The 144,179-nt window shown below is 45.9% G+C and overlaps 2 protein-coding genes and 1 long non-coding RNA gene across 9 annotated transcripts; all 3 read right to left on the bottom strand.

Annotated features, from left to right (window-relative positions):
- Positions 1 to 71,970: 71,970 nt before the first annotated feature.
- LOC143126224 (uncharacterized) lies at positions 71,971 to 75,202 on the bottom strand. 3 transcript variants are annotated; one of them, XR_012987417.1, is made up of 10 exons: positions 74,598 to 75,202; positions 74,133 to 74,260; positions 73,915 to 73,995; positions 73,528 to 73,635; positions 73,335 to 73,427; positions 73,206 to 73,247; positions 72,963 to 73,107; positions 72,777 to 72,869; positions 72,597 to 72,665; positions 71,971 to 72,495 (listed from the first exon to the last, which is right to left on the bottom strand). It is a non-coding gene; the product is annotated as an uncharacterized LOC143126224 (long non-coding RNA). The 3 variants fall into 3 exon arrangements; XR_012987419.1 differs by having other exon boundaries at positions 73,410 to 73,427; XR_012987418.1 differs by lacking the exon at positions 74,598 to 75,202 and adding an exon at positions 74,446 to 74,574.
- A 6,550-nt stretch (positions 75,203 to 81,752) lies between these two features.
- Positions 81,753 to 88,127, bottom strand: paqr5b (progestin and adipoQ receptor family member Vb). Of its 3 annotated transcripts, none has more exons than XM_076287251.1 (8): positions 87,933 to 88,118; positions 87,627 to 87,754; positions 86,054 to 86,259; positions 85,669 to 85,795; positions 85,119 to 85,163; positions 84,313 to 84,409; positions 83,970 to 84,114; positions 81,753 to 83,290 (listed from the first exon to the last, which is right to left on the bottom strand). In XM_076287251.1, exons 1-8 carry the CDS (start codon positions 87,984 to 87,986, stop codon positions 83,022 to 83,024), a joined length of 1,071 nt encoding a protein of 356 aa, XP_076143366.1. In that variant the 5' UTR covers positions 87,987 to 88,118; the 3' UTR covers positions 81,753 to 83,021. The 3 variants fall into 3 exon arrangements, with proteins under 3 accessions (XP_076143366.1, XP_076143364.1, XP_076143365.1); XM_076287250.1 differs by lacking the exon at positions 81,753 to 83,290 and adding an exon at positions 83,302 to 83,524 and having other exon boundaries at positions 87,933 to 88,127; XM_076287249.1 differs by lacking the exon at positions 85,119 to 85,163 and having other exon boundaries at positions 87,933 to 88,125.
- Positions 88,128 to 100,851: 12,724 nt separating this feature from the next.
- glceb (glucuronic acid epimerase b) lies at positions 100,852 to 139,436 on the bottom strand. 3 transcript variants are annotated; one of them, XM_076287246.1, is made up of 5 exons: positions 139,292 to 139,436; positions 121,239 to 121,367; positions 114,578 to 115,086; positions 107,083 to 107,322; positions 100,852 to 105,433 (listed from the first exon to the last, which is right to left on the bottom strand). In XM_076287246.1, exons 3-5 carry the CDS (start codon positions 115,071 to 115,073, stop codon positions 104,409 to 104,411), a joined length of 1,761 nt encoding a protein of 586 aa, XP_076143361.1. In that variant the 5' UTR covers positions 115,074 to 115,086; positions 121,239 to 121,367; positions 139,292 to 139,436; the 3' UTR covers positions 100,852 to 104,408. The 3 variants fall into 3 exon arrangements, with proteins under 3 accessions (XP_076143361.1, XP_076143362.1, XP_076143363.1); XM_076287247.1 differs by lacking the exon at positions 139,292 to 139,436 and adding an exon at positions 124,927 to 125,039; XM_076287248.1 differs by lacking the exons at positions 121,239 to 121,367; positions 139,292 to 139,436 and adding an exon at positions 118,802 to 118,872.
- Between the last annotated feature and the right edge of the window lie 4,743 nt (positions 139,437 to 144,179).

The following is a 144,179-nucleotide window of genomic DNA, read 5'->3' as shown; positions in this document are numbered from 1 at the left end:
GGGGCAGTGGCGGCCCGGCGGTCCACTGAGACTGGGAAATAAAGCCGGGAGGAGAGAGCGCCCAGTAGGACTCCGCTGGCAGAATGGAGGCCCTGAGAAGCTTGGCGTCGGAGCTTGTGGCCAAGGTGGAGCTGCAGAGTGCGGGTGGAGGCTGGAGTGGCAGTTTGGTGTGGGCTCCGGGGAGCGGTGCACAAAGGCCCAGCGGGAGCTCTGTCATTAACAGGGCAGGCAGGAGGCGGCAGGGGAGAGGAGGGGAGGGGAGGGGAGGGGTGGCAGCCTCTGGTGGGGGAGGAGGGGCTGCTCCCTCGCTAGCTTGCTTGCTCAGGACGCGGCAGAACACAGGAGCTGCTGGGAAAAGCCGGAGCAGACTGCAGCACCACGGGGCCGTGGAGCCCTCAGCCATGGGGTCTCTAGCCCTCTCTCTACTGCCCCTCACTGCCCACTGAGGAGATTTCACGCAGGACACCACACTTCAGCATAACACAAATCAAAACATTCTGGGAGAAAATTATTTCGAACAGCTAATGTATCTACCAGGATGTGACTGCAGTATTTATGAAAAGATAAAATTGCAAGGTAGCAAAATGCTGAAAATGAGTAATCAGTAACTTTTGTCGTCCAACACAAGTTAGCTATACTATTGTATAATAACAGACTTTCTAATATATAACATGTGTCTGAGCGGCATTATTTAACTTCAGTAGCAATAATCCAGATATTCTCTGTGGACTAAGAGGATGAGAGTATTATATACTGCTGTTTGGAGCAGAGCACAGACTTTCTCTCACTTTCTCCCTTTCACCAGGAGCAGCAGAGACAAGAGGAGGCGCATGGAGGAGGGAGGGAGGGAGGGGGGTGAGGGGCAGGCGAGACAGCGGCGGGTTTGCATTGGCAGAATGGATGCAAAACACACATTATGCAACGGACTTCTGGGCAAAATGATCCATGAGGCTGCCACCATGCATCTGTATACAAACTTCAATTATGCAAATGATAATCCATAGCGCTGTGTGTGTGTGTGTGTGTGTGTGTGTGTGTGTGTGCGTGCGGGGGCAGGGGCGACTAACTGCTGCTTTGATGTGAGCCAGCCTTGGCTCCGCTCCTGCGGGACTGAATACCTCCACTGGGGCCGGCACCATTGTGGTTTATGGGAAAACACTCGCCAGCCTTGTCTGCTCACTGGCTGATTACAAGGGCTTAAGTGACTTCCCTTTATCCTGGTTTCTATGGCTGCCTCGTCCACCCACTCTCCCCTGCTTTTGTTTCTCTCTCTCTCTCTCTTTCTCTTCCCTCCCTCTATCCCTCCGTCATCATCTATGTCCATCCTCTCACTGGTCCGCCCCTCCCTCCATAACTGGGGCACAGAGCCTCTGCATGAATGGGCTCAATTGTGGTGTGTCTCGGCCCTGTTTCTCTAGTGTGTGTGTTGCTGCAGACTGCACTTAACCTTATCCGCTTCACTGGAGGACAATACGGCAGCTCACTGCGCACAATTGCTGCAGCTCAGGGTGGTTTTGCCCAAACAGTTAGTGCACTGGTAATGACAACAGGGGCTGCATAGCTGAAAGAGAGCATAGGGGCTCTATCTTTTGCTGTCTCCTCGCCGACAGGAATGGCAGCTAGCATACAGAAAGCTAGTGGTGTTTGCATGTGAGTAAGATTCGGCAGAACAATGCTAGCTTGTTTTTGCTCTAGTTTTCTGTTTTCCCTCGGCCCCTTTTCAAACTGTTTTAATACCCAGCCACAAGAGGAGGATTAAAGATTATTTCTGTAAATGAGTCAACACTCAGAACTACAGACAGTTTGCCTTACAAAAGAGATTATGAATATTTAAGACGGATTTCAGAAATAATTGGGGTTTGTTCTGACGCACAGTGTAGCCACTAAAGTGCAGCCACAGATTTGCTGGGTTATAATCACACTTAACCTCAAGGCCTTAGCAACTACTGTCCTCATTTGCCAATTTCCTGATAAATTATTCATTAAATCAGAGGAACAATACACTTGATCATGAATGGTACAGGGGGTACATTAGATTCATTTCATTACACTTTCAGGTAGGCTGGTAAACAAGGAACTTCTATCAAGTGCCAGAAAGTGTGTCATGCCAACCCTAATGCAAGTTTAAGAGTGGAACAGCCAGCTGTCTCTCACTCAGCAACGGCTCACTTTGCCTGCTCCTCCTTTAATGACTTATGTATAGGGAGTGTCTGCGGTTCACCTTGACAACAACCTGCTCTTGACAACAGAACCCCCACACACATCCTGTCTCATAGTGACACAACCTCAGCCCATACGCCCCCCCTCCCCCCACTGTCAGCCCTCATCACACAGCTGTGCCTGGCCTACCTGCTGAGTAATGCCGTTTTAATAGCATGAAGCTATTATCAGAGGACCCCCCCATACATCATGTACATTTACCAGCAAATTACTGGCTGAGGTCGATAATCAGTAAGCACATGAGCAAATCAATAGCTGTGCTCCAGGGGAATAATGCCGGGGTATAATGACAAGCCATTGATTTTTAAATAACTGCTCAGGTTTCAGAAACACTAATTACTCACCTCCATCCCCTGCACAGGCGTAGCGGCTGGACCATCCCTACCCGCCCGGCTGCCTGCCTCCTCCAAAGCCTTTAAATTAAAATGAAAAGCCATTAGACGTTTGTATTTACAGCCGCTCTCTCAAGCAAGCGCTCCTGGACACCAGGTGAGGTTTTTTTTACCTAGCCGGTGGGCTGCCAACCGATTAGCCCCCAAGAGAGGCCCCGTGGGGGTGGAGAGAGAGAGAGAGAGATGGAGGTTGGAGATGGATGGAGAGGGGGCGTGTGGGAAAGGGAGGGAGAGGAGTGGCGAGGCTATGGGTGATTGGAGGACGTAGGAGGAATTGAAGACTGCGGCTGAGGAGGGACGGTGTTGCTGTGCCTCATTACTCAGGCAGGTCAGGATCTGTCGTCTAGGCCGTGACACAACCAGGAGCTGCCATGGGAAATACGATCATGCTCCTTCAGACAGGCAATCAGCGCAGATTAGTTTAGCCACCCATTCAGACAAAGCTAGTATACACCTCAATAACAAAGTGCCCAAACAGCTTCGGCTCTTGTCCTTGTCCTAGAAATGCACCTATACTCACCTTTAGTCATGAAAAATAAGAAAGTAAACATATTGTTTTAGCATTTAAAAGGTTGCACAAGGTCCTTTCATATAACCTCACAGGCATGAGTCATTAATCATGTCATTATTATTTTGTACAGCAAGTACAGTAATTTCTTTAAATAATAATAAAAAATGAGAGAAATCCTGACTCAAAGGCTAAATATATTTTTCATCTTCTCTATGGTAAATCTGGAGTGCAGAGTGGACAATGTCAGGCCAGCCAGGGCCTATTTTTATTCCACAGGCCACAGGAGAGTCTGGCGGGTATGTGCAGTAGCTATCTGCTGTTTAGAGATGTCGGCATCATGCGATATTGACATCCGCCGCCATCAGATAACTTAGGTCATCCCTAAAGAGTACTATGACCCAGGCAACGTGCCTCAATCATGACCTTCCACTGGCTGATACGAGCCACTGCACCGCTGCCAAGATTGAGAGTAATATCCGCGCTCTGACTGACTGCATACGATGAATAAGTAATGGCTGGTTTGATGTGATGTCGGAGGACAGCAGCAGTCTGGCTGCGGCAGCGATTGGAAGCGACAGGCAAACCGTACATCTCTATTTACTCAGAGGAGCCACTGACTGATGCTCTGACAAACAATTATCTTAGTTGACAGCCAAGACACCGTAATTAATGAAATGTGCACTCAACAGAGTGGGAGGCAGGTGAACTGACATCGCAATCACGCTTTTTTTCTTTGTTGGTTTGTTATTCTGTTTTTCTTTAACATGGTTTGTGCACCGAGGCTTGTGCTACACCACCATTCCTGCCTTGCAGCATTCTAAAATACAAGTTTCGCCTACGTGTGTTTCGTTTGACATGAATTTCAGAGCAGCAGGCTCATAAATATAAATATACCCAATTTCCAGCCAGCAAAAAGACGACGTGCAGTGTGTTGAATTACTATGGACGCTCAGCTGACTACTCCCCCTCAGCAAAACCTGTCTGTCAACGCTGGTGATACCACAGGTGCAATGTTACACGTTCTCCTGATGCCATCCAGTTTCTCTCACAAATATATTCAGCGACAAACCTCTTGTTCCTGACAGCCGCTCTCTCCGTGGCGACGAAGGGCGGAAGTCACGATGGTAAGTGCCTTATTATGGCAGGATGACTGTTGCCGCAGTCAAGAGCGCGGGCTGTCACACAACAGCCGTCATTAGAATAAGCGTGAGAAGCTCTTGTCGTCGATGGTATCACATTTTAATCCCTACTACATTATTACTGCGCCCGGGAAGGTCAGCTCTCGGCACACATGAGGAGAAATAAACCCAGCGAAAGCTTATGGTAATTTCGCTCTCCTCTCCCCTCCCTCCCATCCTCGATTTGAAATTTCGGCTGCGTTTTATTTTTAAAGCTATTTTATACATTACCAGTGCATTAATGAAAGCCCTTGTGTAATCTGGCAGAACAGGCCTATGCAGTAGCTATGAATAATTCAACGGAGCCCTGTGACTTTGATTTCTTGTCTGGAAAGGTTTTTTTTTTTAGCTTTCATTGTCCACTCTGATGGCCTATTATCCAACCAGTAGATTGTAATCTTTCTGACCGGAATAGAGCGAAAAAGGATGACTATCCAACTTCCTTTTTGTGTTCTTTTTTAGTGTTCCCAAAAAACAAGACCTGTCTCCCCTTTCCCTTGAGCTGTCCTCTCATCTAACCATCATTCAATTTCAAAGGCAATTAATGTGAGTGACTGAAATAGAATTTTCATATCAAAAGTCTAGGTATCTGCTTGCTCCCTGCATGGCTCAGACAAGCTGAGGAGGAGATATTCATGAGGCAGTCTACCTACAGGTGAAATTCCTCAGAGCTGTTGAGTAGATGCTCATCACAGGTAGGGTTCCTGGGTTCAGTACCCCCCCACCCACCCACACATACACACACACACACACACACACACACACACATACACACGCTTGCTCATGGCTGCTGCAGTTCACAACTGTGTGAACAAGGTGAATTGTACCCTCAGCCCATGGCCAGAGAGGGAACTAAGCTTTCACATGGCGTTCCTCCAGGAAGTCAGTAAACAAGACAAGAAGTTCCTTTTTTGAGTAACTGTAGATAGTCCACTGAAAAATAACAAGGCATGCTATTTTTTAATGTTATTTCATAGCATTTAACATGCCCTTTATAAGCTTCCCTTGATGTTTCTGCCTATTTATTTTAATTGTTTATTGATACATTTTGACAATTACATCAAATGTGCCAAGCACATGATGGCAATATTTCAGATGTAGTCTGCAGACAAGTAAGCATAAATATCCTGAATTAATAGTCCACACTGGTTACAGGTGGGACCTTGCTCTGACAACAGCAACAAAGACATTTTGACAAACCGCTTCCTGTTCATTACAGAAAGCCCACTTGGCCCATAAATGTGCTCCCTGCACTCTTCACGCCTGTCTCTATGATTGCGATTTAGTTGTGCATGCCTCAACACTGCGACTCGTTGCGGTGGCACAATACATTTCATTTTGTGATTAGCAATCGACAGAGCAGAAATGACTTTTCCTGCACCTGGGACCCGGGCTCGTTCAAATCAATGCCTGTGGCGGGTCTTTAATCAATGGCCGTGTTGTAACTTGGGGGCTCATCTGTGAAGCAGGCCCCAGAGACTGAGCACGGAGAGAGAAAGCAAAGCCTCATCCACTCTCTCTGACCTCTATAATTACCAAGTCCTACCGGCCAACTCAGATGCGCTTGCACTGAAATAATTGCCTGTGGAAGAGGAGGAGAGACACTAGTGGTGGTTGTGTGGTAATGATGATAGTGGTGGTGGTGGTGGGGGGCCTTCAGTAATGGCTGCTGTGTACTACTGTGGATTCTCTCACACCTAGCCCCCCCCCCTCCCCCCCCACACACACACCTCTGGGTGTTATTTACTGAACCTGCTGTATTTTCAGGCTGGCAGGCTGGCTGGTGGGCCTGCATAGAGTGCAGCCCGGTGGCATTAATGCAGCGATCAGACAGTGTTAACAGGAGGGGCGTGGGGCCCGGGCCTGACCCTGCCACTCTGAGTGGCTGCAAGGAGGGGGTGGTGGGTGCAGATAACATCAGCCAGCCAGGAGAAGGTGGTGAGGGTGAGGGGTTGTTGGCATGAGGGGGGGGGGGTTGGGGGTGAAGGGGGGGGGTGGACACGGGTGCGGGAGAGGGGGTGGACTGGGCATGCATGAGTAGTGTACTCTGGAGGGCAGATGTATTTATCTGGGTAATGATAGTCATCTCTGGCTGCCCGGGCGCCCCTGGTCGCCACGGTGACAGTGATGTAGAGCGAGGCCGCCGCCGCTGCCGCTGCGGTAGCACAGGCCTTCGCCGATAGCATGGCAGCCGAGTCCCCGCGGTGCTCATTAAACTTCCATAGATTGCATTCCCCCGTCTCCCCGCCGGGCCTCCAAAGTGCCTTTTATTAATTCATAAAAACACATTGCACAAGTGATTGAGTCTGATGAGCACTGGAGCAGCAAAACACGAGAGATGTGGGGAAGCGCTGCACGCCTGAGCTCCAGCCCCGCACATTACCCCCCCCCACCAACACACACACACACACACACACACACACACACACACACACACACACACACACACCACCTCTCATCCCCCACCCCTCTCATCTCTCTGGCAAAACTGGCCTTGGAAAAAAAGAAAGTGCAGAAAAGAGAGAGAGAAAAAGAGAGCGAGACACAGATGTGTTGTGAAACATTAATAGCCACTGCTGCAGTTTCCCTCCGGCAGGGAGAGTAAGGGCAGCCAACACAGCCGCTGTGTTTCTCTCTTTTTTTCTCTATCCCCCTCTCTCTCTCTCTCTCTCCATCTCTCTCTCTCTCTCTCTTTCACGCTGACATTTCATTGCTGTGCAGATTACGCAGCGTAAACACGTCTAACTATTCTGGCCGCGTACTCGTCGGCCTGCCTTGTGAGTGCGATGCATGGCTGCCCTTATCAAGGCTCCACAGACACACTCCCCAAGGTGGAGCGGTGTGTGTGTTTGTGTGTGTGTGTGTGTGTGTTGGGGGGGGGGGGGGTACAGGAATGGGAAAGGGGGGTTGGTTGGTCGCCTGCCTCTCTGTGCTACCTCTCCAGAGAGCCAGAGAGGAACAGGGCCCAGATATGGATTGCTACGATTGAATTAAAAACATTAGCTCCAGGGCGAACGAATGAATCCTGATGATGGCACCAGGGGAAAATAGAGAAAATGTGTTTGGCTGCGAGGGCCTTGAAAACCAAGGCTAATGGATTGGAGAAGGAGAGAGAGAGAGCAGTGGGGTGGGGGTCGAGGGAGAGGGGCAGTCGTAGAGAAACATTGCACAAACGGCTAGTGAGAGACTGTGTTTCTGTGTGTGTGTGTATGTGTGTGTGTGTGTGCGCATGTGTGTCTCTCTGTGTGTGTGTGTGTGTGTGTGTGTGTGTGTGTGTGTGTGAGAGAGAGAGAGAGTGGAAAATGAATGGATAGGAGCCAGAAAGCTTCAAATTAACCATCATTATAGCCAGCTCTATAAATATTATCCCTCCAGCTTGGAAGCAGGGGTGGATGAGGCTTATTTCCAGAGGCTAAAGAGACACATAGTTAATAACAGATGCAGTGGGGGCAAACCTGGCTGGGGGGGTTATTACAGCCCCCACCCCACCCCATCCTCAACCCCACCCCCATTAGACCTGCAGTGGCACCAACAACAGCAGCAGCTGTACACCTGCCCCTTCTGGGTACCAAGGGCCACTGCACCCCACCCCCAACCCCCCACCCGCCCCCACCATAACACTCTTTCACTCTCTCCATTTGTCACCCAAACACACTGAACCTGGCTGCTGGAGCTCGGAGAGGGTGTTTAAGGACAGAGTCCTGTTCTCTGCACACACACACACACACACACACACACACACACACACAGCACCCTCTGGCCGCTTGGGGTAGACTCCCATTATCTGAGGATGAGCACGTCTCTTTTGAGTCAGAGTTTCTTTTTTGTAGTTTTCTTGTGTTCCTGTCTCTGCACTGCCACTTTAAATAGTGGGCATGCACGCTGGCAGGTGGCACTGAAAGGCAGCCGGCAGGGTGGGTGGGTGGGGTAGCGGAGGTGGTGGTGTGGGGGGCTGCTGCTGTTAGCTGTGCTGGCCACGGTTCGCCTGGCATGACTGCCCAAGCATTGAGTGGGGGGAAAGAAAACAGCAGCTAGCGCTAATTGGACACAAAGGCATGGCACATTAATGCCGCTTCCTAATGTTTGTCGATGATTTTAATGACTTTTTATAATTGGTCTATTTATCTGTATAATGCATTATTGAATGGACTCAGAGCAATTGAAGCTATTTTGGTGATTATAAGTAGGGTGAGCAGTATGTGATTAATATGACATGGGGATGTCGGACTTGTTTGACTTTTTCCCTCTCTCTCTCTCACTCTCTCTCTCTCTCCTGATTTGTAGTCCCACATCTACAGATTTTCATGGGTTGTATAGTTGCTTCGTGTTTGAACACATCTTACATTCACCCGCCATAGCTGAAATATGAACCAGTCAGTGTTCCTGTTCATTTAAAGGTTGATTAACAAATGAAAAGTAAACCAAATCTGCAATCATAGTATGTCTGGGAGGCAATAACAAGCTCCAGATGAAATGATCACACAAACATTTCAGATGCCGTGCTGCAGTTGCACGCACCAACACAAAGCCAAATACCACATACTTTATGTTCCCACATTACGCAAACCAGCTTACTGCTTAGCCTTTGTGCATGTGTGTATGTGTGTGTGTGTTCATGTACTTCATGTGAAGCCTGTCGCTAAGACACATGACCACACATTCCGTGGAGTGTTGACTAATGAGCAATGCGAGGGGAGAGTGCAGACTGGGTGTGTATGTGTGTATGTGCAGGCCGCGTGTATATGTGTGTGTATGTTTGTGTGTGTAGGCTGAGGTTATGTGTGTGTATATGTGTGTGTGTATGTGTGCCTGTGCAGGCCAGGTGTATATGTGTGTGTAGGCTGGGTGTATGTGTGTGTATATGTGTGTGCAAGCCAGGTGTATGTGTGTGTGTATGTATGTATGTGAGCAGGCTGGGTGTATGTGTGTGTGTGTAGGCTGGGTGTATGTGTGTGTATATGTGTGTGTGTGTATGTGTGTGCAGGCCAGGTGTATGTGTGTGTGTATGTATGTATGTGAGCAGGCTGGGTGTATGTGTGTGTGTATGTGTCTGTGTGCAGACCGTGTGTATGAGTCCGTGTGCAGACCGTGTGTATGAGTGTGAGTATGAGTATGTGTATGCAAGTTAGCGCAGGCTGGCTATGTGTGTGTGCGTGTGTGTGTGTGTGTGTGTGTGTGTGTGTGTTTGTCTATGAGCCAGTCCGGTCTGCCATCCAGAGCTGGAGGTTGGAGATGCCCAAGTCTCTGCCCTGTCATCCACTACGCTCCAGCTGTTGAGGGTGGAGTGAGGTGTGTGTGTGTGTGTGTGTGTGTGTGTGTGAGGGGGTGGGTGTGGGGGGGTTAGATGAAGAAGTGCTCCCACGCACCGCGTGTGACACGGAGGTTGGCCGTGGTGAGTGGCAGGAGACCAATTACTGTTCTATCTCGAGCTTGGTATTCTCTAAAGGGCCACAGTTCAGTCAGACAAGAAGGATGTCAGGTAGACACCTGCAGTAATCATTTTATTTTTCCAAGGAGAGAAAGGAGGGGAGATTGAGAGAGACAGAGACAGGGTGTGTGGCTGGTGATGTGTGTGTGTGCTCCCTTGTGTGGTTCTTTGTGTGCCTCTGTATGTGACTGTATGTGAATGTGGGAGAATATTAACATTTCTGTGTGTGTGTGTGTGTGTGCGTGTGTTTATGTGCTCTCTGTGTGCTTCTGTTTGTATGTGAATGTGGGAGTATATTAATGTTTTTTTTTTGTGTGTGTGTGTGTGTGTGTGTGTGTGTGTGTGTCTGTGTGTCTGTGTGTTTGCGTGTGTGTATATGCATGAGTGATGAGAAAGAAAGAGCAATGTGTGGGCAGCAAACGGAGTGTGGCAACTGTAAACAGCACTGTGTCAGCTCTTTCTGTTCCTCTCCCTCTTTCCTTCCTTCCTTCCCTCTCTCTCTCTCTCTTTCTCTCTCTCTCTCTCTCTCCCTCAGTCTGACTCTCATTACCAGCTCTTGAACACTGACTGCAAGATCGCAATCAAAGCAACAGAACAAGAGCTTGCAGATGAAAGCAGTGCCTCTCTCCCCCTCTCTTTCTCTCTCTCTCTCTCTCTCTCTCTCTCTCTCTGTTTTTGCAGAGGCCTCCATCAGGCAGCGGTTAGCCGTGTAGGGAACCTGTAGTAGCAGCACAGGAAAAATTGGGAGGACTTTCCTCCTAAAGTCCTTCCTTTTGCCTCCGCACCCACCCAGTATGCGAGACAAAGCTGTGCTTGTGTGATGACAGCCATAGGACTAAAATAATATGCAGTAATTTAATAAAATAATAAATAAATATAAATTGCAGTTTATATATGCATTTTGCGAAATTTCTGCAGCCCTGAGGTAAATACTGAAACTGTAAATACTCGACATATCCAGGACCATGCATTTCTTCATTCTTTCTAAAGCAAAATCTAATTATGATTAATTTGGTTATTGGGCACCTGAAGGCTGGCAGTTCTCTACTGTAAACATAAAGTGGTGGTAGTGCAAGTATAAGCTGTTTGCCAACTGTCAGCCACACTGCAACAGAAGAAGAAGAAGCATGTGTCTGTCAAGCTAAAATATGATAAACCAAAGAGTTTTTTGTACCTTAAAATAATGTTTCCAAAATCGTTTCAGTGGTTCATCAACTTGTAACAGGGTGAACGGCACTTCTGCATTCGCTTCACAGCCCTCTATCGGCTATAACCGCACTGTGTAAGTTTGCCTGCTCTTGCTCTATTAAAACTAGTTGCTCCTTTTTTGTAAGACTTTGTCTAATCTTTTTTTCAGAGTGCGAACCACTTACAGCTTCATCTACACATCTCTCTTTTATCATGTAGTTAAACAACTCAAAACAAATACACAATTTATTTATTTTTTATTTGCATAAAATACTGCCATGCGGTTTATTTACCGTGTGCATCCTATATTTGGGAATTACAGTACACATATAATAATAACATACAGTAATGGGTGAGTTAATTTTTTCTATATTAGATTACATCTGAATATGTGAATATTGTTTGAAAATGTGTTATTTAGTGATGCAACAGGCAAGTAGAACTATAACCAGTGGTCTCTCTCTAGGGCTCTGGTTGAGGGGTGAAGGGGACAATGTGTAGGCAGCTTTATCAAGGAGGAATGCACGTCTTGACCTTCCAAGCATGTCAAGCTTCACATGGGTCCTCCACACAAGCAGAGCATTTGGTTTTCCAAAATACCGCTGATTACAATCCAATTTTGAAAATAAAATAAAAAATGAAACACACTGTTAACTCAGAGTGCTCAGTGCTCAAATCTGCTTAGACATGTGATCCGTTAGTGGCGCTAGAGGGGTTGAGTGTCCAAAAGTGTGTCCAATTTTGAGGCAGGTAAAAAGTACAGCCAGTATTGCAGTAATGTCAGTAATATGATTAGAGCACATTTTGTGTACTCCAAAAGTAGTGATACAGATGTAACAATCAATATATATTTGAAGTACTAAAAGTAAATATAAAATGCTATGCTTTCTAGCTCTTTCTAACCTCTGATACACTATGGCTGTTGCCTTCGGTTTGAGCGTGTCAAGCATAGCCCATGTTAACCCAGGCGGGGGTGGGTAGGGTTGATAACAGCAGGTCCAGAGAGAATTTGGGTGGAGGAGGAGGTGGCGGTGCCATGTGGCGAGTGTTAGCCGTGACCTCTGCCGTGACCTCGGCCTGGCACCTCTCAGTCACCTGAGGTGGACAGCCTCGTGCCAGGCCAGCGTCCTCTGGAGGGTGCTTGGTCAGGGACCAAGCAGCGAGGCAGACAGGACAGGGCCAGGCCGGGCCAAGCGACTCGGCCAGTCTCTGCGGGCCAAAGATGTATGGCCACTGCACACTTCAGAGGGAAGCGTGTTTGAAAACAGGAGGAGAGTGAGGTGTGAAAACAGAGAGATGAGAGGGATGGGTGGCTGGAGGAAGGAGGAGGGGGGCGGGGGGGGGCAGCCAAGGATGGCCTGTGGCAGGGGAGTGGAGGGGGAAGAGGGTGGGTCATAAGGACAGCGATGGGGGTGGGGGGGTGTTTGGAGGGAGGCGGCGTAGGTTGGGATGGGGTTGTGCTGCACTAGTGCACATCAATCTGTTTAATTTTAGCTACAGATTGCCGCTGTCTCTTTATGCATGGGCAGCGTGCGTGGGGCAGCGTGAGGCAGCGTGAGGCGTGCACATCCGTCACGGGCAGCGCTAGCGCTTGCGTTAGATAGAGAGAGGGAGAGAGAGAGAGAGGCGCCGGAGCAGCGGGACCGCCGGCTCGGAACAGATGGCTGCGGGGCGGAGGTGTGGCAGGAGCCTGCGAGGTGTTCCGAGCCGGTGCCCAGGGCCTGGAGCCTGACCCCCGTCATTAGACACCAGCATCCTTCAGAGGTGGCAGCGCGCTCCAGATTGGGAGGAGGAGAGATGGAGAGAGAGAGAGAGAGGGGAAGAGAGAAGATAGCCCCAGCTCTCCACACCGAGACCTTCCACGCAAGGAGAGACAGCCTCTCATAAGTCACTCAGGCTTCTGTTAATGTCCTCCATCTTGCCTGGCCAGTGGTGCAGACAGGACTTTTTAAAATGGCACCCTAGTGGCTCAGCCTCTCTCGGCGTCTCTGTTTCTCTCTCTCTATTTCTCTCTCTCTCTCTCTCTCTCTCTATGTCTGTTTCTCTCTCTCTCGCTCTCTCTCTCTCTCTCCCTCGCTCTCTTTCCAACCAGGGCTGGTCATCTCAGTGGCGGTGGCGGCGTAATAACCATCCTCCTCTCTGACAGGGAGTATTCACACATGATGAATTCAAACACTTAAAATTCTGTATGCTTGACCATGCACACCCCCCCCCCCCCCCCCCCCCCACACACACACACACACACACACAGCCCCTCACAACCCCCTCCCCCGTTCCTGCCGCCTGGCTGGGCAGCCTGGCGGGGCTGCTGACAGGCTTGCTGTTCTGTTTGGGAGACAGGAAGGGAAGGGGAGAGAGAGAGACGGGGAAAGCGACAGATGATGCAAGCTGGACTAGCTGGGCTGGCTGGCCTGAAGAGGGATGTGTGGTCCGTGTGTGTGAGAGAGCTTTGTGCGCGCTGGCTCCAGAGCAGCTCTTGACATCCCCAAGCACAGAGGAACAAGTGCACAGTGTGTGGGAGATTCTGGCAAGTCCTGGCGGGATGCGGAGGAGGAGGGGTATGGATTGAAGGAGAGGAGAGGAGAGGAGAGGGGAGGGGAGGAGAGGAGAGGGGGTGCGGGGTGGCTGGATGGCGTGAGGAGAGCGCGGAGACAAAGGAGCCTGAAAAGCTGAGAGCGCCATCTGCTGCCCGGCTGCTTCAGAGTGGAGGCCCCCGGTGTGGCTGTTCCTGTGAGACCGCGCAGCTCTCTGGAGCACTGACCTTACATGGACACTGTTTGGCTGTTCCTGTGCCACCCAGCTCTCTGGAGCACTGACCTTACATGGACACTGTTTGGCTGTTCCTGTGCCACCCAGCTCTCTGTCCCTCTGATGGTGTTGGTACACAGTGTGGCTGTTCTTGTTGCCTTCACACATTTTGTTTGCGGACCCGGGTCCGTTTATGTCATAAATAGCTTCTATTTACCAATATCGCTTGGCAACGTTGCAAAAACGACAGTTGATTTCCTGGTTTTGGAACAGATAGCATTCAAACTGCACCGGAGTTCTAACAAACCGTACCCTAGACCACTGTTTTCTAGCAGACCCTGCAGGTTCGGTAGACTGCGTTCACATTATCAAAAATCCCTGAACTATCGGTCCAAAAGAACTCGGATCTGGACCAAACGGTCTAGTGTGAATGTGCCCTGAGACCGCACAGTTTTCTGTAGCCCTGATGAGACTCACAGAGCTTCCAAACACAGAGACAGGAACTCCTCAGTTTCCGCCTCTTACACACACAGTTTTCAGGCTTCTCTAACAGGCGTAGGAGTAGATCATTTGTTCTCAGGTTATTGACAGACTTTCCGCACTCTAAGTATTTATGGATGGATGCAGATGGCAGAAAGTTTGCGACTGAGTGCAGTTATCTTTGTTTACCTCACAGCGTGAGCATCCGAGAGTGTTTGGCATTAACACAGCCTGACAAGGGCCCTGATCTTATCTGTTTGGGTTTGTTTTTTGTAAGCAAACTGCTGGCAATGACACAAAGTGTGTTTGTGTGTGTGTTTATGTGTGTGTGTGTGTGTGTGTGTGTGTGTGTGTTGTGCAGTGTGTTCCTCTCCGCCTCAAGACAATAACTACAGTGTCATGTGTGCATTTCGGGGGCAGGCGAAGGGCAAGCGGGGGAATGGGGGTGGGAGGTGGGGGGGTTTATGGAGCTGAGTGGCCGGCGTGATGGGCGGGCAGACGGATGGTCAGGCGGGTGGGTGGGCACATGTGTGTGTGTGTCTGTGTGTGTGTGTGTGTGTGTGTGTGTGTGCGTGGGGGGGGGGGCTCCTTAGATGTCCGGCCTTGTCCAGTCAGGGCAGCCCCTGGAGCCTGAGTGAATGGGATGTGGGCAGCACTGTCAGTTGAAGTCAGAGCTCACAGGCACAGCTTGATGCTTGTCACCCTCCCCAGAGAGACGCCGCCACAGCCGGCTGCCTCCCAAATCTGCCCCTGGAGACAGCGGGGACGGCTGGTGGTGGTGATGGTGGTGGGGGGTTGGGGGTGGGTGGCATCGCCTCCTCCTTCGCCGACTCTTCCTTCTGTGTGATTTGACTAGCTGTGCCTGTGGCTTTCATAGGCAAGACAAGGCATGCACAGATCTGTGCTTCAACTGCTCCATTATCCAGCAGCAGCAGCAGCCCAAATGAAGTGTGCTCGGCTCACTCAGAGAGCGGGATGAGCCCTGAGTGATGGGCCCACGGTGCAGGCCTGTCATTAGGAGAGAGAGAGTGAGAGGAAGCGCGTCGCGTGGAGTGTTTTGGGTGGGGGAGGTGTGTGTGTGTGTGTGCGTGGGTGGTGGTGGTGGGGGGGGCGGGGGTTAGAAGAAGAGGGAAAAATAAAGGACTGCTGCTGCTGTCTCCTCACAGTGACCTCGTAGACATCACACATCCTCTTGACATGGCTTCCCATTATGCCGTGAGCAGCCATGAAAGACAATGTGGCTTCACTCTCTCTGAAACGTCCCTGGAGAGCGAGGGGGTGGGGTGTGTGTGGGGGGGCCTCTTCTCCACCTTCAAAATAAAAATAGCACCTGGCATTTACTGTATCATCAACTTGAATTACAAGCCTCGTCTTTCTCTCTTTCTCTATCTCTCTCTCTCTCTCTTTCTGTCTGTATATCCCTCTCTTTCTTCCTCTTTTCTCTCTTCCGCTCTTTCATTCCACCTGCCCTTTCTCCCAGTCTGTCGTCCATCTCCCAGGACACTAGTAATTTACCTGTCACACCTGCCTAATGAGCATGCTCGTGCAGCAGGCATGGTGATGTGTGATAATATGTGGGTGTTGTATCATGCATGGTCTGAGCTGAATTTAGAGCAGGCAGAGGTAATATGGCCTCGTTCAGCCTCCCTCCCCCTCTCCACCTCCCCACCTCTGCCTGTGGGTCTGCAAAGGGACAAAGATGAAGGGAGAGAGAGAGAGGGGAGGGGTGGAGGTGAGAGAAAAGGAGAGAGAGAGAGGTGGAAGGATGGAGAAACAGAGGCAGACAGGAGAGAGGGATAGCAAATGAAAGAAGAGAGTGATGAATGTAGAAGGAGAGATAGAGAGGAGAGGGATGGAGAAAGCAAGACAGGAGAGAGAGAGGTTAGAGAGATGATAGGAAGAAACAGATGAAAGAAAGAGGTGAGGAGAGAGGGATGTAGAAAGCAAGAGAGAGAGGAGAGAGAGAGGGCAGATGAGAGGAAAGAGTGGTATGGAGAAAGAGAGAGAGAGAGGTGAGAGAGAGGGATAGAGAGATGGAGAGAGAGAGAGAGAGTGCAGGAGCTGAGGGTGTTTATGTGCTGTAAATGACACAGCGCTAAAGCTGATGCCGACTGACAGGGACGCCGTGAGCCAGGGGTCTCTCCGGAGGCAGGAGCGACATCGGCGGCGGTGATGGGCGCTGGGGAAAGGTCAGCTCCACAGCTCTGTCCGCAGCACGGCGCGGAACAGCGCCGACCCCTCGGAGAGCGCCAGGGGGGCAAAGGGAGACGGAGCGAGAACAAATGGACACTTCACCTTTAGATTAATCACCCCGCGCCCATGTTATTTAAAGCACACTAATTCATCACACAGGTGAGGCAGCGCGATTCATCAAGGTCAACGCAGAAACCAAGAAATGGGGGTGATGAAATGGATTCCCAAGATCCTGGAGGTGCAGAACTGAGGAAATGTACCCCCCCTGCTCAGTCTAGTTATATATAGTCTCACACAAGGACGTGACGGAAATGACGCTGTCACCGTTTGACTGCTGAGTGCTACTGAGAGCCTGACTAATGAGAGCTAGTTTCCTACAACCTTCCTCAGAGGGCTGAGTGAGTGAGTGAGTGAGTGAGTGTGTGTGTGTGTCTGTGTGTATTTCTGTGTGTGTGTGTGTGTGTGCACGTGTGTGTGTGAACCACTTAGATTATCCCCTCGTTCATTTTTTAAGAATTTCATCTAGAAATAAAAAAAAAAGTTCTTATTATGATGTATCAGTTTGCAGGGTATGTAATGCCATTGTGTTCAAGGGTATTCCAATCTTTTGAAGGACCGTCAAATATTAAATGAGTATTATGTTACAATTTTCAGCAACACTTTAATGATATTCTTTATTAAATAAGTGATGGTTCTCTATCGAGCAGATCATTTAAAAATGATTAAACCATTCCAGTCATTGGATTCTGTTTGGCAGAGGTAAAAATGTTGCGTGGGCTGAAGTCTCAATTGCTAGTTCCTTGCCTTGCTAGCTCCTCCGCCATTATGTTCACTTGTTTGGAAAAGACTCTTAGATTTATTGAAAGCGTCCACCTGTGACCTCCAGCGCTCTCGAGGCTCAGACACACTTCTTCAGCACACTCGCACATGTTTGTCTGGGTGGAAAAAAGATGCTGTTATTCGGGGGCCCTCTCTGCAGCGCAGCTGGCCTTCTTGATGTGGCGCTTTAAATGGCGGTCTTTGTCTCGCCCAGTCCTCTCTCTCTCTCTCTCATGATCCATCTCTGCACTTGAGCGAGAGAGGGAGCAAAGGTAGCTGCCAGGTTTGCGGAGGGAGTGATTGGAATTCATTACGGAGAGATGATTGCAAATTCGGCGAGACGAGAGGGTATTTAATTCCAGCTGAATGGCTGAAGTGCTGCTGCTGAGCGAAAGAGTGCGGAGGTTGGCTGTTTGTGTGTGTGTAAGAGTGTGTGTGTGAGGAGAGGTTGCTGCATGTGTGTGTATGTGTGTGTGTGGATAGGGTGCTTGTGTGTGTGTGTGTGTGGAGAGGGTGCTTGTGTGTGTGTGTGTGTGTGTGTGTGGAGAGGGTGCTTGTGTGTGTGTGTGTGTGTGGAGAGGGTGCTTGTGTGTGTGCGTGTGGAGAGGGGGTGTTGAGGGGTTGGTGGCGCCTACTTTTAAAGTATTCTTCAGGACTCCTGGTGTTTTCTAGGAGTCTCTGCTCATGCCGTCCCCACCGTCAGCCATAGACTGTCTCTCTCCTACAGATCTCCACAGTCATGTAACCTCCTCAAATCACTGCTGATTCGTCATCCAGCACATTTGAACTGTTTGTTTTTCCTGCAGGTTGATTCTGAGTGTTTGTGGTTTGTTGCCCCCGGCAGCCCCCCCCCCCCCCCACCCACCCCCCGCATCATACTCCTACAGTCTTACCCACAACCCCCTTGATCCTCCTCTTGCGCCTTTGTGTGCCATCTGCGTGGTGCTGGCACACGCTTCAGTGGAGGAAGGCCTTTTCCCCGGAGGTGGGGGTCCGAGCCGTCTTTCCTGTCTTCCTGGAGTTGCTGGCGGAGCGATCTGCCCGCTGCATTTAGCCGTCGCTGAGGGGAGATGCCTGTGTAATGTCCTCCTTCCTCCTGATGGCCTCCCCAGTGCCCGCATTGCCCGCGCGCCGCTCCTCCCTCCGTCTGGGCGCGTTGGCATCCACAACAAAGCAGTGGAATAGTTGGCACAGCGGAGCAGAGCGAGGGATCTGAAGGAGGGGGGAGGTGGGGGTTGTCCATCCGCTAGGGCATTTGGCTACAGTACACTTGCTCAGGGTTAGCACAGCATGCAAAAACCTGCACTTTGTTGTACAGCATCAGCACCTCCTTAGCCCCCCCCCCCCCCCCCCCCACCCCCACACACACACACCTCCTCTCTGCGCCCTCCACCACCACCTCCTTCCTCTTCAGCCTGCCTCCCTGCAGACCCCAGCGCACATTTAGGTGGATGAAGGAATGGGGCCAGTGGCGTGCGCGCGGTGCCATCAGACGGAGCTCGCTCCTCCGTGAGCCACCTGGCCACGGCCTGCCATCTGGGCGTCCCTGCGGAGGAGATCCCTTTGGCAGGCCGCTGCTGTCGCTGCTCAGGCTCTTGTGAGCAACCTTGTAGCATCTCTCCAGGCCTCTACTTCGGAGCGTACTGCCCCCTCCCCCACAAACGCCTCTTTGTTCTTGGGAGTTGACTGGGTATGCGTGGGCCCAACTTTCTCTCCTTGTGCATTTTAAACATAATTTTTTTTCCTTACGTGTAAAAGTAAACGGTAAACACCATTGGTTTTAATTTCTAAATTCAAAAGTTCTAAATTCTAAAAGTTGCTGCACTAGCATGGCTGTTTGGATACAGTCTTGCCAAGAATAACATAGTAATGTGCTTAGTATAATGTAATGATTGATGAACTGCAAAGAACCTTGTCAAGTGTACACGAAAAGGATTGAGTCTCTCCAGTTGCCTCGTTTTTCATTGAGGAATACTTGGCTTGTTTGTACAGTTATACAACTCAAAGAGCTGGCTTGCTAGCACCCAAGGACCCTTCAGAGAGTCCTAGAGAGAGAGCTGGTGTTAGATTTATGTGCAAGTGCACACTCTCCGTTCCCAAAAGGTGGCAGGTTTCATTATTGAGACTCCATCTGGAGTGACATGAGGATGTCTTGAGATCTTCATTACGCTGAGCCGCGCTTTCAGGCCGCTGAGAACATTCCAGAACTCTTTCAGCACACTGACCGACCTTTATTTCAGCCCACCGCCACACACACACACACACCCAACAGCTCGAAATAGCAGGGTTGCGGACAGGTTATTACTTGTTAAATACCACATGAACAGCAAATAAAACGCCAGTGCATTGACCCGTCTATGATTTGGCAAGGTGGCAGCCTGGTAAGTGTAAATCTAAACGGCGTTAAACTGGGCTGCAAATATTAGGTCCCCTGTTGCTAATGAGGCGGTTTAGCCAGAGAACGCCCGGCATAGCTGGAAAGCCTCTAACTGGTCTGCTGTTAAAAGGCATTTATTGAAGCAGGGATCTTATTTTCACACTCGAGGCTAACATGACCCCCAGTGTGTGTGCATGCCAGCTGCTTTTCATTCTGATCGACGTAAGCAGATTTCTGGGAAGAAAGATCAGTGGCTGGCGTGGGCCCAGCGTGTCGGTGGTGCCCCCGGCGTTGGAGAGGTAGAGGACGCACTGGAGGAGGGCCTTCATTTCACACCTCGCCCCTCTCCCCCACACACACACACACACACACACACACACACCTCCCCCGCGCCCGCCCAAGTGCTGGAAAACACCGCTGCCAAGGCCTGTCTGCATGTGGCAGCGAGAGGTAGCTGCGGCTCTCAGCAGTATATTTATAAAAGGGCCACAATTAACTGCGTACTAATTAATGCTGCAGTGCCCCCCCCCCACCACTCCCCTCTCAAGGAAACATGGCCAGCCTCCAGGCAGGGCAACTCTATCCTGCGTTTTCATGCGAGCTGCAAAGTGAGGTTATTAATGGCAAAGAGCACTACCCAAGGAGACCTTCTGCTGATTCTCCACACTCAGCTCCCACGGGGCAGGGGGAAAGTTAAACAGGGTCAGGTTATGGACTGGCTGCCTGGATTGAGTTTTACTCTCCTCAGCGCGCACAGTTGAAAGGGTGGGCACGACAGAGAGAGAGACAGAGAAAAAATAAAAGCGGAGTTGAAATGTGTGTGCCTGGCTCTCTCTCAGGGGTCTGTGGCGGTTATATATATATATAGACGTGTAAATGCTACATATTTGTCCTTGTTGAGCACATCTGACAATGCAAATCTAATCTAAGCTAACACACCGCAGCTATCTAGCGCCTCGTTTTAGGCTTGTCCCTGAAGCCTGTCGCTCGAGGGTCTCAGACGGGCTTAATGTCCAGGCTGGCCACCGGGGGGGGGGGGGGGGGGTAAGAGGGTATGGGGGGCAGTAGAGAGCGAGCGAGTGAGCGCAGAGAGAGAGAGAGGCGGGGCGGATGTGCGGGTGCTGAAATTTGTATTGCCAAGAGGCCTGCTTGTCGCTCTCAGCAGGTCCCTGTTGTCACCTCCCCGCCCCTCCCCTCTCGACCGCATGACAGCAGAGCCCCTGTGGCAGCTGAGCCTGGTGACACTTGTCAGCAGGGAGATAGTGTGTCCACTGTGTCTGCTAGCTCTCTCTCTACCTCTCTCTCCCTCCTTCTCTCTCTTTCTCTCTACCTCTCCCTCTCTCCCTACCTCTCTCTCTCTCTCTACCTCTCTCTCCCTCCCTCTCTCTCTTTCTCTCTACCTCTCCTTCTCTCCCTCCCTCTCTCTTTTTCGCTCTACCTCTCTCTCCCTCCCTCTCTCTCTCTCCCTCTCTTTGACCCATCCACATGGCTGAAGCCCCCACCCATCCCACTTGGCTCTTGTCTGACAGCCAACATCAGCTGATTATCCCAGGCAGCCCAGCCCAGCCCAGCCCAGCCCTGCTGGTAAGAGGAGAGCACTGCCGCCACCACCGCCATGGCTCTGACAGACACTGCTCGCCATCTCTCAGATTGGGGCGACGAGCTCTGCCAAGCCGACGGTGAACTGTCCAGGGACACGCTGTTCCTGCCCCCTCTGGCTCTCAGTCCACACAACCCAACCCCCCCCCCACCCCCCACCCACCCACCATGGTGGCCCTGCACAGACAAGCTCTGTAACGATAGCAAGCCCATTAAAGATTCACAGTGGTGCTGGTTTTACATTCACTAACGGCACCTTTGAGTCGTACGGATGACTGCACCACCTTACAGGACGCCCCTGCCCCTCTAAACCACCACTGGCCACAGTGGAGGAGAGGTCTGCTGCTACAATGTTTAATTATCTCCTCGTTTTGTTTTAAGACGGTGGATGTAACAGTAAAAACAGTGACCCCAGCCTTAACTGTGGGGGAGTGTTCACCTGTATCAGCGATGAGGGAGGTTTAACAGCAGGTCCCAAAGTGGAAGTGACAGTCTCTGAGCCTGACACGCATAAAAGTGTGTGTGCTCGACCTAGCCCTCCCCTGGCCTCGGCGCGGGCGTGTGTGTATTTTGAGAGTCTTCATTCGGTTGACACCCAATCTGCTTCCCAGCACCGGGGCCCCTGCGCTGGTGTCGAGTATCGGGCTGAATTAAAGCAATGTCAACACATTCACCCTGACAGGGTTGCATTTCAGCAGCTCGAGCACCATTTTATCACCATGGAAGTACATGGCCGAGCAACTGTAGACCATGTGTGTGTGTGTGTGTGTGTGTGTGTGTGTGTGTGTGTGTGTGTGTGTGTGTGTGTGTATAAATGTGTGTGTGTGTGTATATGTGTATTTGTGTGTGTGTGTGTGTGTGTGTGTGTATGTGTGTGTGTGTGTGTGTGTATGTGTGTGTCTGTGTGTGTGTGTGTGTGTGTGTGTATGTGTGTATATATGTGTGTGTGTGTATATATATGTGTGTGTGTGTATATATGTGTGTGTGTGTGTGTGTGTGTGTGTGTGTGTGTGTGTGTATATGTGTGTGTGTGTGTGTGTGTGTGTGTGTATATGTGTGTGTGTGTGTGTGTGTGTGTGTGTGTGTGTGTGTGTGTGATTGCCTCATGTGGAAGTAGACATTGAGAAACCCACTCCCGGCCTAGTGCTCCCTCTACACGCACGCAAAGGACAGGTGGATTGTGTTTCTGTTCGCCGGAGTCTGCTTGTTGAAAGCATAGCACCTCACACAAAAACCCCCCGCATGCGTGCCATTCCCCTTGGCCACTTTTGGGACGGCGTCGGCGGCAGCGGCCACATTCACATAGCTATGTTTGCCCTGTCACGAACTTTTTAAACAGGCCACTCGTTTATAACGGCTGCTTCCTGTGCCGAGAGGCCTGATGGACATTTTCCTCGCGGTCCGACCGAAGGGCTACGAGAACAGCAGTGCTGAAATGCGCCCGGTGCCAGCGGAGTTGTCCGCCAGACCTCTCGCCATGCTCAGACAGGCGAATTTATTCAACTTGTCAGACACAGACCTGAATCGCATTACTTACAGTTGATTCCGACGGACAAATTTACATGCGGCTTCCAAAAATATCACTGTCTGAGTGAATGATTGGAAATGTCAGGAGACAGCGCTGGCTGGTGGTGTAGGGGTATGCGTGTGTATGTGTGTATGTGTGTGTGTGTGTGTGTGTGTGTGTGTGTGTGTGTGTGTGTGTGTGGGTGGGGGGGGGGGGGGGGGGTTGTAGAGAAGCTGAGGGGGATACAGGGAGGCTTGAAGGCTGAAAACGAGGGCCTTGAGGGCAACGCCGACATGCGCCCCAGGGTGGACGTGACATGCTGGCCTGGGCCCCGGTGAGGGTCTGATCTGCTGCTGAACTTCTTCCGGCTGCCCTCCCGTTCACCCCCCTGCTTGGCTCAGCGCTGGCAAGCAGACAGACAGACAGAGCAGATCAGTCACTGGCTGCTTGCTAATGGCCCCGCCGTTAAAGCTATCCTCCCGCCCGCAACACGAGCAGGCCAGGGGGCATCGGGTTTATTTTTTTAATTAGTGCTGAGAGAGACACAAACGCGGCAGGTAGCCAGAGAGAACTGAAGTGGCTGTTGTTGTCTCTCTCTCTCTCTCTCTCTCCCTACCCCTGTCTCTCTCTCTCTCTCTCTCTCTCTCTCTCTCTCTCTCTTTCTCTCACTCACTTATTCTCTCTTTCACTCCACAGAGGCTGTTTGTTTGTCGCTTTTTCCCCCTTTTCTCCCGCCTTCCCGAGTGCACTTTGCAGCTTGTTAGTCAGCGGGATGCTTGGTGCAGTGCCCCCGAGGCGGCAGCGTGAAGGTGACATCTATCACTTAGTGGGCTGGCCGGCGCGCTATAAATACGCCTGTCAGACCCCCTCCTCTCCGCTGTAGCGCCGGCCCTCTGACAGCTCAGAGAGGAAGCAGCTGAGCCGGGGAGCACTGCCGACGCTCATGCCTCCTATCTGCGCTGTCACCTCCACAGAGATCTTAATTATACTGGTCCTGCAGACACCGCCACAACACAAGCCCCTCCCTCAACTGGTCCTGCCACCACCACCATAGATAGATAGATAGATAGATAGATAGATACTTTATTGATCCCCAAGGGGAAATTCAAGTAGCAGAAGCTCCACACTATCTACTGGTCCTGCCGCCACCACCATAGCAGAAGCTCCACACTATCTACTGGTCCTGCCGCCACCACCATAGCAGAAGCTCCACACTATCTACTGGTCCTGCCGCCACCACCATAACAGAAGCTCCACACTATCTACTGGTCCTGCCGCCACCACCATAACAGAAGCCCCTTGCTCCACACCAGCTTCTGGGGGTCAGCCACTCCCCCCACCCAAATCCGTATACGGCTCTGCCCCCACCAAGCACACAGCCTGGCTCTGCCGAGTGGGCGTATGGCAGCTCCTACGCCTTCACAAATTATAGGCTATTATAGACATGTAGTCATAAATATTCATTCATATTCATAAACATTAGACAGCAAAGGTACACAAACATGAAAACTTATGTCCACTTCAACACTCTCCACACCAATCATGAGGGTGGTTTAGCATGCTGGAGATAAATGGCGTTATATGGTTATTACTCCGTAATAAATGTGGCTGTCTGTGACTCCTCAGGTGTTTGGCCAAGCTCGCAAGGCCGTCAGGTTTATTTCGGGCCCCGTGACTCTTAAACGAGAGTGCAGGCCACATGAACGTTGTAAATGGTTATTGGAAAGCCAGAGAGGCTGACCTCTGCGGTGGTGTGAAGGCGCAAGCAGCGCGTATGACTGCGGCCCCTTTTAGCCGTGCCTGGGAAAAAGGGGGACATCATAACATGGTGTGACTGATCCCTGATGGCCTGTTAGTGACGCCGCCAGGCTGCGTTGGCATTAACAGGTGCGTCTTTTGTCACAGTTACTGGCATAGCGGCGACTTAGCGGAGGGTCGTGTTCCAGGGTTAGGGTTTCAGCCGACGGGTGCACCTGTGCTTTTAACGAAGGACGGACAGCAATAAGAGGGGGCGTCCAGCTGGCTGGACGTGACCCTCGACCAAAGAGCTGGTGTGTTTATAAGGGCCATTTACAGTGTCGGTGTTAGTGAGTGACTTTGTGTGTGTGTGTGTGTGTGTGTGTGTGTGTGTGTGTTTGTGAGTGTATGTTTGTGAGGGTGTATGTGTATGGTGTGTGTGTGTGTGTGTGTGTGTGTGTGTGTGTGTGTGTGTGTGTGTGTGTGTGTGTGTGTGTGTGTGTGTGTGTGTGTGTTTGTGAGTGTATGTTTGTGAGGGTGTATGTGTATGGTGTGTGTGTGTGTGTGTGTGTGTGTTTGTGAGTGTATGTGTGTGAGGGTGTATGTGTATGGTGTGTGTGTGTGTGTGTCTGTGTCTGTGTGAGTATTTGTGTGTGTGTACGTGTGTGAGTGTGTTGAATGTGTGTGTGTGTGTGTCTGTGTGTGTTTTATAAGGTCTGATTTTTTATTAACTGCAATTAAATTATGTAAGGCCCTCTTCCCCCCTCTCCACCCTCCCATGTGCATTGCCAAGGCGTGTTTGTGTCTGGCTGCTACCTAAACAAGCGGCTATCTGCATATTTGAAATGTGACTGGCGGCAGGCAGGCAACGATCGGAATGATGTCACACCTGACCTACTTTGGAGAAGAATCACCTTCCCCCCTGGGCAGTCATCGCCTCCTGTCCTTCCTCAGCTGCCTGTCAGTCAGTTATTTACTCTGGGCATCTCTCATCACGCGGGGGGGCACCGCTGCTGACTGCCCCGAGGATGGGGAATGTATGTGTGAGTGGGAGGGGGGTGAGTGAGATGCTGGTTTTAAGCAGGTGTTGTGTGTTAGAACAAACTCAGCTGGAACACTGCCTCCGCCAAGGGGAGGATGTACGGAAGAGGGGGTGTATGTGTGTGTGTGTGTGTGTGTGTGTGTTTGGCTGTGTGTGTTGGCACAGCAGGCAATAAGCCAACCTGCTTGTTTCTTGGAAAAACAAGCCACACCTTGATTTCCATCCGGATGGGGTAAATCTTTCAGACAACAAGCCACAAGGAAAAGGAAAACCCCTTTTTCTTTTTCAGGCAAGGTTTTCAAGTTCTCAGTGGTCTGACTGCAGAACTCTTCCAGCCCAAATCTTTTTAAGGTCAATATTTTTTTGTTTTAAGTTTGCTTTCAGAAAAAAAAAAAAAAAAAAAAAAAGAAAAGAAAGAAACACAACGCCGCACAACGTCTCACCACAACATCCAGCAAACCAGCAGTAAACAACTGGATGCTGGGAGCCAATTGCGAAAGCGGAAGAGATATGTCATTTCCTATTTCAGCAAAAACATGTTGGCATTCCACACAGTGGAAGGTGTGGGTTGGGCTGAGGACAGTTATGCTATAATTAGCCAGCCGCACAGCACAGCACAGCACTCATCACAGCCGTCATCCACACTGGGAAAATCCTCTTATTTAGTGGAAGGTGTGGGTTGGGCTGAGGACAGTTATGCTATAATTAGCCAGCCGCACAGCACAGCACAGCACTCATCACAGCCGTCATCCACACTGGGAAAATCCTCTTATTTATTGCCTCGCATTATCCTGTTTATACTGTAATTATAGGAACCACCAGAATTGCCACTGCTAAACACAACATTATCATTGGGCTCACATGGTGAGAAAATATGTACACCAATGCTGATGATTTAACATGGTAATTACTAGGATTTTTTTTCTCTCTCTCTCTCACTTTGGAGATAACTAGGGAAAGCCATAGTTCTGTGATCTGCAGTGGGAATCGGTCTAGCTCTGTTGTTCAATTCTTTCTGTGCCTCAGTTGCCTGCTGCTGCATGAGATGTGAAATTTTACCCATGGTGTTTACATTCCACTGTGGGCCATGGACTCCTATGTTTGGGATTTGAGGATTGGGGTTTTTCACCGCAGTGAAACAATGCTCTTTTGTGGCCGCTGTTCAGCACTCGGATGCATACCAGAGAATTTGCACAAGTCAAAACGGCTAACGCATGAAATGGAGAAGTCTGTCTGTCTTACTGTACTTGTGAAGCAATGCCATACGTCCTGTTTCATCACCTCGCTTTTAAATCACGTTTTAGTTGCAGGGACACCAATGAGCATGGCCTTGTTGCACCATAAAATCCTTCATGTAGTTTTATAACAGCAGAGAAAAAGCACGCCTGGCCCTGATGTAGTGGTAACCTAAAGCGTCCCACGCAGATTACTACTCTGTGTTCCTCTAGTGGTGTACACATCTGCATTATAATACAGAAATACCCTGCCCTGCCAACATCTATCAAATGCATAGCCACTGTTATTGTTAAGGTTTGGACATTAGCTAATTCTTTGGGGTTGTGCATGTGTGGCTTGGCATCTATATAAAATCAATGGCTAAAAGCAGTTGCTGTTCACTGGATATCTTGTATTGGAGAACTCGCGGATGCTCTTGACCCTGGAATTAGGATGTCGTGTGGCTCCCATTCAGGCTGTTATAATATGCTACATGCTATGACGTTGGCAGTCCTTTATTCTCACCGCAGAGGCTCCGGGCTAAATTCAGCCCACGGCTCACTCTTTTCGCTCGTTGCCATTAGTTGCTATGGTAGCTAATGAGGTCTTGGGGAGGGGGGAAAAACGGTTGTAAACAAATGTTTGAATTATTATTGAACCTCATGGTTGTGTGCCCTCCACCCCTACTTCACACAGGTGCTAATCGAGTGAACGCACACACACACACACACACACACACACACACACACGCACACACACACACACACACACACACACACACACACACACACACAGCCTGAGCTCCAATCAGAGAGCAAGCAAGCAACACTTGTTCAATTACTGTGAAGGGGACTTCATGTGCTGATTAGCAGCTTCTGATTCCCCTTATTCACCCAGTAATGGTGCGGGGCTAATGAATGCGTCGCTCCTGGGTTGTGGCTCTGCACTGAGTGCGTGTGGCAGCAGCCACCGAATTAATTGTGACAGAAGGGACCAATGAATGCGATGTCATCAGCAACACAAAATCATCCGTCTGCTCCCCAGTGGCTGGAAGGAGGATAAACACACACACACACACATACACTCTCTTTCTCTCCCTCCCTCTCTTTTTTCTCTCTCCTTCAGCTCAGGGACTGGCACAGGCTCCAACTGAGCATTCTCAGGCAGGCACACAGAGAGGCAGTAAGGCCCTATGTGTGTGTGTGTGTGTGTGTGTGTGTTTGTCTGTGCGTGCGTGCGTGTGACTGAGTGTGCATGTGTGTATGTTTGTGTGAGTGTGTGTGTGTGTGTGTGTTTGTGCGTGCTTGTGACTGAGTGTGTGTGTGTGTTTGTGTATGTGGGTGTGTGCGCCGAGTGAGAACTCTTAGAATGTGAGAATGTGGTGGAGCGCTGAGGTTTGGGGGTTCCTGCCAAAATCTGACAGGGCGGGGAGGCGGGGAAGAGGAGGAGGAGGAGGAAGGGGGGGGGAGCGGGATGGGGGCTGGAAAGAGAAAAAAAGAAAAGAGAAAAGCCAACTTTTCAAAACAAAAAAGAGGAAAAGTACTGTTTATGTTCTTGCGTCTGTTACCCAGTGTGTATTGTGGTTTGGTCCCAGATAGTGGTGGTCTGGCTCAGTGTCGATAGCACAAGCCTCAGGCCTCTCCCTCTGCTGGGGAACTCCCTGCTGCAGACTCTGTAAAAGCCACTCGGCTGCGTGGCCAGGGCAAACTGTGGCTTTTGGGGCTCGCGGCTGCTTGTTTATTATATTGTCATGTACATGCCAGACAGACCATGAAACATTGCCTTTGCACGCCATTCTAATCATCCTCACACTTGCCCTCTGCGTTTGTGGTGTGGACGTCGCTTTTTTTTTTTATTATTATTATACTCGTGAAAATAACTTAATTGCCTCTCATGATTGCCAGCCACGGCGACAGCGCCCAAACACGCATTTTCCTCTTGAGTCTCGCAAGCGAAAACCACATCAGTTGCTAGGGCATAATATGCAAAACCCCCCAAAAAAGTGAACTGGCAGACTTGTCACCATCCTGCACACCCACACAGTTTTAAATCCTTCAGCTCATCCCCCGACGTGTATTAGCTCGGCTAATGACCCGCTCGAGCCTGAGCTGTTTCGCATTCACGCTTGGGCAGAGCTGAGTCTGTCCCTCATTAGGCCTTCACGCAGTGCATGTTGGGTTACTACACCCCCCCCCCCTCCTCCTCCTTCCCCTCCTCTCTGCAGCTCCTCAGGGGTGGCGGTGGCAGTGTTTGCATATTTGTTTGTGTTTGTGGCTGCTTTCGCGTGATTAATCGTGCTCACAGGGGCCATTCGGCAAAATGACTCATCCGAACTGCTGACCGAAGTGCTTTAACGTGCACTAGCTTGACTCACACGGACGATGAAGCAGACAAAGCCTGACTGATGACAGGGAGACCTGAGGTGCACATCTGGAGGGTGCAGTTACCCACAATGCACTGGGGGACATAAGGTCTGACATCAAAATAAGCAAATAGTGCACACCTTTACGGACTTCATTCTGACCATCTGGCCTCAAAGTGCTGTATGTGTGTGTACATAGTATATGTGTGTGTGTGTATGTGTGTACATAGTATATACTGTATGTGTGTGTGTGTGTATATGTGTGTACATAGTATATGCGTGTACATAATATATGTCTGTATGTGTGTGTGTACATAGTGAGTACATAGTATATATGTGTGTATCTGTGTGTGTGTACATAGTGTATGTGTGTGTGTGTATGTGTGTACATAGTATATACTGTATGTGTATGTGTGTGTATATGTGTGTACATAGTATATGCGTGTACATAATATATGTCTGTATGTGTGTGTGTGTACATAGTACATAGTGAGTACATAGTATATAGTACATAGTGAGTACATAGTATATATGTGTGTATCTGTGTGTGTACATAGTGTGTGTGTGTGTATGTGTGTAGGGGAGGGGTAGTGGAGGGTTGTTTATGTTTAATCTGTTGAAATTGATCAGCCTCTGTGCTTCTTATGTGTCATGATGATCTTTATTTGGCCTCTCCTCTCTTTATGAAAACGTGTTGGAGTCCACTGCTCTGACCACCCTGCTCCAGCCAAGGAAGCCTCCGACTCCTCCTCACAGAGGACGGGGGGGGGGGGGGGGGGTTCTGTTGGTTCACCCATCTGTGCCCCTGTCCACAAATGTTGACAGTCTGCCTCCCCAGTTCAGAAGAATTTTTACGATCGGGTCAGGGGGAAGTTCAATGTTGATGTTGCGCCCCAGAGAAAAGAAAGCGAAGGCAAACATTCTGTAGGTGCTGAGCTAACCCAAGCAACCCACCCGTCGCCGGTCGCTCCACCCGACTGCTTAACCTGCGAGCGCCACCCCTCCACACCACACCACCCCCTGTCATGGCAGGCGGCAGGTGAAGCTAGGCGAGTCGGAGAGAGCAGTGAGGTCACGCCAGCCTCCTGCTGCTTCACACGCCGTGCTACTGGCCAAAGAAAACAGGGCCTCCTTCCATCAGCATGTCCTGTACTGTACTCCAGGCCAGGCTTTACAGCTATTCAGGGAGGTGTGTGTGTGTGTGTGTGTATGTGTGTGTGTGTGTGTGTGTGTGTGTGTAGGGGGTGTCCATTCATCCACAACGAGATTTCTAAATCTTTCCTCTCACCCACACAGTTGCTTGGTGCCTGGTGTGTGGCAGCTTTGAGGCTGGCTGTGCCCATGGGGAATGCCTGCTCAGTAGAGGAGGATATTTCATGTGTTACTCCTGCAACAGTCAACCAGTGCCAAGAAAAATCCCCATTCAATAACAAAAAAGATATATTATTTTCTTTATGATTTTTAGGTGTGAATAACCCCTCCCATTAGAGATTTTGTAGCACATTACCCAGAATTCTATAGCCATAGATATAAAAATTACATTATTTTGTCAGTATTCTTCCTGCTCTTCTTGTTTGAATTGAATTTAAAATCAGTGTCTTTTTTTTGTCAAAATGAGATTTTGAAATGTCATTGTGTTTTGATCATTAAAGGAAACGCGATAACATGTTTTATTATTCCGCCTGGTTTTCAATCTCCTGTTCTATTCATAAACTTATCGGAGGCCATGCCTTTCCCCAATCAATTTGCACAAACACGGGAGAAATCACATAGCATCATGGCATTTAGAGATGCCGATGATAACACCGCTGTGGCGAGTGTGAATTATTAGGAACAAATTATTGTGCAGGCTGGTTCAATTGTTCCGTGTAAATGACACATTGTGCAACTCTGCATTCTGTGTGCCTATCTGATCCTTAACTGACTCAGAGTGTGAGTCTGAGTGACTCACATTCGCAGTACATAACGAGAATCTTTATAGAGGATAGCAGGACTGGGGAGGGGTGAGGAGCTGTGTAGACGTCGCTAGCACTGAAGCACAACGAGCAAACCCACAGATCAGAGCCTACTGGCACTCAGACAGCAATGATGCATCAATCAGACGCAATTCAGTCGGCCTCGCTCGCTCGCACGCCACTTCCTGTGTAAACAGTGGGGTGAGGGCTTTTGTTGCTGCCCCCCCCCCCACACACACACACACACACACTGCTCTCTTGCTCAGACTTCAGAGAGTGCATATTCAGCACCAGATCAAAGAGCTGAGCCGGGCTCTTTTTTTCCATATACATTCCAATGGCTCGATTAGACCACAGTGCAAGAACAAACCGCTCGAAGATCCGCTTCCTTCCTTTTAATTATTCATCAGAGGTATTGCTCAGGATGTAACCTCAATTACTGCGGGCGGGACGCTGCTCGGGCCAGGCCTGCTTGTTGTTGCCATTAACATTGCTCTGATCGGATTAGCAACAGGGCCCGCTGCCAAGGGGAAGAAAGTCCTGCCTGGCTTGGCTTGGCTTGGCAGTCGGGAGTGACCGCTGATTTGCCACATTTAGCACAATGCCCACTGCGCGGATGACGCGAGTGGAAAAGTGGAGTGCATGGGAGATTTGGTGATGAAACGGCTCAGCGATGTTTATTTCGCTCACACACATACACACGTTATGGAGGTGGCAGCGGCGGCAACGGCAGTGGTGGCCATGGCTATATATCCGTCACCACGTTTTTTGAGTTGTGGTTAAGCTCTGGCGGTCTGGCTGATGGAGGTGCCTATGTGCCGTCACATGGCACAGCGAAGACCGAAGAATGAGTAATTGGACACTAATGAACTCTATAGAACACAGTGGGTGAAGCAAATGGGCCGTTCTGCCGTAATTGTCCCTTTATGCATGACTGGGCAAATATGAACAAAGGGAGAGTGGATCTGAATGACAAAGCACACAAACTGCATCTCCAGCACTTTTTTTCCACCGCGGGGACTTTCATTTCGGGGGGGAAATTGGTGGCGATATCCAGGTCAGCGGTGCGAAGCCCTTGGAGGCGGCGATTATGCAGGTACGGTGGCGGAGGGAGGGAGGGAGGGAGCGAGGGAGGCGGTGGTCAGTCGGCCGGTCGGGAAGAAGCTGTAGCAGCTGAGAGCTCTAATGAGTTTGCGAGAGCGAGCCGGTGCCCTGCCCCCCTGCCAGGCGCGCCTGCGGAGGAACAGATTGGGCGTGCTGCAGCGCGTTATGATTGCCGAGGAGATGAGGCGGCGGCTGACAGATGGCCACCTGCGAGAGCGGGGCTGTCCTCGGCCCCTACCCGCGCCACAGCCGCACTCCGCAGAGGACAACGTGACACTCACACTCACACACACACACACACACATATACACCCACACATAAACACCCACACATAAACATACACATTAATACAAATACACCGACACACATATACACACACATAAACAAACACACTAATTCACACTCATACACACACACACACACACACACACACACGCACACACACACACACACACACACACACACATAAACACACACTTGCACACAAATACACTCACACACACCAAACACAATATCCAGGGAAATAATCTCTTCCAGGGGCATTAGCTTCTGGTGTTCCTGAGGTATAGAGTAGAAAAGGTGCCTCCACTTCGTGGCACTGGCGGTAGAGTACTGTAGGTGTGCCAGGCTGCATCCCCAAAGGCTCCTCTCACACTAACACACACGCGCACACACACACACACACACACACACGCACATACATAAAACACACACAGGGTAGGTGTGCTATTGGACAGGCTCTTTAGCAGTGCCGCCGCATCCCCAAAGGTTCCTCTCACACTAACACATACACGCACATGCACACACACACACGCGCACACACACACACACACACACACACACAACACACACAGGGTAGGTGTGCTATTGGACAGGCTCTTTAGCAGTGCCGGCGCGTCCCCAAAGGCTCCTCTCACACTAAGCCCAGTATTGACGCACGCTCCTCTTCATAGCCGGCAGCTTTTCACCCCTGCCCCGCTCCAGTCAGCTCCAGTTAAATATTCCTCTCGCTTTCGTGCCACCAAGGCTGCAGCCGCGCGTAACCTTAGAGGCAGAGGCCCGGGTAACGCGACACCCCCGGCTCCCAGGCCTCGCCGTGGGCCTGGAGAAAGAGGTGCAGTGTGCAAAAGCATGAAAAGAGCCAAAGAAAAGCCTGCTGCTGCAGCTGTTGAGGGACCTGAGAAAAGTGGAGAGAGAGAGAGAGAGAGAGAGAGAGAGAGAGGTGGAGGAGGGGTGCTGCTGTGTAAATCTCTCCTTCTTTTTTTTTCTTAAAAAAACAAACACGGGCCCCGGTTCCTGCTGGCCCTCTCCGCTCGGCTGCCCGGCTAAGTGCTCATCAGCCGTTTGATGGAGTAACCTTAGAGCCACCCGGCTTGGCCTCTGCGGGCAGGCCTTGGGGCGATCATGGGAGGGGCTCTGGACGCGGCCCATTGACAAGCAGCCATCACCACGGCCGCGGCGAAATAAAACAATAAGTGTTGCACGACGTCTCGACTGCATTTGTCTTATGTTATCATCTGGAACGTTTTTTTTCCCTTTTTTATCTTTATTTTTTTACTTTCATGTGGGCAATCTTTGTGTGTGGTATGTGTGCAGGCAATCCTTTAAGCATGTGTCTTGTGTTTATTTTTGCTGCCTGGAATGGAATGTTGAGCACACCTCTGTTCTTTGTCTGGTAGAAAGGAAAAAAAAAAAAGTTGTGGTGGTGTGGCGGGGGGAGGGGGGGAGGCACTTGTGATAACCAGAAAAAGCTGAAAAAGCTGAGTGATGTGTGTGATAGAACAAGACAAAGAGCTTCCTGTGACACAGCCATGGCGTCTGTGACCGGGAACACCCGCTCTCTGAGCTCCCCGTGCAGCTGTTAAAAGCTCAGTAAATACAGGAGAGGTGACTTCCTTTTCCACCTTTTTCTTACCGCCCTCTCCTCTCCTCTCCTCTCCGCTCCTCTCTTTTCCACTCCAGTTGGTTTCGCTGGAGGCAAACGGGTCACATGTGTCAGCCCAGCATCCCCACGCCCCCCTGCTGCCATAAATATCCTGTTATGAAAGGCAGGTAATGAAAAGCTCTGCCTTGGTAATCCGTGACGGAAGGCATTTTCACGCTAGTTTAGCCGGGATCCAGGGTCGTGTCGCTGCTTGTTCCCTGCACGCTGACGGCCAGACACAGATCTCTGCCATCTGTTTGACAAGGACAGGACTGATTACATGCCAGGACTTGTGTCATTTACCGCTAAAGCTGATAAAGCCCTGCTGCCCCCGTCTTTCATTAAAAGACGATTGTTTCAATGGAGGTGCGGCCAAGCGTGCAGAGCGCAGCGAGAGCTGGGGAAGGAAAACAACAGCACCCGGCCTGCAGGCTTCTCATTAAAGCCCCAGCGTTTGCTCCTGCGGCGGCACCCGCCCATCGCTCCGCTCTTGTCCATCTCACGCCCAGCCACCCAGAGGCTGGCCACTCAAAGCTGATGTTCTGTGAAGGCCTCACTTATCGCTGGCTAAGATAGATGCCTCTTGGAGCATGGCACAGGAGATCCTGTGTGTGTGTGTGTGTGTGTTTAGGGGATAGATAGCGAGGCCTGCTGCACACACACAGAGTCAATCAGAAAGGAAGATTGAGTTTCATTGTTTGACAATCTCCTCACTGTTAGGCCGGACTATAAAATACAGACTATCTAGATAATTGCACGGCATGGGTGTGTCTGAAATCCATAAAGGGCATAACATTTTTAGGTACTGGCTGGAATTTCTTTAATTTTGTTTGCATGAGTAAATATTTAATCTTGTTAACAAGATTAAATATTTACTCATGACAATTTAAAATCACAGCATTGGTTATAAAGTATTTTTTATTGTTTGTAAAACAGAAGTAGAAATGCATAAATATACTGAAACGGAATCAAATCCTTGTCTATTGAGGTAAAACTATCTCTGCAGTCTCTCTTCTCTCTCTCTCTCTCTCTCTCTCTCTCTCTCTCTCTCTCTCTCCTCTTGCCCTGCACTCCGGAGGCTTATCCTGTGGATGGCCATTGATCAGGGTGTATTGCAGGAGACAGGGCGTACAGCGTGAATCTCTGAGGAAGCTGCTCCACCGGTACTGGCAGACCTTCCAACAGAATAGGTAATTCTGTAGCTGCCGCGATTCAAAGAGCCAGTGGATTTACAATTCAAACAAGTCCAAGGTGTCGGGGGTGTAAAGCTGGAAACACTTACTTTGTTTTTACAAGGGATTTGACAGACTACCCAAACACAGAAGCCCAGATCAATAAAAAAAAAAGAAAAAAAGAAATGGGAATGTCCTTTCCAGAATTCTTTTATTACGTCTTTCGCCTGACCAGGCCTTTGGTTGCTCAGCAATGGCATGACTGAGCCATTACCTCTCTGAGATTTAGGGCCTGGAAAATGTTACTAGCGTGGCTTCATACAACAGATGCTTGTGGGACAACAAGCCAAATTGGGGCAGTGCTGCTCGAGAGCGAAATCCAATCTTGTCTGACAGCCCTGCTTGAGGTCACGCCAAGCCAGCATTAATAACTCCTCATGGCCAATATCTACTCCGCAAGTGCAGCCCAGGGTTCCTGGACGCTCCCGCTGTCCTGACACCGTCCTGGACGCATATGGGAAATCTGACTGTTTTTGATATAACACAGCACTTTTTTGTTATGATTCATAAATGATATGTAGGTATAATGGTCGAATGATAGCGTTTCAAAAAGCACTGAAATCTCATTGCTCTCAAAGGAAGTAGCCTGAAATAACATTATCTGTCATCAGCATGATGTTCCTGCTCCTCTGTTCTACGTGTGTGTGTGTGTGTGTGTGTGTGTGTGTGTGTGTGTGTGTATGTATGTGTGTGTTCATATTTGTGTGCCTCTCAATGGAGTGTAGTCACAGACACAACATTGGAGATTGAAACGTTGATATGTACAATCCAGAAGCAAATTAAGTAGCGCAGTATGATCCAGATGGATTATCTATGGCTGTTGTTCTTTTGCTAGAGCATAATAAATCCTACTTTATACGGTAAGTCTCAGTGATATTACCATTCAGACTTCTGTTCAGCTAAGCCCATAAATGGGGAAGATTATGTTCTCTTTCCCTGTGTTATTGTATTGCCTCAGTATGGTAATTTGGTGCGTTTTAACTCTGGCTTTTGTTAGTTGGAGTGGGTGTAGCCTCCCTACACTACCTCAGGTGAATAGAAGTGTGCATATGTTTGCACTGTGCAAAGTCACAGAACCTCAGTTATGTGTGTGTGTGTGTGTCTGCCGGCTACATCTCTGTGGTACAGTATATAGGTGTTAGAGCTCAGGTTATGGCCCAAAAATTAAAAGCTCATCGGAGATAATTCTGGAAAGGCGTCAGTGCGAGCTATGCACCCCTGACACCAAATCCCTCTGCCTGCAGGCGCGGGTCGTCGGGGAGCGTGCTTTATGTACGAGAGATCTCGCAGGGGGGCACCGAGGAGATCATTCATTTTAATGGGCTGTCATGTCTGTTTTTAGGACTAAAAGAGTTCTCCTCCAGGCCTAAATTAACTGACCCAAAAATGCTGCAACAAGCTGTGAAGAGCTACAGGCTCTGAATATCACATCAGATGCGAGGCAAGAGCAAAGCAACGAGGGAGAAAACACTCCTCACAATACACGCCATCTTCCTCACAACACCAGCAGAAACACAAGATATTTGTTTATTTTTTTTTCCTTAACTTGTTTTTTTGGTCGAAGTAATGAATCAGGCGGAGTTCCTTGTTTTATTGCAGTGTGTAACTGACACCACATGACTAACCTCACATTAGCGGTTATTCTAATTTGGTGATGAGCATTTCAGTTCCAATCGCAGACAGCACATAATTCCATCAATGTGTTTGTAGCTTCAGTGTCATGATGTGGGGTCTCTGGATATATTTCTGCATCATGCATGTGTGTGCGTGTTTTGGTGTATGTGTGTAGTTGTGTGTGTGGGGGTGTGTGGTTGGTTGGGTGTGTGTGTGTTGTTTGCATGCTTTCTGGGGACACTGCAGGGTGCTGAAGTATCAGTAGGATTGGCCTGAGCACAAGTCTCGCTGACTGCAATCAGTGCAGACAGGGTGACCCTCTCTGAAGCCCGCTGTCATTACAGTGATCTCACACCCGCAGAAATCCATCCCCTGCCACAGAGTTCATTCCCCTTGGGAGGGCATCCCCCCTCCACACACACACACACCACCCTCACCAGTCACCACGATTCCCACATCACCATTAGCAAAACCACTGTGGCCTTATGTGTCAGAAGACATATATTTTAGTTTTTGAAGAGATGGTTTATTTTCTTTCCCCAAAATCCACAATGTACCATCATGTCTTCAATTCAGAAGCATTAGGCCGAGGGATGGGAATATGAAAAGTGTATCTCTGCTTTGTTCACCTAATTATATATGACTCTGTGGTGTTCATAGTACAGAGCACACTGAAAGCTGTGGTGTGGAAGCGATGCCCTTTTATTTTCATACTCTCATTTGACTGCACTCACGGTCACAAGCTATGTTGTTGATAGGATGTGTTTAGCTATTGCTGGAAGTAATTTTGGCACTAGTCCCTCTGACATTGCTCACTATGAATACATCTGCTTACTGGCAAACAGCCCATTCGACAATAAAAATGGATGTTCGGAATAGTGTATTTTCCTGTTTCAACAATCCTTTTGTAAGCACCACCTTTGTGCAATATACACACATTGGTGTAGTACATTAAGGGATGTGACATCAGTGATTATGTATAGATGGAAAACAAGTTGTTAGTTCAGGATAGCTCAGAATTTTTGGCTTGATATGGGAGTATATGAACATGTGCGCATATATGCATGCCTGAGCTGTGTGTGTGTGTGTGTGTGTGTGTGTGTGTGTGTGTGCATATGTGTGAAAAGAGAGAGTGTGTGCTCCTGTCTCCGCAGCTCTGATTACTGCTGTTTTGGCAGCTGCCTCTAAGTAATGGACGCCCGGCTGTCAGTAAAATTTGTAGCTGTCTCCTTTACAGAGACTCCTCATTCCAATCAGCAACTGTCAGGCAGCCCGGCCTGGTTATTAATGACAGCCACTAACTGCCCGAAAACTTTTCTGAGCACAAGCCCCGGGGCTGGGGAAAATAAGTTATAAGAACACGGTCCGCCCAAATGCTGCAGGACCGCTGTGAGAGAGGCAGAGGAGAGAAAGAATGTGTAGTGACACGGGTTAGCCACTGTGCGTGAGTGAGTGTGTGTGTATGTGTGTGTGTGTGTGTGTGTGAGTGTGTGTGCTTAAGGATATCACCATATCATTCACCAGAGGGAGGTGTGAAAGCACACGGTGCCTCCATAGACCTACATGAAGGAAGCTTCGCTTTTAGGTGGGTTACGTGTAGAGGTGTTGACCCCTTCTGAATGTCCATTTCTTCCTCTACCTCTGCTTCTGTTGTGTAACCTGGTTTAATGAAGTCATATGACCATTCCCAGGCATGTGTGGTGTTTAAATCCTCACATAAAAAACAAAGTGGCATTGAGTAAGGATCTACTAATAGAAATGTTGGAAAGACCACCCTAATTGTGACCGTGACCGAAAAAGCAACAGGCGTGAATGTGTGTGTGTGTGTGTGTGTGTGTGTGTGTGTGTGTGAATGTTTGTGCTTGTGTATGCTCTGTAAGAGTAGAGTAGGGCGTATTTGGGAGGGGGGTGATATTTCCAAGAGGACATGGGTCCACAGCTGCCTAATAAATCACTCACCTCCGGCTGATCTGGAGAGGGCAGCATGGCCCCAGTGATGCCCCTGAGGCGGGGCCCCCCTGGGCCTCGGAACGGGGGTGGGGGTGGAGGGTGGGGGCTGCACCTGCCGCCGTACAACAAACACCTTTCATGTCAGATCCACATCAGCAGCTCCAATGGCGCTGGTGGAAAGAGCCCGTCTCCTCTGCTTTTTGTCCCTCACCCTCACACCGCACGTCTGCAGCTCTGCAGCTGCTGCCGCACCACCACGGCCTGACCACCTAACACGCCCTGCAGCTTAGCCGCTGCTATGCTAGTCCCTCACAAAGCCTGTCAACCAGGTTAGCTAGGGATGCTACGTTAGTCCCTCACAAAGCCTGATGACCAGATTAGCTAGGGATGCTATGCTAGTCCCTCACAAATCCTGTCCACCAGGTTACCTAGGGATGCTACAGTAGTCCCTAACAAAGCCTGTCCACCAGGTTAGCTAGAGATGCTACGGTAGTGCTTATCAAAGCCTGTCCACCAGATTAGCTGGGGATGCTACGCTAGCCCCTCACAAAGCCTACCTAGTGCCTACCTAATAAACACTGCAGGTTAGCCAGACCTGCTACACTAGTCTCTCACACAGCCTGCCAACCAGGTTAGCTAAGGCTGCTATGCTAGTCTCTCTTACAGCCTGCCTACCAGGTTAGCCAGGGCTACGCTAGTCTCTCACACAGCCTGTCCACCTAACACACCCTGCAGTGTAGCCAGCAGCTAAGCCAGAGCTGCAGTGTTAATCTCTCACACATGCAAGGGGCTTGTGCCTGTGAGATGCATGCATGTGGATGTGGGGTGGGTGGGTGTAACCTGGAGTCAATTGTTTCTGTGCCTATTGAGATGTTGCTGTGATGTATAGCCGTTTGGGTTGGGGTAACTGTGGGTTGAACTGAGATTGACCTGTTCAGAAACACTCCCACACACGGCTACAGTCTTTGCACACTGTGTCCTGCTGAACAGCAATGCAGACACTCACGCATGATGATGAAATCTCCAGTCAATCTTGACTTCCAGAGAACTATGGATGAAGGAGGTGAAAAGACGACTCCCTCAGATTAAATTAAATAACTTCCTGATAAGGCCTGCATGAGGGCTTAATCAAGGGTTTTATTTTTTACAGTTATGCGCAGTTAACAGTGTGGCTTTGTAGTGTATTGAATTCTTGGGATTTCTTTTATTCCCCCTTCTTCTTGAAACTGTGCAGAGGTTGGGAAGGGAAGAAACCACACAAACCCACATCAGCAGGCTCTTCCGTAACATCAATACAGGTATGTTATCTCAGCGACACTTAAGGACGGTGAAAATGTCAGACGAAAAAAAGAGGACAAAACAAACACATTTACACATGCAGTGCACAGGCATGTGGGGACCGTGTTCATGTGGGTAGCCCCCAGGAGCACCTGGCCTTTACAGATGGCTGGCGCTGGAAATAAAATGGGGAGTGGGGAAAGCCTCAGACATTCCTGCAGTCTTCTAGCGCTGCTGTTTACCTCCACCAGGTCCTCTGTCTTGACATCCTCACTAGACCAAGAGCACACACACACACACACACACACACACACACACACACACAGATTCCCTCACAGTTATAAACATACTCATACTCGTACTCATAACAACACAAACACACACACACACACACACACACATAAGCCCTTTTGCCCACCTAGTCGGTGTCTGCTAATCAGCCATCAGATAATCGGCTGCTGTTTTGGCAACCGCACACATCCAGTGCAAAACAAACCTCTCGTGTAATAACACAAAACAAGACGATGAGAACAGGGACGACGAGAACAAGGCGAGACGGGAGCCGAAGCGCAGATGTTAATCTCATGCACTCCTGAGAACCACAGCCGTGGCCCGGGGCAACCACATGGAGGAGTCTTAGTCAGATCCTGAGCTGATGAGTGGCAACAATGGGCTGCATTCCAGTGTGGTGGAGGGGGCTGTGATGGTGGTAGCTGTGTAGGACATGGTGGTGTTTATCTGTGTGTTGGTGAGGCAGTCGGTGGAGCATAGCGGTGTGGTGAGGGCGCCACGCCTTGCTTCGGAGGAGGGCGCTCTTCAGTGGCGCTGACCCGAGCAGGGCCAGGGGAGTCGGGGTGTGTCAGCGTGTGACCATACGGCTCCTCTCCTCAGGTGCACCGTGACGCAGGAGTTTCACCGCAATCAGAGCTTGCATTCATCTCCACCCAGTTTTTACAGAGAACTCAAAACTGAGCACTCAAATAGCCTGATCGCGGTCACGGTTGCTTGCCTTCTAGTGCTGGTGGGGCTTAATGGTCCAGAATTTTAAACATTTAGAACAACAGCAGTGAGGTCAAAACGTCACACACACCTGGGCGTGTTTGGCCGGTGACACACAGATGCATGGTTGCCCGTCTGAAGCCAGAGATGCGGAGAAAAAGGGAACAGAGAGCGTGTTCAGGCTTGGCTGAAAAGTGAGAAGTGGAGCAGAACAATGTTGACAATGACATTTCTGTGAACCTCCAGGTGTTTGCGTTATTATCGTTCCTGTCCTCTTGCCCTCTGGAAGCCCATTCTTCACTGTTAGAATGTATTACCTTTGTTAAAGTAACATTTTTTACAACCCTAGTATTACAAAATGAACCAAGTCAAGTAATGACGACATGGTAGGCTTATTACATTAACCCTAAAATATATGACAGATCGCTTTGCTGCTGCTGAAAGACCAAGGCCCGTTAGCTCTGAATGCCAAAAGTTCTCAGCTCACACATAAAACTGACATCAAACGAAGTTTCCCCACCTTATAGGAGACCAGTTGTTCCATGGTTGTCACATAGTGAGGCTTTATATATTCTCAAATACTTTTGTCAGTTTTAGAGCAGCACAAAGTTCTCTTGTCCACACACAACACATTGCTATGTTATGAGCAAATGTTGAATTCATGAGCACCTGCAGTGGCCCAGGGCTCCCTCTAGGACCCAACGGACACATCTCCAACTCTGTGCTGTGTGTGAAGGGGGAGCACAGGTGGGTGTTTTCTGATACCCTGTGTGGCGAGTGCAAACACGCGATCCGGTTTCAACTCCGGACTGTGTGAGCCACTGTCACTCCCTAGCGTCAGATGAGCCCCAGAGAGTGACACACACACACACACACACATACCCAAACTCACACACATAAACACACACAAACACACACACACACACACGCTCATGCAGACAAACACACACTCATGCACATAAACACACACACATAAATACACACACACAAACGCACACACACACACTTAGGCACACACACAGACACACACACACACACACACTCATGCACACACACGTACAGTAGAGGGTAAAGAAGCCCCAGGGTTGTAGCCAGAAAAGGGGTCTGGGGCCCTGGCTTGTGTAACTTGTGGTTTTCGCTGTGTCAACATGACAGAACAGGACGGGCGGATCATACAGCCGCAGCCCCACCGCCACATCATTAGTGTGGAATGAAATCTCAACATTTAATCAGGCGGCCTACCTGCTTCCCAAACCACACCACTCCCTTCTGCACTCCCTGTGTTTTTTTCTCTCCCTCTCTCTTTTCGGTGTGTTCCTGTTTTGCGCTGAGACATAAATTACACGCTGACGGCTTTAATTTGTACAAAGTATGCCTGGCTGCCCGTGGCACCAGCAGGCAGCTGCGATAATAAGGTCAATATATATTCATTGTAGCATCACTTGATGCTTCAGATAGCTGGAGAATGCACCGCCGCCATCATTTCCAAGGGCTGCAGAGGGGAAATGATGGACAGGCTGGAGAGATCCAACCCCCCCCCCCCACACACACACACACACACACACACACTCCTCGTCCCCCCTCCTCGCCGGGTCTCAGCAGTCCTGGCCTCATCACTTATGCATGGTCTGAGCAACACTATGATTTAACTAATCATCATCACTCTTTTATCCTCTGCTTGTCAGGGGACCCAGCCAACCACTTTCATTGCTTGCCAGCTCTACATAATTGATGGTCCCTGTGTCATTCAGTTTTTTCACTCACTCACTCTGTCCTCTCTCTCTCTCTCTCTCTCTCTCTCTCTCTCTCTCTCTCTCTTTACCCTCCTTAATGTTAATAGATAAGATCTCTTGATTTCTGCAGTGAGCCGCTGCATTTTCGACACTAAAATCGACACAGTATATGCATCACTTGTTTATTGCACTGAGGTAGACTTGTGTGGATTGTTTTTTTTTGTCTCATTTCCTTTTGTGGTTGAAAGGAATTCACACAGTAGGACACATATCCAGACACTCACTATGACACAGCCAAATAGTCACATGTTTACACACAATGATAACCAATCACACAACCATCAGACGGCCTTTTGCATGCACCATCTCAGGCGTAAAATATGTATACAACAAACAGTGGCATGACAATAGTGGTCATTGTGTCATCCATCCCAAACAATGCACTGCCATGGGAATGTTACATTTCACCCAGGTAACTGTAGTACCTGTTTTCCTGTGTCGTTATTCTATGTGCAGTATAGATTTCACATACGCTTATTACTGTTTGATTTTATGAGGTGACTTTGGATGGTGATGTCTTAGGAAATCTGTGCCGTGGACTTTAATAGGTGCTTGATCCACCCAGAGCCAATGGAATGGAGACGCAGGGCCAAGGCAGCTCTGCCATGTGACATCAGACCTGGAGAAAGCTTCTCTTGTCCAAAAGAGCTTTGGAGTTAAAAGCCCTGCATGGACGCAGTCCCTAATGTCTTAAAGAGTTTAGAAGCCATCAGTATAAGTATCATGAGCAGATGTAGAAATGAGGTCAGAAAATACATCAGCGTTGTTTTTAAAAAATCAGGCAAATTGCTGTATGGAAACGTGTGCAGAGAATGACCTGGTGAGGTCACTTTGACAAAAGCGTGGCTTGCGCCGAAGCAGTCGTTTAAACGGATTTGTCAAGCGAAACGTGCACAGAATGGAATTAAAAGAACACAGAAACATCCATGGAAAAGGTTAGTTTTGGCAAGAGAGTCACAGGACTGAAAGCCATTAGGAAGCAATGAGAATTAATTTGCGGACTTCCTCCTGAAAGCCTTGCATGATTAATGAGGAGCAATTTCATGGTTAGAGCTTCAATTTCCCACAAATTACATCTATTCCCTGATGCTCCATTGTGGAATATATCAATTTTGCCAATTTTATAAACCCTCTCCCACACCTTGCTTTTGTTACCACAAGAGAGGGTTAGGCACCATTTAAGACAGACAGGGAACTGGGCTGCTGGGTCAGAGAAGAGGGCGTAGGTCACTGAGGGGTGCAGAGCGATATTAAATGGATGACTGAAGATCAACATATGTCACTGTGTCCCTATAAAGATGCCTAAAAACGATGTCCAAACGAGCCTTAATTGCGCGTGACCAATAACGCTTTCTGGATGTCGGCTGCTTTCGATCCAGAGGAACAGGACACAGAGGTGGCCATACTGTAGCTTAAACGCAAAGGCTTGTCCAAAGAAAACACTGGTGAGCATATTGTGTGTGTGTGTATGTGTGTGTGTGTGTGTGTGTGCGTCTGTGTGTGTGAGAGAGAGAGTTTTGTCATGGTGCTGCACGCCCAGGCTGATGAAACACACCTCTTGTTGCAGGTGGTTTAGTATTCTTGTGATAAAGGTGGAGGTAATCGGTAATCCAAAATGAGGTTAACCTGGAATAAGTGTTGTACTTACTCCGGTTTCTCTAATTGCAATGTTTCGATTAGCCGTTTTCTGCCATTATAGAACAGTTTACTATTACATGCATTTGGAAGAACCCCTTTACCTCAGTTGAAGTACTGAAGCTGATCTGAAGAAGGAGCTGAAACATTTATTTACAAGGTCACTTTTCTAGTGTGTGTATCAGTGGTAAATTACATCAGCAATCAGCATAAGATTGTCATGCATTGATTGAAATACAAGTCAAATGTTTGATACAAGCATGGAGGCTCACAGACATCATACATATGATGTCTTATTATATATACTGTATATAATAAGAGACCACTGCACATTCTTCTGATGTCATCCTACAGTTGCTGAGGGACATTCGAATGAGTTGACGGTCATATTCAAATTTGCTGTGGTCTCTTAATTTTGAATATGATTGTCAACTCATTTGAATGTCACTCAGCAACAGTAGGATTACATCAGAGAAATGTGCAGTGGTCTCTTAATTTTACTGTAGTTATGACAAATCACAGACAAGCTGTCTTGTCATTGGTTAGAACTATTTATGTATGATACATTGTAATTTGCATTATAAGGTGCGTTGCTGTGACATCACTGGTGGGTTTCTATGGGATAATTGATGTAACAGTGTACGAACACGTCTGATCATGTGTTACAACGAGACACCTCATCATGTGTCGTTCAGAACTAATCGTGTAAGTATCATGGTTTGATGTTTCAGGTGTTTGTCCTGAGGCCCAGGAGTGTCTCCAAGGGTACACCAGATAACATGCTATAGAACTTACACACACACACACACACACACACTCTGAGTGAGCCTCTACATTTCTAGCCAGTAATTATTTATACTCACTGACTGTCAATTGTGACTGGCAATAGGCTGACTCAGTCAAAGTGAAGTGCTCAGTCCTCTGCTTATGAGGCATCTGCACTGCTCTCATTAAAATTAATGTCTAGTCCTCTCATCACCTCACAACACACACACACTCACACACACACACACACACACAAACACACACACACACACACACACACACACTCACCCACAGTTTACCATTCACGTGCTGCCTACTCCCCCCCATGCATGGTTGGCCATTTCAAGCACCAGGGTCATTTGTGCATTCCTGAACATATTTAGACCTCGCTTGGCCGTTACGATCACTGTGGAAATTTGGACCTCCTGATATTGTGAGCGATCCGCATACAGGAAATGAAAGGAGACCAGCTGTGGGCGCAGGAGAGGAGAACACACACATCTTGTTTTTTTTTTCTTCTCGAGTGGACGAGAACACACTGGAACTCTCGGCGTGCCGTGTTTGATCTCACGAGCACACATACATTCATACACACACACACACACACACTCACGAGCACACGTACACACACACACTAACGCACACACACACACTCACGCACACACATACACTTCAGCTGTTGAGAACACACTGGAACTCTCGGCATGCCATGTTTGATCTCTCTGTTGTTGCACTCGCTGAAATACATTCGTGATATTGTTTCATGCTCTTTTCCAGCCGCCCCTCCAGGTCTCCCCTCTTCCTCCCTCTTCCCCTGCCAGTGAGCCACTGAGCAGGTTTCATGGTGGGAGGATATACTCCTGCTCGAAGGACCAGTGGAAGAGGAGCCTCTCGTCCTCCTCCTACACCCCCCCCCCCCCCCATGCACACAACACACACACACATTCAAACACACACACTCACTCACATAACACACACACACACACACACACCCCTCCTGAAACACAGTGCTGGGCCTTCACGCTCTGCTCCGCTCAGGAGAACATGTCAGGCGTCTGAAGTGGCAGGTGGGGGGGGGAGATTAGAAAACCGCAGAGGCTCATGGGGACCGCTGGAGGGACAAGGGAGTGGGAATCGTTTAGAGTTGGTCTGTACTGTGTAGTGTGTGTGTGTGTATCTCTAACCATGTGTGTGTGTGTGTGTGTGTATCTCCAGACACATATGTGTGTGTGTGTGTCTATGGGCCCTATTTTAATGGTCTGAAACGGAAGTGTCTTCGCGCAAAACGCAAGTGACTTTGTGGGCGGATCTTGGGCGCTGATGCTATTTTACCATTGACTGTTGCGCCCAACGCAAATCTAAAATGGGGTGGTCTGAAGTAGCTACATTAATCATGGGTGTGGTTTGGGCGTAACGTGCAATAAACCAATCAGAGCATCATCTCACATTCCCTTTAACAACAGGCACGCTTGTTCCATAGCTGATTGCTATTATGGTGGCGTATTTGCCAGGCGCAGCCAGGAGCGTTCACAGCGCTATAATCACTGTTCAGTTGGGAACAGTTAGCTATTGATTTTTCCTCTTGACAAAATGTAATACAGAATTGTCACAAAGACATACTTTCCGATGTTTTGGGATCATTCTCACTGAATCACGAGATTATGAATGCATGGTGATATATTTGCAATGTACAATGTAATCTAACATTACCTCTCTATAGACAATGCATATCTTCTGTCAGTTAATCTCTTCTCTCCCGTGCTGCCGCTGGGGCATTTGGGTTAAATGGCATCGGCATGCAGTTCAACATCACGTCTCCTTAAGTCCTCTAACATTTCCTAATTTATGTCATCAGTGATTCGTGAAAATGTGTACGCTAGATTTATGCCTATTTTTTCACATGGACACCACACTGATTTCCCTCGAGTGGTAATATTTTTCTTTGAAATTATGTATGGTTTACAGAAATGGGAACTACATTGTATAGATGAGAGGAGCTAAGTGTGCGTTGCGCAGCACAGGCGGCCAAGCAAGGGCTTCGTTTAAGTTGACCTAACTTTCAACTCTGCACAGTATCCCATTAACTGCGTGACAGTAGACTATTTACAATATTTTCTGTAAAGCAGAGTTTGTAAACACGTTATCATCAACTTAATTCACGCACAACATTTATTTGAGCAGGAGAGAGAATAACAATGAATGGATGCAGCAACTACAGAAATTGTACAGAAATTGTAACCATACTTGCTGCTTTCTTGTACTATCTGTTGCTGGTTAACAGCACATGAAAAGCTGATTTAAGCTAATTCACTAACTCAAGACTTCAAGGCCATCATGGATATAAAACGTTTTTTGAAAATAACGAAAGGATGGAGGGAACATAGCAAAGCTTGGTGCTTAAAACCTTACACAACGGTAAATTGGAACAAAACTAAAAGTAACTTTAGCCTTTATAGGGCTGTAGCCTATAAAGTTGTCCAGATTAATAGGTCGTAATTAGGCGTTGTTGTAAAGATATTGCATGTAGATGTTGTACTATATAGGCTACTAAATATTTAGGTCACCAATGCACGAACAAAACCGGGAAATGGACAAATATTATCAAGGCTTTGAATGTTTCCGTCTGTGCACGGAGGTGTCTGTAGATTGGTGTGCAACGCATTCATTCATGCAGGCCTGTGGTCATGCATGCGCCCTTAAAATAGCATCTGCATTTTCGCCACAGACTTTAGACCAGGGAGTTCCTGGTCTGTGGCGGAATTGTTTTCTGAAACTGCAAAATATCAACAGTGAACGTTTGCGCCGGAACACGCCCCGTCTTTTCGCTGAACCGCCCCCGTGGGCGCAATCGAATTCCCTAATTTACAGGCATGTACCTCTGGAGGGAAAATTCCAATATGCGCTGACTGCAAAATAGGAAAGACAAACGCGCGAGTATACAAAGTCAATTGCGCCCGCACGGAAGATAGAGCCCTATGTGTGTATCTCCAGACACATATGTGTGTGCGTGTGTCTGTGTGTATGTGTGTGTGTGTGTGTGTGTGTGTATCTCCAGACACATATGTGTGTGTGTGTGTATCTCCAGACACATATGTGTGTGCGTGTGTCTGTGTGTATGTGTGTGTGTGTGTGTGTGTGTATCTCCAGACACATATGTGTGTGTGTGTGTATCTCCAGACACATATGTGTGTGCGTGTGTCTGTGTGTATGCGTGTGTGTGTGTGTGTGTGTGTGTGTGTGTGAAGCACACCCTAAGCAGTGTCCAGCACTTGTCATCTCTGAGTGAAATAGCTGCTGTCAAACCCGGTTGTGGAGATTGAAGGCTGAGTCCTGGCGCTGGTTTGGGTGCGGAGCGCTCCATGGATCCACTCTTCAATTATCTCGCAGCTCCAACGTGGTCCTGTGGGCCAGCTCAGCGCAGCGCAGCCTGCCTGCCAGCCCTGGGCACCGCCTCAGCGCCTGGCACCGCATGGTACCCCCCCCCAACCCCCCCTACCCCTCCACCCGTCGCTCCCCCACTCTGCCATAAGGCTCAGATGCAATGGGCCTTAAACAAGCCCCAGGCTTTAACACCGTAATGGAATCCCTTCAAACAGATATAAATGATGTGCAATCAGAAAGGGTAGATGGTTGGCAGCCTGTTAGTACAGGCATGGGAGGAAACCTGGCAGTAGTTTGGGCTGCGACTCGTGGATATGCCGTGTCTGGCCCTGATGAGGTAGGCCTGGGGGCGGAGACGAGCTGCAGTGGGGAGATGTGTTCTGGAAGCCGCCTGAGGATGGAGAGAGAGAGAGAGAGAGAGAGAGAGAGAGAGAAGGATGGTGCTGTGAGATCACACAGATTCTGGGGCTGGCAGTGCAAGGCATGCTGGGAAACATGGAGATGTTCAATTTCGGGGCAGAGCGTAGTGTGGCTTGGGGCCACAAACCTGGAACCCAACTCTTGGCTGTCGGGCCCAAACACGGTTGCTCAACTCGCAGGATGAATCATAATTCAGAAAGACAGCCAATTAACACTGGGTCTGAGGGATACATTCATTTCTGTGTTTCCTTTGGCAGTGGTGAGAGTTTTAGAGTAACTCTGGCCTACTTTATTAATTGTTTTACCCTGTAGATATTGGCACGATGTGACGATTTGTGTGGGAGAACACCACAAAAGCGCTTTACTTGTTTTCTCTCTTTGCCTAGTATAAAATCAATTCAACAATAACACTGAATATGGATACATTCATAAATTCAGTTTGTTTAGAAAGTATTAGAAAAATGTAAATAACCACCGTTATAACTGTGCCCCCCTTCACATTTCCATTCTAATGATGAGTCTGAATATAGCCCCCATGCACTGTGTGTGTGAGTGTGGCTGAGAGAGCAGAAACTGTGGAGCCTGGTGCACACTGTGTACACGCACAGATACAAACCACCACACACACACACACACACACACACACACACACACACACACACACACATACTTTCAATATTAGCCCCAATTGTTTGCTTCCAGCCTCGCGCTCACGTTAGATCATCGACTGAGCCCAGAGCAAACACGCTGACAAAAGGCTGTCAGTCCAAGGGTTAAATAGTCTGTTTGTCTTTTTCTTTGTTTTGACTGGTGAGATTAAACTCTCCATAAACATTTCCCAGCTGCTTGCTTTTGTGTTGGTCCCAGTCAGCCACACAAGGGAAGATCTACAACTGCTAAGCCCAGACACCTTGTTTGTCCCAGGGTCTTTTATTTAGCTTGCCCACACAGACAGACACCATCCCCCAACACACACACACACACACACACACACATTCTCTAACACCCCCCTGCAACCACACACACACACACACTCTAACAACCCCGTCCCACACCCCCTTCCAACCCACACACACACACACACACACTCTAACAACCCCCCTTCTAACTGACACACACACACACACACACACACACACACACACACACACACACACACACACACTCAGAGTGACAGGTAAACACAAATGCCTCCCTAGAAGCCAGAGTTCACCTTTGTAATGACAGAAAGTCAGAGGCCATTGATCTAGACTATCAGAACAACAACAAAGTGTGTCCTTGAGGCCACCATTGATCTCAAGGGCAGTGAACCCTTCCTAAAACACAGTCCTCAGGAACAGCACACAGCTTCCTGTTAGTTAGCAAATTTACAACTCCTTGCTTCCACGGACATGGAATACAGGAAAGTATTTGTATAATAGGCTGACCCTTCTTAGCACATTAATTCTTAGCACCACAAATTGTAGACCAGAGGGATTTGCCCAAACAAGGGTTTGGCATTGTTGACGCAACACAGGATAATGGTAAGAATTTCAAACAAACAATAACCTTCACATGAAAAAAAAAGAATGTCTTTCTTTGTCAAACAAGGAAGCGCCCCAGGCAGAAGTTAGCAGAATTCCTTCAACTTTTTTCCCCCTTTTTTTTTAACCGTGACTTTCATTGTTGTTGCTTCTTCGCACGGCCAGGGTTCACAAGGAGCGTACACTTAGCACATGGCTACACACATAGCAACCCCTCCTACTCGGTGTGTGCTCTGCTAATATTGACTTTGCAGCCCAACACTACCACTATTGAGTTTGGCCATTCAAAGTAATGTTTGACTAGCATTAGACCAACAGTGAAATAACAGCTCAGGCCGGGGATAGTCCCCTCCAGGTTATGTGCTTAATGGGAAAGCAGAGAGGGAAGTGATGATGGCATCTTCTCACTCAATGTCACAAAGAGCAGGTGGCTAGCTGTTTCAGCAGCATGCTGTTTCTCATGTGAGTTAGCAATCAGAGATTAGCACAGAAGTGAACAAGCTCTTGAGGAGTAGCTCGCCGATTTCCCCAATAGTAACATAATCTCTGCAGTTGTCCTCATTGAACTTAAGATCAAATGTAATTTTTTCCATGAATTGTTGCCTGAATTCGCCTAAAATGTCTTGATAGTGGAGCCATGACCTTGCCCCAGCGAATCGTTGGTCTGAGTTTGCTTTTCCATCTCGCTGATAAAGACTCTCATTGTTGTTTAACCAGCAGGTGGAAGTCACAGTGCAGGGAGGCCATAAAATTGTACAAACAATTTAATCAGCTTCTTATCACCTACTACAGAGCAATAGTGAGGGCTGTATGCACTTCCTAAAGCAGTAACATTCTGTTAATAAAGCTATCAGTGTTTTCAGTATTTATGACAAGGTGACAGAAGAAAGAGGGATTGTAGATGGAGGGAAAGAGAGACAGCTAGACAAAGAGAGAGACAGTAAGAGAGAGAGAGAGAGAGTGCGTGAGAGAGAGAGAGATTGCTTGTCTCCTGTGGGAGGTGCTGCCATCTCCTGGACAAACCACAATCTCCAGCTTTAATTGTTCCACAGTAATTTGCTGTTGCTGTTCTGAGTGAGGGGTGTTGCTTTTAATTACCCTGTTTTCCCAACGGCCGTGTCGGAGGCCACAGGCCGCCTCTTATCTTTCCCCTCCTGTTGCTTTCACACACACTTTTCAGAGTTGAGTAATTATCAGCCGGCCACTACTCTTGCAACACACACACACACACACTTACACACACACACACACACACACAAGGACTGATTATGGTTTTTAGGGCTAAACGTTTGACCCTTGTATAGTGGCTCCTTACTTCCCCTTTTGTGTAAGAACATCATGGGAAAAAATGGTGGATGTGGTTTTAGTTTTACATAATACTGCACACCTTAGTGTAATAACATGAATGTCTTGGCGTCATAGCCACGACCACCCTTCATAAACGCTGGCCAAAGCCTTCATACAAGTTCAGCTTGCAAATGTACAGACCAATCCCTCTTCAAGTGCAGGCGGCTGTGAAGGTCTCTGTGAATGACACATTGTAAATGCCTGCCAAGAGCCATGATTATATTGTTTGTCTAATTCCATCTTCTTCTGTAACGATCCCATTTGCTTTGACTTGGCTGGATGTTTCAGGCAGCCCTCATTGTGCCTTTATTGAGAAATTATGCCTGACTCTTTTACAGTTTCCAACAAGCCCAAGTCAATAAAATGTTAGGTAAATATTAGTTTTGGCAGGGCGCGCGGAACATATCAGATCAGTAAAGTCATCGGCTCCATTGATTGGTCCACAGATTCAACCTCCAAAAAAAAGGGGGGAAAAAAAGATTCAGGGAATGAAAAGTCTGTTCTCTATTAGTCTGTGCTAGGAGTTTCAGCAAACACGGGTAATACTGGGCAAACAAGGTTATTGGAGAAGGTTCCCAGCGTCTGTTAGTTCAGCAAACCCAATTCTGCGCAAACAGCTTCAAAGAATGTGGCTACCTCCACATCACCTTTGATGTGGGTATTGATCCCGCCGAGTTGTGTGGGAGCGAGTGGTGGTGGCGGATGTTCTGAGGGGGATTAGCAGGGCACAGGCCGGGTGGAGATGGAAGTGCTGCCGGAGAGCGGCCGGGTCCCTAGGGCCCTGGCAGCTGGCTCTGCCTCTGATCAAACACACTGTGCCCTCTGCCCAGATCGACCCCCCCCCCCACACACACACACTCCCCCCACATACACACAAATACACACACCACCACCACCACACACACAGACACACATATACACACACATCGCCGCCACCACCACCACACACACACACACACACCGCCACTGCCACCACCACACACACACACACACACACACACACATACACACATACCACCACCACCACACACACCCACACACACACACCACCACCACAACACACACATACACACACACATTCCAAGAGTCTCCTGCCATGGTGTAATGTGGTGCAAGTGCAGGGAGGGTGCTGGAGGAGCGGTGGGGCGAGAAGTCACAAGGAAAGAGTCCTGCTTTTATGTCTGGCCCAGCATCCCAGAGCCCACAGCCAGAGAGAGGGAGAGGAGGAGGAGGAGGAGGAGGAGGGAGAGCAAGGGGCCGGGGTTCATGTGAGTCATTCCGTTCTGATGATTACGAGAGGGAGAATTTCTTTTTTTTTCATTTGGAGGTCTGAGCTAACTTAACACACACGCGATCAGCTGTCATGGACTTTATCGATCTCCAATATGTCGAGCCTGTGGCAAAACCAAGATGTCTTTCTTAAGCGGCAGCGGTGATGAACACAAAACACTGCAAATCTCTCATTAGCGGTGTGACCTGGAGTTTTTTGTACACGATTTGGGGTAGACACTGGACGCTAATAGCTGCTTTCCGAGATATTCAGCGAAAAGGAGACAAAACAGCTTCTATCTGAAGAGCCAAGGCTAGGGGCTCCAAAGAGCCTCCTGCATGAAAAGAGCTCTTGAAGTTACTCTACCTTCCCTGGGCCTGGTAAACAACGTTAATGCATTGTCAGTGTGTGTGTGTGTGTGTGTGTGTGTGTGTGTGAGAGAGAAAAAGAGAGAGAGAGCCACAAGCCACAAACAGAGAGAAAGACCATCATTAATATCCAAGGCAATGCAGAGAGAGACAGAGAGGGAGGGAGAGAGAGACAGAGAGATTCTACCTATTCTAATTTCCATCCATTACATTCAGCACACTATCCTGTGGAACATTGGACTGGGGTTGACCTTCAGAGCTTCTCTTTTGATCTAATTACATCTGACTCCACATTCACAATCAGTCATTCAGGTCATAAGCACCTGCAGGACCCACTGTTACGACTTAATGGTTGGTGGTTCACTGATAATGACACTGTATTGTCCATTACATTAAAACTCGGATAGTGCTTTGCATACAGGGCGTGCAAAGCAAGCAACCTGGAAAAAGGTCAGGAAGGCCTAACTTTTCAGAACATGTACTATGTCAAAAACTTTTTATTCTGACTGCAATTAGGAAAATATTTTAGGACACACACACATACACATATACACATATATATTAAACTTGTGAAGTTTGAGCCTCCTTAATTAAGGAACTACTGGTAACACTTTACTTGACGGGTGAGTTCATAACACATTCATAACAGCTGTCATAAACTGCACATAAAGCATTCATGACTGTTTCATGAGACATGACTCAACATTCATAACAAACCTTTCATGAATGTGGAAGTTAGAACAACGACAACTTGTCAAAATAAAAGTCCAACAATCGCAAAGCAGCATTGCCGTTTTTCTCTCCAGCTTTTTTAAATATTTCATGAATATCTTATGAAGTCTACATCGAATGTCACTTTACTATACAAGTTGTGAAGTATTCGTAATCACTGAGTTTAACACTGGGAGGTAGGCTAAACTAGCCTACATTCAGCTGACCCTTATTTGTTACCCTGGAACGGTTGGACAATGAACATTCCCAGTAGCAAATGAAAATATCTGCAAAGGTTACATCATAAAACAAATAATGTTTTATGAAACAAAAATTATTTCCTTGACCATGTTCTGTCTTTTTGGCACTGGAGTAGCCCATTGACTCAGATGTGACGTGATCAGGTAAGAGGTTCAGAACAAAAACGGCAATACTGCTTTGCGATTGTTGGACTTTTATTTTGACAAGTTGTCGTTGTTCTGTCTTCCACATTCATGAAAGGTTTGGTATGAATGTTGAGTCATGTCTCACGAAACAATCATGAATGCTTTATGTGCAGTTTATGACAGCTGCTATGAATGTGTTATGAACTCACCCGTCAAGTAAAGTGTTACCGAACTACTTAATATATCTAACTAGAGATCATTATACATGGAGTTATAAACTGACTGACGGAACTTTGGTCTTTGCAAATGAACTGACCTAAAATCTCAACTCAAGGGATACAGCTGTTATGATAACTTTATAGATAATCTGTGTCCAGCGCTGATTATTTTGAGCAACACTTGTTTATTACTGTAGGTTATGATTTGACGTAGATGAGTAATATTCTATCAAAACACTTTGAAGCCCTTATGCTTATCTTATCACCACCCAGTCTTGGACACAGTGTTGTAGTTGAGTTATGACTCAAGTAGGCCATTCCAAACGTGTCTCGTATCTCCACACTTAACTGCACCATTTTTTTACGATCAGTGAGCTCACAACTCAAACAACACTTGAAACATGATGATGCTACTCCTTGCTCAGACAACCAGAGATAAATAAGTCACATTTTCAATGATCTCCATATTCCTACTCCTGGGACTGCTGGCGATGGGAATGTGAACATCCCAAGAAGTAAACGTTTTGCAACCCCCCCTACCCCACCCCCCCACACCCCAGACGTGCAGCCAGCGATAATAAAATAGTGAACCTGAGCAGGAGGCGACGGAGGCCGTGGCCGCGGCCAGGTTTCTGGGCTTTTAGTGTGGAGGTAGCTGGAGGAGCATCAAAGCCACGGGGCCTCTAAATCACATTACATGTTTTTCTCCACGTCAGAGGAGAGGGCCGCCTCAGCGCTGTAAGCTTGTTTAGTTGCTCGACTGCAGCTCAGCTCCGCGGCGTCCAGACGTGCCACTAAATCTTCGTCCTGGTGATGCATGTCTGGACACGGCAGAACAAGGGTGGAGGGAGTCGCAGGGCTGTTGCAGAGCGGAACACAGAACCGAGTAGAACAGAACAGAACCATCTCATTCTGGGCCTCCATCTTTTCCACTCCCTTCTTCTCTCTCCCTCCTTCCTGGTGAAGTGTGCAGAGAACAGTATTCTTGTTCGGTGATTGGCTCTTTGGACGAGGGTAATTGTTATGTAAAGCCCCTGAAAGCCAACATGTTTGGGCAGAGGGGGGGGGGGGGCATGCTCCTCTGAGGGTTTCGCTGTGTGTGTGTGTGTGTGTGTGTGTGTGTGTGTGTGTGTCTGTGTGGTGGTGGCAGTGGTGGTGTGTGTGTATGTGTGTGTGTGTCTGTGTGGTGGGGGTGTGGGGGGGGGGGGGTGGGGTTAGTCTTCAGAGGGTCTCACTAGGGTCTTAATGGGAGCCATTGGAAGGAAATCGGTCCTAACCAATTGTCATCACACACAGATTATTGCCAGTGAGAAAAAGAATGCTGGGTGGTTGGCGTGCTCTGGGCCCCGCTGATCCACACACTTTTACAGCTGCACGGAGAGTAGCCCGTGCCAAGGAGAGAGGAAAATATCCAGCCTACTTTGGCTGTAATGATTATACCACAACAATGAACTTCCAATATTTTCAGTGAAAACAACCCAGGGCTTTCACTGTTTCTGGCAGCACTACAGTGGAGGGCCTCGAGTGCCGTTGATGAGCAACCAGCTTAACGGCAATCATGGCGAATGTATTTATCTTTTATTGCCTGTGATTGCAGAGCTTGCGGGACGCTTTATCGGACCAACTTTGGAAGTGTAAAAACCTATTAGGTGAACCGCCACAAGAATCTAGAAGCTTCCGACCGCGGCTCACCCACTGGTATCTGGAGGAGAAGGATGGCAAGGCCAGTCAAATGGCCTACTGGACATAATAACTTGTTTCACGGGCATGTGCGTTCAAGCGCTGAACATTCCGCTGTGCGGCTTGCGAAAGGCCAATAGCAAGCTTAGAGCAACAAAACCAGATTAACACATTTTCTCACCGAACACAGGCACCCCTTTGTGTGGAACAGGGATCCGTCTCCTAATCTATTTATGGTGTCTGTGCTGTGACAGCAGCTGAATTTGGGCCGCTATTGAGATGAAACCAAGCTCCTTTTTGGGCATTCCTGTGTATGATTAGGGTTTATTGAGTTTGTTGATATGGACCGGATCAGGGAGGACTCGCTGCGTGCCAATCCCACTAAACACCTTCACAGAAATGGCACAATGCTTTCCCAGATCTGATTGTTCTGCACAACTGCTGCCAAGGGAAAGACTATACTAATTGGCTGCAAACAGATCTGGATGTCATGCAACTATGTAACAATGTTTCGCTGTGATTCCTTGCCCATCTTAAGGCTTTTCTGCCTTCAAAGCGCTCCGACCAGTCTGTGCTGAAAGTCCTCCATTCATGCATATCAGGCGGAAATCAAAGACACTGACGGAAAAGTACACAAGTCGTCGTTGCTTTGGCGCAGTGCAATCCTACTTACAATCCCTCTCTCTTCGCTCACAATGGGCAACACGATCCGCAGGCGCTTTTGTTGTTGTGAGTCCGGAGAGAAAGTCAAGCCCCTGGTGAGCTTGGTCCCAGGCTGGCATAAACGTGGCTATCTCCATGTGGGAAGAAAAAGCTTGAGGTAGTAGAGTATAAGGAGGTGAGCCATCAATAGAGCAGCTGAATGCTGTGGTTGTAGAGACAGCTCTATGATGAATAGCAATCGCCTAATAGTGTTCATCTGCATTTCAATGTGTCTCTGTTCCGACACATTAGCTCCCAGGCAGTTGTAGCCCTGACATATTAAGATGTAGAGCGCAAGTCTGAGGCTCCAGGCATTTGGCTGTCGGTAATGCACTTTCCTAATGTATTATTTAGAGAGCGGCCTGCTAATTGAGTTTTAATGTCAGCGAATGCTCTCCTGCGTGTGTTTGACCAAGCAGTGAAAGTTAAGATCCTGATAGATGATAGCTTGCTAGCCGCTTGCGGCTGCTCCAAAGGTCATCGGCGGCGGTGGCTGAACCGACGCGAACCTGCTGGTCTCGGCGGAGGCGCGGCGGCATTTTCACACCGCTGTCTCAGGAGGCCTGCTGATCGCCAAGGCAACGCCGCAGAACAGAAGAGCGGGTGGGAGGGCAGGTCACAGCAAAGCGGTGTTTGCTAATGGACGTGGTAACGGGTCTTCATGTGTAGTGTTCTTCATCCATAGCCACAGGCCTCTCGGGATGGTCACATGACGGAGCGGAATGGGAGAACATACTGATCTGCGCTGGGGAAGCGTCTGCCATAATGCTCTTCATATTATACACATAGAGGTTGAATGTACTTCATTGCAAAGGCAGCTATATAGCATCTTGTGCTAATTAGTTTTTAAGTGATCATTTTTAAGGAATATTTTCATAATTATGTCAGACTATTGCATAGACAGCAATATTCATGCTTCATACTTCATGTTATATATGCATATATACTAACCTTACTACTTAATGACACTATTTTAATGATACTTTTACCATATCTACACTGCAGATACCAACGCTGAAAATATTAAACCACATATTCTTATACAAATATGTAAATTCAACATTATTCAAAGAGCAACGTGGGTCCTTCCCTCTGGTTTTAATGCGCCCATTCTAAGCGTCCTTAAATTTGCATTTTAAATGCTGAGCTAATATGTGTTGTTGCTCTGCGGGTCTCATTAGTGACACTCCTACTCTGAATTACTTTGCAAGTCAGCCCCTGCCATAGCAGGAGGTGCAGACCAGAGAAAAGAGAAGCGCGAGTCTTTATGGGAGCTGTTCAGCCAAATCACAGATAAAGCGCGGCAATAATTTATTTGAAAAATCCAGACCGGCTAATTAACATTGTGAATCGAAGCAGAAAGCCAGTATTCCTCAGACAAGTTTAATTGCATTGTGCACACCACAATTTAACGGCCAACATAGAGAGATGCTTCAGTTCCAGTGGGCAGAATAGCTGTCTGGTTGTCCCTCCTCCTTCAAGACTCTGATCTTTTTTGTATAATCAAGCTTAGTTTTACCTGAGCTATTTAATTATTTAATAGACTTAAATGAGTTTTTCTTCTGAGGTTAATTATGCAGCATGAAATTCAATTTTCTTGTGAGCTGATTAGCTTTTTTAAATGTTATAACTTTGGGAAAAGGTAAGTAATATAATTAGCCTACATACACTTTTTATCAACTTCCCATTTGAGATAAAATACACCTCAAAAATTAGCATCAGGAAGGGTGTTAGCAGGATGGGTGACAGTTGACAGCGCCTCAAAAATGAGGACCAGGAATCAGGATGGGTGACAGTTGAGAGCACCTCAGAAATGAGGACCAGGAATCAGGATGGGTGACAGTTGAGAGCACCTCAGAAATGAGGACCAGGAATCAGGATGGGTGACAGTTGACAGCAGTTTGTTGAGTGTGTGGCAGTGCTAAATGTGTGTGGGGTGCCAGCAGCCTGCTGTCTGGTGCAGAACTACGGCCGAGTGTTCCTGGGCATCAGTCTGGAAGCTGATCGAGTGTGACTCAGAGCCTCAGTGGCTCACCGCTCAATGTTTTACAAAAAAGAAAAAAAATAAGAAAAAAAAAACAGAGAAATGCACCTGCAGGACCCTCAGGCTTACAGCAGTAAGAGTGTCTGATAAAGTCACCTGACATCAGCCGAAAATGTGTTCAGCTCTCTCTCATCACCATCGGAGGCCGAAATGGGGCTCCACGGACCCCAAAGAGTGCTTCATGGGACAGGCCATCTAAAATTAGACTCCATTCTCTCCATCTCTCTCTCCTCTTCTCTGTCTCTCACTCTCTCCAGCCTCTCTCTTTTTGGCCAAATGGAAGTGAATCTGTCTCCTCTTGACAGGAGTTTTGAAAATCTGGAGTTTTATGACACCTCTAATGTTCAGCCAGCCTTCCTGGCGCCCCTGGCGCTGAGAGCAAGTGATTATATTGTAGTGTGGCTCATCAAACACTACACGGTCAAAAAGCAGGGCACTCGATATCTCAGACAAGTGAGTTTAATGGCTGCTCACAGCACTGAGTCCTTGACCTTCTCCAAGGGGCCTCTGTGTTAGTCACTCTCCAGCAATTTTGAATTGAAACAGAACCATGGCAGCAAGAGACAGAGAGTTAGAAAGACAGAGGTGGGCAAAAAAACACAGCGAGAGAGAGAGAGAGTGAGATGTTTTTTTTGTTTTTTTTCACCTGTCTCCTCCAGCCAAAATGGTGGATGCTAGCCACAGGGGAGTAGGCTGGTGAGTGATTCTCTCAGCGCCATTTCTGGCGGAGTTGTTGGTCGCCACAACGTGTTTCTCTGGCTCGGCGGCTTGACCTGCCCGCTGTGAGGTGACTGAAGGCTCCCTCATGCGTGCGGCCCCGGCCGACCGCAAAGCTTTTCCACTTCGGAGGGCCGGGTGTCACCAGAGATACTGCTCCGACGCTCACTCCCCCTCCCTGCCACCCACCGGCAGTGCATCAAACCACAGACCACATGGCAGGGAAAAATAATCCATCACAGCACCCGCCTCGTGTGTGTGTGTGTGTGTGTACGTGCTCAAACTGTTTACGGCTGCACAGCAAGACCAGAGGAATCAGTTGCAAACAAGACGCTCCATACTGACTCCATACTGAATAAACAACTTAAGGAATTAAGTCGAGGTAAAGACGTATGATTGCATATATGCAAGGGAACGGCAGTCTCTCCTAGCCTGGCTCCGCCCTCCTACGTACTTCCGCTCAATTTTCATTTTCCTTCAGTATGTCAGTACAAATGAAACGTACGAGAGTCTGGGAGGACCAGGCTAGGTCTCTCCACCATCTACTCCCAGTTGTGTGATTCTACTTTCATTACTTCCTCAAACAGCCTTTCGTTAAACTGCTGGCCGCATGCACTTCAGCACTGTTTATCTGCGGCATCACTCCCCCCCCTCTCTACCTCCATTCAACCTTGCAATTTGCCCCTTCCTCATTAGTGACTCTTATCAAAAATTATTATTATGGGGATATTGATGGAACCTCATTTCTCAAGGACCACTCCTTGCATCTGAAACATTTTCAGGTTCTGCAAATGAAGCAATTAAGATAATTGACTGTACAAGCACCATTAACATAAGCGACTCAGCAGAGCGCGATTAGATTAATTACTCTAATGGAAAAAGCCGCCCTCACAGCCATTGTTCCTCATGTCCCGCGGTGATGCCTCTTTCCGGTAGACAGTGACCTAGCTGGCGACAGCCGAGGGATTAGAGACCGACTGAAGGGCGGCTCTGATGGGAGCTGCAAACAGGCAGCACTCCGCAACCAGTTTCACCTCATCATCCTTTCATCAAGCACACATCACAGACACAAACAAATAAAAACAGTACACTTTGGTGTTATTTGCCCTTACACAGTGTGACAACACTTTTTTTGACTTTACCAACAACTTTGACTTCACCGTTTGATTGCCTTTGCAATACTACTCGAAAAAAAAAATACTTTTTCCATTTCTTGCCAGCATTGAAAATTGACCTCTTAAGTTCTTTTTTTATCATCATGATACTAAAAAAGAAAAAAAGCAATTTTATTCTATCCTTGTTCAGTAAGACAGATTATGAGATTGGGGAGTGGGTTTTATCTTTCATCCCACACCGTGACTTCTTAGCGCACCATACCAGTGCAGGGGTGCCGGTCAGTGCACAGATTGCACTGGATCTGTTAGTAATAGAGGGGCCTTAAGCCAGGGCAGACTGGGTGACCCCTCTCCGGCCCGAGACCCTTCGTGCGCTCTGATTAAGTCCGCTGGCAGGCTGGCGGGGGCGGCGCAGCGTGGCCTGGGTGTCCAGCAAGAGCCTCAGGCCACTGGGCTGGGTAAGTGGATTGGCAGGGGGGCTTATGGGGGTCTGTAATAAGGACTCCCATGTGTTCCACTCCAGTGGGCAGCCAGCAGAGAGAGCACATTTCTCATTTCAGATACCACACCTCTAGTTATAACTAGACACACATACACTCTCTCTCTCACACACACACACACACACACATACACACACAGAGACATATATGCACACACACACATACACACACACTCTCTTTCTCTCACACACACATGTGCATGTACGCACACACACACACACACACACACACACACACACACACTCTCTCACACAAATACACACACGTACACACACTCACTCACTCTCTCTCACACACACACTCCACTGAGTTCATTATGGTGTTTTAGCATCTGAAGCGAAACACAGGAGCTCTCAGTGTGAGGAGCACAAATCTCACTCTATTCCATCCCGCTGCAGCTCCTGCTGGATCCCCTCAGTCGGACGTCCTGCGTCAGAGCCCCACAGAAGCGGCCACTCTTCCCCCAGCCCTGGGCCCTCTCTCTCTCTCTCTCTCTCTCTCTCTCTCTCTCGCTCCCCCTCATTAAAGATGCTGTTGTGTGGCCTGTGTGGCTAAGCCACGGATGTGTTTTTCCCGACCTCTCAGCCATGTTTCTTGAGTCTTGGAGCTCTGAGATGTCCGCACTCTCGCTGTGCCAAGAGGCAGGTTTTACAGCAGCAGAGGCAGGAATGCCTGTGTGCCTGTGCTAACACTCCGCTAATGAAAAACACACACGGCGGCAAATTACAGTAGCAACACAGCGCTCAGCGGGACAACAAGTGAACGCTTAGCCCTGGTTTAAGGGCCGGGGCCCGCCTACTCGGCTTTTAGTGTGTTTGCCCTCCGTAAAATCCAGGGGGAGAAAAGACGGCTCTTTGTGTCTATTACAAATAAAGAGGGGCTTACGCTCAGCGGGTCACCCAGAAATCAGGCATTTGTTTTCTGTGGAGCGAGTGGTGGAGGTAAAGCTCGTCTTTGGAGGGGCAGATTTTTTGCATGTAGGGGTAGAAATTGGGTAAATATTTTTGGGGAAGCTGGCCCTATTTTGGGGGAAAAAAAAGAATGTCGGCTCTCTTCCCTCGGCTTTCGCTCACAGGCGCGGAGTGGCTGGTGGGTTCTTCGGAAGGGAGGTGGGGCTGGGGTGGGTGCCACAGGACTGACCAATGCGTTTGTTTATTTTTCCCATGCCCACCGCAAATTCCAACATTTCCCCTCACTGAAAGGATTCATGTGTGCCGAGGTGAGTGGACGAGAGGGGAGGCGGGCAGAGGACGGTGCATGCGTGCGTGTGTGTGTGTGTGTATGCGTGTGTGTGTGTGTGTATGCGTGTGTGTGTGTGTGTGTATGTGTGTGTGTGTGTGTGTGTGTGTATGTGTGTGCGTGTGTGTGTATGTGTGTGTGTGTGTGTGTATGTGTGTGTGGAGGGAGGAGGGTAAAGGTAGGAAAATATCAACAAGTCGTCATTTACATCAGAACAAAAATAAACAAACCCCAGAGAGGGGGAGCTGCTAAGGAGTTTGGGTTTCGGCACCAGGAATCCATCTCATGTGGCCGCAGGCGAGCTGCCAGCCCAATCTAATATGGATTTATATACAAAGAAAGTGCCTAGTTTAACATAATGAATATTTAATCATGCATGGGCTCTGTAAAGCAATTTCACACTAGTAATTGAAAGCAGACTTTGTTTATGACCAAAAAAAAATGAGAGCTAAACTGTTGACCCGGAGGGGCCTGAATATCTCACGCTGGATTAAATGTTTACACTGTTGGCATCCACTCTCATAAATGAGGCTAAATGCCGGTGCTGGATCAGTGGGCGCTAAGGCTGGCTGATCCCGGCTGTCAGCGGGTGCTCTGCTTACACACCTCGACACTGCAGCACACTCAAGGTGGCCTGGCTAGGTGATGTCCAATCTCAGTGTACACACACACACACACACACACACACACACACACATACACACACACACACATACACACAAACACACACACGCACACATACACACACACACACATACACACAAACACACACACACACACACATACACACAAACACACACACACACACACATTCACACACACACACATTCACACACACACACACAGAGCACAAACATTCACACATACATGCAAACATCCACATGCAAACACACAATTAGCTCTTTTCTCTGACGTCTGTTTGCCAGCTTGTCAAAGGCTTCTCTGTAAAATGGTTAAATCTCTTCAGATGTTACAGGTTGGTATGTGTGTGCATGTGGCTGTTTGGGAATGGAGGGGTCCTGTCAAACTTGCCGCAGTATACACAAGAGATGTTAGCAGTTCATTTATATTCCTGCTGTCCATTAGTCACAGGGGATACAACATTAACAGATAATACAGAGTAAAATGGAAATTGACTTGGCATACTGTAGCTAGCCTCCCCTCATTTCCTTGTACATTGTTCAATTTCAAGCAAATAATAAAAAAAAATATTACAAAAAGATGATAAAAAAAAGAAATGAACCATAAGCGGCTTTCACGGACAGTAAGTGTTCACTTCATTTCCAAAAAAATATAACAGGTTATCAGGTTTATTTTGTGATTCCCAGCAACCTTAATAAATCCGCTTAACTACGGCCTAACAGCTTCGTTCTCTGCAAATCTGTCCCCTGTAATAATATGCACCAGTGAACACAGATTAATTTAATAACTCTTTAATATTCTCCATAAAAAGTGACCAAAGAGACCACAGCATATGGGTATTAGCACAGAATAGAATATTGCCACAGCAGCAGATTGAATATTACATAATTATTAGCGATTTATATTCCATTCACCTGCTTTTACTGTAAGACCATGCAGACGGACTGAGTGAGCAGTGTGGAGTGACGGTGTTATCAGGGGCTTTCTGAACTGTCAAATTGGGAAGTGTTTGAATTTCTCACGCTGTTTTGCTGTGCTCACCACCACTTCTCTCAGGGCAAGTAAACTCCGACACTGAACTCTGTTTGGGCATATTTCTACCCTGTTGTTAGGCAAGGATATGAGATAAAGATCACAGATACAAACAAACCAATCTAATATCTGATACTGTTGTTCTAAGTCCCTCTCACACTAACGTGACATCTGAAGAGCATAATGTCTTTGGATTTGTTTTACAAATCATAAAATAAAATTATTTTTTATTGAATTTATAATTTATATGAATTTCCCCACAGAGTACAGAATGTCGTATGCTGTCATTAGTGTGATATGTAGGCCTATCTGAATTGAAAGACTGGTGTTTCAGTTAAATCACAAAGACAAATGACATATGTTAGCCATTAGCCCTGAAATCAGGACACAACCAGACATTTGACAGCTCACAAGCACTCAACCCATGCTTTGGCTAGCTCTAAGAAAACAAACCAAGTCAGCTACAGCCTATTTAAGGCAAATTGCCTGCATTTGTTTGGTTGATTTGACCACCTACAGCTTGATATTAGCGTTTAAATAAACAGTTGAGGCAAGTCATTTATCATGTTACTGACATCTCATGGCTTCTGTGGATATCACTGTGTTTTTAGGACTCTTTGGTGATCAACTCATTCTGTCATTCTGATGAGAGTAGTACACACATGCACAGAAGGCTGTTTTTTTGTGACTACCTTCAATGATTCCTTATGCACATAAATGGTAGCCTTCATACAGACCATGACAAATTAACATTTTCAACCTCTCTATATAATCCATAGTGTCCATATACTTTACACAGGTAGGCCTATGGTAAAAACAAAACCGCTACTTGATGGCTGCAGTGCAATTGTTCTGCAAGTGCATTCCCTTCGGATTATGAGACATGGAGAATCAGAACCAAAGTGTAAATTAGGTGAGCATATGAAGACATACAGTGGGCCTGTTTATCTTGACGACATGGTCCCTACATTTCTGGACTGGTTTTTGGAAAGTGATGGTCTATGGGAGAAAGCCCAGGAATTATGCCACCGTGAGGGTTTTCTTCCTTCCAACCAGAAACATGATCACTGCACATATATACAGTATGGAGGACCTCTATGGAGACAGGTTGTTCAAACATTAGTATTACGCCATCTTGACTATTGTTCTGTAATTTGGGCCTCTGTCTCTAAGATTGACTTAAATAAACTTCAAATTGTACAAAACAGGGCTGCGAGACTCGCCCTTGATAGATCTTACAGATCAAATGTTGACCAAATGCATTCTGAAGTGGCCTAAAGTTCTTGATAGGTTATCCATTAGGTCCTTGATATTTATTAAGAATGTAATTTCCACTCATGTTCCTAGAGCTCTCTTCAATGAAATTGGTTTCTGCTCTGATGCTCATTCATATGGTACTAGATCTGCAATAGCAGGATGAGTTTTACTACCACACTGTAGAAGGAATGCAATGAAGAAAACAGCCTTCCATGTCTTTATGAAATTCACTCCCTTTGCAAATTTGTGTGGTAACTGGAAAGAAAGAATTCAATGGGCTAATTAAATCCTATTTTTATGCATGTTAATTATGAACTCTGGACTCTGACTTGGTACTCACTGTATTGTATTTTGTGTTTTTATCTGTAATCGGATGTCACTGCTACTCTTCGGTATTTGAATGTACAATATGTGATTGATAATTTATTATGTGTATATTCTAATTTTTAATTGGACCCCAGGAAGACTAGTCAGCCGTGGCCTACTGGGGGCAGCCGTGGCCTACTGGTTAGCACTTCGGACCTGTAACCGGAGGGTTGCCGGTTCGAACCCCGACCAGTAGGCACGGCTGAAGTGCCCTTGAGCAAGGCACTTAACCCCTCACTGCTCCCCGAGCGCCGCTGTTGATGCAGCCATCTCACACTACATTTTGGGGGTGGTGGTCCAACCCAAAGCACAAAACTTCATAGTGCATGATGGTCACGGTGGCTAGTTGGGACAACTACTGTATCTGTTGCATGGAAATGTATAAATGAATCTAAAAATGATACCAGTATTGCTTAAAAAAACAATTGCTTCAAAAAGAAGCACATTGTTGCATACCGTCTTTTTACGTAACTGTTAGCTAACCTTGATGACTATACTATAGTTATACACGTCCGCCCACTATACAAGTGAAACTTACAACATAGATAATAATGTAGCCTTCAGGAAAATCTGATTGACTGATTCCTAAATTAGCGATAGATAGATAGATAGATAGATAGATAGATAGATAGATAGATAGATAGATAAATACTTTATTGATCCCCAAGGGGAAATTGAGGAGTCAAACAGATGCAATAGGAGGGATAGGTCAGTGGTCCAAAACAAACTGAACTAAGCTACTCACGCAAATACTTGATGGTGGACACACTTTTATTAGCAAATTTTAACATATTTAGGAGTCATTGACAGACTAATTATGATCTACAAACTGTATTTGGGGATTTCATTAGATTTATTTGCATATCATATTTATGCATGAATCTTTTTTTGAGAACTAATGCTGCACAATTTCTGCACACAACATTATGAATTATGTAATATTATCCCTAAGACTAAGCTCACTCTAAATTACTGTTGATAAGAAAACATGAGGGGTCGAGAAAACACCAGCCACAAGAGCCACTGGCAGCTGAGCATACACAATCCACCACAAATGCACACACACACACACACACACACACACACACACATTTCCCTTCCTCCACTTCAAATCCCTTTCACCACACCCAAACACCACACTCACACATAATCATGCCCACTGTCACTCACAGATTCACACCCATGCCAACCGATGTTGATTTTTTTTCCAAGTGCTGACCGCATTTGATTGACACTAAGCCGGATTTGGTGTATTATTTACCTACATTAGTAAATACCGTCCCAAATCCAGTGAGATTGTCTTTTTTTAGAGCCATGTTTCAAGTCTTTTTTTTTTTTAAAGGCATCCTTCGTATTATATCAGTAGGAAATCCTGTGGCGCTTCCGTAACGACCAGGGAGGGGGAATCATTATTTATTTTTTTTAGGCTCAGCATGGGCTCAGTTTAACAGGTGAATGTCAGCTGAAAATGAGGAAACAGGACGCAACTTAACTCAACAAAAGCCTGCGAGGCTGCCTGTGTACTTTGAACACATGGTGACGGCTGAGCAAACAGGCCGTGTTTAATTAGGGCCAGATAGGACTGGAAACGGCCGCTGAGGAGAGGTGGGAGGCCATCATGTCTTTTCCATTACAATGGTGTCACAGCTTGTCAAGCACAAAGTGAGGGTCAGGCAAATACAGACAAAGCCATCGCTAAGCACAAACACTGTCTGCCTCAGCTCTGATGAATGCTAGAACCTGGTCACTGGAAATGCACTGGAATGCAGCCTGGGCTGGCTTCGTTGTTTACAACTGGCCATTTGCAGTGACATTGTAGTGTGGAGCAAAGATACAGAGAACCTGCTTTCCTACATGCCAACCATGGAACTGTTTAGTTTATAATTACCAAGAGATATTCCCTAACCCTTAGAATGTATTGCAAGTATGCCTATTAGCATTGTTTATCATACTTTCTCTCTCTCTCTCTCTCTCTCTTTCTTTCTCTCTCTCTCTCACACACACACCCTTACTCTGCTCTAAATAGTATTTTATAAATCCATCATAACTTCCCTGCAAGTGCACTGACACATTTATAACATTTTGAGTTCTTTTTATGATGTTTTGAATATTATCGTTTCTGAGCCCTCACCCCAGGGGAGAAATAAATAAGATAAAGAGTTAATCTTTTACATTTACAACAATGGCGCCAAGTACGTGAAATATGACCAATTGCATGCTCCAACGCAAACAGCAGGAAAACAAAGATAAGAGGGTATTTAAGCTACAATTAGTAAGTGTTTGAGCACAACGGCCATCTAGAGTGCCGTGGAGCCCATGTGATGTTTGCTCGAACAGTGCTTAAACGCTGCCTAGGTAAACACAGTGGAGGGAAAGGTCAATATTTTTACAGGCAGTCGTGGAAACACAAGACGAGAAGAGCTGTGAGTCAACTGACAGCTGTTTCCTTGTCTACTTACTTTCTGAAGGGATTGAGACAGGGCTGAATTTATGTGCGCCGTATTTGCTGATGCGGGTCATCAGTCTGGAAAAGTCACTGTAAACAAAAACTAAATATTTTAGAATCGCTGATCCTTATTATTTTGCATGCTGTTATTTTGTCAAGACATGTTTGCATACTGCTCATGGTATGAGTGAATGTGACAATACACACCGCTGTGAGAGTCTTAAACTTTTATTCTCTGCCCAAGTGTAACAAAACAAAATTTTGTTAAAAGCACTGGCAAATGTTGTTCCATCCTTTATCCCAGAATATGACATGATTCCAGAGATTATTTAAACACCTCTATTTCTGTACTACACAGTGAAAAAGGGAAAGAGGGGTTGTCAAAGTTACTAAACCATAAAACATGGAATTACACAAACTAGTCATGTTTCTCTCTAACACACAATGTTATTACGTTGACCTAACATATTTTCCCTCAGCAATGAATTTATCCAACAGAGTCATGTAAGATGATAGTGAAGCCCCTTCGTAACTTCTGCATCAGGGAGGCAAATGATCACATAGGGTTCCCTTAGTGCCACCATGTCCTTGTGCTCCCATAAGCCTTTGCAAAAACATTGAGATAATCAAGCAGCTCTCAGCTCAAAGTTTTCCCACATGTTTGTTAATGTTAGTTAGACACCAGTAGAATTTTGGAGCTGGGTTGTATCTTATGTCATGCTTTGAAATGAGCCATGCTTTGTTCCCACAATGAGTACGTAGGTTGAGAATGCACAAGCTATCAGTGGTTCAAATATATGACTTAGGAGATATTCAGTGTCTGATTTCTGCGGAATATCCTAATAGGGAGATAAGAACCTAAGGGTGTGCAATTTAAACTTTGGCAATGCTTCAGCAATATTGTGTCTACATGCCTACTCACAATACATGTCTCAAGCTGTATTACGCATTAATGTTATCACGTAGATTTCACCATAAGCTACATTTAAACTATTTCATTGGAATTAGTTGGTCACGTTATGTCAACAGGGCATGAATCAATTGTATAAACTGTTTCTTTTATGTATTAATTTCAATTAGTTACATTCGATGGAGTATTTTTTTTGCAGTGTATACTGAGTGAACCTGACCATGAACATGTCTTAATGAAATTCATTTTTTGTAGTTTGTTGTTCATGTGTGTGTAAATGTGGGTGTTTTTGCACGTGCGTGCCTAATGCTGAACTGGAGAGACCTTATTACAGCTTACTGTAGACTAGAAAGTCATGTGGGTCTTTTCTTGACTGGAAATGGCTCAATAGGTTTGGATAGGAAACAGTGAGAAACGGCAGACAAGAACAACAGAGGCTCTCTGTCAACTTGCCCTGGAGTAAACAGACATTGAATAAACACTGGACAAATAGCCGGAGTCCTACTGTGTGTGTGTGTGTGTGTGTGTGAGAGAGAGAGAGAGTGTGTGTGTGTGTGTGATACTGTGTGTAGAAACATATGACATCAACCTGCATTAAACTAATTCGAATGTTTTACTTGAACACCCGTACAGTTCCTTCTCCTTGTTGTCCTCAGGCCTAGGTGTTTGGGAGATGAACAATGTGTTGTCCTCAGGCCTATAGGTGTTTGGGAGATTAACAAGGTCCTCAGGCCTATAGGTGTTTGGGAGATTAACAAGGTCCTCAGGCCTATAGGTGTTTGGGAGATGAACAAGGTGTTTTCCTCAGGCCTATAGGTGTTTGGGAGATGAACAAGGTGTTTTCCTCAGGCCTATAGGTGTTTGGGAAATGAGCAAGGTGTTGTCCTCAGGCCCATAGGTGTTTGAGAGATGAACAAGGTGTTGTCAGTAGATGTCACCATGGAATAAATGAAAGGGGGAAGTGATGCCAGCTCTCTCACCAGAAGAGGAAGCTGCTGATCACACCCTAGGGATGTCCTTTCAGTGGAACCCTAAACCGGACATAGATAAACTGGGAAGAGTGACCAGGGTGAGAGTGGCTTCTCCTGACACCTGGCCCAGCTTTTCTCCTCGCCCACTATGCTGTGAGAAGTGGTGCCAGCAGAGGTGTGTGTGTGTCCTTGTGAGGGTTGTGATGAGTTATACTCTATGTCTTCACTAGGAAGAAGTGATTGCTGAAGTGATTTTAAGAGGCTTGATTTTTAGGTTAATTGATCAAGTAATACATATTGGAGTTTCTGCCATGTCTTTCCTTATGCTGTTTTCTTTAGATTTGCAGGTTACATCATGTAATGCCTGCAATTTCACACACATGAAACAAATTGAGCAAAAGGTTAAAGGTTAGAATAAGGCTTTGAATTTGAGTGAAAATTCATAAATTAGTCAATAAAGAATGTATAACATTTTATAACAAGATTATTAGAACTCACCATCAACAATGTACACTGTAAAAATTATAAGATCCTGGAGGAACTTTGAGGGGTTCTTCAATTTGAAACTGTGGGGGAACCTCAAAAGGTTCTTCGAAGAACCTTTAAAGAAAGGTTCTTTGAAGAACCTTTTCAAAGGTTGCTTGAGGAACCTTTTGAAGTTCATTACAGAACCTTCATTATTATTAACCTTTATTATTATTATTATTATTATTATTATTATAATGTATTAACCTTTATTGTTATTATTATTTTTATTATCAGAATGTGGGATAAATGTACATGAAACAACAGATGTATTTAAGCAAGAATTTAATCAAAAGCGTCAAAGCATGTCAATGGCAAAATATTAGGAATACTGTACATGAAAGGATGGACAGAATCCTTGTGAGGGTTGTGATGAGTTATACTCTATGTCTTCACTAGGAAGAAGTGATTGCTGAAGTGATTTTAAGAGGCTTGATTTTTAGGTTAATTGATCAAGTAATACATATTGGAGTTTCTGCCATGTCTTTCCTTATGCTGTTTTCTTTAGATTTGCAGGTTACATCATGTAATGCCTGCAATTTCACACACATGAAACAAATTGAGCTAAAGGTTAGAATAAGGCTTTGAATTTGAGTGAAAATTCATAAATTAGTCAATAAAGAATGTATAACATTTTATAACAAGATTATTAGAACTCACCATCAACAATGTACACTGTAAAAATTATAAGATCCTGGAGGAACTTTGAGGGGTTCTTCAATTTGAAACTGTGGGGGAACCTCAAAAGGTTCTTCGAAGAACCTTTAAAGAAAGGTTCTTTGAAGAACCTTTTCAAAGGTTGCTTGAGGAACCTTTTGAAGTTCATTACAGAACCTTCATTATTATTAACCTTTATTATTATTATTATTATTATTATTATTATAATGTATTAACCTTTATTGTTATTATTATTTTTATTATCAGAATGTGGGATAAATGTACATGAAACAACAGATGTATTTAAGCAAGAATTTAATCAAAAGCGTCAAAGCATGTCAATGGCAAAATATTAGGAATACTGTACATGAAAGGATGGACAGATAGATACATAAACAAATATATAAATAAACAAATAAAACACAGGCTACATAGATGAAGGCATGAATGAAAACATCTATTAAACAATGCTATTAACAAGAACACAATTAACTTCCTAATCTAAATGAAATAGTCAATAAATGATTGATTGAACTATTGAGTATTTAATGTAGAGTATGAAATTTGACATCCGAAATACGGCAATGGGGATTTTTTCTTTTGTCTTAATATCACACATAGACTGTAAAAACAACAATGTCTTGTTCACGGCCTTTGGGTATTCCATATTGAAAATTAAATAAACTGCTAGCAATGCTCCAATGCCCATCAACACATCTTCTGGTGTTACGACGTCTTGTCCGTCCATGCAAAGTGTAATGGTGGTGTCTTCCTCAAAGGGGTTGCCTCTCATGCATAGGGTAGGTGTGGGTGTCTTGGATATCTGAAAAGTACAGAATAACAGTATTTAGAATGGGGATTGGTGATATTCAAGCCCATTGGCAGGGGAAGTTTCTAACAGTGTCAAATGACTGGTACTCTTACCTTATCCACAACGTATGAGCCTGTCAGGATTGTCCCCAAACAGATATGGCCGCTCTGCTGCAAAGAGTCCTGAATTTGAACAATATACTGGATAAGTCTTATAGCAGTAATAACATACTTGTAATTCCATACAGTTTTATAGCAGTAATGACATGAAGTGTAAATCAAACTTCTTAATACCTTTGTATTTGTAGGTTGTCTCCTCACAGGCCTGATTTAGTGCAGATTGGTACTTAGGTCAATGTTATGCAGGTGCTGAATTTCAGAGAAAACCTTTAAAAAGATAAGAACAAATTACATGTTTGCTTGGCAGAAGAACATCTGAAAAATAATTTGCAGTGAACTAAATGCCAAATGTTAACTCACAGTTCAAATGTGGTGTAAAGCTGGGTATTCAGTAAGGATTTCCTGTGTGGAGTGGCGTTGAATAAATGCTACTCTGTCACTGATTGTTCTCCTTATTCTGTTTTCAATCGTATTTAGATCAGGGTTTACTTTTTGTCTCAATGTCCTGTAAATGTTACATTCAATTTAAAGTAAAGGTCAATTTGGTTAAAGAAATGTAATAAGTAGTAATATATGGTGTTTAATCATCATCTGAAAACTTACATTGGATTTGGATACGCTTTCATCACCAAGAACATCTACAACCTGTCAGTGTAAAAAGATCATCAGTGAACATATGCACACGCACGCACACACACACACACACACACACACACACACCATACACCATACCTGAACTACAGTGTTTGCATCCTGGGTAGCAGATATCTGTGTGAATAGAAAAAAAAAAAGTGTGGTTTCCCTCACATTGGATTGAGTTTTGTCCTGGAATCAAACTGCAATAAGGATCACAGTGAAGTGTAATTCTGAAAGCTTCTGCTTGAGATACAGATGCATTTTGCTTTGTGAGGAAAAGGTGACTTGCCTGTGATGAATTTTGCCTTTTCCCATACTTTGCTCGATGGTATCCAATTTCAGGAAGGCTCAGTGGGATTCTTTCCTTCTTGAATTTGTTTTTAGCATTCCCAACCAACTATAATATGAAAGGTATATAAACCAATTAGCCTAAAGGAAAATTCAAATGCAATGCCCTGGTTTATACAGGTGTTAAGCAACATACCAACAGAAGTGAAGAGTGTCATAGGCATACATGATTCAATTGCATCTGTAAGTGAGCAGACTACAACAACCTGAATACCCCTGACAGGAATATCCCATCCCATTATCCCTACTTGTTAGGTGCCCTAAAAAAGGACCCTCACTACAGCCAGTAGGCCTAACTGTATGTTTATTACTTTAATAATCTACTTACATGCATATCCTGGTCCTGTGCGATCCCGGAGGAAAGGGTGCTTAGATACAGCAGCAGCACAAATGTCATGATACTGGATACCTTTGAAATTAAACATAGAGATGGAGTAGCCTATATTTTAAATGACTTAATGATTTAAATGACTGGTTGTTGTTTTGCGTGAATGCAAATGAAGAACAGTAAGTAAAGCTGTAGGCTACCTCATGCTACACACTTACCACATAGAAATTGAATCAAATAGGACCTGTATAATCTGTGTGCAGCAGTATGAACGTCAGGACTTCCTCCATTAATGTTAGCTTTCATTTCAGGAGAGTTGGAAACACGGGAAGTTGAAAAGTCTGTGCTGAAGGAGTAAAATAGACAATATTTGGCTAACATTCAGTTTAAGCATAGCATACAAGCCAAGGCATAATGCTATCTTATAACTTTAAAAAACTAACGGTAGGCTAAATAAGGCTGCTAAGCTCTAGCGTTATGTTAACAAAAAGTTAAGGTTAACGTTCACGAACGGTGACACGTTGATCTTACCTTTAGTTGTATGCTATAGCCTATAATGAGGTCATGGTTAAAACGTCTCGTTTCCATTTAATATGTAGAATATGTATCATTTAAGGTATAGTTTCTGACAAACGTCAACATTAAAAAAGCTTGAGATAGGGCTGTCTAAATGTTGCACTCACCTCCTGTAGTACGTTGACTCAACTGTCAAATTCTGTTGCCATTTTTAAAGAAGATTCCACACGCGCGTCATCGCCTCGAGCAACACCTGTGCGCCCATCGAGTTATCCGACCGTGTTCTGCTGCTATTTTGGCATAGGCAGTAGGCCTAGCCTATGCTCGTCTAGTTTTTCAAAATAGTTAATTACACACAATTAACAAAACACCACACAAGTAGCTGAATGCTTCAGATCTTTTGCGCAATTAAACACTAGTCAAACTATAGGCGATTACTCATCAAAACTCTTATTTTGTTGTCATAGCCTATCACAGGCCTAGCATCATATTATCTGATTAGGTTAGCCTATGTTTTGAACCAGTTAGGCCTAGGCTACACAGCAATATAGGCCTGTAAAAGATAAATTCAAGAAAATTATTCTTTCTCAGCTGGAGATCCTCCAGGAACCTTGATTAAATTGGGTTCTTTGAGGAACCTCCTTTCATACTGAAAAATCGTTAAGGTTCTTGCAGAGACCTCTAAGAGCATCAAGGCACGTTTGAGTTCTCAGAAGAGCCCCTGGGTTCTTGGAGTAACATTGAGGTTCTTCAAGGAACTATCCAATTTTTACAGTGTACATGATGCTAAATCCAAATAATTTACACCAGCTATACATTCTAGAGAAGTTAAACATTGCCACACTTGAAAATCAGCTCAGAATAAACAATAGCATACATTAGCATCCTTATTGCAGTTGCATGAAGATGAATATATATATATATATATATATATATAGTGTAGAGCTGTTAAATATCCCTGTGACATTGTCATGAGTGTACTACTTCTTAATGCAATGCTAGTTCTATCACTTGTCAAGACGCAGAACTGCATCAGTATATGTTTTCTTATCTAGACTATAGCCAAACAGTCCAATCCTCATGACATGGGTCGGGAGGAAAACAATTTTGTAGGAAAGTGCTGCCACCTGTTGTTTGAAATAATTACTGCAGCCAGTTATATTGTGTGTATTTTACTTTCAATTTGTTTGACATATGAATAATGTGAACTTCCCATAAGAAAATCATTTCTAAAAAGTAACCTCCTTCATTTTTTAATTAGTTTCTCATAAACAATAAGATTAAAAACTAGGCTTTATCTCTTCTCAGATATCTATACCATGATAATATCATATGTCATGCAAGCTATCAGAGGCCCATCTTTGAGAGCTAAAATGGTCCTATGAGCACTTGTCTGTCCATTAATTAATCTGTCCATGTCTCATAACTCCAACCCCATAACCAGTAACTGTTAAATACCTGCTAGTCTGGGGATGAGGGGCACGTTTCTCAGGGTAGACTAAACGTTGCAAAAGTTGCATTTTTGACTAAAAATGTTAGCCTGGCAAGCCAGACCCACATTAAAATATAGGGTCTGGGCACTCACTGTTCACCGTTCGCAGTGCTCAGTCCGAGGTGCGGGATAATCAGTTGTCTTTCAAATTCCCTCTGCACGCAATATAGGACCGCAATAGGATATTTGTTTTCAAGTAGCAGGGAATTCAAGCCAAACCGTTGCAACTCTGTCATCAATCATTATGTTAAGCCCAACAAACGACTCTATACACGATTTCAATGCCAGATTAAGTTTCGATTTCTGGAGCTCACATTGTCAACGGAGAGTTGCTAGACTAGCCCTGGCAGCAAATGTAATTTGCTGCCGCTAGGGGCGCGTCTAGATTTCTAGGCTATAAAAATGTCCCATTTTGTGTTCTTTCTTTTTTTTGTCTTTGTCAGTTATTTTTTGTGCCTGCTTAGATATCTGGCAGACCTTGAGCACATGCCAGCTCATTCAAGCCTTAATTAAGGACCATTGACACTGGCCATTGGAGAATGATTATGCCACTGGCCACTGGAGAAGGATTATGTCTTTCTTATCAGAATGGTTATGTACGCAACATGTCATAGAGAGGAAGTACACAGAGAAGACACTAATAGCAATAACAACTAACATTGCTATTATATCACCACGGAAATTGCTGTCCTAAAATAACCTCTATCTGCTGGTTGTACAATGAATCAACCAGAAGCGGACAGAGTACACAGCTTCATTACTTGAGTAAAAGTACAGATACCCTTTGCTAAATTTTACTCAAGTACAAGTAAAAGTACAACAGTCAGATGTCTACTTAAGTAAAAGTACTGAAGTACTTGTTTTTAAAAGTGCTTGAGTATTAAGAGTACAATGGTACATTTTTGAAATATTGCATTACTACTGCCACAGTGCTTACATTTATGTCCAGAAACGTCCTACATGGAGTTATGAAAAATGTTAATGTTAATACCTTGGAGAATGTAAAATGAATTGGAACTAAAATCAAGTCATTTTCATATTTTTACCATGTTGCCAGAGATGGGCAGTATTTCTAATACATGTATTTAAAATACGTATTTCAAATACAAAATACTATTTTGTAATTGAAACACTTGAAGCGAAAACTATCATTAACTTGTTCAGAAAATTGAAATAGTCTGGCGAGGTGGGGCCACAGGTTGGCACATTCCCGGGATGGACCTGCTGCGTCTTCATCCATTGTTTCGTCCATGGTTTTGTCTCTTATCTAAATCTGACCATGGAGTTGACTTTGGCGGAAAGCTGAAGGTGATTGCTGATAGGCTGTCCCAATCAGTGGTGCCTGCACAATCCAATCACGTTTGAGAGGGAAACAACAAATTGAGGGTTTCGGAGATTTTTCTTTTTTCCTTTTTTTTCGAAGTAGTAACGGGTACTCACGGTTATGGATAGAAATGTAGTGGAGTAAAGAGTACAATAATTGCCTCTCAAATGTACTTGAGTAAAGTCATGAGTACTCCCCAAAAATGATACTCGAGTAAAGTACAGATCCCTCAAAATTGTACTCAAGTACTGTACTCAAGTAAATGTACTCCGTTACTGTCCGGCTCTGGAATCAACTAAAATATTTTCAGTTCAGGTTTTAGTGGGGCGATTAAATGATTAAAAAAAAAAACTGTGAGTGCTATCCTTTATTTTTAAAGTTTATTTTTGATGCTATTTTTGTTGTGAATAAACCAAGGTGTTGAGCGTGTTAGCCCATTTTTTTACAGTTCAGAGCAGGTGCAATGTCAATTCAGACCCGTGTTAGATCTTAATTTGGTGCTACAGCATTCTGTGTAAATAATTTTATTATACAATAACACATTTTTTTAATAACCCATTTGCTGAGGACCAAAAGCAGGGATGTAGTGGTAACATAAGAGGTGGGTAAACTATGAATTCTGTGAGGTGGACTGCGCCATGCGGTATCGGATTTTAAAAAAAGGCATTCAGAACATGTTTGATGATGGAGGTGGAGGTTATTGTCCAATGTTTATAACAATATCAGTGGTATTAAATGGTTCCTAGAGTGTACATATTGTGATTTGTGGATAATACAGTGTGATGTTATCAGTAACATATACTGTAACTCTGAAATATGCAAAGCAAGACAGTCTATCTTTTCTAACATTATCAGTAGAAGTTCAAATAACACTTGTATTCTATCAACTAACTGTTGATAAGTTAACAAACCCCCCCTCACAATTAGTGCCTAAACTTCTCTCAACTAATAAATGCAATCAGTTTTCATCTTTTTTTAAAGATAAAATTGACAAAATCAGACTCAACATATCTGCTCAATTACTAATTCACCAACCGGAACTTCCAGCTACAAACAGAGGGAAACTTAACTTGATTTCACAGAAAAGTGGATCCACCGCGCTTCTGCGGCATTTACATCTGGTGCATCAGACGAAGATCGGACCGTGTAGATATACTAAAAGTAAAAATTCGGAGCAGCACAGATGTAGTAGCTATAAACTTTTATTAAGGTGCACAAAAGGGACTAATGTTTCGATGCTTCATGCATCTTCTTTAGAGTCCTTCAGGACTTTACTTTTGGTAAACTTAACTTGATGTCAGAGTTCAGCTTGATACAAAACACTTGGAAAAACCAGTACAGGTACTCAGCTCTTCCACATGTGTCTTAGACACTCTGCCTACCAATTTCCTCAAAACTGTTTTTATAATGGCAGATGTCTAGCCTGGGTGCCATTCCGAACTTAGTCCCGCCCACAACATTTGAGGTCGGGAAGTTCAGTCTGGCATTGCTCCATTGTGGAGCAAGTATGCTCGCCCTAGATCAGGCGGACCAATCAAATCGGGCTTTACGATGATGGACAGGTGAGCAACAGCACCTGGTCTATCACGTCACCTGAGCACGCTTAGATTAGGCTTATGTTTGAAACAAAAACGCTGTGGCTAGAAGGATACATGGCTTTTAAGACCCCATATGGAAAATGCATATTATTGAATGAGGTTTTATCACTGAAAACGATTATTTCTGAAAACTTTGGCCAAAGTTGAGATGTGGGAAAACTCGTGGTTTCACTTTCATCAAGGGAAAACAGCGCTGTTGCATTGCGACATGTTCCCTCGTTCGTTTGAAATCTCTGATTGACCATCTGTTCGAGGGATTTGCGACAGCCTTTCCCAGCTGTTTAACATGTTTGTAGCATATCAGTGTTCAACGGAATTATTTTTAAAAACGGAGGGGATATACTGTAGGCTATCAGTTTTTTACCTATAGCCTACCCTACTACGTATCTCTTAGATTTCGCTAATGAGTGTTGTAGGCTAGGAGTTATTGACGGCACTTACTTTTACAAAAGACCAGAAAACAATGTTAAGGCATTTGTGGAGAAGAAGGATGGTTCGTGTGTTTTCTTCCTACACCTCACGGTAAGCTATTTCGTTGCTCTGATTGGTTAGGTCTATCCAATTGAGTGAATTGGCATTCCATTGGCATTCCCCCCCTGTATCGGTTGAAACACGCCCCATAATTATGTTCCAATGGAGCAGTATCAGACTCATATTCTGACTAGAATTGAGTATGACTACGTCAGGCTAGCAGATGTCCTTCAACTTGTAAATCTATCACTGCTGTCTGGCACTTTTCCTAAGTCACTAAAAAAACGCTGTTGTAAAGCCACTTCTCAAGAAGAATAACCTGGATGCCTCCATGCTAAACAATTACAGGCCCATATCCAATCAACCTTTTATTGGCAAAATGATTGAAACGGTAGTCTTTAATCAACTAACCACCTATCTAACATCAAATGGGTATTTTGATTACTTTCAGTCTGGTTTTCGGGCAAATCACAGCACTGAAACAGCAACAGCTCTCATTAAAGTTTTCAATGGCATATCTCAACACAGATTCAGGTATAGTGCAGCATTTGGCACTGTTGATCACAATATTTTACTACACAGACTAGAACACTGGGTTGGAGTTATCAACTGGCTAAAATCATATCTACAAGAAAGGAGATTCTTTGTTGCCATCGGAAACTGTACCAGGCGTTCTAAGTGCACATAATGCAATGTCAGACACTCCGTATTGTAAGTAAAGTAAATGTAGCATGAAAATGACCTCATTTTAAGGTAAAAGAACTACATTGTGTGACTTTAAAGCTGATTGTTCTGCACAGTTCTGCTGATGGAGCAGGTTCTCAACTGTTCCTCCCTTTGACTCTGGAATGTGCAGATTAATGTAGTTAGACATAAGCCTTCAGATATTAAGATTGGCAAGGTCAAAGTGATATTTCTTTAATAAGGGTGTGATTGTGGTTTCTCCCATGAGAAAGGTCTGCATTGTGGATTATAGGTATTAGTTCTCCTTGATAAGTAGGGTCATCGCTGGGAAACAGCTCTTAACTGAAGTCTATAAGAGAAGGTCCAGGAAGCAGCAGTCAGGTTTGAGGCTCAAAGTAATAGTGTGCTGTGATGATTCTTCAACATGCATGGCATAAATGTGTGAAGTCACGGTGGTACTTCAGGCTTATTATCATGCATAGCTACTGTCTGTGACATTACAGTAGTATAGGTCTATGAATAGATATTCTCTATATATAGGATAGACCCTTTCAATCTGTTGCTAGAGGATTTACGGTTGAAATGTTCATAACAATGCAGATACTTTGAAATGAAAATGAATTGGACTTTAGCGTAATGTTCTATAAAAACTTGACTTAACATAAAACTTGTCCCCAAGTTACCATTAGCTCAATGTTGTTTTCTGTGCCTCCGGAAATGCCTTATGAATGCACATTTTGAGGCCCAGTGGCGCAACTGGCTGGGGCACCTGCACCGTACGCCGGTGATCCGGGCTCGATTCCCGCCCCGTGGTCCATTCCAGATCCCACCCCGACTCTCTCTCTCCCACTCGCTTCCTGTCATTCTCCACTGCCCTATCAAATTAAAGGCATAAAAAGCCCCAAAAAATATACAAAAAAAAAAGGAATTCACATGTTGATAGAGTCTATACTGTACGCCTATGAATATACTTGCCCAATTACCCCCCCCCCCCCCCAAACACACACACACACACACACAGTAATATATTTTCTTTGGAACTTTTGCACATTGAATGACCTCTGTGTATGAAATGCGCTATATAAATAAACTTGACTTGACTTGACAATACATGTTTACTGTGTGCTTCATCTTCTTGTGACTTTCACTCTTGTATGGAAATATGCATAGAAGCCCATGAAAGACAGAAGAGCTTTAGGGTTTGAGCAACAGTGTGTACATGATGTATCCAAACATCATATTATGACAAAAGTGTTTATAATATGAGGTGAATGTTTGCTTTAGAGATGTGTTTATGACATTTTGAATGTTGTGTGCCATTTTGCTGGAGATTTGAGGCATTTTGCATTTTGTGTGAGCAATTGTGGGTTTTGTGTGTAGAGATTTGAAAAATAGACACAAAATGTGTGTAAACAGTAAAAAAAAACTGTAATTAACTGTAAGCAGGGCAATAGTGTAATTCAGACCATTGCAATTACAATATGTCACCACTAGATGGCTGGAGAGTGCAATGACTCCACTAAGAGTCTGAGTAATGAGTAATAAGTAGCCATGAGAGCTGGTCCTGTGTAGGCATGCTGAATATTCAAGCTGTTCATGTCCAAATTAGTTAGTAGATGGGAAGAATGAGGAAAGGAAAGTCAGCATAATAACAGCCAAAGAGAAACAATACTGTAGATTATCAGTGTAATTAATTATTAACCCTTCAAGGGTGGAAGTATTTTCTTAAGAATTGTGAAACCACAGTTGATGATAGGATGCAAAGTTAATATTTTCTGGCTAGGCAATTTATTGAAAATATTCAGGCCATACAATCTCTGTTTAATCTTCAAAGTACCTTATAACTTGTTTACAGAATAGCACACGTAAGTCATAAAATGATATTATTAAATGCTATAGCACACCATTTTATTGAGAGTCATACCAGTTCTATTCGACACTGCCTTACTATACGTGTTGTCCTCTTGTCATGCTTCATAGTGTACGTAGACACTTAAGGTTAAGGTTTTTTGGCAGATCAACACCTTAGCAGAGTAAGTTTTGGCTGATCATTTATCATCAGTCATTCAAGAGTTTATCATTGTGTGAAATGGCATTTTGGTTGTGACTTTGATGGGTGATGACAGTCACCTGAAGGAAAAACAAAGATATACTGTATGAAAATAACACTCAACTAGCCAATGTATGACTTGGCCCCATTGTCTAAAAGTGCTTGACAATCAAAATCACAAAAGCAATTGTGCTTGTTTTGATCAAGATATTTACTATGCCTATGATATCTAGAAAAACGGAAAACATCAAGCATTTTATATGTGTATCTGTGCAATATGAGAATGTAACATTTATTTTGATAGCCTACAACATCAGGGAACACAATCCAGTCAATACAATTCACCCATCAAAGTTTTCTGGCTTCAACGCAACACGTTAAATATTCTGCAGACATTCTACATTGCTGTCTTTCATAAATAATGTAATAGATTTTGGATGTGTATTCATAGCTAAACTAAACAAATCCAGAAATCTCTAAGTGCTTTCAGAAATCGCGGAGCTGAAAGCAGCCCCTGCTCCAGTCACAGCATCTTCTTCATGTCTTGCTTCCTGTCTTCACAGTCATAACAATACATCATAGAGCACTGAGGGGGGATCTCTCTCTGCTGTCATCACAGCGAGCAGGTACTTCAACATTCTTCATCTTATATGTCACAAATTGAAATCTCAAAAAAAAAAAAAAAAAAATAATAATAATCTCTTAGACTGAGAGTGGAAAAGTTTGGCACTGGCTGTAGGGGTGGAGGTCTCGGTTAACCAATAAAAAAGATCTTTAGCCACTGCATAAATTAAACAGCTTTTTGAAAATTATATCCTGAGGTGGTTTTGTAACATAACCTCTCAGTGTAGTGCATAGTCGAGGTTGTGAAAGGTCGTCAGACTCCTCACAAAGCACTACTAAGTCTTTGTTGTTGAACTGGCCCCAGTCCAATATCAACAGGCACTCACACACACACAGCCACAAGTGCTTTCAGTCTCTGCTGCAGCCTCGGGTTTTTCCGTTGGGGCATTGGGCTTTCCTGTTGGTGGGGCGCCACAGCAGGCAGAGGGTGAAGAGGTAGATGATGACCAGGCTGATGGAGACGCACAGGGCAGCTGCTCCAAACGTCCCCGAGAGTGTGATGGGCGCCGAACGCTCCGAGAGCCACTGGCGCCGCAGACGCATGTCCATCTCGATGGCCTGCATCTGGAAGTGGGTGCCGATGATCCCAGACACGTGGAACAGCTGGTGGCTGTGGCCTGAGAGGGACAGTAGCGCAGTCAGTACGTTTGCGTGACACTCGAAAAATTGTGTTCGACAAAAAACAAACTTTTTAAATGCATGTAAACATGTTAGTCCGACTGAAATCGAAAGTTTTTTCAGCCGGACTAACACACCCAGATAATGTAATAGAAGCTTGCCTAATTCCTACATGTATACGCTCATTCGAACTCAAATCAACCCGGACATGTGGAACAGCTGGTGGCTGTGGCCTGTGACAGTAACACAGTGAAAGTCTTCAATCGACGAGCTCAGGCAGAACAGCTATAAGAATTAGGATTAGGCCGCATTGCTAGACAGCAGAGAGTACCAATGTACCAAACAAGTGGCACAGAAACACTTCTAGACTGGGAAGGGGATGAATGAATATGCATAACATGTATACATCATTTTGTAAGTGCATACAGTGTGATTTCATGTGATCATACTGTATACATCAGACCTGTCCGATGCTTGTCAGGCAGATGGCTAGTGTACTAAACAGATTTGACTAAACTGAGATTTCAAGGACAAACATTCTTCCTCACAAGGTGTTAATGCCAGTCCAAGAAACACATCTAATGTTTCTTTTAATCTCACTGTGTGTGAATGTGTGTGTGTGTGTGTGTGTGTGCGTGAGTTATCAGGGAGTTGGCTGTTGGCTGTGTCACGCTGTACCTATGAAGTCAAAGCGTCCTGGAGCCAGGCGCTCGGGCAGGTGAGTGGCACACAGGAATGCAGTGAGGAACGCCAGAGTGATGTGGCGGTAGTGCAGCGCGTTGGCATCGTTAACCGTGCAGCCTTCCCCCGAACACAAAAACAGCTGCACAGAGAGAGGGGGGGGGGGGCAATGTCATTGCTGTAAACACTTTAACACAGTCACAAGACATCTGACCATGTCTAGGCATTCTTCACCTACAGGAGGTTCCCAGGAAGTTACAGTACACAATGTGGGATTACCATAGAATGACTAGAAATGAGTAGAAATGCAATAGTCTCTAGAGCATAGACAAAGACTCACCCTATAGAAAAGGGGAATGTTGTCAAACAAGTAAGGGAAGGCGAAGGACAGTATGCGGATCAGCTGGCCCAGCTTTGGGCTTTGGCACTCAGGAAATCTAATGAAAATAAATAAGGACAATTTCATCAGCATGTCCTCCAAGCTGTAGGGAGGCTCTATTTGATTCTTATTGATAGCATTCATTAGCTGGCAGCCACTGGCAAAGGTTGTGTGCATTTGGCATTCATCGTCATGGCACAAAGCACTAACACACCATCCCCTGTGTGCAATGGAGTTGTGGAACTGATAGGGTAGCCACAAACTAATTCAATGGATGGTCCGGACCACAATTGTGTCGTTGAGTTTAACACAGACATGCACACCCAACACAGATAACCCTGGCAACCTTTGTCCTTGATTATTTTTTTCTCTACTTCAGAGTATTTTTTTACATTTTTAATGGCAGAAATGGTAATTGAGAAACATTGAGAGCATTTTATAGAGTTATTTCCTAATATTATATTTGCAAAAATGTAACAAATCTGTATATCCACAATAGTTTGCAGAATCCCATTATGAAACAAATGTTAACATTTGTTATGATATGTGAAATACAATATGTGATGAATTTATGTGAATGTGGCTCCTTTTGTAGCCTATCTGTGAATGCTGTTGACTTAAGAGGAAAAGTTGGTTAGACGTCTTCTCCAACAACACCCAGCACTATGCAGCAAGCATTGCAAAACACTCTCTACACACACATTCTAGAATGTTACGGTATTCTTACATTTCATTTACTGTACTTACTTCATTTCATTATCATTTACCTTTTAAGGGTGTCATGGTTATAGTGGAGAAATGGTAAGCCAAGCCTTAGGATGTTAGCAGTTAGGAGAGGAGAGAAAGAAACAATCAGGCAACCACCAGCTGTACCACTACGCCACAACAGGGCTCATTAATGCAAGTATGATACAACAATCTCTGCACACTGTCTGCTTAATTGTGTACACTCAGCTCGTTAATGGGGCAGTTTTATTTATGATTATGCAGGAATAGGACAGAAGCTTCGAAGCATTGTGTTCACACATCAGTTGCCGTTCTCACATCTACATCACGAGTGTCCAACCCAACAGCCTTCGCACATTACATGATACAGGCCTCTCAGTCACTGCGTGGTGATTTATTACTCGGACTGAGTGGGCACCCGACTCACAGACTGGCTGTTGACTCAGAACTCAATTCATTTTATGCATAAAGAGACCCGAAGCATTCCCAAATGTTATCAGCCCACACTATTCCAGGAACACCTGGTACAACGCCTATTTGAAGGCAGCCTGTTAGTGAAGGAGGGAGTGTAGTTTTCTTTTTTTATATTACCTGGAGTAACAAGCCATAGCGGTGGAGATGATTGTGTTAAAGACGGCAATGGAGATGAAGTACTTGTGAAAGGTACTATTTAACCAGCCATCTGGCATTACGTAAGCAGAGTATGTGACAGCCGAGCCTGTGTAGTCGAGAGAGAGAGAGAGAGAGAGAGAGAGAGAGAGAGAAAGCAAGGAAGGGGATGACATGACGGCATTGATGGAATTATATGGAGTTTACTGGATGGATAATGGAGAAAGCAGACATGTAATTTCTAAAACAAAAATGTTATACACACATGGTCACCTTGCTATCAGCTGAGGTGGTGCAACACAGAGAGAGAGAGAGACAGAGAGAGAGAGGGGGGGGGAGAGAGACATAGCTGATCTGATGAACCCACCTAGACTGTATAAGCTGATGGCGCCATAGTCGAAGAAGAAGCAGATGTGGCGGGCACTGGTGGACATGGTGCTGAAGGTGTGGGCACAGCTGGAGGCCAGCGGGTACACGCAGCAGGACACCAGGAACACCAGCAGCGGCCAGGTGTAGGCGTCGTGCCACACATCCTGCATCAGCACCACCGTCAGCAACTTCCACAGGAAGTACCTGCAAGAGGATCGAGAGGACTTATAGCTGCAAGGACTAGCTAGCATATCAAATGACAAGTATTACAGGGTGGGGATGGATGTGCTTTATATCAGAGACATACATGGGTCCAGCATGGAGCCAATCAAGTTTCTCCATTTCAGTGGAGTCATGCCCATGTGATGTACTATATTGTAGGTGCTAAATCCACTACTGGTCTAGTAGTATAGCCTACACTTCAAGATTTGTATAGTAAAATAGCCTAGCCTACACTTATTTTTTTCAAATTATTCAAATACATACGAGTTGTGCCAAATAATAGTTCATATTCTATACAAGAAAAATAAATATTGTTATTATTATTAAAATAAAGATCTAGCTATTCCTAAATTAACTAGTAGAAACATGACAGATTATTCAACTAGGCCTGCTTCTGCTGAATTGCAAAAGCAGCGCCACACAGGGGGTCTTTGTGAAGAGAAACAAGCAAAAGAGGAAAAAAGCAGCCTGCTGATCTAAGACAATGTTGAGAAACCACAGGGGAAAAGGTAATGTGATGCCTGTCGGGTCTTAATAACAACATTGAACTGCCCTTAAAACACAAATCTGAATGAAAGTAACACAAAGGAGAGAATTGACCTGAAAGGGTTTGTCAGGAGCTCTGTTTTTAAGTAGCCTATGTCTAATTCGGTAATCAAACCAAGCTTATCGGTGGTAACAGATGCTTGCTTTGCAATCTCCTCCGCAAGCAGCAGGCTTTGTTTCCACGTTACATTGGTGAATGAGCCAGGGGCTGGTTATGCAATGAAAGATAATGTTTGCAGCTTGCCATCTCTGTGTCGGGCTGTTTACTAATTACGCGAGCTCCTCGGAGAGTCTGACAGGCAGCTCATTAGCGCTGACAGGAGACCCGCGCTACAACAGCAGGGCCGCGATCTCTCCGAGGATGCCGACAACCAGTCAGCTCTCAGCGTGCGGAGGGAAAGAGTCTTCCACTCGGGAATATCAATGAGCAGCCCGCACCCGCAAAACACCTCCACACACTAGGCCCTACCACCGGCAAACAAACACAATGCTGTTGCCATGGCGAAGAGACTTGTTTCACTACAGCTTGAAGAGTTCTCAGCCATCATCTTATGGAAGATGACAGAGCTCCTCACGACATAATCATCTAACAGCTGGGGTGCCTACCCACTGATGGAACAAGCAGACAGTTAACCTCAATTAGGTATGATTATGTCAAAAGAGCTTGTTTAAGCTTGTCCCATAAGCACTCTGACACAAAAAATTACATTCTGTTCTGTTTGTTCTGCCTCTCACTACCTCATACAGTAAACCCAAATGGTTGGAGAGAGCTTTGATGGAGGCTAGAGGGCCAACCAGCTTACCATGTGGGAAGGAAGTGTGTCCAGATATTCAGCGTCTCATTGGTCAGCTGGAAGAGGCTTAGGACGCAGTCAGTTGCTGAACTGCGAGGATGGCGATAGCCTGAAATGATGCTATCCTCCTGGAATGCCTTTGGAACACAGGGACACATTTTATAGGCCTACACACTTTAATCAAGTCCATGTCTAACCTTAACTATCTGTTAAAGACAAAAACAAATAAATCAATAAATGCTGAATTATAATCTTCAAAAACACATGTATGTGTAGATATGGCTGGTTTTACGTACAGCTTTTGATGGCACTTACTTTTGGCACTTGATGGACGGTGAAGACGCGAGGTAGTCTGATGAGGCTAAGCATGGTTAACGACAGGTGGGAGACGGTGTTGTCGTGGTGAAGTGCAGTGCCGTATGAGGAGGTGAGTCCCTGTGAGACGCAGTACCGTGTGAGGAAGTGACTCCAGACACTGGAGTTGCCAGACTGGCCCAACCCCGCTGCTCTCCCAGAGTCTACCTAAGAGTCTACACACCCGGGGCACTCCTCTCTTTCCACCCACACACACACACACATACACACACCTGACACTTGAATGAAAGAGTTAACAAGCATGTGCACTCGCTGAGAAACACACCCTCCATATAAAAACATATAAAAAACAGAGCAAGCACGCACACACAGTCTGGCTCAGAGAAGTGTCCCAAACTAAGTAGAAAAAAAGTTTGTTGTCACAAGAAATGTATTGGCAGGAACTCTAAGTGACTTATAAAGCAATGATGATGAGGTAATGAAATGCAAAGGTAGAGCTCAACGAGTCCAACAGGTTTAACCGAGAGGAGAGGATCCCACCCCTACTTAGGAACAACAAAGGCAGCTCAGCATCATGGCCCTTTGAGACATGTGCCACTGACATTGAGGGGAAGCTAAGGAGGGGGGGGGGGGGATTAGTGGGACTACTTCGCAAACAGACCGCAATATTGCAACAGTGGTGCTAGTGTGTGTGTGCGTGCATGAGTTCGTGTGAGTTCCCAACTCTTTGTGTGTTTCATCCCTGCACCACTGGAGGCCGAGACAGAGGTGTGAATGAGTGAAGTGTGTATGTGTGAGTCATCCCAACACAAACATGGCTACCTCCCTCCCTCCTCCGCGTTCCTTGTATGTTTAACGTTGGTGTGTCCTGTGCAAGGGCCACGCATCACGCTCCAACCCTACTCCTCTGCACAAAGCCAGATCCAAGCACTACCTTCTGTTTTTTTTTCTCTAAAGCCTTAAATCACAGAGGTGCAAACCTACTCGTACGTCAAAGAGACATGCGATCACCTCAGGACGCACATTAGATGTAATTTATCTGAAGTCAGCAAAGACAGGAGTGGAAGAATGAGTTTCGGATATGGATTCACAGTATATTCAAGGTTCAAGAAGATTCAAGAAGCTTTATCGTCATTCATTTTCATGTAGAAGCGAAATTGATACCCCCCTCCCCCCTCAATAAATAGAAATAGTAAAATAGGTATCAGTCTAACAGCAGATGGGAAGAAACTGTTCCTCAGTCTGGTTGTCTTTGCCTCGATGCTGTGTAGCCTCTTGCCTATTTATTTGTGCTGTGTATTCTAGGAAATGAGCTACACCCAACGCAGGACTCCTAGGCAGCTGCTTGAGTGACATGCTGCTTCTTGCACTGTTGCACTGTTGGACTTACTTCTCACTCTCATAGAGCACCTTACCATGCATACAGAATCACAGGCTTAGTCCCTGCCCTGTCACTGAAAGCGCCTAATGCTTAATCATCCTTAAGCACACTATGTGGATATTTGATTTAGTTTTATTTTGTATATTTAGTGTTTCAGTATTTTTTTTTTATCTTCTACTGTTTTTATTGTTCAGTGGTGTTTTTTAATATGTATATACTTATATTACTTTTTCTGCTGTAAGTGCATGTTGTGTGTAATGTCTGTATGCTGCTGAGACCTTGAATTTCCCCTTGGGGATCAATAAAGTATACCTGTCTATCTATCTATCTATCTATCTATCTATCTATCTATCTATCTATCTATCCAACCAATGTGTGTGAAGAAGAGACATGACAGGTCCTTCCTGCTGCTGTCAGACTCAGGACCAGCCCAGTAGGCCACACAATACATTAGAACTGTTTTGCTGTTAGTAATACATCAAATGTGCGATAATAGGATGCGATAATAAATGTGCGTTTTTCTCAGTCGCTTTGGTGCTTTTCTCACATCACTATTACAGTTTTTCTCAGTCGCTTTGGTGCTTTTTGCAGATCAGAATGAAAATTCTCATAACTATTAGTTCAACCTCCACCACATTTAGTCATTTGTGCACATCATAGTAGCAAATTCTCCTTCCTCTGAACAAATTGAAAATGCTTTTGGACATGTATCAGTTGCTTTCATACAATTCTCTGCTGTTTTTTAACATTATCATTTGCTTATGTCATGTCAGTCAAAATGAACTATACTTATGGATACTGAATAGTCGTTCCCTATAAAACTAATAGTCTTCATTTCATTGCTTGAGTCATTACATACAAAATTGTTGAACTAGTTATCAAATTCTGTCACAATGCTGTAGAATTGCAAAGAGCATACAGTAAAAATGTACGTATTCAGTGTCTTGTACTCACTTACTCCCCTAACTACAGCAATGTGTAACTTTACTGTAGTTTTCAAATGGCTGTACAAGTAGTGTATAGCGCTGTCTTGAGCATGTTCAGGTAGTGTCACCTTTTTTTCTGCCCTTTTTTTGCATTGGAAAACACAGAGAGAACTGTCATAATGAAAACATGACAAAGCCATTTGACTATCTTGTTCATAAACGATGGTATCAAGACTTCTCATTTTGATGACACTGACAGTTTCATTGACATGAATACGTGCTTTTGAGGAATGGACTATTCATTTTGAGCAAGTGACATGCTTTTGCAGGTCATCCACTAGGTTTTGCAGTTTGCACTAATTGTTTTGAGAAATGCACTAACTGCTGTGCAAATTTTAATAGTGATGTGAGAATAGCACCAAAGCGACTGAGAAAAACTGTAACATTTGCACAGCAGTTAGTGCATTTCTCAAAACAATAGTGCAATCTGCAAAACCTAGTGGATAACCTGCAAAAGCACGTCACTTGCTCAAAATGGACAGTCCATTCCTCAAAAGCAAGTATTTATGTCAATGAAACTGCCAGTGTCATCAAAATGAGAAGTCTTGACACCATTGTTTATGAACAAGATAGTCAAATGGCTTTGTCATGTTTTCATTACGACAGTTTATGCTCTCAGTGTTTTCCCATGCAAAAAAAGGTCAGAACTAGGTGACGCTACCTGAAAATGCTCAAGACAGCACTATACTTGTACAGCCATTTGAAAACTACAGTAAAGTTACAAATTGCTGTAGTTAGGGGAGTAAGTGAGTACAAGACACTGAATATGTACGTTTCACAGTTTTACTAATACATCAAATGTGCGATTTATTAGTATCTCTGTGTTTATTAGTACTTCAGATGTTAAATCATCTTTTTAGTATTTCCCTATTTATCCTTTAATCCTTATATATGAGTGCAATACTTGTGGGCAGCTGAAAAAAACCCTGTTGTTGTACATCTGCATGTCCAAGAAGTGTGCAGTAGTGGCGATCCTGCTGATGTGTTGTGTTGTTGCTGTTCATTGTGCGTGTCCTATTTCTACTCCTACTACCCCTGCTATCACCTTTGCTGTTGTAACAATGCAAATTTCTCCATTGTGAGACTATTACCTTATCTTATCTTATCTTATAACACACACAGGAAGCCAGTCAACATCCAAAGCCCATAGGACTGACACAGCTTTACTACGACGGCCTCGAATACATTTTTTTGTCACATTCAGCGAATATAGCCTCGTGCTCCACTTAGTTGTCCATCCTGTTAGTCAGCTATTTGTACACAGCCCAGGGGGGTATTCCAAGTATGAGATTTAGTGACACACCTGGGTAAGAAAACACAGAGTAAGTGGTGGGAACGGCTGAAGTGCCCTTGAGCAAGGCACCTAACCCCTCACTGCACCCCGAGTGCCACTGTTGTTGCAGGCAGCTCACTGCGCCGGGATTAGTGTGCTTCACCTCACTGTGTGTTCACTGTGTGCTGAGTGTGTTTCACTAATTCACGGATTGGGATAAATGCAGAGACCAAATTTCTCTCACGGGATCAAAAGAGTATATACTTAATACTATACTTATACGTAAACCTCCTACAACAAAGCATTGTTTTGTTAGGAGAATGAAGCCATACAGCTCTTCTATTAGGAGATTTACCACTTACTCTGAGTTAACTTACCCAGGGGGGTATTCCAAGTATGTGGTTTAGTGACCTGGGTATGTTACAGTAACTCAGAGAAAGTAATAAACCTCTTACAACAGCCCTATGACATTGTTTTGTTAGGAGAATGAAGCCATACAGCCCTTCTATTAGGATGTTTACCACTTACGAAATAGTATAGTCTTACATATATGTTAATTTTGAATTTGATACCACGTTTCAAAAAAAGTTGGGATGGCGTAACAAAATGTGTGTAATGATAAAGAAAACAAAAGGAGGAATGTTTCACAACTAATTAAGGTAACACGATTGGGCATGAAAAAGAACATCCCAGAGAAGCAGGGTCTTAGAAGTAAAGATGTAGGGATAATTCATCACTCTACGTAAACCTGTGTGCACAAATGATGAAACAATGTAATTTGAATGCTTCTTAACATGAAATTGTGAAGTATTTGGGGAGTTCATCATCTACAGGACATTATTATTAAAACATTCAGAGAATCCAGAGAAATCTTTGCAAACAAGGGAAAGAGCTGAAAAAAACACATGGGATGGCTGTGGTCTTTTGGACCTCAGATGGCACTGCATCAACACCAGACCTGTTTCCAGACCTGTCATTGTATGGGCTCAGGAAAACATTTGATAACCATTGTCTATGTGCACAGTTTGATACTCAATTAAAAAAATGCAGCCAAAATTGTAACAGCCAAAACAGCCAAAATTGTATTGAGACATGATACAGAAAAAAAACACCCATCTTGTCTGGGCCTGAGCTTGTTTAAAAAAGACTGATGTAACATGGAATAAGATCCTGTGGTTAGACCAATCAAAATGTGCCATTCTTTTTGGAAATCATGGACTCATCTGGGCTAAGAGGAGAGGGTCTATCCAAGCATCCAACCTTTCCAACTTGTTTTGGTCCTCAATTCGAAACTCAACATCTATGACGGTGTGGAGGTGCATTAGTGCCTACAGCATGGGTATCTTACATCTGGCAAGGCACAATCAATTTGGAATGAGCTTTTGACATATACTGCCATCCAGGCAATGTTTTTTTCCAGGGAAGACCTTGAATATTTCAGGAAAATAATGCCAAAATGAATTCTGCACATATTTGAACAGTATTTCTCCATAGAGGAAGAGTCCAAGTGCTAAAATGGCCTGTCTGCAGTCCAGACCTGTCAAAGTATCATGGAATGAAAAACATGATTAAAAAAACATGATTAAGAATACCTCATACTGTTGAGTAACTGAAATCCTACATTATATCGGGCAGAAATGGGACAACATTTAATTCTCAAAACTCTAGCAACTGGTCCTCTCACTTCCTAAACATTTACAGAATTTTGTTAAATGAAGAGGTGAAGCAGCACAGTGGTAAACATTCCCTGTCCCAACTTTTTTTAAACATGTTGCTGACATGAAATTCAAAATTATCATATATTTTCCTGAAATAGTCAAAATTTAAATGTTCAACATTTTATATGTTGTCAATGTCCTTTTTGCTGCTAAATATGGGTTGACAAGACTTCTATATGATCACATTCTGTTTTTATTTGCATTTTACACAACGGCCCACATTTTCTGGTTTGGGGTTGATTTCTATTCTAACTTATTTGACTTTACTTTATTGGAACTATTGATTTTAATGCCAATGTACAGTAATGTTTACTGTTGTAAGTGCCTTTGGACAAAAGCATCTGCTAAGAAACATAAACATACAGTATTGCCAACTCTTGCTTGCAAAAGTTGTACAATCCACCAGGCAATCAGTAATCTGGAGCACGGCCACATTTCGTATCCATCCCTGGCATCCTCTGGCAGGGTGGCTGTCTCTGTTGTGGATGTGACTCCCACTGTCATCTTATAGCTACGTAAACCCAGACGGGGCTAATCATAACTCAGGTTGGCACATTCCCTGTACTGAGAGAATCGCCATTGATTAAATGTCTTGCATTCAATCTGAATTTCCTTAATAAAAATAAATGTTAAACATAACAGATCAACACACATTATATGGGGGCATGAAAATCAATTGTTAATTGTGTTTGTTAGAAATGTTATATATTTACATTACATAAATAAAAACACGAGAAGTTCAGGTAACACTTTACTTGACAGTATCGACATAAGAGTGTCATGACACTGTCATGAACGTGTCATAAACAAGTCATAGACGTTTATGACATAACGTTTCTGTCATTAAGTGCCATTCGGTTTTTGTCATAAAATTATTAGGGTTAGAGGTTAGGGTTAGGGTTCATGTGTCATGACAGTGTCATGTCACTCTTATGTCGATACTGTCAATAAAGTGTTACCGAAGTTCATTTTTATGTGTACATCCTGAACAGTGACCACCTGAAAGGAAAACCTTTTCATACCATCACTCCATACTCTTACATGTATTTCTATACTTATTATTAGATAGATAGATAGATATTTTATTCATCCCGATGGAAATTTTAGGCATCCAGTAGCTACACACAACAAACACACATACACATATATATCTCACATACATAAAAATCACTTGCAGAAATGTAAAAATGAAAGAGCATGTGAAGTGATGGACTGACCATTTGATGCATTGACCGTGATAAGGTGCTATGGTACAGTGTGTGCAATGGTGGTAGTGTAAAAGTGAACAGTGCAGGGATTGAACCGTGCAATAACTTTACTTGTTTTTCAATTTTAACTATGACTATGAAAAGCCAAGAATGTAAATATAATAGAATCACTTAACAAACAAGAAAAATAATATACTTTAAGGACAATATATAACAGGGAATACGTTATAAGGTGTAGATGTTATGACCACAGTCCAGATTGTGTAGGAGGGCTGATATAGCCTGTAAAACATATACAGTAACATACAAATTGCCCTTTTTGGGACAAATAATAAACTGAACTGAACAGTCAGGTGGACAGCAGACAAAGTGATATGATGGTAGGGGCTGAGAGAGACAGGCTCATGCTGAAAGGTCCATTTCTCCCCTCCCCTTTTGTGTTGCATTGAAAAGTTGGATGGCCCTGGGGACAAAGGACCTCCTCAACCTGTCTGTTGAGCATGACAGTGACAGAAGTCTGCCACTGAACATGCTCCTCTGTTTATTGCGTGTGCTGTGTAGTAGGTGATGGTCATTGTATGATCGCCAGCATCCTGCTCATGGTCCGTTTTTCTGCAGTTGATGTGAGTGACTCCAGGTCAATGCCAACAACAGAGCTAGCTTTCCTTACCAGCCTGTTCAGTCACCCAGTGTGCCTCTTCTCAATGCTGTCTCCCCAGCACACCACATTATTATCATTAGTATTACTCTATACACATACTGTCCTTCCACCCTAATACATATTGTACATAGCAATCATTTGAAAAGACAGTTCAGTTCAGTTCAGTTAAGGAACATGACTAAAGGGTGTCCTTTTAAAAACATAAGTGAGTAGCTGAGCTCTCTCTCCTCTCGGCGGCCCGTGCCAGGGGAACTCATTTGCTGCTCACTCAGGGGGCCCAGTGACAGCGTCTGCCAACCTCAGTGCACCCGAGCGCTCAGTCCACGCTGGCAACCCCACTTAGATGAGTTAATCATCAACCCAGCGGCAGCCGCAGCCAAGCCACAATCGCAGCATGCTGGAGATCATTACACACGCCAAGACTGAGGCAACCAGGAGAGTGGACATGCACTACAGTGACAGAGGGAGTGAGTGTGTGTGTGTGTGTGAGACTTGTGTGTTGAGATGGTGTGTTAGAGCGATCCAGCTGTGAGTATGAGTGTCTGCTGAAACCAACTCGGGCATCTTCAGCCACGGCCACACTGACAGGCACTGTGATTTATGATGATGGCCAGACACTCCTTGAGCAGCAGACAGCACAAAAGGCAGACAGCTCTGAGAGACAGTGACGAGGCGGACCGCAGAAAAAAAACATATGTTTAGCATTCTGCCCGAAGGCTTGTTTGGGATCATTGGAATTGTTCTGTCAGATGCTGGACAAACTCAGGAAATCGGTCACAGAGGTGCTAGAAGTGCCAACTGCCCTTTTAACATCAATATCAAATCAATCAAAGTAATTAGATCAATCGTTAGTATAATTCATTACCTGATAAAACAGGTCCTGCGATGGGATCTGTGCCTCCCCCAGTTTATTCCCTTTTTTCACAATACAAAAATAGCGGCCAATCCTACATGACAACTGATTTGACAACCTACAATTTATCAATGGAAGGAATTTAATTATTTTTTTTATCATATTGTAGATAGTCTTCTGGATGGATTATCTGAAAGTAAAGCACATTGTTGTTTTATAGGTGAGGCTGGAAACATAACTCCACCCTGCCTCTTTAAGAAAGAGTTAACAAAGACTTCAGTTCATCTTTATTTGCCAAGTACATGTGCATTGGAATTTTTGAATCACAAGCATAGAAAGAACAATGTTTTAACAACAAAAACACAATAGAAAACAATAGAAACACAAGATTGTAAAGAGTATAGACAACACACTATTTAACCTGCATCATGTTGATTGCACAGTTTAGGCCTGCACCAGCCTGGGCTCGAACCCACAATGCACAATGACAATAAAGTGGAATCTAATCTAATCTAATCTAATAAACCTGCAGCACCACAGACTGAAAGGCGAGCATCCAATAGGAGGGGCAAAACCCATGGATGCCCAGTCTGTCGCTACTGCATGTCTCTTGAATTTCCCCTTGGGGATCAATAAAGTATCTATCTATCTATCTTAAAGGAACAAGACAACTTTTGGGGGGGAATTAGCTTATTTACCATACACCAGAGTAAGATAAGAGGATACATACCCCTCTCTTCTCTGTACGTGCAATAACCCACTCTGACCTCTGTTAGCCTAGCTTAGCATAGCTCACTAGAAGTGGGTAACACCAGTTAGCCTATAGCTTCTTTTTAGCTATAGCCTCCCCATGGGCTAACTGGTGTTACCCACTTTCAGTGAATTATCCTGTCCTTTAAAGTGACGGAGAAGGAAGTGGAGATTAGCTACTTGTGTTCCCCAGTTTCAAAAGGCTTAGGACCTGCACTGTGAAATGTCCCGATTCGTCCAGCTTCGGAAGACAGACCGTTTATTCTCTCATACCATGGCTTTGCAGACAGAGTTCCATTGAACTGAATGGGCCATAATGTATGTAATGGAGGTCCGATACTTTTTTATATTGACTGCTGCAAAAAATGAATGACCGCTGATTATACAAATGCACCACGGGAAAACATTAACATATAGGACCCATTTAATCTCCATTGGAACCCATTACTGTGTTTGGGGAAAAAGTCACATGATAATTTATGGTGAGTGTATGCTAGTATAGCTGCCATGTTATATCATGACAAGATGTTCCTTGAAAGTCAATTTTAGATGTCAAGGACAAAGACCTACTTGAAACATTTTTCTAATTAACATTTCTAATTAAATTAAGCAATTCTTAGAGCCTACAGTATGTTCAACTCTCAGAACATAACTGAAATTGCAACAATGAGACACCACAATGTCATGCTTGCATGCCATGCTTGTGATATTATTAAGGCAAATACATGTTGGTAATGTTTGTGTGACTAAGCTATCTTTAGTTGGGCATAGATTTACAACTATCTGTGGAGAAAGAAATGGTCTTAGCACTTCAGTTAAAGGTAGAGTAAGGGATAACACTGTAACATTAATCTATTCACAATCTGTTATAGCTCTCTATTCTTTGAGTAGGCCTACAATGTAAAAAAAAAAATAGTAGGCCTACAGTACAATACTATTTTCATCTAAAAATATTGCATTTCTGCAGTAAAGTGCAGTACTATCTGGTGCAATGCAGTTCAATCCAAAATATTGCATTTGCTGCATATGAAATGCAAATAATAGTTTTGATACTCATAAAACTGCCGTTTGACACTTGTAGTGGTGCAGTTATTTTTTGTAAGGGTGGGGGCAGCCTGTCTCCCACACAATAACAAAACACTGTGGAGTTTCTCGGAGAGCAATGAAGGGAAGAGTGAGCTAGTCTTTGACTATAATATAATGTAAGCTGCTTTAGACAAAAACCTGCTAAGAAACACAAACATGTCATCCAGCGTCACTTAACCTAATCTGAGTACCCAGAAGTTCGCATCATACACTTAACCCTACCTTTCACAAGAACAGTGACATGACCTAAATACTTCAATTGTCTACAACCATATACCACCAGGTGGCAGTGTTTTCTAACCTAACTGAATGGCTGCAGTAAACCACACAGTTAACCGAAAAACATTTTCTTTCTCTATCTGTTCCCTTTCCCCCATTAACTTGCTGTCCATTGTTTCATTCAATAGAGCGCTACAGCATTCTCTATTCTCTAGCGTGTAAACATGTCATTAACAGTGGATGAATCTACCACGCAATACAGCAGATCTCTCAGGGAGATTGGCCACCACTTTGAGTTAAATGCTCCTCTGTTGCTAAGTGCCAAGGTGATTCAACCATGAGCAAGATGACAGGTGGGCCTAGGGTCTTCGTCTCCGACACATCATCAGCACCTCTCCAGAAGGCAGAAAGGGCTTCGTCATGTAGCAGACAGAAAAACATTCAAGGCATTGATGGCACATTCGTTTTAGTTTCTTTTCTGTGTCCCACACCAGCTGCTGGTGGAAGACAAGCGATGAGGGTAGTCGTCTGCATCCTGACCTCCCTTTGTTTACTCGGCAGTTTGTTTGCACTTCCTGTGCTGTGCTGTGTGGCGCACGTTGGGCTCGTCTGGCGAAGGTTCCCTGGCGGAGCTGAGGCTGGGGCTGCTTGGCCTGCTCTGCCCTCCATCTGATTCATAATTAAAGAGCCGTCGGCTGCCAGCGCCGCGTCGTGCCTCGCTGCAGAGCCGGGCTGGGCACGGGGAGCAGGCCGCACCCCAGCGGGTACAATATGCCAGCCTCACCGCGGAGGCAACCTCTGACACCACTGCCAGTGTCACAACAATCTTCACGGCACGTCGGGCCGAGCGGGGGACAGAGAACATGACAGTGACCACAGCTTTGTCTCACGTTTGGTTTTGTGATGGTGTAAACAGCCAACAATGGCAGGAAGCACCCAGGCACATGGTCACGTCAGAGAGAATACAAAGTGGAGCCAGACCCATGAGAGGGAGGGAGAGAGAAAGAGAGAGAGAACAAAACATAGCTCGGGTCTGAGAGTCTGAGTCTCGTCTGTGCGTTCCTGGGAGGTGAAGTGTGATAAATCCACTTTGCACGCTACATGGCTTGTGCCCCCGTCCTGGAAAAAAGAAAGCACGCAAAGAAAGAAAAGAAGAAAAAAAAAAAAACATAAACAACAAAAACAAATCCCACTTCCTGGGCAAGCCCTCTCTCCTCCCCTCTCTCACCCTCAAAGCCTCCATCACCACCACCCCCACCCCACCCCACAGAGGACAATTGAATGACGGCGGGTTCAGCCAGGTGGTAATCAGATCTGGTGGCAATAGAGCGGGAGCCGCAATCCTGGCCTCCACAGCGCCATGAGTTCCCCTAATGCCATCAGCGTCATCCAGACGAGGCCGCCGGAGGAAGAGTAGGAGCCGGGGATGGAGGCCTGGAGCCGAGGCTACTCATTAGCCATGGGAGACAAACGCCCTGTCAGGACTGAGGTAATGCCATTGCCATTAGACCTGGAGCGGATGGGGAGGGACTGCAGACCTGGAACAGATAGAGGGAGCGAGAGAGAGATAGAGAGAGACTGTAGACCTGGAGCGGATAGAGGGGGACGAGAAAGAGATGGAAACTGTAGACCAGGAGCGGAGAGATAGAGAGAGAGTAAGAGAGGGCCAACAGAGGTCCAGAAAACACAGGTTGACAAACTCCACTGGCTTTTATGGCCTGCTGAGATACACCTCATCGAAAGCCTGACTGATTAGGCACTGAGGCTCTGTGCTGTGTAATAGCCCCTTCACTGCCATAATGCCAGAGATGTGTGTGCATGCGTGTGTGTTGAGAATTGCAGTGAGTGTTGTGTGTCTGAATATGTGGCAGCACAGTTTGTGTTCCAGTCTCTCTGCTTGTATGCACATGGAATGTAAAATGTAACCTCTAAATATTCAACATGAACTTTATTTTCTTAAACCTGACATGTTTAACACAGGCAGACACATTTAGGAAAAAGAGGCCTTTATTTTACAACTTCTTAAAAAGCAATTTAAAGCACAAAGATTCAACTCTTATATAAACACGTTTTTTTTTCCTGCATAAAAATGGTCACATGTGCACATTGTGCTTGGATTGCAAAGTTTGTACAACCTCTCTGGATGCCTGCTGCTACAGCAACCCAGTAAACGGTTTATTGCATACGTCACATGTGGCTGGGGTCTCTCACACACACACACACACACACACACACACACACACACACACACACACACACACACACACACACACACACACACACACACACACACACACACACACACACACACACACACACACACACACACACACACACACACACACACACACACACACACACACACACACACACACACACACACACACACTTTTACTGGACAAAGAAAATGAAAGACATGAGAGACATAAAGATGACTAGACATTCCTATATTCCACAGTGAACAACAATAGCAGCTTCCCAAGAAAGGCGTTGCACATTGTCCAGAAATAAAAAACAAAATTGATGAGAATAAATAAAAAAAAGAGTAAGATACTAAGGCGAGGATCACACTGGCCAGCGGCAAGCAGCAAGCGCAAGTAACGCAACACTCAGACCATAAGTTCTATCTCGTTCCTAAGTAACACAAATGGTTTGCCTAAACTGGCAATTGAATACACTCGCGTTGCGCTTTGAAAGTTGAACCAAGTTCAATGCTCAGCTTGTTCAACTCTAGCGCTGCCACCGTTCCGCTGCCGAACCATAGAGAACAATAGGAAACCTGCCGCTTGCTGCTGGCCAGTGTAATCCCCGCCTAATGTTGTGCTTAACTGCTGTTCCCTTTGATAGACAGCTCACCCCAAAAGAAAAAAGCTACCCTGCCCTATGGAAACTAATAAAAGAAGTCCTGGTACAAGAACTAGCCCCCCACCACCAAACAAAAAAGTATAATGCCACCAGAATGGTTTTTCGAAGCTCAGTTCAGTTCGATCACAATCTGTGCAGTCGCACACAACCCTTTAAACAGCTGTGATTTTTAATTTTTAAAAAGTATATATTTATTGTTCATCTCTCGTCATGCTCTACATAAAATCTAAAACTCTCAAAACTAAAAAGTCTTTAGATAGGCAGTTCCCTTCTCTGTGGGACACAAACGTTTCAGCACTTCTTCGCACTTCTTCCGACGCTAACAAATGCTCCATGGCACTATTAGCATATAAACAAAAACAATGACACGTGAAATGAAATAGCCAGGCTTTTAAAGACTTTGGTATAAACGAAAAAAAGAAGGAAAAAAAGTAAGCTGCACAGTCCCTTGTGGTAACAGTTTTTAGTTTCCCTTTAAAAAGACATACTGCGCTTTTAGTCCCATTGTGTGGCAAATGTGCATAGTAATAGTCATGGAAAAAAGACGATAATCATAAAAATGTGAATGCTATTAGGCTCCCCTCAACCCTAGTGTCATGAGCTCAACAAATGGTCTGTATCGGAACAACCCCATCAGCGCTGCAGTCACAGCCACTCTGATAGCGGAGAGGCCCATGCTGTAGGACTCTCAGAGGGTTTAGAGTAGTTTGGCATCCTAGACGGCAGACAGATGGACATGCCAGGGATGTGGTCATCGCAGAGGTGGACTGACATGACCCCATCAGAAGGGGCTTTTACAGTCTGCCGTGCCCTTGTCAGGACCGACAGGACTGTCAAAATGCAAACAATGCACATCTGGAATCCCTCTGACTTCCGTCAGACAACAGCCAGCCGCCGACTCACAGAGAGCAGACCAAACGTAACAGTACTCAACAGGACTATGCAGAGTGAGTGAGTGAATGAGTGGAAGATCTTGGTCAATTCTTCTGACCAGTGGAAAGCTTTGCATTATTCAGGCACAAAAGAAGTGTGGGAAGTCTGGTGACTGAAGACTCTTTGATAGTGGCTAAGCGTGGTTCTTGAACCAGTTGCCAGACTGAAGATAATTCTGTTGTAATATTCTTATCTTTCCTATGGACATTGAAAAAGGAATGATGTTAAAAAAAAGATGATGAAAAAAAAAAAAACACTTGCTCGCTTGAATCTTAAAACCATAACTGTCGATGTGAATGGAATTGAACACTGCAACCAGCGTATTATATTCTGCCTTTAAGCCACGCATGACCGGACTTTAATATTCTGTTCCTATGACCGCACGGCAACAGATGAACACACATCTTGAGATGCACTCTAATCCCACATTCCCAGTCCTATTAAGTAGTGGTGTTAGGGGGTAGCCCCGCGCCCACCTCCTTGCTAACTCACATGCAGCATCAAAGCCCAGAGATTAAACAGGTTAAGCCGTCGCAAACAAGGGATGAGGAAAAAGACCAGCTGTCATTGGCTGCACGACACTGGGGAACATCTCGGCCAACACTGATGTCCAGACAATCCTCCGGGCCGCTGTAATGACACCAGCAAGCCGTTTGTTTGCTTGCTGAATTTGCCAGCGACTAAGCTGAGGCTGTATTGTTGTTTTAACCACATAGGTCCACACAAGCATCCATACACACACACACACACACACACAAATGGTGAGGTATCTTACTAACTCGAGTAAGAGAATCCGACAAAAGAAAATTGAGAGTTGGGTGGGGTTATTAGGCTGCCACTGAGTTCCAGCTGCCAAAAGCATCTCGTTCCAATGATGATGAACAAGAGTCAGCTAGAGGTTTCATGAGTCAGCGCTAAACTGAAGTAAACAAAGCTAGACTAAAGAGTCAGCACTAAACTGAAGTAAACAAAGTTAGGCTAATGCTTTATTCTGAAACTATTCCCTTATATATTACTGTATTCTCCTCTGTGTTAGGAAGGGTCGAAAGGCAAGGGAGTCTGAAATGGAGAAACAAACAAATGTTGCGTATGAAATCCACTAACATTGGACTACAGGACTGGATAAATGTGTTGAGAGATTCATACAAGGCATCACTATCACACAAGTAAAGTGCAAAGTCTTCAACTTGAAGCAAAGATGAGAAGAGGTTTGAAGTCGCAACCTTCAAAACAGAATAGGCCTTTTACAACATCACTGTGAATTTCTTTCTTTTTTTTTTTTAGTTTGTCTTTGACATAACAAATCGATTTCAGCTTGTTTTAAAGATCTGCCTGCCACTGACTAAAGAAGAGGCGATTGAGGGGAACCCAACTCTAACGTTACAGTCATGCTAGGCTAAATTCCCAAGTCAGTATAGGCCAAATGTGTTAATCCTTTCCCTTTGTTGTCTTGGATTACACTCCAAGCTCCTCCTCCGACAACTAAAGAGGGCAGATTTAGAAGTTTTTTTCCCTCCCAACGCCACAATTTCCTACCTTTGAGGGGGAGCGTGTGCTGACAGCCGGTCGCGGGCCAAAGCCTTTAGGCGTTTGCCCGAGCGCCTCGCAAATGCACCATTTTAGAAAACCACCATCCCGCTAACCTGAGAACATCGCACCGAAACCCTAACTGGATTACGGGCCCTGCCGCTGCAGCATCAAAACAGACACAAGGTGATTGTGGTGAAGCTCCATACTCAACGGGGGGCCATGTTATGGAGAGGGCTAACAAAGCTATTCCAATCTGGGACTAGTCTCCTCGGGGAGAGGGCTACTGCACAGCAAGGAATGGGAAGGAATTCCCACAACAAAGGAAGATCACTTGTAGCAAAATACACCGCTAAACTAGGCTCACCCAAAATTTATATTTTATTTTTTTATTTTTTTAAACCAGGGACCTCTCTCAGTTACTGTAAAATTAACTGTCCATATAAAAGGCAATCTTTTCACACACACAAGAAGGTATCCTTCTTGATATTTTTGATGGGGTTCTGTCATAATAGAGAATTTGCTTCGGTTATATCCGTAATTACTCATGTTAATATGTTTGGTTTTAGCTCTCTAATAATAAACAATTCTTTCTCTCACACTTTTAACTTTTTCATCAGGAAAAAAAGTAAAAGAGCCCAGACATCTCGGGAGTTAATAACTCACTGTATATTCCAGGCCTGAAGATTTCTAGTGTAGACTCGAGAATAAAATAATCCTCACCACGACCCCATCAGTAAACGGCAAACTGCTGGGAGCCACATTTCTTTGTATGCATTACTATGCATTACCGCTATCACAGCAAAGATAAGCACTGCAATTACAGTTTCAGGAAAGAAAACTGCACACTACTAAAAGAGTTCAGTAACTTTTCTAGGCTGGAACCTGCAACACACCACTTTTCACCATTTGGACACTGCGTTCCGTCTCCAGCACCGGCATGGTGTGACTGGACTTGTCCGCAGGTGGGTGCGCCGCCGTCCACCCCCTCCCCAGCTGGGTGGCGGTGAGCAGCCCTAGTTGTGCTTGGCCCTTCCTCCCTTTAGGTAGCTTTTCCAGCGCTTAACAAAGTCCCTAAAGATGGGCGAGTTGTCTATGGTGCCCAGCAGCTGCAGCTGGTTAATGTGCGTGGTGTGGTAGTCCCAGCGGGCCAGGTTGGGGGCCGAGCCCAGCATAAAGTGGCGAAGGTCATAGATGGTTCCGGAACCCGTGTCGTAGAGTGGCAGCATGGCCTTGAGGGACTCCATGCCCTTGCTGAAGAGCTGGCCGGCGTCCCTGCCCAGCTTCTCGCCCGCCGTCTCGGCCAGGTCATACAGGCCGACGAGCGAGTAGATGAAGCCGTTGAGTACGAAGGAGCTGGGCGTAGTGGGGTACTCCTCGTACCAGTCGTACTTGTTCATGAACACGGCCTTGACGCCGTGCTGCTCCGAGGGCATGCGGTACGGCCCCGTGGCGCGCAGGGCCGCCCGCAGGTACACGTCATCCTTGGTCAGCAGGTAGGCGCGCACCAGCGTGGACATGGCCTGGCCCTGTGCCATGGCCGAGTACCAGCCGGGCTCCAGCGCCCGGAAGCCCTCGCCCAGCTTGCGCGTGACCATGATGGGCCAGCCGCCCCGCTCGTCCTGGTTCCGCACCAGCCAGTCGCTGGCCGCGAAGAAGGCAGCCATGTGCGAGGTGGTGGAGATGGTGACGTTGTCGATGGCGCCACGCCCGCGGAGCACCAGTTTCACCACGCGCCGCGGCATCGTCTTGGTGGCCTTGACGGCTTTCGTGTTGGACAGGCCGATGCCCTTGCGCAGGTCTGTCAGAAGGTCCCGGGTCACTGTGGTCCAGGCGGTGCGGGGGCCGATGCCGTAGGTGATGTCCCGGTCCTTAAAGGCGATGAGCTGCGAGGTGGTGACGTAGTGAATGACAAACGGAGGCCCCTTCTCTGTGGTTTCCAGGACAACGGAAACACTCCCGTTGGACACGAACTTCAAGTCGAAGGAGATGATGAAGTCCTTTGTGTTTCCCAGCGGAAGAGAGACACCTTCGGAATTCTCTGCGTCAGATGTAGAAAAACGAGAGAGAGAGAGATAGAGAGAGAGAGAAGAGAAAAAAAAGTTTTAGACACATCTTCTCATTAACGGCAGTAGCTCTCTGGCAGTCCTCCCCCTCCACACAGTTTTGCTCTGACAAAATATGCACAGCTCTGAAGAACCGCTTCCCCAAGGGAGCCCGGAGCACGTGCCACTGCTCTCACGAGATAATTAGAGAGCCCTGTCTCTGGAAAACCAACGCTACTTGGCTGAGAGCCTAGCTACACAAAATAATAAAAAAAAAGTTAAAAAATGTGATATGTGACAGAGCGAGCTAAAGCTTGGTGCTGCATGTTATCGTTTCTCCAAACGGCGAGGCTAGCAGATGTAGCCGCCGCAGAAGCCTCCCGCAGCCTGATGTCAGGCTCCAATCAGACAGCCCCCGACACACCTCCGCTAGTTGTACATGTTGGCTTTTCAAAGCTCACCACCCCCCTCCCCCTCTTTCGCTTTCTCAGATCCTCTGCCTGCAGAAACACTGTGTTAAGGTTCCAGTTGTGCAAAAACAAAGAGAGAGCGAGAGAGAGAGAGAGAGAGAAGAAAAGCAGAGGAACGCCCCGAGTCAATTCCTGAAAGAACGGGAGAACGTAAGCGAGCCAGCGGAAGACTGTCTGGCAGGCCATTTCGACTGCTGTTTAATGCACTCATAAATCCATTACTTAAGGCAATCCTAGGAGTAAGTGGATTTGTACTGTGTCCCTGTGATTACTCTGCCATCAATAAAGGATGAGTAAGGAATACAGACGAGATCTCATCTCCTCGCCACTACTTATCAAGCCCACTATGGCTGGGCCACGCTCCTCAGCGGGCTCCACCGAGATCGATGTGCCAGGTGGTGACACCAATTACTGACTCCTTCAACAACAGCCCTGCTAATTCCAAAGGATATTGATTAGCGCGCCGCTAAAATGCATTAGTGTATTATTAACGACAAAATACATATCAGCACTCAAGTCACTTAGGCTTCTGTGTGGAGATTTCAAAGCTGACCATGTTCACACCACATCCGGCTGGCAGGAGTTTTTGTGTCATAAACATGCATGAATTAGCTGGTTAAAATCTCAAGAGGATGTTACAAGCGGCTGCAGTATTCAGGTACTGAAGGTACACACCTGGCAGGGGAAAACAGAGGCTGGAAAACAGTGCGGATGAATAGAATATGCCAAGAACTTATTTATTATTGAGTAAACACAGCAGGTGGATATCTGGCAGAAACATGATTTTTTTTTTTTGTCAGATTTTCAAATTCACTGCCAATTCATTCAGTGCTCTGACGTTTTGACAGAGACGTTTTGATCTAGAACACAAGAGAGGCTTTGAACACAGTAAACATTATCTACTGACTGAGAGATTCAGGATGTAGTGATGGAAAACTGTACATATAGACAAGTCATTAGAGACAGGAGACAGGATAATTAATTAACACTGACTTAAAAATAAGAAGCTATCTCCCTTCACAAATGAACAACTGTGAGAATAGTGTGAACATCTGCTTCTTTGTTGCGACTCGTAAGGCTGATTAAAACACTAAGGTCAACGCATGAGGGGGTTGTGTAATGCGGCGTGTGTAACTGCAGGGGAGGAGGTAGAGCCGTGTAGCAGACAGTCCCACCTGGTGCGCTGAACTGCCGGACCGAGGACGCGCGCGTCTTGTCGTAGACGCGGCTGAGGGAGCAGCCCTTGGGGACGGTCCAGGCACTAGGCCGGCTGTCTCGCTCCTCCGCCATGTCGTACACCTCCATGTGTGGCGGACGCTCCGTCAGGTTCTTGCTGTAGTGGCTCAGGCCGTACTGGGCGATCTGGATGGCGTAGAAGTAGCCCTGCGGCCCCCACTGCGTGGACAAAGGTACTCCTGAGGACGGGAAGAGAAAACAGAGAGGACGAGAGACACATTAGCAGGAGATATTCAACTTTTACGACGAAGGACGAAGAAGGTCAGGGATAAAAAAAGAAAAAGGGGACAGGAAGAAAGCAAGAAAGCAAGAAAGGGAAAAAAAGAAAGAAAAAAAGAAAGAGGAAATGTGGAAAGCAATCAGGCTGGCGAAAAAGGCTGTGCGTGGAAGGTGACTCGACCGTCCAATCCGAACAGCGTGAGCGGCCTGAGAGGGGGAGAGAGCAGCTCGGCTGCCCAGAAATAGCTTCAGCCTCATGCCCGGGAACACAAAATGCGCTGTAAAAACTGATAATGGGAAGGCTAGCACCCACAGCCCGTGGGCAATCCTATTAGCTGCTATCTTGTGAGGAATGGTTAAGTGTCTGTTAATACTGCGCCATAGTTTAAGCCGCTTATCTAAATCTCGGCAGTTGTTTAGACGGCATCTTCAGCCAGGCCTTCAGCGTTGCATAAGTGATATTCATGAGAAAGATTTAGGGGACAGATCTCCTTCAGTGGCCGTTTCAACATTTCCTTGCAGATGAAGATTAGTGATCTCTAATCATTTCACGCATAAGACGCATTAAAGCATCACAACACTGCAGTTAAATTTGTTTTCTGTGGCACTCACCAAGCCCTTAGTGCAGCCCCCAAACAGCCATGTCCACTTCCTAGTTTGATGCCATGTTCTATATAATGTGATTAAACATTAAAGATTACTAGCAGCATTCTACAACAGGAATGCGGCTCTGCTTGTCACACAGGATTCTGTGCTGGCTTTTTGTAGCACATCATGTTAACACTGTAACACTGTGCAGGGTTGTTGGGTTAAGCAGGATAGAAGCAGACCCACTGTATAATTCAATAGGCTTATCACAAGTGCAAGATGTGCAACTTGTATAAGGATATTCATATCCTTTGATTTCACTATGCATAGACATCTATTACCCCCCTCTGTTAAAGAGTAGATTCAAACTGCATCATATTGTGTAATGTATATCAGTCACGGAGTATGACTGCCATAGCATGGTTTCTTTCCCAGTGTGTGCAGCTGAAAGTCGAGTGCTGTGCGGTGCTGTGGCTGTTTTGGGCGTGGGGGGAAGATGGGTGAGCGCTTCACAAAGCAGCCTCTTTAATGAGAGCTACTGCATTCCTCCAGGCCCTGTGGCATCGTTTGTGCGGCAGCGAGCCAACCGGCAGGGGACCAAGCGCAAGCGCAGGGGCCGCCTAGCGCCGCCAGTCACAAGGAGCCTCTAAACCAGCGCATGGCCTAGATCTGACTCAGAGATGGGTAAGGACACGCACCGCATCCCCCTCCCAAAACCCAACCCCCTCCCCTCCCCTCTATGGATGAGGAGTCTTATCCAACTCTGAGCACTCGGGCTCCCTGGCTGATGACCTCAGCGGCGCGTAGGATGTCCAGAGTGGCCCCTGCTCAGCTCCACTTACTCCAGATGATAATGGAGCTTCCTGCCCGAGCTAGCCGCTCAAGGGCTGCTGCTTTAATGTCTCATTACGGCTGGCTCTTTCAGCCGACCGCGCAGTCTAACGCAGGCTTTGGGTGGAGAGAAAGAGAGAAAGAGAGAAAGAGAGAAAGAGATAAAGAAGGCTGCAGAAAACGAGACAGTAAGGAGAAAACAATCAGAGTAACCACACGGTTTTCCACTCGCCTGTGTTCACAAGCACAGCCCCACACAGAGCAACCCTCTTCAACATGAGCGGGTTGGAATTGGCTTAAAAAAAAAAAAAGGCTCAGAAAGATGAAAAAATTAGGGCTTTCAGACATACGTGTAAGACCGGAGGTTCTGCTGATGTTAAACGGTGGGGCCGTATATCTGAACAACATAAACGGTCATATGGAAGTCCGAACTTAGCCGGTTGTTCTACTGCTCCCCCCCTAGTATTTCCTCCGGACATTATGTAAATGTGCTGTGTCTAGACGAAGCGTAGAACAAGCGGTTAAAATTCACACCTAGTGAGAGGGTGTCGGTGACGTTTCTTTCTTGCGTCCATGTGCTAAAATTTGACTTAAATGCCAGTGTCATTATGGAGTGGCATAGTGCTGCTGTCCAGAAAATCTCCGCCCTGGAAAGATGCAGACATCACGGAGCTACTGTCCATGAGGGCAGACAGCATTGTGATAGAACACATGAAGGGAACAGCAAGAGACAAGTTGATGTAGCCTACAACTGCATCGCAAGGCTAAAGAAATTCAAAAGACCAAATCATCATAAGCAGAAGGCGCTGAAAAGGCAGTAGCCTACAGCGACGTTGTTGACGACAATAACAGGAGTAGCCTATTTAATAAATTGTTAGCCAACACGGTCGGTTTTCTGTTCATTGATAGCCTTCTCATGACCTCACTGCTGAGCAGTGTTGAGCATAAATATGCCTAGTATTAGTCATTAGCCTACGCACAATAGATTTTTCATAATGCATACACTTTGTAAACAAACAGCAGCTGTGACAGTGGCCACATATATTCTGCGTCATATCTCGCCTTTTGTGAACTCTACAAGCCCCCACCCCTCAATCGACAACCACACGTAGATTCTGTAATGTGCATGTACAGTATGTTGTTCACACCTCGGTCCGTATAAGGTCCGCTGGTTAGCATCATATCTGAATCATCCTAAGGGTAGGACCTCCGTTTGACAAACCTCTGCATACTCCGGAGGTTATATCTGAAAGCCCTTAATAAAACAAAACAAAAAAACTGTTTCATATCACACTGATTTTCCATCTGAACAGCATATCATCATTTTTATTTGCACACAATAAAAGGACAATGGTGGTAGACGTGTGAGGTTGATGTGCGCGTGTTCTGAGTTAAAACTGAATATGGGTATATATAAGAGGAGGGAGTGAGAGGAAGTCAACCCCCCCCCCCCCCCCCGCACACACACACACACATAATGCATCTGCTTTAGGGCAGTTTGGTAAATAACTTTTTTTTTCAGTGGGATACTGCAGAGAGGGGTGGGGGGGGTGGGTGCTAAGAAATGTTTCAAACTGTCTCTCCTGAGCCCAGAGGTCTGGCGCTCCTGCGGAGTAATTAATGCAGAGCCAGTGCACTTTAAGGATGCAAGTGTGGAGAGGTGCAAGATTCTATAAAGCTGTAAGCACCACACATGATTAATAGACTGAAGGGGGGCTCAGAACGGCAACGAAGGGGGTGGTGGTGGAGGTGTGTGTGTGTGTGTGGGGGGGGGGGGGGGACATAGTCGTCTGCAAATCGCCTCTGCAGGAAATGGGAGCAGAGGAATAATTCACAGCCCATCGGCTCCGTAGTGCCAATGGATTTATCTCAATTTAGAGTCGACCCAATTTCCTCAACAATATATACCACATAAACCTGCCCTTCAAGATAGCATGGCTAAAGATATCGCCATTTACCGCTGTCCAGAGGAGAGAGAGGGAGCTTAGGCTTATGCCGCCTCGTTCTATGAGGGCTGGAAAATTCCCTCCAGTCTCTAGCGCACTCTCTAACTTCTGACGGCTCGGCAGAATTAACTTCCTCCCCAACAACTCCCTTAGCACCTGAGACTCAAGGCAAGCAGAAACTCGGCACGTGCTACCAAACCACGGGTCTCCAAAATGTCGTGTTTAAAAAAAACAAAAAGAGAGAGAAGAGCGAAAAAGAAAGAGAGAGAGAGAGAGAGAGAGAGAGAGAGAGAGAGAGAGAGAGAGAGAGAGAGAGAGAGAGAGAGAGAGAGAGAGAGAGAGAGAGAGAGAGAGAGAGAAAACCAGACTGATGCCTTTTTGGGCACTTAAACCCAGGCAATCAGGGTAAATGGAGAACTGTGATCCCCGCTGCAATAAACAATCTTTTACAATGGCAGGCTTGAGCCAGAAGTCTCGGTGTCACTGTGTTTAAAGAGTGACATTATCTGTGCGACAGCTCAAGGTACGCGCTGAGGACGTGGGGATGACTTCCCTCATGTCAGTGGAGAGTCGAGCGAGACGGCTGCTGTCCACTGCAGTGCCACTGATAAAGCCTGAAAAATACTAGCATCATTAAGAGACTTTGCTTCACAGGCCACTGATATGGGAGGAGGAGGCAGATTTCCCAGTTGACCTTGAGGGCTGCACCACACCGTTTGTGGTCCTCCATGACTTCCCTTTCTACAGCACTTTTACATTAAGATGCAGGTAGTACCACCGCTCAATCCTTGGAGGTAAAGAGTGATGAATATGGATCAGGCAATCCGCGACGTGTGCACAAGGCCAATTTCAGTTAACGCGCTGATTGGAGCGACTCCAGCATCAAAGGCCAGACTATTCACATGTGGGCCTGAGAACATCGTTTAAAATTAGCATCCAAATTTACATTAGCATAATTACAGGTAATGATTTCATTATAGATCAGCTCCAATCACCATGACTTGCACTAAATACCCAGTGTCTTTATTCATGACCAAACGTTAAAAGTCTGCTTGGGGTCAAAATGGCATTTTTTGCAGACAAAGCTTCTATGTGGTGTGATACACTCAGTGTAGCTGTTAGATGACTAATTTGGAGAGTTGACTTGAAAAGCTGAAATCTCTCATTATCTAAAGGCATTCTCTATTAAGAAAACATAGGCTTAGCCTCCAGCCAGTAAACTGACATAAGAGCATATTTTCTTTACCTTTACCCTAATTAATAATTGACTTAATTGATTGATTGATAACTGAGTGTTAACTCACATGTGTCTCTGCATGCTAATACACCGTATACGTCTTTGTTTAATTATTAGCATGGGTTTTAAGGTTAGCCTAGTCCAATCACTTCTAAAACACAGGGGGTAAGAAACACACAGTGAAAATCTGTCAAATGGAGATGTCATATTAGGCTAATTGGCGCACGAATAACAACTTCTGATGCAACCGAGACATGCAAGGCTGTATAAAAAGCTCCCTTTGTACTGAGATCTCATTAAAAGAGGACTGACATGCCTTCATCTATTTTGATCACTGAGAAAAGGAAAGACAGGGATTTTTTTTCAGTAAGAGAAAGACAAATCAAGAATCCCAAATATGGCAGAGACAGACAGATTGAGAGCTTGGGTGCATTAGAGGGTGGAGGGGAGGGAGAGGGAGCGGGAGAGAGCGATTTCAACAGGCCCGAATACAAAAGAGGATGGCGATGCGGTGCCCCTGTCCGCACTTGGCAGCATCTCACCGACTTCCAGTAAAAAGGACTGAAGATACGCACTGCCAGAAAAAAAAATCTTCTCAATACATGGACCTTCAGCTGCTACTCTCCAAAACCCCCCTCGGCTCCCCGAGGGGAGAACAGAGCAGCAGCATTCAAACACGAACAAAAAAATGACGTATGACGGCTAACTGTCAAAACAAGGAGAGACAGAACATCCTTTGTGAAAAGGGTAGTCACTCGGGGAGGTAGAGAAATAACTCCCCATGTCACACACACACACACACGAACTTGCGCTCACACACACACACACACACAAACACACACGTACACACGCACACGCACACACCACCTAGCCAAGTGAACACCAGAGAGCTCACCGATAACAGGGCAAAATGAAGTCAGCATCTTACAGACCAACATCTCCACCCGTCTCCCCCCCCACCACCTTGTGCAAAGGAAGACGCATGTTCATACAAGCACAAAATGCTGTTCCATTAAGTTTGGGGTCACCACAATCAAGCCTTGTAATCTTCACAATCAATCCCATTTTCATTTGCTTAATGTAAGTCAATTGAGGGTGCATTATTCACTGGGGGCAAGGGTGGATTACTTAAGCCTGGTTTCCTGGAATACCCTCCTTGAGACTGCCCAGCTAAATGACTATTAATGGACACCATGCATTTGTATGTTAGATGGATCCCCTACTTTACTACTAGCAAGCGCAAAGTGCTGGGGTGCGGTGGCGTGCTGGGCAGAAAGGTGGAGGCGAAGAGGAGAGCCATCCAACACAGGAATCAAACCGTGTCGGAGAAGAGGAAGGCAGAGAGCAATGTGAGGAAGAGCAATGTCAAACGGATCAGTTACCCAGAGAGTGCACACTAGAGTTAGAGTTAAAGGAAAATTCCGGTATTTAGCACTTTGAGTCCCTTTTCTGGTTTGTTTTGGATGAACTAGAGTGGTGAACACCAACATTTTGACGATTGGTCCTGTGTCGACTTTTCTGACTCGTTTTGAATCGCCTTTGACTACTCAGAGTGGCTCAGAGTGTTTGAGCATGCCTGTTGGCAGCCACTCTGAGTAGTCTAAGGCGATTCAAAGAGTCAGAAAAGTCGAGACAGGACCAATTGTCAAAATTCCGGTGTCCACCACTCTAGTTCATCCAAAACAAATCAGAAAAGGGACTCAAAGTGCTAAATACCGGAATTTTCCTTTAATGCTTAGAGAAATGCTGATCATTTTTTAAAAGGACATGACGGCATGCTGGTGTAGCCTCCTCCTGAACTAATCCTCTGAAATCCGTCTTTGAGCATCTTTGGAGAGTGTGCTAACTGCTAGACAATGAGAGGAGGGAGCTTTGGGTCTTAAAGCCTCTAAAAACCAAAGATACAATGGACTGTCTACTGTGAATATGTACAATGTCAATAGCCAATGTCAGTACAATGTCAATATCAGTCTCATTTTGTTTTTTATTACCTCGGGACAGCTTTACATTTAGCTGACAGTTTAATCCAAAGCGATTTACAAGGACTAAAAATCAAGCTACATCAAAAAGGAAACCTTAGGGTAACAATTAACAAATAGCACAAGAGTATAAGAGGTTGAGGGTGCAGAAGTTTAAGTACCAGTCAGAGTGCAATCAACGGAGACAGTAGCAGAAGGAGAAGGAAGCAGAACAAAAGGCACTGAAAATACTGCTTATCTAATCTAACTGTTATTTAGTCTTCTATTAAGATCAAAAGTCTAGTTGGTATTGTTTTTAGTATAAAGAGGCTTACCTAGCCCTTTCTTAGTAAGATCATTTTGACTTTTGAATACTTTTGAATAAGACCATTAAGTTAAGACGTCTAATCAAGAAAAATTTGCTTAACGCACTGGCAGACAAATTTGCTTGTTATAAGTTTAAGTATGTTAAAATTTGTAATAAGTTGTCTTATTTGGATTTTGGAGGGCCATTTTTGCAGTGTGCTAGGAGTGTTGGGTGTGCTAGACATGTTAGATGTTGCCTTTTGTGGTGGTAAACACTGGGGAAAAATACATAATTTTGAAAATTGTCACAACGGCCATTTCTGTAAAAGAAAAGAAGTGTGCTGCCTACCTTCTACTCCACTGATACACTTGACACGGTCCCGAACCTCCACGTTGTAGCCTTCGAAGGACATGAAGACGCCGCTGGGGTGGTAGGGCTCACGCTGGGAGTACACCTTCGAGTAGCTGTGCGAAAACTCGAAGCGGTCGTAGCCATCGTACTGCACCACCTTGCCGTACACCTCGAAGTACTTCTCCATCCAGCTGAAGGGCAGGTACACATCGCCACCCTCTCGTCGGCCCTTAATAGTGGTCTCGTCGTTGATGAGGCAGTCGATCTCTTCGTACTTGACCCCCCCGACCACGGGAGGGGGCTCGGGGGGCTGCGGGGGTTGCTGCAGGAGGCTGCCGTCGCCCTTGGGGCTGGGCGCGGGCTGGGGCCTGGGCAGGAACCGCAGCGGCCTCTCGGTGGAGCATTTGTTCCACAGCAGGACGGTGAGGAGCGTGAGCAGGGCGCAGATCACAATCAGCGTCTTGTAGTGGACGCGGGCTGCCAGGCAACGCATCTTCACGGCTCACCTGCAGGGGTGGGAGGTAGGAGATTGGCCCGGGGGGTGGGGTGGGGGGGGGAGGGAAACCAAGGAGCGGAGGTGTTAGATGCTGATGGAATGAAAAGGTAACTATGCAGCCTGTGGTGCATTCAATGCAACAAATATCTTAATCCCCTTTGCTATTAAACTCACACAGCACTTTTAGCTTTAAAAAGTTCATTGTCATTATCGAGTGACATCAAGCACAGTGTGCGCCAGGCAGTCATGTAAGGGCAGCGGTTTTCAAAACAATAACAGTTCACTTGTACTGCTAACCTGTGTGTTAGTCTGACCCTGACTATTTAAAGCTCACAGTGTGCAGACACAGTGTGTTATTTGCAAAGAGGTGCTAACAAATGATAGCTGTAAACTTTGGCCTCACACTGAGACCAAGCACCACTTGAGACTGTTGACCGAAAGCTTAATGAATTGCAATCACGGAAAAAAGTAATTCAATGTTTTGGCACTATTGATTCTAAGGCAACTGAAGCACCATAATCGCATTGGGTTACATATAGCTGAAGCAAGTAAACCCCATAACATCGGCAGCTGTCCTTATGTACTCTAAGGGGAGGCTCACATGCACCCAGTTTGAAAACACCTGATGTACGGTAATATGGTAAAGCATTAGGTGATGTTAAGTCTGTCTTGGGAGGAAAGCCTGAGTATACTCCTGCTCTGGACAGTAATGTTCAGACTGTCTTGGAGAGGGAGGTCTGAGCACAGGTCTGCTCTGGACGGGTCCTATGCAATTAGCCCTTTCAAATGGTGATCTTTAGCCTAGCAGCTCGGCTTTAATTAGCTCGGCAGAAACGCGCGATGAATAATATAGGGTCCTGGGGAAAACAACTTACAACCACTTGTCTAGACAGCCTGGAGGCCGGCAAAAGTGCAGCTAATCATTCAAGCAGCTAACAATGCCAATCAACACCGAGCCAAAGGCTCTTACCGTCATGTTTCTCTGGCATTTCATCTGAGCAGAGAGAAAAATAAAATCAATAGGCATATCTCACTGCCGCCTGGCCAGGCTAATTACTGCTCAGCGCTTAGTGTACAGAAATGGCTATGACAAAGATGCATTTGAGAATACCCCCAGGAAAATCATTAGCTCCAAGTTTGACTCAATACTTCAGTTTAAACAAGCCAAGTTTAAGGTCAGCACAATGGCGGGCCATTAATCTCACCATAGGACCAATCAGTCTCAGAAAGCCACAACTACCATCCAGATTTTAATTCATTCTCTTTAAGGTCTTTCGGAGTGTATTAAAGAACAGATCATTCATTTAGCGCATATCACGCCGGAACCAAAGCTCTCTGCATCATAATGTAGCAGGCTTATAAGATTCTGCACAAAGAGTATGCCCATTCCATTTACTAACACATTGGCTATTCAAACCAGCAAAACCACAACCTGACATCTCTAGCCATTTCCCTTTTTTTCATCCCTTTCAATATCATAAAATATGACTTCATAAAAGGAATCGGGTATTTGGAGAAATGACGCTGTAGGGGAAAGTGATAAAAGATTTGGAAGATGAGTCTCTTGACAACACTGCGAAAACAGCAGGAGGGGTGGGGGGCAGGGGGGGGAGCAGGGCGACTGCTCACTGTAAGATAAGCAGCCTGTCTCGTTTGGGCGCACTATAAATAATTCTATCTTTTTATGGCTTTTGCAGGCAGCAGGGCGAGGGCAATGACACAATGATGGCGGCGGAGTCAGCCGTAGCAACAGCAAACTGCTCTCAGCCTGATAGGAGCTACAAGCAGGCTAACGGCAGAGCTATGCCTCATCATTGTCATCATCATCATCCTCCTCCTCGTCCTCATCTGGACGAGGCTGTGGTTCTGCACAGAGATAATTTCCATTCAAATCCACTAATATGCAGGAGATGTGGATGAGGCTCTCTGTAATCCACACATCAGACCGTCTACACAAGTGTAACAAATGTAATCCCGCTGGACAAGTTCCGCGGCAAACTTAAAGGAGACATGCGCATTAAGTATGCCAAAAAGCACATTCCAGCGTGCAGAACAGAACATTAAAGCTTAAAGCTTCTGGTTCAAGGTCACAACAGGCTAAGAGAGGAAGGGCGCATGCCAGCCCACGGGGCAAGCAGCTTGGCTCTGTATGGCCGGACCTGATCATGACGGCCGAGGAGCCTGGTCTGGAGAGCGACTTTGAAAATGAGACCATCGATCCCTCCGAGGCGGAAGATGGAGTGCCTCCTCGGTATGCGTTTACTACTTTTTCAGTCACCACGGCAATCTGGCTCCAGCCACGCCCCCTTCAGCCTCCTCCGCCTGCTGTGATGCACGACCTGCTCGACAGCTCGCCATCAGACGCCCACAGTGGTCGATTGCTATGCTGTGCGTCTCCTACCTGCAGGATCACTTCCAGGTTTTCCCGTTTGAAAAATAACCCTGCGCCCATCCACCCCCCAATCCCTTTCCCCAGGGGGCTCCACTGTCCCCCCTACCCCCCTGTATCTCGACCCCCCCCCCCCTCCACCCCCGGTACCCTGGGAACACAGCGGCACTTTGTGTAGGGTAAGGGGGCTGGCACTGGGTGGCTGGGCGCTCTGAATGGGCTGCTTTCAGGTTTAATAGTCTCGCGGACTTCACAGCTTCATTCTTGAGGCCTTGCGGCTGTCCGGCCCGTTCAACCCCTCAATGTGCTCACAACACAGACAAAGCCGGGCGAGCGAGGGAGAGTGTCTCCTCTAGAGTCATGAATGCCAATGGTGCTTAGCATGGGTATGCAGTTACCATACCAGATTGATCTTCCTCTTTAAGATGCCAAACAGTAGGTATAGGAACAAAAAGAAAAAAAATAAGCTACACTCCAATTTGGAAATGTCAACATCATGCCATAACATCAGTGTCGAGTAAAGTTCTAGCAATCACCATGGACAAAAAAACAATGTGGGTTACTGTACTGCAATCACACTGAGAATCCCATTTTTTCCCTTTATTGCCTACCAAGAGCACAGACAGACAGAGAAACGATGACAGCATTCGGAGATCTCGAGGCTTCTAAAAAAGACAACATGGAATCCCAGAGGTACTTGGATCGTCTCAGAGGCACAATTATTTGCAGCTCCTGCAGTTGTCCCAGGCATCACTCTCAGTGCTCAGCGCGGTGCAGGCGAAGCCTTCTGGCTGGTCGGGGGTAGACGCCCACAGCAGCTGTGGCGCGTTGTTAGCGTGTCAGGAATGACTGGACGCGCTAACGGCTCACTGAAGTTCCCCTCCCTCAACAGTATCAAATTCAAACTTGGGTTTCACGCTCATTTTTAGGCTCGACAGATGGTGTTGTCATGAACCTCGACAGTTCGCCATCTTGTGAAGAAACAACACCGGAAAACATGTCGGTGTAACGTTACCATCCTGATACCCAGATACCGTACACACTCAACAGAGCGGCTAAAACCTCCGAAATAGGATGGTTTAGAACCATGCTTATGTGGATAACCAAGAGGATTCGTTCCTACATGTGCAAACACCAACACTTTGATGAGCCTCTCTGAAGAGCTTGGCTATTCAAGCTCTCCACCTACACTTGTTGAGACAAGGGGACTCGTGTCAGGCTGTGTTCTGCGGCTTGGTGTGTCAACACGCTGCGTGTCTCTGGGTGATTTGATGAGCCTTTTGTGCTTCTCTAATTTTCCGCCATCCAGGGTACAAGGCTTTGTAATTACACCCACCGGTGCTGTAGGCTGCCCTTAAGGATGTGTCACACACAGCACAGGCTCGTTGCTGGAGAGCAGGTGTGGGGCTGATAGGTCTAACTAACCTCCTGACACTGCTCTCCTCTCAGCATGGACTCCGATGGGGCTTGGATCTGTGTGGAAGGAAAAAACAAAACAAAACAAAACAAAAAAACCCCGCTGCAGTTTCAGGGACGAAGCCGTGTCTTGTGTCAGTGTTTAGCCGTGATCTCTTCCATACACATGTAGCAAGGATCAAAACTGTTATAAATATGTATGTCTCAACACGAAAGTCAGAGTAATGATCCCCCCGTCTGGCCTGTGGCCCCGGCAACAGCTTATCTGCAGTCTCACTGCGGAGGGAGGGAGGGAGCCAGATATTACTTCGATGCTGTGGTGCCAACAAAGGGCTATTACTGGTTTCATCCCTGCACCGCGGAGAGGAGCGACCATCAATAACACAGCGATAATGTCTCTTTGAGAGCCTGTGCCATCAAATGCTCATTAAAAAGACTTCAGTAATTATCGAGGGCACTTTTGCATGTGTTCACACAGCAAATAACATCATTCCAGCGAGCACCGCTGCTCGCGTCTCGGAGCTCGGTTCTTATGAGCGGAGGCGAGCCTACGATGAGACATGGGGGTCCGGCGGGGAACACAATCACAGATGTGGGAGTTGACATCATTTCATAACACTCCGGCTAACGAGTGGTAGGGCGCTTAGAAATGTAAATTACATCAGAGACTTAAGGAGCTAAATGCAGATTACACCACATTATTTAATTCTGTGTGTGGGTTTTTTCCCAAAATGATGTCCATTGCAGTCCATTTGGGGACCTTATGTCTCACCTTATGATCTCCCAGACGGAGAGAGAGGAACATTTGGATTGCCAAAGAACAGTTGATTCCTGTGAAACATATCTGGGCTTATCAACAGAGTGGTTCAGGGAAAGGTGGATGATCCTGCGGCACATACAGAGCAGCAGACTGCATTACACAATCTGTGCTGCACACCTGTTCCATCCATACACCATCAAAGCCCAATCCCCCCCACACAACCCCCCCCCCCCACCACCACCACCACACACACACACACACACACACACACACACACACACACACACACACACACACAACACACAACACACAACACACACAACACACAAAGACCTTCAAGCCGCTGGTGTAAGGGGAGGAATATCATTAGCCACTGAGCCACTACCGATCCCAGAAAGATGCAAATGATTAGAGTTTCTCTACAGCTTTTTATTTCCCCAGAAAGGCTGTCGTTGTGTGCTTGCATGCTTTTATTTCTCCAGATGGCAGAGCAATGAATCTCAAGGCAAATTTACAAAACTGAACATTTGCAATGTCTTACGAGGTATGCAATCTGACGACATCTTATGTTTTTGCAGGTGGTGTTAAAGTAAGAATGACTAGAGCAGGACAATGCTGTGTCAGGGGGAGAGCTTCAATCACCAGTAGCCAATACAAACGAGCAAGACTACGGGATTACCCGAGCCAGAGCACAGGTTGCCATATCACCACATGACTGTGCAGGGGTGTTCCCTGGCAACAGATACCCTTGGCCCATTTGACATGATGAAAAAAAAAACATGCAAAGCTGACAAAAATGTTTAATTGCTGGTCAACAAAGACGTAACTCAAATTAGTGCAGCACAATGAAACACTGTTGATATCTTTTAGAACAGCGAGGGGATAGAGGAAATTGCTTTGAAGTTAATGCCCTCATCCAATTCACTGGCAGCCAAGGGATTAGGCAGGTTATTACGAAAAAGCTTACAATATTAAAAACCTACGGGGAGATTAAACACATTTCTAATCAACTGAAGAAGGGAGAGTTTAAAAATAAACGCTATCCAATGGAGTTATTATGACCCTGGGCCCCCTATTCATCACAAATAGTGTCCGTACAAGCAGACATGCAGAGCTGCGACATCCTGGAAAAAAAAAATGCTCTTGGGAGAGAGAAAAGATACAAACATACAAACAAACAAACAAACAAACAAACAAGCCAACAAACAATCGGGCAAACATGGCCGGGTTATTGCAGTACGGCACGCCATGGCCTCTAAAGCCTCTAAACATATGATGCGGCCTGATCAGTGACTGGCCTCTGCATGAGATGAGAGACGCCGCGTTTGTCGAAGCCTGTGCAAATTGGAAGGCCACGGGGATTATGCTCCGATCGTGGCCCGTGGCCTAAAATTACACATCCAGCTAATGAACTGACAAAAAAAAAGGGTTCTGGCAGTGAGAGCCCCTCCTTCCCTTATTCCATCGATGTGAGTGGTTTAAGATGGCTTAGGTTAAGCAGTCGCAGCTACGCTGATTCAATTAAGATTAGCAAGCGCTGGCCTATTATCGATGCCATCCTTCTTTCGCGGCAGAAATAAAGTTGTGTACTACTCACCCTGATCCATTCACCAGAAAACACTCGCGGGGCCACTCATCACGTCCACTGCAGCCGTCCCTCTGTCTGTCCGACCGGCCGGCGTCGAGACTAGTTCATCAGCACGTCCTCTCTCAACGAGACAACTCACTGTCAGAGTCAGAGAAAAAGGGGATAGAGAGATAGAGAGACAGAGAGAGAGAGAGAGAGAGAGAGAGAGAGAGAGAGAACAGGAGAGAGGGAGAGAACAGGAGAGAGGGAGAGTGAGAGAGAGAGAGAGAGTGAGAGAGAGAGTTGAGACTAGTGAATGATCATGATATTCTTAGGGGAGTTTTGCACTGAAAAGCGCCTATTGTCTGGCCATGATTCATCACCGGGGCTTAGTGAGGAGGAGAGTTCAGCGCTGGAAAACAGGAAGAGGCCATAAAAAAGCAGGTGAATGGGATTGACTCGAGGAAGTGAGAGTATGGAACAGGGAGTGTCCACAGAGGACAGGAGAAGGAGAGAGAGAGAGAGATAGAGAGAAAGACAGAGAGAGAGAGAGAGAGAGAGAGAGAGAAAGATAGAGAGAAAGACAGAGAGAGAGAGGGGGGGGGGAGAGGGCACCAGTCCAAATCCCTGATCTAAGAGTGTGGGCCGGGACTGCTTTGGCCAGAACTGCAGAGGGCGTTTCTTCATGAGGCTGACTTATCTGTGTCTGTCATCAACTAAATCCTCCCACTCAACAGAGACGACGAGCAGAAGAGAGAGTGGAAAAAAACAACAAAAAACAGAAGGCACGATCAGAAGATTCAAACACGATCAGAAGATTCGATTTTTAGAGAGTAGCTCTCTGACCATATATCTATATACAGACACTCTGTTGGACTTGTTGAGAGGATAGTAACCGTGTTTGCCTACAGTACTTATTATTTTATTTATGCATTTAGCTGATGCTTTTATCCAAAGTGACTTAGATACAAATTGCAGGGGGCAGCCTTCCTTGGAGACAACTTGCTAAAAGGCACAATGGTGGTAGCCAGGAATCGAACCAATGTCTGTGTTCAAATTCACATACTTCTGTACTTACAAATTTACCTAATAGGAGTGCACAAGTCAATGCACTTGTGCACTCATATTAGGTGCTGTAGGTACAGAAGTATGCATATTGGAACACAGCCAATGACTTTTTGTGACTCCTGCATGCTAGCGAAGTTCCTTAGCCCCTATGCTACCACCGTTTGTTGACCCTTCAGCATCCATTCGAAGACCAAAACCACCCGGTGGAGCTGCACATTCATTTACCCAGCTAAGCCAGTCATACAATTTCTCTTCCACGCGATCATCATTCAGTACCTGTCCTGTCCCAACAGGAGTGTGCCACCATTAGCTGGGCTAGTCACAACAGCAACTGGTCTCCTTTTAGGTGTGGGGCACATCAGTGCCACAGGCATAACACACAATACAGAGCTCTGCCTTCACTCCCTGTGCTCGTGGTGGAGCTAGCTGAAAGTAGTGCCGTGCATTATTTTTATGCCTGACTTTAAAGGTGCCACACTAAACATGTCTGGATGTGTTCTGACATTTAGTAAATTAGGATTGATTGGCCTGCCAAACGCTTATCCACGATCTCCTTCCTTCACCGAGCGGAGACGGGCAACGTTTTTTCAAAACAAAACATAAATGATTGGGCTGACCCATTTTAAACCAGGACGGAGGCATATTGAAACACGAAAACCAATCGACAGGCTTTTAAATGGTCTGTAAACGATGTTGGGAAAACAAATACATATTTGTAATTGCACGCATGATGAATTTACTGCTCGTCCTGCCACCAGGTCATTAACGTGCCGTTAATCCATCAAGAGAAATGCACGTGGAGTGACTGGGTCCATCACCTTGCAATAAATCTTTACCATATAACGTCGGCCTCGCTCTGCAGCAGCGGGCTGTTAAACTAAAGGGGGGCGTTAAATCACAAGGTAAAGAGAGTATCGATCTTTTATAAAATTGGCCTATTGACAAAGCACTTAAATCAGGTATTAGAAAGTTTATAACTTTCTGTCAGATGCTTTGAGAGATGGGCGATCACACAGATGGCTGAGCTATAGCTGAGCATCAGTCCTTGGAGGAGGTTAGGTCAGATTGGCGGAAAGAGGAGTCGTTCCTAGGGGTTCACATGGATGTCCCTGAAGGCATGCTGGTTGGATTGCTCATTGGAAACATTGCTCAGTTCTATCTTTCTATCACAAAGTGAATTCTTTTTTTATTTTTATTTGAGGACAAATATGAAACAGGCTGTGGTTCTGAAGCTTGAACTTCAAAGTGATTCACTGGGAGACATTAGGGCTCTTCTTCTTCAAATTTTTCAGATGACAAAACTACAACAATTTGCCATATTTTAAGGTCACCCATTTTTAGGCAAGTAGTATTGGTAGAGCGGTTACGTGCACATCCCACCTATTAAGCCAGGTGCAGGTCAAAGTATACAAAGGTAAAAAAAAAAAAGAATGTCCGCACACCAGAGTAGCTCCCAAACTTTAATGAAAAGAAACAGCAACATTTCGACCTGACAGGGTCTTCTTCAGGCAAATGTTTAGGCAACTAGTTTTGCCATCATCTTCGACTTTAGCATGATTGTATATGGTCATGTGAAGGACAGATAAACACAACTGCCATTCCCACTACCCATACATGCATTATGTAGCTCTGTGTTCCAGGACAAAGTAACAAAAACTTTAACAGCATGGCTCAGCATGCCATCAACGATACTGGAAAGGGCACGAGTTGGCAAGCTTTGGTCAGGGCCAACTGAGCAGCTGGCGGTCTTTGAAAAGTTTTTGCATTTCTTCTAGGTGGTTAGCTTGCTAATTGCAGACCAAAAGTCCTTGCTTTGACAAAGAGGAAAAATTAAAAAAGCCTCGGCTTTGCAGTTCATGCCCAGCGGAATGCTGGTTATTAAAGTGCTAAAGAAAAATTGCTTCAATATCATGGTTATATTCCTCTGCCGTGACAGTCCATGCAATAGTGGAGCAACTCATGGTTCTTTCAACTCCAGCAAAGTGAATGTAACAGGAGCATCGAGTCAGCTTCCACCTAAATGACCCCAGTCTGACTGCTGGAAGATCTGTTACTAAAAACAGCCTCGGCTGACACGGCTGCTTATCACCACAACGTGAGCGGCTGGGTGAAGAAACCCAGACTATTTAGCAATTTCTACAGGTTGCACTTAGCTAAACCCTTCTTACTTCAAGCAAGGAGGGCAGGGCAACAGACCCAAGCAGCGTGACATTAAACAGGATTTTCAATCGGCCCAGCTGTTTCCAGCAGATCATGCGGGGCTTTGCTAAAGCTCATTCCTTCATTGCAATGGAGGGGGGGGGGGGTTGAGGTGATGGTGGTGGGGTGCTATGCAGAGAGCCTGGAACAGAGGGTGGAGTAGCCTACCGTGTGGACATGGAGATGATCAGCTTAGAGAAACTTATTGAAGAAATACTGAATACAATGTATGCTGCACACACGCACACACAGATACACACACACACACACACACACACACGCACACACTCGCGCGCACGCGCACACACGCACACACACACGCGCACACACACGCGCACACACACGCGCACACACACACACACGCGCACACACACACTTGAAAACTTTGTTCGAGATCACTTCAAGAAAAATTGCCAGTTCAACCCATATCCCTAAAAATGAACCTACCTACCTTGCCTACTTGACAGGTAAGAAATCGTCCTACATTCGGCAGTCCCAGAGACCTGTAGCAACCACAGCCAACTCCCTGGAGGGCTACAGCGCAAAGCCAGCAGGGCCCCTAAAACTGAGCTTAACTGGGTAAGAAAAGAACATGGTGGAGGCAGCCACTCTCGGGACAAGTTGGAGCAGAGTCTGGGGCTCAGCAGCAGCAGCAGCTCCACCTCCGCCTCCACCTCACTGTGCTGCGCTGGGCTAACGCGTCCCTCCCTCGGGGCAGTGCTCTCCCTGGAATGTGCATCTGCACACAACTACAGCAAGGCCTTAAAACCCAGCTGAGCCACCAGACACATAGTCACCCTGAGAGTAGGGCGAGAGAGAGAGAGAGAGAGAGAGAGAGAGAGAGAGAGAGGGAGGGAAAGAGAAAGAAAGAAAGAAAGAAAGAAAGATGTTGGGAGAGTTGAGAGAAGGAATCTACAGTAGGAGGAATAAGCAGGAGAGAAAGGGGTGGAAGAAAGAAAGAAAGAAAGAAAGAAAGAAAGAAAGAAAGAAAGACCAAGAGCAGAGTGAACGAGTGAAAGAAAGCAGAAGAGGTGTAATTAAAGCCAGACCACGCTCCATCGGAGGAGCACTGTGGTAATGATCCTTTCCTTCGCATCCTCCGCCAACACGGCCAAACCCAGCCAGCTCAGTCCAGCTGAGTCCAGAGGAACAGGGCTGAGGGTGTGCGTGCGGCAGACCTCTGGCTTCTGCCACAGATGGAGAGAGCAGTGATCAGAACCAGGGAGGGAAGAGAGCAGAGGCCACAGCCAGGGCGGGAGAGAAAGCTACAGCAAAGGAGGGAGAAGGACCATGCAGCCCAAACACCTTTTGTACGGCCTCTTTTCAAGCCTCTCATATAGTCAGGAAAAATGTTGAAAGGGAGAGGCAAAAGAGCCCATCTACCAAGATCCAAGCTGAGCCTTCAGGTGTAGGAGTGTGTGTGTGTGTGTGTGTGTGTGTGTGTGTGTGTGTGTGTGTGTGTGTCTTTCATGCAATACATAAATCTCCAGTCTAAGAAGGCAAGAGGTCATCTACTCAAATGTTTTATTCATGTCAAAAGATCACATTACGGTACCTTTGAATATGGCGCTGGAAATAATCATTAACAGCGTCATTTCTAGATATCCGTCCTTGAAATATGAATCCAAAAACAAAACTCTACACTGTGCAGCACAGTAGGATATGGCCATCACAGAGACCACAAGTCCACAGTGAAAGAGATTGGTAAGAAAGAAAGAAAGAAAGAGAGAAAGAAATAAAGAAAGAGAGAAAGAGAGAAAGAGAGAGAGATATATATAGAGAGAGGAAAACCAAGGACTCATTTTAGTGAGCTCATTTTCCGTGAGGACAGTCAGGAGGGGATGTTGTTGTATTCTGGGTTTAGAAAGGGCCTCCAATCCAAAAAAGGAATTCTGATCCTTCATCCGTAAAAAAGAGGCCAGAAAGGCGGCATGGCACCACACCCGGGGCTAGATGCGCAGCGGACAGAAGATACTGACCCCATAATCCTTTTAATGCTGTTTGCAAATATAAATGCATATAGGATGCAACAAGCCAAAACAGAGCCTAGCTAGCCTGTTTTGTAAAAAAAAAAAAACAATAACAGGGCAACAAGGAAACTGAGGGAAGCCAGCTACAGACTCCCAGCTGCGTGCAGAACCAAGCTGATCAGGAGGAGATGGAGCTGATCAGGAGGAGATGGAGATGGAGCTGATCAGAAGGAGCTGGAGCTGATCAGGAGGAGATGGAGCTGATCAGAAGGAGATGGAGATGGAGCTGATCAGAAGGAGCTGGAGCTGATCAGGAGGAGATGGAGCTGATCAGAAGGAGATGGAGATGGAGCTGATCAGAAGGAGCTGGAGCTGATCAGGAGGAGCTGTAGCCGGTGCTGGAGCCCAGAGGCCAGGCATGCGGGTGGCCCAGTCTGGCATTGGAATAAAGATGGCAAAGAGAAGAGTCTCCTCTCCCATCCTCCTTTAGTTAATTTCCATTCCTCATAAAACAGCACAGATTAAATAATACATGCAGGCTTGAAAGAGGGGGAATGGTGTTCCGCTCATTGTTGATTTATGGCAGTCTGTCAGAAACACAGCCGTGGTGAGAGGGGAGCTGAGAGCGTCTTTATGTGGAGTGGAGTGGAGAGGCACAGGCAGGAGAGCTTGGAAGTCATTTTCACGGAGAGAGGGGGGTGGGGTGGGTGGTGGTGCGGGGGACTGATGACTTCTTCCGTTACGGACCAGCAGCGTGACGCTTCATATCTCGGATTCTTTCTCTCCGCGCTGTCGCAGCGGCGGGGTCGGACGACGGGGAAATTTCTATCGGAAATTTCGGGGGCCGGATCGCTTCGATTACAGCAGAGCGTCGCCGCCGCCACCGAGCCTCAGTGTTCCCACGGCGACCCGGCACTCGCGGCGGCCACAGTGGATTTCACAGACAAAGAAAGCGCCACAATGGCACCATGTGAACTGCGAGATGAGTCATGGCTGTCACAAGCTCTCAGCGATATAGGTTGCAGGCTAAATACCCATGCATTCCTCCTTTTCTCTCTCCCTCGCCTTTCCTTTTTTCTTTTCTCCAGGAGGCTTTGCATTCGCTCAGCCCTCCCTCCCCAGAGCAGATAGGGGAGATGTGGACGCCTCAGAGGATTACACCACGGCTGGAGCAGCTGCACTCCTCCTCCACACTCCCTGTCTCTCTCTGTCTCTGTCTCTCTCACTCTCATTCACTCTCTCTCTAGAGCACTGTAGTCCTCCTCATATGCTCTCTCTCTCTCTCTCTCTCTCTCTCTCTCTCTCTCTCTCTCACTCACTCTCTTTCGTTCTCACTCACTAGAGCAACTCTAGTACTCATTCGCACTCTCTCTCTCTTTCTCTCTTTCTGTGTCTTTCATTCTCTCGCTCACTAGTCACTCTGCCCTTCTCTCCAGTTCTCCCTGCTCTTTCTAAACATCATATTTTATTTTAAAAAAGAAAGGCCATCCATAAACATTTTGCCAATTCAATAGTCTCTATTCAATAACAGATGGGACAAGCAACAAGCAACATTTCAAAAGCCAGACGAGAGCGAGAGAGTGAGAGAGAGAGAGAGAGAGAGAGAGAGAGAGAGAGAGAGAGAGAGAGAGAAACGGACTCAGAAAATTAACAATACAATGTGAAAACAAGCAGCTCAACAGCATGGGTGCTGTGGGCTGGCTAAGACTGAGACAGAGCCGGAGCCTGTGGAGGACTCCAAAGAGTCCAGCCGTGCTCAGCGAACACAGCGTACAGCCTACGGCCCGGCTAGTTTAAAGAGAAACTTTCTCCTTTCTGATGTTGAAAGCTGAACCGCGTTCGCCCCTCTGGCAGAGAACCACCCTGTTGCAGGGTGCAGGGACGCGCCTTCAAGACCTTCAAAGGCGCATGGGGGGGAGGGGGCTGGGACAGCCGTCTTCACAGATGGAAATTAGACTGTAATAATTATGATCCGGGCTGGAGCGCCGCCGCCGAGCCCAGGAAACGAGCGGGCGCACGTCAAGCGAGCGCCAGACGCATGTCGTTTTTGACTGCTCCAGGAGAAGGTTAATTGGCTTGAATGGCTGACATTGCTGCGTGCACCCTGCTTATGGTGCAGGGGTTGGGGAAACGGAGTAGAGACATAGCGGTGTGCGTCCTGCCAATGGTGCAGGGGTCGGAGAACCACAGTAGAGAGGGAGCGAGTTGTTGCAGGCCCTCCTGTTGTGTTGCCAACAAACAACACATGATGAAGGACAGACAGAGAGAGAGCATAGTTGACTAGATGGACAGACAGACAGACAGACAGGCACACACACACACACACACACACACACACAATTGTATTAGAGAAAACGAGAGGGAAAAAAAGAGAAGAGGGAGAGAGGGAGAGACAGAGAGAGAGAGGGAGACAGAGGGAGACAGAGAGAGAGAGAGAGAGAGAGAGAGAGAGAGAGAGAGAGAGAGAGAGAGAGAGAGAGAGAGAGAGAGAGAGAAACACAGTCCTCTAGCAGGGAGAAAAGGCTTTTCAAGTGCTCGACCCTTGTGCTGGGCCCGAGAGGCAGAGGGTCTAACTCAGCTGTCTGCAGATAAAGACAAGCCCCCCCCCCCCCCCCATCTCTGGCACCTTGTTGGTTTCTGAAAAGATGCTAAAGAGTTTGGAATATTAAACAGCTACCCGTGAAATCAAAAGGATTTGAAAGAGAAGTGCTTCAAAAAAAAGGAGCCGGGTGATATCACACCATCTCTATGAGAAGGCTGATGTGACGGAGAGAGCGAATAAAGGAGGGAGAAGAGACGGCTTTGAGGGGATGGGTGGGTGGGTATTTGAGGGGTGGGGGGGGGGGATTCTTTCCCCTTTGCTCATATCTAAGCCGTGCATATGCAGAAGATATTATGCACTAATCAAAGCCTCGCCTTTCATATCAGGATTTATGATTCAAACTTGGAGGAAAAGAGAGAGCAACAGAGAGAAGCAGGCAGAGAGAGAGGACAGAAAGATACAGAGACAAACACAGAGAGAGAGAGAGAGAGAGAGAGAGAGAGAGAAAAGGAGAGAGAGAGAGAGAGAGAGAGAGAGAGATAGAGAGAGAGAGAGAGAAAAGGAGAGAGAGAGAGAGAGAGAGAGAGAGATAGAGAGAGAGAGATAGAGAGAGAGAGAGAGAGAGAGAGAAAAGGAGAGAGAGAGAGAGAGAGAGAGAGAGAGAGAGAGAGAGAAGGGAGGGAGAGAGAGAGAGAGAGAAGGGAGGGAGGGAAAGTAGAACATGAGAAGGCTTTTCAGGACATCCATCACGCATCACACTGGTTTGAAATCCACTGCCTGACAACCATGATCTACGTCTCAACATGTGCCTGGAATGAAAAATTCACACCAGGCTCGGCTAGGCGACGGGGATCTTTTATTGTTGAACAGAGACAACACCCTGCAAGCATCTGACAATCAACCCATCAGCGATCACCCCTGGGTATGAAAACACAAAAACAGTGCAGCACTTCCAAACACTATTAATACCACTATCTGAACAAGACTTCCAAACACTATTAATACCACTATCTGAATAAGACTTCTTTGTTTTTGTTCCACACATAACCACCCTGGTCTGATGAATTATGGCTGGCAAAAATGGACCCGGTCTGCGGCTGTAGTTTTGGGTAGGAGGTTTGTAATCCAAAACAGGGTCTGAAAGACACTTCTTACAGTTTGTGACCCCTTTCATCTCTGCACAGGAGAGACGGCTCTCTACCCATCAAATAAAGGCTAGGCACCCCCTAACACATCAAGAGTCAGATTTATGTTGGACTTTTTCAACAGCCAGGAAGGTGGGAATATTTTTCTTCCTCACGGGTCTTATTGCTCAAAAACAAGCGTATGGTGACAGCTAATGATGTGGATCGAACAAATGATCCCGGCAGTCCTCAGTAATGCCACATTGTTTGAAAAATTGCCTCTGTAAGATTTCTGCTTCAGTAAAAACTGTTTTTAACAAACACATACACACAGAGAGACTGACACACACTCACACACACACACACACTTAAGCAGAGCTGCCAAGCAGCTAAGCCATTCTGTTTCCGTCCCTTTTAAGAAGGATGCCATTTATTTCACAAAAAGTCCTCAAAAAGAAACCGCTTATGTGGCCAATTGTGGATCGCTTTCACAGGAAATGCTAATCAAAGAGGCGCCTGTGAAAACAGACTCCATGGAGAGCCGGCCTGGCGGGGCAGCTCCATTCAGCCCGATGAGTGGGGCTGGGCGTCTGCGGGGCGGTCAGGGACAAGATGAGAGGCCAGAGGACTGACCTCGCTGCCGAGGAGGAGTCTATTTACACAGCCGCCCGCCCTTGCTATAGGATAGGGTCACTCAAACACACAGAGAGAGAGAAAGAGAGAGAGAGAGAAAGAGAGAGAGAGAGAGAGAGAGAGAGAAAGAAAGAAAGAAAGAAAGAGACGGGGGGGGGGGCAGCACAAAACAAAACTCATTTGTCACAATCTGACTCCCTCATTGCACCTGACTTCACAGTGTAGTTGCTCATTAAAAGACAAGACAAACTTATGCACAGACGCATGGTGGGAGTCGATAATATTTCAAGCCCCAGTCAAGAAGTCTGGTGGTAGCATATGGCAAGTTCTCACAAGCCACACATGACTGGCAGGAATTCTGGGAGTGAGGGGTGATGTGAGCACGTGCTAATGGAGAGCCAACGGCCGAAACAGTGCTGTGCAACCTCCCGATTACGTGGAGAATCTCCTCCACATCCTTGCAACACTCCTGCACTCATCTAGGTTTAACTTTCTTCCCTCACTTCTAGCAAGAGGACTGCAGATCACTAATAATCAGATCTTAAGATTCATGAATATTCAGGAATCCAGATCAAAAAAGGAGGCAAAGCGGGGACACGTAAATAAATAATCGTTCTTTGGGAGCGCCTCCAGTTATTTCCTGGGTGATGCGCAGCGCTGGCTCGGACGATTAGCGGGAGCGGAATGAGGCATTTTCCACCGACTGACCCCTGAAAAACCCCACTGCCGACCTAGCACACCTGGCACGGCCATCGCCACAAATCCTCTTATAGGCTTCAGCAGCGAGCTTCACAGGGCCTGGGAGAGGGGAGGACGGGGGAGAGACCAGACCAACCCAGCCCAGCCCAGCCCAGCCCAGCCCTGCTCACACACAGCCAACAGCAAACACGCCAGAATATTCCATCTAGGGAGCAGTGGCCTGTTGCTGCTTGTGTGTGTGTGTGTGTGTGTGTGTGTGTGTGTGTGTGTGTGTCTAATTTTGGGGTAAACACCACTTCCGCTCTCACACACAGAGTTCCTAGGAGCACTAGTGGGCCTGAGGGTAATAAGGGTGGTTGAAACAGACCATAATTAGGGTCCTCTGAAGCAAAGATGATGCAGAAGTGCTTCAACCTCGCAAGATGATGATAAGGGCTCATTTTCTCAATAACGGCCATAAAAAAAAAATGTCTCTGCCTCTTTACACTCCGCAGCCAAAACAGCCATCAGCACCTCACTGCAATCGGAGAGATAAACAAACATGATATTAACACCGCTATTCCAGGGAGGCCTTTGTTCAAAGACCTCTCCTAGCAGCCTTTGATGTTCACCATTGTAACTCGAAGCATATAAAACCTGTTTCCAGAGCATGGAAACTTCATCAAATGATCTAAAAGCTCTAGAAATCTGCCTGAAAAAAGCAAGCAGATGGCCGAGATGCTTGTCATCGTTCACGGGGCTGGATGGGTGGACTATTTGGGACTGTGGGGGGACAGAGCTGCTGGCATAGTTGACAGTGACTGTTGGTTGACCGACTGAAGGTTGTCAAGAGTGGGCAGTAAACAGAAACAATAAGCAACTCTCTCTCTCTCGCTCTCTCAATGAGCTGGAGCAGCTGCAAGAACAACAACCAACGAAGAGCACACAGCAGGAGCTCCCCATCATGTTTTTTTTCCAGTCTTCAAACTGTCAAACTTCCAACCAGGCCTCTCCCCGGACCTCAGCTGTAGCTTAATACTTCCATATCTGACAGAACACAAGCAGCAGCGAACGCCCTTGAAACTTTAAAGGGAAATCTACTTCCATCGATCAGCTTTGATGTCTCAGTAGGGTTACCTTTCTGGATGAAAATGCTACAGAGTTGAGTGGCGCAACCCAAATACAACAACCAAGAGGAGTCAATTTAGCCAAGCTGCAGTCAACTCTGTTGAGCTCTGCACACCCTACTGTGGTGAAAGGAAGGGACTTCTCAACATCCTAATTAAGAAAAATATATGTTCCAGAACAATGTAAGATTCCACATTATATTCTTTAGAATCTTTATACTACACCATTCTAGTTAACCCCCCACCCCCTCCTTTGAAGGGTTAACGTTAACTCACTGAGGGGTTAAGGCAGTGCAAAGGTGTTGAATTGTGAAAAGGAGGAGACATCACACATCACATGACTTCACACTCTGGCAAGGGTGTGTGTGTGCGAGTCTAAGTTTCCTTGGGCGTGTGAGTGTTTATTTGTGTGTGTGAGAGAGAGAGAGAGCACACATGTGTTAAGGAATTACAAGGCTAAGCTATTGTATCTACTCAGTAGAAGAGTAAAATGTTCTGGAAAGATGTCCCACATTTTGAAGAAAAGAGGAAGAAAGCACTGAGCAGCTTTGGCTATTCTTGTCCTTTGTGTGGAACAAAGTGACAAACGCAGGCTCTCTTGACCCCAAAGTACTTCATCAGTCTGTGGAGCCAGAGAGGCACAAAGGCGGCGGAGGAAGGGGGCATTGTGCAGGCAGGGCTGGGCTGGGCTGGGCGGGAGTGGGGCGAAGAGAGGGAGCCTCATCTCAAACAGCCCCCATAAAATCTCACTACCTACCCTCACACTGACAGCAAAAAGACAAAAAGGGCCTCAGTGCCAGATTTTACACCTCCTTCAGGAAAAAGACTGGATTTACAATCCTAATAGTGCATGTTCTCTCTCAGAGTGTGTGCGTGTGTGTGTGTGTGTGTGTGTGTATGTAAGAATGCGAGTGAGTGTGTGAGAGAAAGAGAGTGTGAGTGTGTGTGTGTGTTTGTGTGTGGAAAAGAGTGTGAATGTGCGTGTAAGTCACTTGAGGCATCCTCACAGGAGGAGAAACCTCCGGTTTGTTACACTGAAGAACTCGAGGCGCTTACTTATAAAGGAGGCTATTAAAACGATTAAGCAAGACATCATTCCTGAGAAAATGGAGGATATCTCAGGCTCCCTAAGAGAGGAAAAATGGCCGCCTCAGGACATTTCATTACACCACTGCCATGCTAAACCCTGCCGTCTGAAAGACGAGCCTTCTCCAGAATTATTCCGCCCGGTTCTAAGCCTTGATCAATTCCTCACACTGTCTTACAAACACTGCCGCAAATGCGTCACCATCACACACACAAACTCGACACCACTGCACTATCTGGAGTGGCAAATGATATGACAGAGAAACTAGAACAACTTCATTCAGACAGAGCATTAGACCATTTCAGACTGTCTCTGCTTAACACAATGCCTCTGGTCATGTGAGAAAGGGCATGCAACTCAAAATCCCTAATGAACCATTTCTCAGCTCCAGAATCATGAGGTTTGATTAAGCAGGCAAAGCCCCTTCAAGGGACACACAAGTAGGCAAAAAGGCCATCATGTGATTTCTTAAGCCTCTTTATAACCAAATGCTATGAAAGAGTAGAAAAAAAGGTCTTCCCAGATAATAAGCCCCGAGAAGATAGAGCGGTATGGGCCAGTGCCTAGTGGCAAAAGCCCTGACCTGCCTCCGCCATCCGTACCCTGACCCACCACACCGCTCTCTCACCGACGCCGTGGTGCTCTGACCGACTGCACCAGCCGCAAACTTCCACGTCCCATAACTAACCGTACCTTCACCAACTCCCCCAAGCACCCCGACCGAAAGTTGGCCTTCTGTCACACTAGCTGAGGCACAAGCCAGAGGGGGAGGGGGAGGGTTAATACACAGAGCACAACAGCCAGACTGACCACCACCAAAGATTAGTGGATTATAGGGGTAGAGGGGTAAGACAGAATGGAATGGGGTGGGGTGGTTAGGGGCAAAGAAGAAGGATGACCCCAGTGGCTCATGAAAGCCAAAGGAAAGATGGGCCTGCTCCTAATGGCTGCTCCTCTGCCTAGACAGCAAATGGACTTCACTGCTGCCTAGGGCCTTGGCCCAGGTTTGGCCCAGGTTTGGTGCATGAGTGGGGGGGTGGTGGTGGTGGTGGTGGGAGGGGGGTCGAGGCCTGGCAGACCACGAGACAGCGTGGATGGCAGAACGCCGGTAAAAGATGCCCATTCATCTCAGGAGGCCCCGCACCTCCACACAGTCTGGTCACCACCAGCAGGGCGTGCTGGCAAACACTGCACCATAAAGTACAGCCAGCAGTTGGCTTCCCAGAGAACGCTTGGAAAAAGAAAAGGAAAAAAATCATATTTGCCATCCTTTTACCCTTCACAATCACAACCAAACATAATGAACAGTGAACAGTGAAAGGACAACAGCCAAACTGGCCAGTGTGTTTGTCTTTTGACATGGGCAGTGAATAGGATACGAGTCTTTGTGGCAGGCTGGTGGGGCTGTGCGTTTGGGGATTGGGATAAGGGCACAGGAGCAGAGCGCAAGAGCCTATTATTGGTGTCCACGAGAGCCGTGTGAACTGGGCCGTGGCGAGAGGTGCCCGAGGATGACACAGCAAGGGGCTCAACGGCCAGGACAGACAATCCCTCGGGGACGCGGGGGCCAAAAGACCCCCACCACGCTGATACGGCATCACAACATGTCCAGTCAAGGCAGGGAATGGTCGATCATGCAATGGTTTTAGCTATGGGCTTTTCTTTAATATTTAAGATTTTATTGGTTATCAAAACCAATAAACACACATACGAGCCTTTGTGATATCTCTGTTAGTACACTGGAGCTGGAGCATTTGTTTTCCAGCTGGGTGACAGTGGGCAGGTCGTTGATGCATGTTGTTGATATTTTACAGTCCCATGATCAAAAATGGGGCACAGCCCCAGCCTACAGTATCTGCATGCCGTTTGGTCATTTGGACAGGATAGCAACGCCTTGAGCCAACAAACTGCCGTCTCTTAGAAAACCATTTCTCCGCGGCCCTCAGAAAAACAAGCACTTTCCTGAGAGATCCACTACTGGCAGCACCAGTGTGCCCAACTCTCAACTCCGTTCCACTCCAGAGGGTGGCATGGTGCCCCAGCGGTCGGCACAACCTACAGAAAGGCCATTGTGCCATGGAGTGCTGAGATCAACAAGGGCATTCAAACTACTCTAATAAATCCACCGCGGCTTTAAAAAAAAAGAGACCATTCTTTCTGCTGTTGAGAATGAAAAATAAAATCCATGGCAACAGCATTAAACTCACAAACAATGAAGAGATATCTTCCATGACAAAAACTCCAGGACCACGAGCATACTCTCACTCCGGCCTCCCCAGCTCATTGTCCTGCAACACGGTCAGAATATTGATTACAAGGGCACCATAAAACCTCAGCTGTCTACAGGTTTCATTGATCTTAAAGGCCTCGGATCCATTAGAAGGCTTTATATTCACAGCACTTTTGTGTTCTTAACAGAGGGGGGAAAAAAAATATCACAACAAGCAAAAGCTTATATTGGCCTTCAAAGCTCCATAGAGGGCTGTTGTCAGGAGCGTGACTGGCCAAGATTATCAGTGTGGTGCGTTCCAGAGTCCTGGCGACAGCGTTACTTAGCCAGCGACCCTCGCGTCCGGGGCCATCGCAGCCGTCCAAATTGCCGGAGTGACTTCTGCGCTGCAGGGCTCCAGGAAGTGTCCAGCGAGGAGCCAGAAGGGGCTGACTTTCCACACGGAGCCATTCTGAGTGGCCACAGGGAGGCTTGGCTTTACACTCCGCTCACAGCGGCTAAGACAAAACCGCTATATGAGGCAAGTCAATCAGCGAGCACAAGCGGGGGCAGACAAACAGCCAACAACAGCCCCAACACCGCCACTCTGCCACTCACTCAGGCCAAGTCCTGGCTGGATTGAAATAACCAGGGAGATGGTCTGTTGAGTAAACACGTTGGGGCACAGGTGGCAAGGCCTAGGCATGTTGGATGACAATCTGTCTGGGGCGCAGAAGTACAAAAGTTTTAACATGTACAAATGAGGACTGCAGGCGGGCCATTTCTCCTTTTCCACAGCACTGCAAAAACCTCATTACCAGTGAGTTGGGTGCTGTATTAAAAATAGGGCTCATTATCAGGTAGAGTGGGGGCTAATTTGCTCGCTCCTCGCTTCCGCACAGCTTTCTTTGTGCTCCAAACTTCTCCGCTGCCAAATTCGCCATCAAAATTCCCTAAGTCCCTTCCATTGTAATCAGTCCACAGCCATATCATATGCCTCTTAATCAAAGCATACTGTGCGCCCCAGCTGTCTCAAATGGCCACAGAAAAAAAGTTACTGCAGAAGAGGAAAAGGAAGAGGATTCACTTCCTAAATTATAACACTATGGTTAGAAAAACTTCCATTTCCAAGTGAGCACTTCTTGTAATTAGCACACTACTTGAAATATTTTCCACTTAATTCAGCTCTTACAACTCGGGCGTACTTCTCTGTAGACTGGGGCATTCAACAAATATGTTGAAATAGCAACCAACATTAATACAGATATTCTACAACAAACAATTGTAGAATTCCTGACACAATTTTAAGACTAGGCATTTCCAGTTTGTTATGTAACAAGTCAGTTGCACAATGATGTCAGAAGCCATGACTGTCAACTAAAATATTCACCAGGAACCTGATGACCATGACTTTGAGAGAGTGAACAGAAAAAAACAACAGTGTTAAGAGTTAAGCCAGCAAGCCCAACTCGTGAATCCCAGTGGAATGAGCGTTTGGGCCATTCCCCCGTGGCAGTCCCAGGGTTAGCTCTGCCCAATGAGAGGTCAGTGTGAAATGTAAACAGGCGTAAGTACACATACGATCTGTGGGAGGATACACTCATGTTTGCTAGATCATTGTGATGTGTTGGAAATCTGATGAAAACGAGCCACTGACAAAAAAAAACAAAAACGAAATGTCCTCGTTAAGTTAAGTTGGAGAGGACGGCACAGATTCCCATCTGTCTCCATAATCTGAGCAAGAGCTTTTAAAGAGCAGGTTGGAAAGACCAAACCTCTTTTGAGCGCAAGTTTAAAATGACCAGTTCTGCATACATATGAACAGTAGGCTACATCAAGATGGAACCCACAGAAACTGTGGAATCTTAACGGCTAGTATCTTCTGTTATATTTTATATAAGTAAATAGGTTAATATAAGCGTAATTTACAATATATCATATATTAATAGCCACATTTCCAGGGACAAATTAATGACTGGCCTCTTTCTTAGGTCTTCCTTATATTATGGCACATTCAAGAGCTCGGCAACTAGGCATCAGAGTGGAGGTGGATAAAAGTGATATGAGAGAGGCACTTTACAAACCATTATCAACTTCAGTGCTGAACAGTAGTCTAGTGCCAAATCACAATGAGCGGTTATTAATCTCAATGGTAAACGGTATTCTGGCTATGGACTGACAGCATCTGATTTCTTACAATAGTCAGAGTGATGTTGTTCGTTCATCATAGAGTGTACCATCACAGCTCTCTGACTCAGCATTGTCTTGACAAGTTATCTTCCTCACCTAGATGTCATTTCTATTTTCTACATTCGGACAATGTGGTTTTATTCCTGACAAGAGAATATAAGCTTTGCAATCTTTAAAATGCTTGGCCTTTGACGTTATTTGAGAGACCATAACTTGACAACATATTTGAATGGCAAATCGGAGCGAAATTGTTAAATCTGTAAGTTAAATGGTTAAAGGTTAACTTAGCCTAACTATTTTCATAGTTAATGGTAAACACCTTTCTCCCTCCTACGCATTAGAAACGTTCTCGACATTTCTATAACATTGGTAAGTCGGAAAGCAAGCTTTCGTGCAGTGACCGATTGGCACAAAGTAGATGCGCTTGCCCTCTGATGTTGCTTTTCCATCCTGTTTCACCGGGCACACTGCCATTTCAACCCAAGACCTAGACAGAATTAAATCTATATACGCTGTCTCAAAAGATGGAGATAACATGTCAACATAATGACATTCCTTTATTGTATCTTGAAATGAATGCAGAACATCTTTGCTCATAGTGGTAACTTGCACTGTTACATTGAATTAAGTTCCCTTAAACATAGGTAACGTTAATACTCAATCACTGAGTTCAGAAGTCTAATCATATCGCCATGTCCACACAAGAATTGCAGATAGCGGATCTAACTTCCAAGTTTCACCACAATTGAATTTACCAACCACAAGTCAAAACCTCAACAAAATCAACAACATACACGTTAACGTTAGCTTCGCTTACCCATTGAAGGATTTATCTGCCGTACAGCTTGGCTTGTACGGCAAATGTCCAAATCTCTGTGTAGCCAGCGAGTTATTAGTTTTTACCACACATTTTTCCCAACCTCTAACATTAGTTCATGGGTTGAGGTTAGCTGATTAATAACTTCAGGGCTAGCATCCACAGCAGTTGCAAGGACAGCATGACAAAACTCCTTTTAACGTCAGCTACCGTTATGTGTTACCAGGAAAATAATATAGAGGAGGGCGCTGCAATAACTCCTACTTCACGTGCATCTTTTTTAGAGAGTTATCCATATTTGCCGGCCACTTCCAATGTTAGCAAGCAATGTTTGATCATGCTATTGACTCGGAACGCCAAGTCAAAGCCTGTATTGAGACGACATGTTAACATCGCTAGCTAGCATTGCTGAGCCAGGGGGAAATATACTTTTACTCACCTGTTCGGCATGTAGTTTCTGCGATTTTGTTACGGGCTGCTAAAGAACTGTTAATCTCAGGAGGCTTGGGTGGGGAAGAATTTGCTACAGTAGTCAAGCCAGTGGTCTCTGTCTGAGGGTGTTCCTGTGCCTTCCTACATCAACATCTCAGATCACACAGTGTGAGCAGACTTACATTGCAAGCAGCAAACTATGCTGCCTAAGAATCGCGAGACTACACGAGAACAGCGGGATTGGTCAGAATGCAGAGGGACCATAGGAAGAAAATAATTTTCCATCCAGCATCCAGCGAGCCAGTCGTTCGCCAGTCGCCACTTCCCTGCTTGCCGACGTATTTTGACGTACATTAGGTGTTTAATTGTTGATATTTCGGATATTTTAAAACGCTGTGTTCACTTACATATATTACAAATGCAATGGTTTTACCGGCATAGACATAGACAAGTAAAATGCATTACACAATTCAATGGAACAACAAGTCGTTATTGTGGATACAGTGAAGGTGTGTGTAAGCCATTTATATACATTTACATATTTCTTGCCCTTAGACTTTACCAGGGTTATCGCTGTTTAGGATTATAATGGTAGACATAGGCTACTACAACAATAACTACCAAAGAGAGATATCAAAGATAGGCCTAGATTTAACTGAATGGACTAAATAGATATCCAGTTTTCTCTAAATTTTGCATGAACGTTCTAGTGATAAATGCTTTGTCTTTTGTATACCACAATGCATAGACAATTTAGTATTGCAATATCAGTAGCTTAAATAATATAATACATATAGGCTAATTGCCTTATCTCTGGGGCAGTGTTTGAGGCCTTTCAATAATTAATTTATAATTTAATACATTTCATCCAAACTTTCTGTTTAGAAAAACTACATGAGATGCATGTGCACAGCCTTCTTGAAAAGGTTAAAACTCACAAGCCTTTAGAATATGACATAGGTTGCTACAAAGACAGTTTTTTTTAAACGTACATTTAGTGGCCCAAATGTAACTGCATAATGTTTATATGGTGGAAAAACATCTGTGTGTATACATAATATCTGAATGAGATAAAGGAAAATGCTAGAAAGGATGATAGAAAATCGCAATATTTGATATATAATCCAGATCTTTGATATATCTGAGCCTCCGACTGGGGAAGGTACAAGCACTGTGGATGACATCATGTATCATACCAGTTCCAAAGAAGCCACATCCCAGTGAGCTAAATGACTTTAAATGACTTTCTGGCCATTTTTAGGCTAAATGACTTTTAGGCCAGTCGCTTCTAACATCACACATGACAAAGACAATGGAGAGACTGCTACTTCACATGCTCCGACCCCAGGTCAGCTACTCACTCGACTGGCTCCAGTTTGCATACCAGGAGAAGGTGGGCGTGGAGGATGCCATCATATACCTACTGCACAGAGCGCAATCTCATCTGGACAAGGGGAAAAGTGCTGTGACAATTATGTTCTTTGATTTTCCAGTGCCTTTAACACCATTCAGCCCGTCAGATTGAGAGACAAGCTTGTGCAGATGGGGGTTGATGCTCACCTGGTATCCTGGATCACAGACTACCTGACGTAGAGACCAGTTCGTCAGGCTGAAGGACTGCTTCTCAGAGACTGTGATCAGCAGCACCGGAGCTCCTCAGGGGACTTCTTTCACCGTTCCTGTTCACCCTGTACACGTCGGACTTCAGCTACAACTCATGCCACATGCAGAAGTTTTCAGATGACACTGCAATTGTGGGGTAGCCTGGAAATCCAGAACCTGGAAATCTAGAAATATTAAGTGTCTGGCCATGACTAATGTAATGGCCCAAATCGAGGGGCGGCACCAAGCATGCATTTGAAAATCTCACTGCACGCAATTGGATAACACTATGATCAATGTTTACTGACTGATTCCGGACATCGGCGCAATTGGATAACACTACGACCAATGTTTACTGACTGATTTCAGACTTCGACGTTGCAGCGCTGTCGTCATCTGTTTATCTCGCCTCTGGCCGCTTATATCAGATACACTGATGTGATTGGTGCACCTTGTTACAAGGGAATAAGTAATGAGCATCATTCAAATTGTGCTGCCGCGAGAACTCTGGATTTCCAGGGTAACTGTGGGGTGTATCAGGGATGGAAAGGAGGATGAGTACAGGAACCTGGTGGATGACTGTGCAATGGTGCAGACTCAACCATCTGCAGCTGAACGCAACAAAGACCAAGGAGATGGTGGTGGATTTCAGGAGATCTAAGCCAAATACGCTGCCAGTCTCCATTGAAGGGGTCAATGTGGATATGATCAGCACATATACCTGGGGATAGTACACATAGACAATAAACTGGACTGGTCAGCCAACACAGATGCACTGTATCAGAAAGGGCAGAGTCGGCTTTACTTCCTGAGGAGGCTGCGGTCATTCAGTGTCTGCAGTAAGCTCTTCTGGATGTTTTACCAGTCAGTCATTGCCAGTGTCCTCTTTTATGCTGTGGTGGGGAGGCAGCATTAAGAAGAGGGACGCTGGGCGACTGAACAGGCTGGTAAGGAAAGCTGGCTCTGTTGCTGGCATTGAGCTGGAGTCACTTAACAACTGCAGAGAAACGGACCATGAGCAGGATGCTGGCAATCATGGACAATGACCACCACCCACTACACAGCACAGTCAATAAACAGAGGACCATGTTCAGTGGCAGACTTCTGTCACTGTCATGCTCAACAGACAGGTTGAGGAGGTCCTTTGTACCCAGGGCCATCCAACTTTTCAATGACACGCAAAAGAGGAGGGGAGAAATTGACTTTTCAGCATGAGCCTGTCTCTCTCGGCCCCTACCATTATGTCACTTTGTCTGCTGTACACCTGACTGTTGTACAGGCTATATACGCCCTCCTACACAATCTGGACTGTCATAACATCTACATCTTATAACTTATTCCCTGTTATATATTGTTCTTAAAGTATATTATTTTTTCATTGTCAGGCAATTATATTATGTTTACAATCTTGTCTTTTCATAGGCATAGTTAATATGTAATAATAATCAAAGTTATTGCCCTTTTCAATCCCTTCACTGTTCACTTTTGCACTACCACCATATGCACACACTGTACCATATAGCACCTTATCATGGTCAGTGCATCACATGGTCAGTCTATACCAGACCTTTGTAATCACTTCACAAAATGTTTAACTCTTTAAAATGTTTAATTTCTATGAGTGATTTTTATAAGATATATGTGTGTATGTGTGTTTGTTGTGTTATGGTTGTATAAACTAGCCTGGCCTCGGCCTGCCTACGTACTTCCGCACGATTTCTTTTCCCTACAGTACTCCAAGTGCGAAGTCAGAGAGTCTGTATAAACTACTGGATGTCTAAAATTTCCCTCGAGATGAATAAAGTATCTATCTATCTATCTATCTATCTATATATCTATCTATAGGCTATTTTGCAGTTTTTCCACCCGTGTGACCTTGTGAGATTTTAATGTTTTTAAGAAACTATTTTCACATTCAATAGTGCCAGTGAGAAACAACAAATGAGCACTAAATGTCAAAATAAATAAATAACAACAATCATTTTCTGAGCTAAGGCAGCTATAAACAAGCCTGACGCATGTCTGGGATGTTCGACCCAGCCCTCTTACATCTCAGTGCAAGTTTGTCCATGGCAGTGTAAGGCAATTCAGTATAATATGCTGGGGTGACTTGTCTGAGCTCACACAAGAAGGCCCTATTCAGATAATCCGTAGATGTCTGGTGCCTGTCCTGATGCCAGTATAGAACAACCATCGCAGTCATAAATACAGCAGATTGAGTCGTGTCCAGATGTCTGGTTTGTTGCAGAATAAATGACCTTGTGGACTGTTTATCTTCCTTAACCTAAAGGGCAATATAAATCTATTTAGACCACTTTGTAACTGTATACTTAATGAGATGTAATGTTAATGGTCACTGAAAGGGGATTGTCTAATTTTGAATATTCACTATTAGTAGCTAAGCAAACAACCCGTGGAGGTTGCCCTTACTCCGATTAGGGTCACTCAAGTCTTACAGTAGGCTACAGCATTTAATTACTGTGCAGTATACAGCCTCCAGCCTGCCCTTACCCAGTTGTTTTTCATACAAACATAGAGTGACAGTAATATGTTCCTGCATGTGAGCATTTTAAAAACCCTTAATAAACCCACTGCACAAAGAGACTTCACAGGGAGATCTAAGTGTGAGTGACCTTACATTATTTTGTTCGTAGTTTACTTTATCACAGGAAGCAGAAGTCATATCTAAGTTCACAAAAATGTGTGTGAAGACGTTACAGACTATAAATTGAAGTCAGCCCAAGATATCCTTATCCATGAAGTACTCTCCTACTCTCACTTGCCACAGCATTAAGTGGAATAAGACTAATATCAGATACAGATAGCCATGGTCTCCATGAAACATGACAATGAGTCAGTTCCGTTGAATACAAATATCCTGGATCAAATGGACATTTTGGTCAGGAATGTTATCTCTTCCAGTTAGTGTTGAGTCAGTCAAACTATAAAGACCCAGAGAAAACTGTGCCCCCCTTCGTGGCCCTGGTAGTGACAGGCACAATCCCTATGATAGCATCAGCTGTTGAACACCGACTGCTGCCCAACTGTTTGCCTCATACGCTATAAATGTTTTATAGTACAAATCATTTGTGGAGATCTATTGCAACTTGTTCTAATGACTGCAGGCATATTTAGCTAATGGTATACACATGAGGGGGCAAAACACCAAAGAAGGTGAACATCTCAAGCATCTCATGACTGAATTTGATAAGTCATTTAAAGAACCAACAGTGAGATGTCAAGCAGTGGACTTTTTCTAAGGGTGTAAATTAAGTTACAAAATTATTATTATT

This window comes from Alosa pseudoharengus, unplaced genomic scaffold (assembly GCF_046254945.1).
Source record: "Alosa pseudoharengus isolate Yale_2024_CS ecotype anadromous, Long Island Sound unplaced genomic scaffold, YU_APseudo_1.1 YU_APseudo_1.1_scf_16, whole genome shotgun sequence".
In the NCBI taxonomy this organism is placed as follows: Eukaryota; Metazoa; Chordata; class Actinopteri; order Clupeiformes; family Clupeidae; genus Alosa; species Alosa pseudoharengus.
The sequence above is the reverse complement of the archived record's forward strand: the minus strand, read 5'-3'. Positions and strand labels throughout refer to the sequence as shown.

What these genes read in the sequence shown, in the direction of transcription:
- paqr5b (XM_076287251.1), bottom strand. Translation starts at nt 87,986, where the DNA reads ATGCTTAGCCTCATCAGACTACCTCGCGTCTTCACCGTCCATCAAGTG. An exon ending in CCGTCCATCAAGTGCCAAAA is followed by an intron (nt 87,755 to 87,932) that starts GTAAGTGCCATC and finishes TGTGTTCCAAAG; the next exon opens with GCATTCCAGGAGGATAGCAT. An exon ending in CATCAGCTTATACAGTCTAG is followed by an intron (nt 85,796 to 86,053) that starts GTGGGTTCATCA and finishes TCGACTACACAG; the next exon opens with GCTCGGCTGTCACATACTCT.
- glceb (XM_076287246.1), bottom strand. Translation starts at nt 115,073, where the DNA reads ATGCGTTGCCTGGCAGCCCGCGTCCACTACAAGACGCTGATTGTGATC. An exon ending in GTGTATCAGTGGAGTAGAAG is followed by an intron (nt 107,323 to 114,577) that starts GTAGGCAGCACA and finishes TCCCGTCCTCAG; the next exon opens with GAGTACCTTTGTCCACGCAG. An exon ending in CCGGCAGTTCAGCGCACCAG is followed by an intron (nt 105,434 to 107,082) that starts GTGGGACTGTCT and finishes CATCTGACGCAG; the next exon opens with AGAATTCCGAAGGTGTCTCT.